We start from the raw sequence: 142954 nt of genomic DNA, 5'->3' as shown, positions 1-142954 counted from the left end.
GTGGGGTTGGGGGAACAGGAAGAGAGGTTGGAGGAACAGGAAGAGAGGTTGGATGGAGGCGTGGGGTTGGGGGAACAGGAAGAGAGGTTGGATGGAGGCGTGGGGTTGGGGGAACAGGAAGAGAGGTTGGATGGAGGCGTGGGGTTGGGGGAACAGGAAGAGAGGTTGGATGGAGGCGTGGGGTTGGGGGAACAGGAAGAGAGGTTGGATGGAGGCGTGGGGTTGGGGGAACAGGAAGAGAGGTTGGATGGAGGCGTGGGGTTGGGGGAACAGGAAGAGAGGTTGGATGGAGGCGTGGGGTTGGGGGAACAGGAAGAGAGGTTGGATGGAGGCGTGGGGTTGGGGGAACAGGAAGAGAGGTTGGATGGAGGCGTGGGGTTGGAGGAACAGGAAGAGAGGTTGGATGGAGGCGTGGGGTTGGAGGAACAGGAAGAGAGGTTGGATGGAGGCGTGGGGTTGGGGGAACAGGAAGAGAGGTTGGATGGAGGTGTGGGGTTGGGGGAACAGGAAGAGAGGTTGGATGGAGGCGTGGGGTTGGGGGAACAGGAAGAGAGGTTGGATGGAGGCGTGGGGTTGGGGGAACAGGAAGAGAGGTTGGATGGAGGTGTGGGGTTGGGGGAACAGGAAGAGAGGTTGGATGGAGGCGTGGGGTTGGGGGAACAGGAAGAGAGGTTGGATGGAGGCGTGGGGTTGGGGGAACAGGAAGAGAGGTTGGATGGAGGCGTGGGGTTGGGGGAACAGGAAGAGAGGTTGGATGGAGGTGTGGGGTTGGGGGAACAGGAAGAGAGGTTGGATGGAGGCGTGGGGTTGGGGGAACAGGAAGAGAGGTTGGATGGAGGCGTGGGGTTGGGGGAACAGGAAGAGAGGTTGGATGGAGGCGTGGGGTTGGGGGAACAGGAAGAGAGGTTGGATGGAGGCGTGGGGTTGGAGGAACAGGAAGAGAGGTTGGATGGAGGCGTGGGGCTGGAGGAACAGGAAGAGAGGTTGGATGGAGGCGTGGGGCTGGAGGAACAGGATGTAGGGTGGCTCACCACATTAGGTTTCTTTATCTTTATATGATTGTGTTATAACTTTTACAACTTTTATATGATCAATACTTTTATTTTGTTTATGTATTTTTTTCTAAATGTTTTAGTTTCTTTTTGAGTGTCAGCTCACAGGTAAATATGATATAAACTGCCTGTTAAATCATAGGAATAGTACCTGTAACCACCACTATATATATATTTATTTTGACACAATCAATATAATAAGGTACCTTGACAAGATTGTGACGCTTAATTCCCTTTGGGTGTGTTTGGTGTGTGTTTGGGTGTGTTTGGGTGTGTTTGGGTGTGTTTGGTGTGTTGGGTGTGTTTGGGTATGTTTGGTTTGTTGGGTGTGTTTGGGTGTGTTGGGTGTGAGCAGGAGTGTAGGGCTAGCAGAGCTGAACTCTCTCCTTCGTGGCCAGCTCAGCCAATCAGGCCAGGTAAATGAAGCACTGAGAGAGGACCTTTGCAAACTGACTACCGATTGGTCCAAAGCGGTGGAGGAGGCGGGACTGAGGGAGATGGAGTGGCAGAAAGAGAAAGAGGTAGACTGATTGACAAAGACTGAATAGGAGATGTGTTTCATTGTTGTTTCATGTTCCCTAAGTTACTGGAGTTGTGTCATCATGCAGGACCACCCCTGTCTTCCTTCCCCTCTTCTCTCTCTCGCTCTTCTTCAGCGACTGACCGGTCATGTCGACCGGGGGCAGAGTCGTCTGATGTCCATGTGGGGAGATGTGGTCACTCTGAGACGACACTGTCACACTGTGAAGACTGCCACTGACAGGTGAGGTAAACAGATGCCTGGAAAACAATTCAAACCAGTATCTTAAACTCTATCTCTACGGTTGTGTCTGAAGTGGCACCCTACTCCCTATATAGTGCACTACTTTTGACTAGAGCTCTGGTTTAAAGAGCCCTATGGTTCTGGTCTAAAGTAATGCACTGTATAGGGATTAGAGTGCCATTCTGGACGTACTTCTGATATATAGTTCAGTTGATAATGATTGTTGTTTGTCCCACCCACAGGGACCTCTGGGAGCTTAGAGCTGAGTTCTCTCGTCTGTCTTCCTCTCTCCTCTCCCACTGTGGTTCAGTGGTGTCTCTATCTCTACGGCCCAGTGACCCTACAACCAGCCTCCATCCTGCTCCCCGCTCTGCCTCCGCCCCACCCCACTCCTCCACCCCGGGCTCACCTCCTCTCTCCTCCACCCTAGGCCCTCTCTCCTTGCAGGATCTGGACCACGACCAGAAGGAGGGAGAGCGGGAGAGAGAGGAGAGAGAGAAGGAGCTGACAGAGCTCAGAGCCCTCTATGAAGCTGAGACCCTGCATCTGAATAACAGGTCAGACTAAAAGGTTACTCCAGCCGTAAAGGGAGCACCCTGCCCTGCCTTTCCTGCATTCACCATCTGAAAACAATACTCACTGCTTTGGTTGTGTCCCAAATGGCACATTATTCCCTGTATAGGGCACTCTCTTTGACCGGGGGCTCTCCCTTTGACCGGGGGCTCTCCCTTTGACCGGGGGCTCTCCCTTTGACCGGGGCTCTCCCTTTGACCGGGGGCTCTCCCTTTGACCGGGGCTCCCCCATTGACCGGGGGCTCCCCCTTTGTCCAGGGGGCTCTCTCTTTGACCGGGGGCTCTCTCTTTGTCCAGGGGCTCTCTCTTTGACTGGGGGCTCTCCCTTTGTCCAGGGGGCTCTCTCTTTGTCCAGGGGCTCTCTCTTTGACTGGGGGCTCTCCCTTTGACTGGGGGCTCTCCCTTTGACTGGGGGCTCTCCCTTTGACTGTGGGGCTTTCCCTTTGACTGGGGGCTCTCCCTTTGACCAGGGGCTCTCCCTTTGACCGGGGGCACTCCCTTTGACCGGGGCTCTCCCTTTGACCAGGGGCTCTCTCTTTGACCGGGGGGGAGCACTTCCTGGGAAGATGCATTTGGGACACAACCTTTGTCTCTGCTTCAGACATGATACATCCTGTTTCTCATTGTCTAGAGATATACAGGGTTGTTTCTGCACTCCTCCAACCGTCCTCCTCTCACTCTGCATCCACAGGATCTCAGAGTTATCTCGTACCATTCAGGATCAAAAGATAGAACGACAGGAGGAGGAGAGGAAGATGGAGCGAGGGATGGCTTCGGAGAAGAAAGAGGAGAGACAGACAAACACAGAGAGAACTCTAGAGTGTGTCTATCAGGCCGTTCTAAAACTGGTAAGACTGACCGCTCGGATCAGAATATACAGAGCATTCGGGAAGTATTCAGACCCCCTGGCATTTTCAACATGTTGTTACGTTACAGACATATTCTAAAATGAATTAAATCATTTTTTTCTCTACAGATTATACTCCATAATAACAAAGCGAAACAGGGTTTTTATTTTTTTTAAATCTAATTTATAAAAATACAAAAAATGAAGTATCACATTTACATAAGTATTCATTTGTTGAAGCACCTTTGGCAGCGATTACAGCCTCAAGTATTCTTGGGTTTGACGCTACAAGTTTGGCACACCTGTATTTGGGGAGTTTCTCCCATTCTTCTCTGCAGATCCTCTCAAGCTCTGTCAGGTTGGATGGGGAGCGTTGCTGCACAGCTATTCTCAGGTCTCTCCAAAGATGTTCGATCCGGTTCAAGTCCGGGCTCTGGCTGGACCACTCAAGGACATTCAGAGACTTGTCCCTAAGCCACTCCTACGTTGTCTTGGCTGTGTGCTTAGTGTCGTTGTCCTGTTGGAAGGTGAACCTTCGCCACAGTCTGAGATCCTGAACACTCTGGGTCAGGTTTTCATCAAGGATCTCTCTGTAATTTGCTCTGTTCATCTTTCCCTTGATCCTGACTAGTCTCCCAGTCCCTGCTGCTGAAAAACATCCCCACAGCATGATCCTGTCACCACCATGCTTCACTGTAAGGATGGTGCCAGGTTTCCTCCAGATGTGGCGCTTGTTTGGCATTCAGGCCAAAGAGTTCAATCTTGGTTTCATCAGATCAGAGAATTTTGTTTCTCATGGTCTGAGATTCCTTTAGGTGCCTTTTTGCAAACTCCAAGCAGGCTGTCATGTGCCTTTTACTGAGGAGTGGCTTCTGTCTGGCCACTTTACCATAAAGGCCTGATTGGTGGAGTGCTGCAGAGATGGTGGTCTTTCAGGAAGGTTCTCCCATCTCCACAGAGGAACTCTGAACCTCTGTCAGTGTGACCATCGGGTTCTTGGTCACCTCCCTGACAAAGGCCCTTCTCCCCTGTTTGCTCAGTTTGGCTGGACTGCCAGCTCTAGGAAGGATCTTGGTGGTTCCAAACTTCTTCCATTTAAGAATGATGGAGGCCACTGTGTTCTTAGGGACCTTCAATGCTGCAGAAATGTTGTGGTACCCTTCCCCAGATCTGTGCCTTGATACCATCCTGTCTCGGAGCTCTACGGACAAATCTTTCAACCTCATGACTTGGTTTTTGCTCTGACATGCACTGTCAACTGTGGGACCTTATATAGATAGGTGTGTTCCTTTCCAAATCATGTCCAATCAATAGAATTTACCTCAAGTGGACTCCAATCAAGTTGTAGAAACATCTTGAGGATGATCAATGGAAACAGGATGCACCTGAGCTCCATTTCAAGTCTCAAGGCAAAGGATCTGAATACTGATGTAAATAAGGTATCTCTGTTTTTTCTTTTTTATAAATTTGCTCAAATTATTTTTTTTAACTGTTTTTGCATTGTCATTATGGGATATTGTGTGTAATTTTTTTATATTTTTTAAAATGAAGAAAATATTTAATCCATTTTAGAATAAGGCTATTTACAAATCCATTGTTTTGGTACCCTTCTTTCTACTACGTAGAAATGAACACATCCCCCAGCCCACTGTATTGGTCCATTAGAATAGCCTGTTTAATGTTATAAATGAACACATCCCACTGTATTGGTCCATTAGAATAGCCTGTTCAATGTTATAAATGAACACATCCCCCAGCCCACTGTATTAGTCCATTAGAATAGCCTGTTTAATGTTATAAATGAACACATCCCCCAGCCCACTGTATTAGTCTATTAGAATAGCCTGTTTAATGTTATAAATGAACACATCCCACTGTATTGGTCCATTAGAATAGCCTGTTTAATGTTATAAATGAACACATCCCACTGTATTGGTCCATTAGAATAGCCTGTTTAATGTTATAAATGAACACATCCCACTGTATTGGTCCATTAGAATAGCCTGTTTAATGTTATAAATGAACACATCCCCCAGCCCACTGTATTAGTCCATTAGAATAGCCTGTTTAATGTTATAAATGAACACATCCCCCAGCCCACTGTATTGGTCCATTAGAATAGCCTGTTTAATGTTATAAATGAACACATCCCCCAGCCCACTGTATTGGTCCATTAGAATAGCCTGTTTAATGTTATAAATGAACACATCCCCCAGCCCACTGTATTAGTCTATTAGAATAGCCTGTTTAATGTTATAAATGAACACATCCCACTGTATTGGTCCATTAGAATAGCCTGTTTAATGTTATAAATGAACACATCCCCCAGCCCACTGTATTAGTCCATTAGAATAGCCTGTTTAATGTTATAAATGAACACATCCCACTGTATTGGTCCATTAGAATAGCCTGTTTTACATATATTCTGTTGTTTCTCTTGTCCAGTCCAAGGTGCTGAGCTCCCAGAGTCTGGATGGACAGAGTTGCAGTAGCCATACACTGTCTCTGTCCAGTGATTGGTTAGGACCAGACCTGTTGACTAAAGGGCTAACCCAGGTGCTGTCTGTATTGGCCCAGGCTGAGACCAACCTGCTGTGGCGGCACCAGGAAGTACAGGTCTGTTGATGACATGTATCTGTCCCGCTGTTCCGATAGGCTGTTTGAAGACGGCACCCAGCAGGCCAAGCGTGTTCTACTGATGTCATTTCAACCTGTTTTTCCTCCTGGGTAGCGAAGATATCTCTTCCTTTTTCACCATGAACTAGTTAAGACCAAACAACCAACCAGTGTCCATGTCTCATCCCTTCAGGAGGCTGCGGCTAGCCTGCGGAGGCTGGGTGAGGAGAGAGCAGGACTGGAACAGAGAGTCAGACAGCTGGAGACGGACACAGAGGAGAGGCAGAAACAGAGCCTGTATGAAGGACAGGAGCTCACTCACATTCAGGACATGTTACTCAGGTAGGACATGTTACTCAGGTAGGACATGTCACTCAGGTAGGACATGTCCCTCAGGTAGGACATGTCCCTCAGGTAGGACATGTCCCTCAGGTAGGACATGTCACTCAGGTAGGACATGTTACTCAGGTAGGACATGTTACTCAGGTAGGACACACAGGACATGTTACTCAGGTAGGACATGTTACTCAGGTAGGACACTCAGGACATGTTACTCAGGTAGGACATGTTACTCAGGTAGGACATGTTACTCAGGTAGGACACACAGGACATGTTACTCAGGTAGGACATGTTACTCAGGTAGGACACTCAGGACATGTTACTCAGGTAGGACATGTTACTCAGGTAGGACACGCAGGACATGTTACTCAGGTAGGACATGTTACTCAGGTAGGACATGTTACTCAGGTAGGACATGTTACTCAGGTAGGACACTCAGGACATGTTACTCAGGTAGGACATACAGGACATTTTACTCAGGTAGGACATGTTACTCAGGTAGGACATGTTACTCAGGTAGGACACACAGGACATGTTACTCAGGTAGGACATGTTACTCAGGTAGGACATGTTACTCAGGTAGGACACACAGGACATGTTACTCAGGTAGGACATGTTACTCAGGTCGGACACACAGGACATGTTACTCAGGTAGGACACACAGGACATGTTACTCAGGTAGGACACTCAGGACATGTTACTCAGGTAGGACACTCAGGACATGTTACTCAGGTAGGATACACAGGACATGTTACTCAGGTAGGACACTCAGGACATGTTACTCAGGTAGGACATGTTACTCAGGTAGGACATGTTACTCAGGTAGGACACACAGGACATGTTACTCAGGTAGGACATGTTACTCAGGTCGGACACACAGGACATGTTACTCAGGTAGGACACTCAGGACATGTTACTCAGGTAGGACATGTTACTCAGGTAGGACATGTTACTCAGGTAGGACACACAGGACATGTTACTCAGGTAGGACATGTTACTCAGGTCGGACACACAGGACATGTTACTCAGGTAGGACATACAGGACATGTTACTCAGGTAGGACACTCAGGACATGTTACTCAGGTAGGACATGTTACTCAGGTAGGATACACAGGACATGTTACTCAGGTAGGACATGTTACTCAGGTCGGACACTCAGGACATGTTACTCAGGTAGGACATGTTACGCAGGTAGGACTCTCAGGACAAGTTACTCAGGTAGGACATGTTACTCAGGTAGGACACTCAGGACATGTTACTCAGGTAGGACCTCAGGACATGTTACTCAGGTAGGACACTCAGGACATGTTACTCAGGTAGGACACTCAGGACATGTTACTCAGGTAGGACATACAGGACATGTTACTCAGGTAGGACACACAGGACATGTTACTCAGGTAGGACATGTTACTCAGGTAGGACATACAGGACATGTTACTCAGGTAGGACATGTTACTCAGGTAGGACATGTTACTCAGGTAGGACACTCAGGACAAGTTACTCAGGTAGGACACTCAGGACATGTTACTCAGGTAGGACACACAGGACATGTTACTCAGGTAGGACACACAGGCCATGTTACTCAGGTAGGACATGTTACTCAGGTAGGACACACTGGACATGTTACTCAGGTGGGACACACAGGACATGTTACTCAGGTAGGACACACAGGACATGTTACTCAGGTAGGACATGTTACTCAGGTACGACACGCAGGACATGTTACTCAGGTAGGACATGTTACTCAGGTAGGACACACAGGACATGTTACTCAGGTAGGACATGTTACTCAGGTCGGACACACAGGACAAGTTACTCAGGTAGGACATACAGGACATGTTACTCAGGTAGGACACTCAGGACATGTTACTCAGGTAGGACACTCAGGACATGTTACTCAGGTAGGACATGTTACTCAGGTAGGACACACAGGACATGTTACTCAGGTAGGACACACAGGACATGTTACTCAGGTCGGACACACAGGACATGTTACTCAGGTAGGACATGTTACTCAGGTAGGACACACAGGACATTTTACTCAGGTAGGACATGTTACTCAGGTCGGACACACAGGACATGTTACTCAGGTAGGACACTCAGGACATGTTACTCAGGTAGGACATGTTACTCAGGTAGGACATGTTACTCAGGTAGGACACACAGGACATGTTACTCAGGTAGGACATGTTACTCAGGTTGGACACACAGGACATGTTACTCAGGTAGGACATACAGGACATGTTACTCAGGTAGGACACTCAGGACATGTTACTCAGGTAGGACATGTTACTCAGGTCGGACACACAGGACATGTTACTCACCACTGACGTCACTGACTGGAAATCACTGGAGATTCACCCATCTATGTTTCTGTTGTTGATATTGCTGTTTCTGTTGATGTTGTTGATATTGCTGTTTCTGTTGATGTTGTTGATGTTGCTGTTTCTGTTGATGTTGTCTCTATTGTTTCTGCTGTTGCTTTTGTTGTTGGTGTTGCTGTTGATTGTTGTTGATGTTTTTTGTGTTGCTGTTGTTGAGGTTTGCTGTTTCTGTTGATGTTGTTTGTGCTGTTGTTTCTGTTGATGTTTGTTGTTTGTGGTGTTGCTGTTGTTGATGTTTCTGTTGCTGTTGTTTCTGTTGATGTTGTTTGTGCTGTTGTTTTTGTTGATGTTGTTTGTTGTTTGTGCTGTTGCTGTTGCTGTTGTTTCTGTTGATGTTGTTTGTGCTGTTGTTTTTGTTGATGTTGTTTGTTGTTTGTGCTGTTGCTGTTGTTTTTGTTGATGTTGTTTGTTGTTTGTGCTGTTGTTTTTGTTGATGTTGTTTGTTGTTTGTGGTGTTGCTGTTGTTTTTGTTGATGTTGTTTGTTGTTTGTGCTGTTGCTGTTGTTTCTGTTGATGTTGTTTGTTGTTTGTGGTGTTGCTGTTGTTTCTGTTGATGTTGTTTGTGCTGTTGTTTGTTGTTTGTGCTGTTGTTTTTGTTGATGTTGTTTGTTGTTTGTGCTGTTGCTGTTGTTTCTGTTGATGTTATTTGTGGTGTTGCTGTTGTTGTTGATGTTGTTTGTGCTGTTGCTGTTGTTTTTGTTGATGTTGTTTGTTGTTTGTACTGTTGCTGTTGTTTTTGTTGATGTTTGTTGTTTGTGGTGTTGCTGTTGTTGATGTTTCTGTTGCTGTTGTTTTTGTTGATGTTATTTGTGTTGATGATGCTGCTGCTGATGTTGTTTGTTGTTGCTGCTGATGTTGTTTGTTGTTGCTGCTGATGTTGTTTGTTGTTGCTGCTGATGTTGTTTGTTGTTGCTGCTGATGTTGTTTGTTGTTGCTGATGCTGCTGTTTGTTGTTGATGTTTGTCGTTGCTGTTGATGTTGATGTTTGTGCTGTTATTGCTGTTGTTTCCTTGGCTGTTGTTTCCGTTGCTGTTGTTTCCATTGCTGTTGTTTCTGTTGATGTTCTTGCTGTTGTTGATGTTGTTTGTGCTGTTGCTGTTGTTTCTGTTGATGTTGTTTGTGCTGTTGCTGTTGTTTCCGTTGCTGTTGTTTCTGTTGATGTTCTTGCTGTTGTTGATGTTGTTTGTGCTGTTGCTGTTGTTTCTGTTGATGTTGTTTGTGCTGTTGCTGTTGTTTCCGTTGCTGTTGTTTCTGTTGATGTTGTTGTTGATGTTGTTTGTGCTGTTGCTGTTGTTTCTGTTGATGTTGTTTGTGTTGTTGCTGCTGTTTGTTGTTGCCGTTAATGTTGATGTTGTTTGTGTGTCAGTGAGAGAGAGATGGTGGGCTCCCTGAGAAGTCAGCTGGAGGAAGAAGAGAGACAGAGTGAGGAGAGGAGGAAGGAGAACGAACGACTGAGACTGGAGAGAGAGAGGGAGGAGGAGCTGAGGAACGAGCTGGAGAGCGAGAGGCAGAGACGGTACCTAGTCCAGGTTACTGTAAAGTTACTGTAAAGCACTTTGTGGCAACTGTTGATGTTACGAGGGCTTTATAAACCATTTGATTGACAGGTTGGAGGCGGACCTGGTAGAGAATGCCCATCTCAGTGAGCGTGAGGCTTGTATCCGCATGGAGCTGCATGTTCTACAGGGAGCGCTGCAGAGAGAACAGCTGGACAGGGAGAGGGCAGAGGAGGAAGCTGCTGATGCTAGGGATGCGCTAAGCAAGGTACAACTATCACCTCTGACCTCTGAGTCTTAGATTGAATCTGACACATGCTCTGTGTATTTAGTCGGCCTTTGTTTACATGATTGGTTAGGATTCGGCGCTCTCACCGCCGCGGCCTGGGTTCGATTCCCGGTCAGGGAATATGCCTTCAGGGGCGGCAGGTATCCTAGTTGTTAGAGCGTTGGGCCAGTAACCGAAAGGTTGCTGGGTCGAATCCCCGAGTTGACAAGGTAAAAATCTGTCGTTCTGCCCCTGAACAAGGCAGTTAACCCACTGTTCCTCGGTAGGCCGTCATTGTAAATAAGAATTTGTTTTTAACTGACTTGCCTAGTTAAATAAAAGTTATGATGGTGATCGCTCACCTGTTAAAGCCTGCGAACTACATTCAGTGGCAAGAAACAGTACCTGAACCCTTTAGAATTACCTGGGTTTCTGAATAGATTGGTCATCAAATTTGATCTGATCTTCATCTAAGTGACAACAACAGACAAACATAGTCTGCTTAAACTAATAACACACACATTATTGTATATTTCTTGTCTGTATTGAATACATCCTTTAGACATTCACAGTGTAGGTTGGTAAAAGTATGTGAACCCCAAGTCTAATGACTCCTAAAGCTAATTGGAGTCAGGAGTCAGCTAACCTGGAGTCCAAACAATGAGGCGAGATAGGAGATGTTGGTTAGATCTGCCCTGCCCTATGAAAAACACCAGAAGCATTACCTGATGTGAACCATGCCTCGAACAAAAGAGATCTCAGAAGACCTAAGATTAAGAATTGTTGACTTGCATAAAGCTGGAAAGGGTTAAAAAGTATCTCTAAAAGCCATAATGTTCATCAGCCTTGATGCAATAGGTTACAATAGAGCTCGGTGCTTATTATCAGGTGTAATAGGTTACAATAGAGCTCGGTGCTTATTATCGGATGCAATAGGTTACAATAGAGCTCGGTGCTTATTATCAGGTGTAATAGGTTACAATAGAGCTCGGTGCTTATTATCGGATGCAATAGGTTACAATAGAGCTCGGTGCTTATTATCAGGTGTAATAGGTTACAATAGAGCTCGGTGCTTATTATCAGGTGTAATAGGTTACAATAGAGCTCGGTGCTTATTATCAGGTGTAATAGGTTACAATAGAGCTCGGTGCTTATTATCGGGTGTAATAGGTTACAATAGAGCTCGGTGCTTATTATCGGGTGTAATAGGTTACAATAGAGCTCGGTGCTTATTATCGGATGCAATAGGTTACAATAGAGCTCGGTGCTTATTATCGGGTGCAATAGGTTACAATAGAGCTCGGTGCTTATTATCGGATGCAATAGGTTACAATAGAGCTCGGTGCTTATTATCGGGTGTAATAGGTTACAATAGAGCTCGGTGCTTATTATCGGGTGTAATAGGTTACAATAGAGCTCGGTGCTTATTATCGGATGCAATAGGTTACAATAGAGCTCGGTGCTTATTATCAGGTGTAATAGGTTACAATAGAGCTCGGTGCTTATTATCGGGTGTAATAGGTTACAATAGAGCTCGGTGCTTATTATCGGAAGCAATAGGTTACAATAGAGCTCGGTGCTTATTATCGGATGCAATAGGTTACAATAGAGCTCGGTGCTTATTATCGGGTGTAATAGGTTACAATAGAGCTCGGTGCTTATTATCGGGTGTAATAGGTTACAATAGAGCTCGGTGCTTATTATCGGGTGTAATAGGTTACAATAGAGCTCGGTGCTTATTATCAGGTGTAATAGGTTACAATAGAGCTCGGTGCTTATTATCGGGTGTAATAGGTTACAATAGAGCTCTGTGCTTATTATCGGGTGTAATAGGTTACAATAGAGCTCGGTGCTTATTATCGGGTGTAATAGGTTACAATAGAGCTCGGTGCTTATTATCGGGTGTAATAGGTTACAATAGAGCTCGGTGCTTATTATCGGGTGTAATAGGTTACAATAGAGCTCTGTGCTTATTATCGGGTGTAATAGGTTACAATAGAGCTCGGTGCTTATTATCGGGTGTAATAGGTTACAATAGAGCTCGGTGCTTATTATCGGATGCAATAGGTTACAATAGAGCTCGGTGCTTATTATCGGGTGTAATAGGTTACAATAGAGCTCGGTGCTTATTATCGGGTGTAATAGGTTACAATAGAGCTCTGTGCTTATTATCGGGTGTAATAGGTTACAATAGAGCGCTGTGCTTATTATCGGGTGTAATAGGTTACAATAGAGCTCTGTGCTTATTATCGGGTGTAGTAATAGGTTACAATAGAGCTCGGTGCTTATTATCGGATGTAATAGGTTACAATAGAGCTCGGTGCTTATTATCAGGTGTAATAGGTTACAATAGAGCTCGGTGCTTATTATCGGGTGTAATAGGTTACAATAGAGCTCGGTGCTTATTATCGGATGTAATAGGTTACAATAGAGCTCGGTGCTTATTATCGGGTGTAATAGGTTACAATAGAGCTCGGTGCTTATTATCGGGTGTAATAGGTTACAATAGAGCGCTGTGCTTATTATCGGGTGTAATAGGTTACAATAGAGCTCTGTGCTTATTATCGGGTGTAGTAATAGGTTACAATAGAGCTCGGTGCTTATTATCGGATGTAATAGGTTACAATAGAGCTCGGTGCTTATTATCAGGTGTAATAGGTTACAATAGAGCTCGGTGCTTATTATCGGGTGTAATAGGTTACAATAGAGTTCGGTGCTTATTATCGGATGCAATAGGTTACAATAGAGCTCGGTGCTTATTATCGGATGCAATAGGTTACAATAGAGCTCGGTGCTTATTATCGGATGCAATAGGTTACAATAGAGCTCGGTGCTTATTATCGGGTGTAATAGGTTACAAAATCGGACTTTTTGAATATGATGGTAATGTTGTTAGAGAAAGACCCCAGTGAACGATTCAGAACATGAAGAATCATATTTGTCTTGATAAAATGTGTTTTATTACATAAGGAACTGCAGTTTCATCACCAAAGCGCGTTTTCACCCACTCTGGGCAGAGTGGTGGACACCCTATAATATAGAGTACTTGCTTCTCTCTCCCCCATCTGTCCTCGCCCTCTCTCTCCTCCCGCTTCCTCTCTCCTTCCTCTCTCCTCCTCATTCCTCTATCCTCCCTCTCTCCTCCATCGGTCCTCTCCTCCTTCCTCTCTCCTTCCTCTCTCCTCCTCATTCCTCTATCCTCCCTCTCTCCTCCATCGGTCCTCTCCTCCTTCCTCTATCCTCTATCTCTCTCCTCCCGCTTCCTCTCTCATCCATGTCCTTTCTCCTCCCTCTCTCATCTATCTGTCCTCTCTCCTCCCTCGCTCTTCCTCCTTCCTCTCTCCTCCCTCTCTCTTCCTCCTTCCTCTCCTCCCTCTCTCTTCCTACTTCCTCTCTCCTCCTCCTTCCTCTCTCATCCATCTGTCCTCTCCTCCTCCTTCCTCTCTCCTCCTCCTTCCTCTCTCATCCATCTGTCCTCTCCTCCCCCTTCCTCTCTCCTCCCTCACTTTGCCCTTTCCTTCTCTCCAGGCCCGTGAGTCAGTGTTAACCCTTTCGTCCGGTCAAACCCTTCTGAAGAGAGAAGTGTCAGAGCACCGTGACACCCTAGAGAAGATGGCTGCCTTAAACGAAGCCTTAGCCAAGGACAAGAGAGAGCTCAACGCCCAGGCACTACAGGTATACATTAACCCTGAGGCCCAGCCTCTACAGGTAACCCTGAGGCCCAGCCTCTACAGGTATACATTAACCCTGATGCCCAGCCTCTACAAGTAGACATTAACCCTGAGGCCCAGCCTCTACAGGTAGGCATTAACCCTGAGACTCAGCCTCTACAGGTAGACATTAACCCTGAGGCCCAGCCTCTACAGGTAGACATTAACCCTGAGGCCCAGCCTCTACAGGTAGACATTAACCCTGAGGCCCAGCCTCTACAGGTAGACATTAACCCTGACGCCCAGCCTCTACAGGTAGACATTAACCCTGAAGCCCAGCCTCTACAGGTAGACATTAACCCTGAGGCCCAGCCTCTACAGGTAGACATTAACCCTGACGCCCAGCCTCTACAGGTAGACATTAACCCTGACGCCCAGCCTCTACAGGTAGACATTAACCCTGACGCCCAGCCTCTACAGGTAGACATTAACCCTGAGGCCCAACCTCTACAGGTAGACATTAACCCTGAGACCCAGCCTCTACAGGTAGACATTAACCCTGAGGCCCAGCCTCTACAGGTAGACATTAACCCTGACGCCCAGCCTCTACAGGTAGACATTAACCCTGAGGCCCAGCCTCTACAGGTAGACATTAACCCTGACGCCCAGCCTCTACAGGTAGACATTAACCCTGAGGCCCAGTGCTTTGTTGCACTTTTACATCGACGTTGAACATGACATGTCCACTGTCAAATAAATGCGTCTGAATATGCTGCTGAATATGCTGCTGGACTGTCTCAGACATCTACTCTTACCCTCAAGCTTGAGATGGAGATGGCTGACCTCCAGGTCCAGCTACAGGGACTAGAGTCAAAGGTCGTGACCCTTCGTAGGGAACTTCACACCCAGTCCAATGAGAGCACAGAGTTAAGGTAGGACATGATGTGAGTTCCTCAAAGTAGACAGACCTTAATGTCCATTACATCTGTTTTGAAGACTAAATATGAACATTCATTTTCCTCAGTGCCTGTCTGTGAGGGCTGATTTGTGATCGTGATAGTTCCATCAGTGTTCTGTAATAGGCTGTGTGTGACAATCAATCGATATCTTATCAATCAATGTATTTGGGTGTGTACAGGACTCGTAGAAGATCAGAGCTCAGCTCCCTGCAGCAACTCAGGGACAGAGAGAGAGAGCTGGAGAGAGAGGTGGAGACCCTACGAGAGGAGAAGGAGAGAGAGGTGGAGACCCTACGAGAGGAGAAGGAGAGAGAGGTGGAGACCCTACGAGAAGAGAAGGAGAGAGAGGTGGAGACACTACGAGAGGAGAAGGAGAGAGAGGTGGAGACCCTACGGGAGGAGAGAGGAAGGGTTGGAAAACGACTGGAAGAGGTGAAGGAGAACAGAGTCTTCCTCTGTATGGTTTGTGTTGCTTCTACTCACTTGATTATTTTATTGTTCTTGATGTGGGTTACAGCTGTCTGTGCAGCACGGTGCAGTGTGTGGGGAGTTGAGAGGTCTGCAAGCAGAGCTGTGCCAAGCGACAGAGCAGCAGAGGAGGGCAGAGAGAGAGACTGAGGAACTACTAAGAGAGAACCAGGATGTGGCGGGGACTGTCCTCTCACTGGAGAGAGAGCGAGACCAGCTGGGGCAGGACATTGAGGAACTCAGGTGAATATACTTTTCATGCTTTACAAATGTATAAAGGAAAAGTTAAAAGCAGAAAATGTTCTAAAGAAAACACTACCTTAAAGGGATAGTTGACCCAAACATGTTTGTCCCCACCCTGTAGTCAGTCTATGTAAAAGGCTTGACAGTTTGTCCCCACCCTGTAGTCAGTCTATGTAAAAGGCTTGACAGTTTGTCCCCACCCTGTAATCAGTCTATGTAAAAGGCTTGACAGTTTGTCCTCACCCTGTAATCAGTCTATGTAAAAGGCTTGACAGTTTGTCCCCACCCTGTAATCAGTCTATGTAAAAGGCTTGACAGTTTGTCCCCACCCTGTAGTCAGTCTATGTAAAAGGCTTGACAGTTTGTCCTCACCCTGTAGTCAGTCTATGTAAAAGGCTTGACAGTTTGTCCCCACCCTGTAGTCAGTCTATGTAAAAGGCTTGACAGTTTGTCCCCACCCTGTAGTCAGTCTATGTAAAAGGCTTGACAGTTTGTCCCCACCCTGTAGTCAGTCTATGTAAAAGGCTTGACAGTTTGTCCCCACCCTGTAGTCAGTCTATGTAAAAGGCTTGACAGTTTGTCCCCACCCTGTAGTCAGTCTATGTAAAAGGCTTGACAGTTTGTCCCCACCCTGTAGTCAGTCTATGTAAAAGGCTTGACAGTTTGTCCCCACCCTGTAGTCAGTCTATGTAAAAGGCTTGACAGTTTGTCCTCACCCTGTAGTCAGTCTATGTAAAAGGCTTGACAGTTTGTCCCCACCCTGTAGTCAGTCTATGTAAAAGGCTTGACAGTTTGTCCTCACCCTGTAGTCAGTCTATGTAAAAGGCTTGACAGTTTGTCCCCACCCTGTAATCAGTCTATGTAAAAGGCTTGACAGCAATCCATGCTTTGGTTTAGTTTCCTTGGCAGTGGCTGGCACTGTTTCCAAATGCTGGCACAATACCTGTTCAAGTAGTGGGACATATAGTGGGACATATTAGCATCATGTTCAAATCATCTTGAAGTGACTGGTGAGTTTCACAATCAATTTGAGATACTTTCGAATGTTTTGGACATGTTTGGTCCCATGACTTGAAGTATCGTAGTGGTGGTAGTATCATAGTGGTAGTAGCATCGTAGTGGTGGTAGAAGCATCGTAGTGGTAGTAGCATCGTAGTGGTGGTAGAAGCATCGTAGTGGTAGTAGAATCGTAGTGGTGGTAGTAGAATCGTAGTGGTAGTACCATCGTAGTGGTAGTAGCATCGTAGTGGTAGTAGCATCGTAGTGGTAGTAGTATCGTAGTGGTGGTAGTAGTATCGTAGTGGTGGTAGTAGTATCGTAGTGGTAGTACCATCGTAGTGGTAGTAGTATCGTAGTGGTGGTAGTAGTATCGTAGTGGTGGTGGTAGTAGCATCGTAGTGGTGGTAGTGGTATCGTAGTGGTGGTAGTAGTAGCATCGTAGTGGTAGTAGCATCGTAGTGGTGGTAGTAGCATCGTAGTGGTAGTAGTATCGTAGTGGCAGTAGCATCGTAGTGGTAGTAGTATGGTAGTGGTGGTAGTAGTATCGTAGTGGTGGTGGTAGTAGCATCATAGTGGTAGTAGCATCGTAGTGGTAGTAGCATCGTAATAGTGGTGGTAGTAGTATCGTAGTAGTGGTGGTAGTAGTATCGTAGTGGTGGTAGTATCGTAGTAGTGGTGGTAGTAGTATCGTAGTAGTGGTGGTAGTAGTATCGTAGTGGTGGTGGTGGTAGTATCGTAGTGGTGGTAGTAGTATCGTAGTGGTGGTGGTTGTATCGTAGTGGTGGTAGTAGTATTGTAGTGGTGGTAGTAGTATCGTGGTGGTGGTAGTAGGATCGTAATGGTGGTAGTATCGTAGTAGTGGTAGTAGTAGCATTGTAGTGGTAGTAGTATCGTAGTGGTGGTAGTAGCATCTTAGTGGTGGTAGTAGTATCGTAGTGGTGGTAGTAGTATCGTAGTAGTATCGTAGTGGTGGCAGTAGTATCGTAGTGGTGGTAGTAGTATCGTAGTGGTGGTAGTAGTATCGTAGTAGTGGTAGTAGTACCGTAGTGGCAGTAGTATCGTAGTGGCAGTAGTACCGTAGTGGCAGTAGTATCGTAGTGGTGGCAGTAGTACCGTAGTGGCAGTAGTATCGTAGTGGCAGTAGTACCGTAGTGGCAGTAGCATCGTAGTGGTGGTAGTAGTACCGTAGTGGCAGTAGCATCGTAGTGGCAGTAGCATCGTAGTGGTAGTAGTAGTACCGTGGTGGTAGTAGCATCGTAGTGGTAGTAGCATCATAGGGATAGTAGCATCGTAGTGGCAGTAGCAGTATCGTAGTGGTAGTAGCATCATAGTGGTGGTAGTATCGTAGTGGTGGTAGTAGCATCGTAGTGGCAGTAGTATTGTAGTGGTAGTAGTGTCGTAGTGGTGGAAGTACTATCGTAGTGGTGGTAGTAGTATCATAGTAGTGGTAGTAGTATCGTAGTGGTAGTAGTGTCGTAGTGGTGGTACTAGTAGTAGTAGCATCGTAGTGGTAGTGGTGGTATCGTAGTGGTAGTAGCATCGTAGTGGTAGTAGTATCCAGTGGTAATAGCATCGTAGTGGTGGTAGTGGTGGTAGTGGTAGTAGTATCGCAGTGGTGGTAGTAGTATCGTAGTGGTGGTGGTAGTAGTGTCGTAGTGGTAGTAGTATCGTAGTGGTGGTGGTGGTAGTATCGTAGTAGTATCATAGTAGTGGTGGTGGTAGTATCGTAGTGGTGGTGGTGGTAGTATCGAAGTGGTGGTGGTGGTGGTAGTATCGTAGTAGTGGTGGTGGCAGTATCGTAGTGGTGGTGGTAGTATCGTAGCAGTGGTGGTGGTAGTATCGTAGTGGTGGTAGTATCGTAGTGGTGGTGGTGGTAGTATCGTAGTAGTGGTGGTGGTAGTATCGCAGTGGTGGTGGTGGTAGTATTGTAGTCGTGGTGGTAGTAGTATCGTAGTAGTGGCGGTGGTAGTAGTATCATAGTAGTGGTGGTGGTGGTAGTATCGTGGTGGTGGTAGTATCGTGGTGGTAGTATCGTGGTGGTGGTAGTATCGTAGTGGTGGTGGTAGTAGTATCGTAGTGGTGGTGGTAGTAGTATCATAGTGGTGGTGGTAGTAGTATCGTAGTGGTGGTGGTAGTATCGTAGTGGTGGTGGTAGTATCGTAGTGTGGTGGTGGTAGTGGTATCGTAGTGGTGGTAGTAGTATCTTAGTGGTGGTGGTAGTAGTGGTGGTGGTAGTATCGTAGTGGTGGTAGTAGTATCGTAGTGGTAGTACCATCGTAGTGGCAGTAGCATCGTAGTGGTGGTAGTAGCATCGTAGTGGTGGTGGTAGTAGCATCGTGGCAGTGGTATCGTAGTGGTGGTAGTAGTAGCATCGTAGTGGCAGTAGCATCGCAGTGGTGGCAGTAGCATCGTAGTGGCAGTAGTATCGTAGTGGCAGTAGCATCGTAGTGGTAGTAGCATCGTAGTAGTATCGTAGTGGTGGTAGTAGTATCGCAGTGGTGGTGATAGTAGCATCTTAGTGGTGGTAGTAGTATCGTAGTGGTGGCAGTAGTATCGTAGTAGTATCGTAGTGGTGGTAGTAGCATCGTAGTGGTGGTAGTGTCGTAGTGGTAGTAGCATTGTAACAGTGGTGGTAGTAGTATCGCAGTGGCAGTACCATCGTAGTGGCAGTAGCATCGTAGTGGTGGCAGTAGTATCGTAGTGGTGGTGGTAGTAGCATCGTAGTGGTGGTAGTGGCATCGTAGTGGTGGCAGTAGCAGCATCGTAGTGGCAGTAGCATCGTAGTGGTGGCAGTAGCATCGTAGTGGCAGCAGTATCGTAGTGGCAGTAGCATCGTAGTGGCAGTAGTATGGCAGTGGTGGTAGTAGTATCGTAGTGGTGGTGGTAGTAGCATCACAGTGGTAGTAGCATCGTAGTGGTAGTAGCATCGTAATAGTGGTGGCAGTAGTATCGTAGTAGTGGTGGTAGTAGTATCGTAGTGGTGGTAGTATCGTAGTAGTGGTGGTAGTAGTATCGTAGTAGTGGTGGTAGTAGTATCGTAGTGGTGGTGGTGGTAGTATCGTAGTGGTGGTAGTAGTATCGTAGTGGTGGTGGTTGTATCGTAGTGGTGGTAGTAGTATTGTAGTGGTGGTAGTAGTATCGTGGTGGTGGTAGTAGGATCGTAATGGTGGTAGTATCGTAGTAGTGGTAGTAGTAGCATTGCAGTGGCAGTAGTATCGTAGTGGTGGTAGTAGCATCTTAGTGGTGGTAGTAGTATCGTAGTGGTGGTAGTAGTATCGTAGTAGTATCGTAGTGGTGGCAGTAGCATCGTAGTGGTGGTAGTAGTATCGTAGTGGTGGTAGTAGTATCGTAGTAGTGGCAGTAGCACCGTAGTGGCAGTAGCATCGTAGTGGCAGTAGCACCGTAGTGGCAGTAGCATCGTAGTGGTGGTAGTAGTACCGTAGTGGCAGTAGCATCGTAGTGGCAGTAGCACCGTAGTGGCAGTAGCATCGTAGTGGTGGTAGTAGTACCGTAGTGGCAGTAGCATCGCAGTGGCAGTAGTATCGTAGTGGCAGCAGTAGTACCGTGGTGGCAGTAGCATCGTAGTGGTAGTAGCATCACAGGGATAGTAGCATCGTAGTGGCAGCAGCAGCATCGTAGTGGTAGTAGCATCATAGTGGTGGCAGTATCGTAGTGGTGGCAGTAGCATCGTAGTGGTAGTAGTATTGTAGTGGTAGTAGTGTCGTAGTGGTGGAAGTACTATCGTAGTGGTGGCAGTAGTATCATAGTAGTGGCAGTAGTATCGTAGTGGCAGTAGTGTCGTAGTGGTGGTACTAGTAGTAGTAGCATCGTAGTGGCAGTGGTGGTATCGTAGTGGCAGTAGCATCGTAGTGGCAGTAGTATCCAGTGGTAATAGCATCGTAGTGGTGGTAGTGGTGGCAGTGGCAGTAGTATCGCAGTGGTGGTAGTAGTATCGTAGTGGTGGTGGTAGTAGTGTCGTAGTGGTAGTAGTATCGTAGTGGTGGTGGTGGTAGTATCGTAGTAGTATCACAGTAGTGGTGGTGGTAGTATCGTAGTGGTGGTGGTGGTAGTATCGAAGTGGTGGTGGTGGTGGTAGTATCGTAGTAGTGGTGGTGGTAGTATCGTAGTGGTGGTGGTAGTATCGTAGCAGTGGTGGTGGTAGTATCGTAGTGGTGGTAGTATCGTAGTGGTGGTGGTGGTAGTATCGTAGTAGTGGTGGTGGTAGTATCGCAGTGGTGGTGGTGGTAGTATTGTAGTCGTGGTGGTAGTAGTATCGTAGCAGTGGCGGTGGTAGTAGTATCATAGTAGTGGTGGTGGTGGTAGTATCGTGGTGGTGGTAGTATCGTGGTGGCAGTATCGTGGTGGTGGTAGTATCGTAGTGGTGGTGGCAGTAGTATCGTAGTGGTGGTGGTAGTAGTATCACAGTGGTGGTGGTAGTAGTATCGTAGTGGTGGTGGTAGTATCGTAGTGGTGGTGGTAGTATCGTAGTGTGGTGGTGGTAGTGGTATCGTAGTGGTGGTTGTAGTATCCAGTGGTGGTGGTAGTAGTGGTGGTGGCAGTATCGTAGTGGTGGTAGTAGTATCGTAGTGGTAGTACCATCGTAGTGGCAGTAGTATCGTAGTGGTGGTAGTAGTATCGTAGTGGTGGTGGTAGTAGCATCGTAGTGGTGGCAGTGGCATCGTAGTGGTGGCAGTAGCAGCATCGTAGTGGCAGCAGCATCGTAGTGGTGGCAGCAGCATCGTAGTGGCAGTAGCATCGTAGTGGCAGTAGCATCGTAGTGGCAGTAGCATGGCAGTGGTGGCAGTAGCATCGTAGTGGTGGTGGTAGTAGCATCACAGTGGCAGTAGCATCGTAGTGGCAGTAGCATCGTAACAGTGGTGGCAGTAGCATCGTAGCAGTGGTGGCAGTAGCATCGTAGTGGTGGTAGTATCGTAGCAGTGGTGGCAGTAGCATCGTAGTAGTGGTGGCAGTAGCATCGCAGTGGTGGTGGTGGTAGTATCGTAGTGGTGGCAGTAGCATCGTAGTGGTGGTGGTTGCATCGTAGTGGTGGCAGTAGTATTGTAGTGGTGGTAGTAGTATCGTGGTGGTGGTAGTAGGATCGTAATGGTGGCAGTATCGTAGCAGTGGCAGTAGCATTGTAGTGGCAGTAGTATCGTAGTGGTGGTAGTAGCATCCAGTGGTGGCAGTAGCATCGTAGTGGTGGCAGTAGTATCGTAGCAGCATCGTAGTGGTGGCAGCAGCATCGTAGTGGTGGCAGTAGCATCGTAGTGGTGGCAGTAGTATCGTAGTAGTGGCAGTAGCACCGTAGTGGCAGTAGCATCGTAGTGGCAGTAGCAACCGCAGTGGCAGTAGCATCGTAGTGGTGGCAGTAGTACCGCAGTGGCAGTAGCATCGCAGTGGCAGTAGTACCGCAGTGGCAGTAGCATCGTAGTGGTGGCAGCAGTACCGCAGTGGCAGCAGCATCGCAGTGGCAGTAGCATCGCAGTGGCAGCAGCAGTACCGTGGTGGCAGCAGCATCGTAGTGGCAGCAGCATCACAGGGGATAGCAGCATCGCAGTGGCAGTAGCAGCATCGTAGTGGCAGTAGCATCATAGTGGTGGCAGTATCGTAGTGGTGGTAGTAGCACGTAGTGGCAGTAGCATTGCAGTGGCAGTAGTGTCGTAGTGGTGGAAGTACCATCGTAGTGGTGGTAGTAGTATCACAGCAGTGGTAGTAGCATCGTAGCGGCAGTAGTGTCGTAGTGGTGGCACTAGTAGTAGCAGCATCGCAGTGGCAGTGGTGGTATCGTAGTGGCAGTAGCATCGTAGCGGCAGTAGCATCTTAGTGGCACAGCATCGCAGTGGTGGTAGTGGTGGTAGTGGCAGTAGCATCGCAGTGGTGGTAGTAGTATCGTAGTGGTGGTGGCAGTAGTGTCGAGTGGCAGTAGTATCGTAGTGGTGGTGGTGGTAGTATCGTAGTAGTATCATAGTAGTGGTGGTGGTAGTATCGTAGTGGTGGTGGTGGTAGTATCGAAGTGGTGGTGGTGGGTAGTATCGTAGTAGTGGTGGTGGTAGTATCGTAGTGGTGGTGGCAGTATCGCAGCAGTGGTGGTGGTAGCATCGTAGTGGCGGTAGCATCGTAGTGGTGGTGGTGGTAGTATCGTAGTAGTGGTGGTGGCAGTATCGTAGTGGTGGTGGTGGTAGTATTGTAGTCGTGGTGGCAGTAGCATCGTAGTAGTGGCGGTGGTAGTAGTATCAGCAGCAGTGGTGGTGGTGGTAGTATCGTGGTGGTGGCAGTATCGTGGTGGCAGTATCGTGGTGGCGGTAGCATCGTAGTGGTGGTGGTAGTAGTATCGTAGTGGCGGTGGCAGTAGCATCACAGTGGTGGTGGCAGTAGCATCGTAGTGGCGGTGGCAGTATCGTAGTGGTGGTGGCAGCATCGTAGTGCGGTGGTGGCAGTGGCATCGTAGTGGTGGTTGTAGCATCCAGCGGTGGTGGCAGTAGTGGTGGTGGTAGTATCGCAGTGGTGGCAGTAGTATCGTAGTGGTAGCACCATCGCAGTGGCAGTAGCATCGTAGTGGTGGCAGTAGCATCGTAGTGGTGGTGGCAGCAGCATCGTGGCAGTGGCATCGTAGTGGTGGTAGTAGCAGCATCGTGAGCGGCAGCAGCATCGTAGTGGTGGCAGCAGCATCGTAGTGGCAGTAGCATCGTAGTGGCAGTAGCATCGTAGTGGCAGCAGCATCGAGTGGCAGCAGCATCGTAGTAGCATCGCAGCGGTGGCAGTAGTATCGCAGTGGTGGTGATAGTAGCATCCAGCGGTGGCAGCAGCATCGTAGTGGTGGCAGCAGCATCGCAGTAGCATCGTAGCGGCGGCAGCAGCATCGAGCGGTGGTAGTGTCGAGCGGCAGCAGCATTGTAACAGCGGTGGCAGTAGTATCACAGCGGCAGCAGCATCGCAGCAGCGGTGGCGGCAGCATCGCAGTGGTGGTCGTAGTATCGTAGCGGCGGCGGCAGCAGCATTGCAGCGGCGGCACCAGCACGCGGCGGCAGCAGCATTGCAGCGGCGGCAGCAGCATTGCAGTGGCGGCAGCAGCATTGCAGTGGTGGCAGCATCGCAGCGGCAGCAGCAACCGCAGCGGCGGGCAACGCATCGTAGTGGCGGCAGCAGCATCGAGTGGTGGCAGCAGCATCGCAGTGGTGGCAGCAGTATTGCAGTGGTGGCAGCAGTATTGCAGTGGCGGCAGCATCGAGTGGCGGCAGCATCGCAGTGGCGGCAGCATCGTAGCGGCGGCAGCAGCATCGCAGCGGCGGTAGTAGCAGCATCGCAGTGGCGGCAGTAGCATCGTAGTGGTAGCGGCAGCAGTAACGTGATAGTGGTGGTAGTGTCGCAGCGGCGGCAGCAGCATCGCAGTGGCAGCAGCAGCATTGCAGTGGTGGCGTAGTGGCATCGCAGTGGCGGTGGCAGTAGTATTGCAGCGGCGGCACCAGCATCGTGGTGGCAGCAGCATTGCAGCGGCGGCAGCAGTATTGTGCAGCGGTGGCAGCAGTATTGCAGCGGCGGGCAGCATCGCAGCGGCAGCAGCATCGCGGCGGCGGCAGCAGGCAGCGGCGGCAGCAGCACGAGTGGCGGTGGCAGCAGTAGCATCGCGGTGGTGGCAGCAGCATTGCAGCGGCGGCAGCAGTATTGTAGCGGTGGTAGCATCGTGAGTGGCAGTAGCAACCGTGGCGGCAGTAGCATCGTAGTGGTGGTGGTGGTAGCATCGCAGTGGTGGCAGTAGCATCACAGCGGTGGTGGTAGCAGCATCGCAGTGGTGGTGGTAGTATCGTAGTGGTGGTGGTAGTATCGCAGCGGCGGCAGGCATCGTGGGGGTGGTAGCAGGATCGAATGGCGGCAGCGGCGCAGCAGTGGCAGCAGTATCGTAGCGGTGGCAGCAGCATCGCAGCGGGCGGCAGCAGCATCGGCGGTGGCAGCAGCATCGCAGCAGTGGCAGTAGCATCCGCAGTGGCAGTAGTACCGCAGTGGCAGTAGCATCGCAGTGGTGGTAGCAGCACCGCGGCGGCAGCAGCACCGCAGTGGCAGCAGTATCGAGTGGCAGTAGTACCGCAGTGGCAGTGGCAGCAGCATCGTAGTGGTGGCAGCAGCACCGTGGCGGCAGTAGCATCGCAGTGGCAGTAGTATCGTAGTGGTGGTAGTAGCACACCGTGGTGGCAGGCATCGCAGCAGCGGCAGCAGCACCGTGGTGGTAGTGGCATCGTAGTGGTAGTACCATCGCAGTAGCATCGTGGTGGCAGCAGCATCGTAGTGGTGGCAGCAGCATCGTAGTGGCAGTAGCATCATAGGGATAGCAGCATCGGCGCAGCGGCAGTATTAGCATCGTAGTGGTAGTAGCATCACAGCGGCGGCAGCATCGTAGTGGTGGCAGTAGCATCGCAGTAGGCAGCAGTATTGCAGTGGCAGTAGTGGCAGTAGTGGCGGTACCATCGTAGTGGTGGCAGTGGCAGTAGCATCGTAGTGGCAGTAGTGTCGTAGTGGCAGTAGCAGCATCGTAGTGGCAGTGGTGGTATCGCAGTGCAGCAGCATCGTAGTGGTGGCAGTGGTGGCAGTAGCATCGTGAGTGGCGGCAGTAGCATCGCAGTGGTGGCAGCAGCATCGCAGTGGCGGGTAGTAGTGTCGTAGTGGTGGCAGTAGCATCGCAGTGGTGGTGGTGGCAGTATCGTAGTAGTATCGTAGCAGTGGTGGTGGCAGCATCGTAGCAGTGGTGGTGGCAGCATCGCAGTGGCGGTGGCAGCATCGTAGTGGTGGTGGTGGTAGTATTGCAGCAGTGGTGGTGGCAGCAGTGGCGGTGGTAGTAGCGGCGTAGTAGTGGTGGTGGCAGTAGCATCGTGGTGGTGGCAGCATCGTAGTGGTGGCAGTATCGTAGTGGTGGTGGTGGTGGCAGCAGCATCGCAGCGGTGGTGGCAGCAGCATCGCAGTGGTGGTGGTAGCATCGTAGTGGTGGTGGCAGCATCGTAGTGCAGTGGTGGCAGCAGCATCGTGGCGGTGGTGGCAGCATCGTAGTGGCGGTAGCACATCGTAGTGGTGGTAGTAGTGTCGTAGTGGTGGTGGTAGCATCGTAGTGGTGGTGGTAGTATCGTAGTGGTGGTTGTAGTATCGTAGTGGTGGTAGTAGTATTGCAGTGGCGGTAGTAGTATCGTGGTGGTGGTAGTAGGATCGTAATGGTGGTAGTATCGTAGTAGTGGCAGTAGCATCGTAGTGGTGGCAGTAGCATCGTAGCAGTGGCAGAAGCATCGTAGTAGTGGCAGAAGTATCGTAGTAGTGGTAGTAGTACCGTAGTGGCAGTAGTATCGTAGTGGTGGTAGTAGCACCGTGGTGGCAGTAGCACCGCAGTGGCAGTAGCATCGTAGTGGTGGCAGTAGTACCGTGGTGGCAGCATTATCGTAGTAGCGGGCAGCAGTACCGTGAGTGGCAGTGGCATCGTAGTGGCAGTACCATCGTAGTAGTATCGTAGTGGTAGTAGTATCGCAGTGGTGGCAGTAGCATCGTAGTGGCAGCAGCATCACAGGGACAGCAGCATCGTAGTGGCAGTATTAGCATCGTAGTGGCAGCAGCATCACAGTGGTGGCAGCATCGCAGTGGTGGCAGCAGCATCGTAGTGGCAGTAGCATTGTAGTGGTAGTAGTGGCAGTAGTGGCGGCACCTATCGTAGTGGTGGCAGTAGTATCATAGCAGTGGCAGTAGTATCGAGTGGCAGTAGTGTCGTAGTGGTGGCAGTAGCAGCATCGTAGTGGCAGTGGCGGCATCGCAGTGATAGTAGCATCGCAGTGGCGGCAGTGGTGGCAGTAGCATCGCAGTGGCGGCAGCAGCATCGCAGTGGTGGTAGTAGCATCGCAGTGGTGGTGGTGGCAGCATCGCAGCAGCATCGTAGCAGTGGTGGTGGCAGTATCGTAGCAGTGGTGGTGGCAGCATCGTAGTGGTGGTGGTAGTATCGTAGTGGTGGTGGTGGCAGTATTGTAGCAGTGGTGGTGGTAGTAGTGGTGGTGGCAGTAGCATCGTAGCAGTGGTGGTGGTAGTAGTATCGTGGTGGTGGCAGTATCGCAGAGCGGTGGCAGTATCACAGTGGTGGTGGTGGTGGCAGTATCGTAGTGGTGGTGGTAGTAGTATCGTAGTGGTGGTGGCAGTATCGTAGTGGTGGTGGTAGCATCGCAGTGTGGTGGTGGTAGTGGCATCGTAGTGGTGGTAGTAGCATCGTGGCGGTGGTGGTAGTATCGTAGTGGCGGCAGTACATCGTAGTGGTGGTAGTAGTGTCGTAGTGGTGGTGGTAGTATCGTAGTGGTGGTGGTAGTATCGTAGTGGTGGTGGTAGTATCGTAGTGGTGGTAGTAGTATTGTAGTGGTGGTAGTAGTATCGTGGTGGTGGCAGCAGGATCGTAATGGTGGCAGTATCGTAGTAGTGGCAGTAGCATCGTAGTGGTGGCAGTAGCATCGTAGTAGTGGCAGAAGTATCGTAGTAGTGGCAGAAGCATCGTAGCGGTGGCAGTAGTACCGTAGTGGTAGCATCGCAGTGGTGGTAGCAGCACCGTGGTGGCAGTAGGTACCGCAGTGGCAGTAGTCACCGCAGTGGCAGTAGCACTGCAGTGGTAGTGTATCACAGTGGCAGTAGCATCGTAGTGGTGGTAGTAGCATCGTAGTAGTGGCAGCAGCAACCGTAGTGGCAGTGGCATCGTGAGTGGCAGTAGCATCACAGGGATAGTAGCATCGTAGTGGCAGCAGCAGTATCGTAGTGGCAGTAGCATCACAGTGGTGGCAGCATCGTAGTGGTGGTAGTTGCATCGCAGTGGCAGTAGTATTGCAGTGGCAGTAGTGTCGTAGTGGTGGAAGCACCATCGTAGTGGTGGTAGTAGTATCATCACAGCAGTGGTAGTAGCATCGTAGTGGCAGTAGTGTCGCAGTGGCGGCAGCAGTAGCAGCAGCATCGTAGTGGCAGTAGCACGCAGTGGCAGTAGCATCCAGTGGCGGCAGCATCGTAGTGGTGGTAGTGGTGGTAGTGGCAGTAGCATCGCAGTGGTGGTAGTAGCATCGTAGTGGTGGTGGTAGCAGTGTCGTAGTGGCAGTAGCATCGCAGTGGTGGTGGTGGCAGTATGGCAGCAGCATCGCAGCAGTGGTGGTGGTAGCATCGTAGTGGTGGTGGTGGTAGCATCGTAGTGGTGGTGGTGGTAGTATTGCAGTGGTGGTGGTGGTAGTATCGCAGCAGTGGTGGTGGCAGCATCGTAGTGGTGGTGGTAGCATCGAGCGGCGGTGGTGGTGGCAGTATCGCAGTGGTGGTGGTGGTAGTATCGTAGGGTGGTGGTGGCAGCATCGCAGTGGTGGTGGCAGCATCGCAGTAGTGGTGGCGGTAGTATCGCAGTGGTGGTGGTGGTAGCAGCGTAGCAGTGGTGGTGGCAGCATCGTAGTGGTGGTGGTGGCAGTGTCAGCAGCGTGGTGGCAGCAGCGGCGCAGCAGTGGCGGTGGCAGTAGTATCACAGCAGTGGTGGAGGTGGGCAGTATCGTGGCGGTGGCAGCATCGTGGTGGTAGTATCGTGGCGGCGGTAGTATCGCAGTGGTGGTGGTAGTAGTATCGTAGTGGCGGTGGTAGTATCACAGTGGCGGTGGCAGCATCGTAGTGTGGTGGTGGCAGTGGCATCGCAGTGGCGGTAGTAGCATCCAGTGGTGGTGGCAGTATCGTAGCGGTGGCAGTAGTATCGTGGTGGCAGTAGCATCGAGTGGCAGGTCGCAGTGGCAGTAGCATCGTAGTGGTGGCAGTAGTATCGTAGTGGTGGTAGTAGCACGTGCAGTGGCATCGCAGTGGTGGCAGTAGCAGCATCGTAGTGGTAGTAGCACATCGCAGTGGCGGTAGTAGCATCGTAGTGGTAGTAGCATCGCAGTGGTGGTAGCAGCATCGTAGTGGTAGCAGCATCGCAGTGGCAGCAGCATCGCAGTGGCAGTAGCATCGAGTGGCAGTAGCATCGAGTGGCAGTAGCATCGTAGTGGCAGCAGCATCGTAGTGGTGGCAGTAGCACGCAGTGGTGGTGGTAGTAGCATCATAGTGGCAGTAGCACATAGTGGCAGCAGCATGGCGCAGTGGGCAGTAGCATCGTAGTGGCAGTAGTGGCGGCGGTAGTGGTGGTAGTAGCATCGTAGTGGTGGCAGCATCGTAGTGGCAGCAGCATCGTAGCGGCGGCAGTATCATCCAGTGGCGGTAGCAGCATCGTGGCGGCGGTGGTAGCATATCAGCAGTATCGTGGTGGTAGTAGTTCGCAGTGGTGGTAGTGTCGTAGTGGTAGCAGCATCGTAACAGTGGTGGTAGTAGTATCACAGCGGCAGCAGCATCACAGCAGCGGGTGGTGGCAGTATCGTAGCGGCGGCGAGTAGTATCGTAGCGGTGGTGGCAGTAGTATTGCAGCGGCGGCACCAGTATCGGGCGGCAGCAGCACAGCAGCGGCGGCAGTAGTATGCAGCGGCGGCAGCAGCGGTAGCAGCGGCGGTAGCATCGCAGCGGCAGCAGCATCGCAGCGGTGGCAGCAGCATCGCAGCGGCGGCAGCAGCACCGCAGCGGCGGCAGTAGTATTGCAGCGGCGGCAGCAGCATTGCAGCGGCGGCAGCATCGCAGCGGCAGCAGCATCGCAGCGGTGGCAGCACGAGTGGTGGCAGTAGCATCGTGCAGTGGCGGTGGCAATAGCATCGTAGTGGTGGCAGCAGCATCGCAGTGGCAGTAGCATCGCGTAGTGATAGTGGTGGTAGTGTGAGTGGTGGTAGTAGCATCGTAGTGGCAGCAGCAGCACGTAGTGGTGGTCGTAGCATCGCAGTGGCGGTGGCAGCAGTATTGTAGTGGTGGCACCAGTATCGTGGCGGCAGCAGCATTGCAGCGGCGGCAGCAGCGGCAGTGGGCGGCAGCAGTATTGCAGCGGCGGCAGCATCGCAGTGGCAGCAGCATCGTAGCGGCGGCAGCATCGCAGCGGCGGCAGCAGCGTATCGCAGCGGCGGCAGCAGTATCGCAGCGGCGGCAGTAGTATTGTAGCGGCGGCAGCAGTATTGCAGTGGCGGTAGCATCACGAGCGGCAGCAGCATCGCAGCGGCGGCAGCATCGTAGTGGTGGCAGTAGCATCGCGGTGGTAGTAGTATCGCAGTGGTGGCAGTAGCATGCAGCGGCGGCAGTAGCAGCAGCGGCGGCAGCACCGAGCGGCAGCAGCATCGTGAGTGGCAGCAGCACCGAGCGGTGGTGGCAGCATCGTAGTGGTGGCAGTAGTATCGTAGTGGTGGCAGTAGTATCGTAGTGGTGGCAGCATCGTAGTGGCAGTAGCATCGTAGTGGTGGCAGCATCGTAGTGGTGGCAGTAGCACGTAGTGGTGGCAGTAGCATCGTAGTGGTGGCAGTAGCATCGTAGCGGCAGCATCGTAGTGATAGTGGTGGTAGTGTCGTAGTGGTGGTAGTAGTATCGTAGTGGTGGTAGTAGCATCGTAGTGGTGGTAGTAGCATCGTAGTGGTGGTCGTAGTATCGTAGTAGTGGTGGTGGTAGTGTCGTAGTGGTAGTAGCATCGTAATAGTGGTGGTAGTAGTATCGTAGTGGTAGTAGTATCGTAGTAGTGGTGGTAGTAGTATCGTAGTGGTGGTAGTAGTATCGTAGTGGTGGTAGTAGTATCGTAGTAGTGGTAGTAGTATCGTAGTGGTAGTAGTACCGTAGTGGTAGTAGTACCGTAGTGGTAGTAGTATCGTAGTGGTGGTAGTAGTACCGTGGTGGTAGTAGTATCGTAGTGGTGGTGGTGGTAGTATCGTAGTGGTGGTAGTAGTATCATAGTGGTGGTGGTAGTATCGTGGTGGTGGTAGTATCGTAGTGGTGGTAGTAGGATCGTAATGGTGGTAGTATCGTAGTAGTGGTAGTAGTATCGTAGTGGTGGTAGTAGTATCGTAGTGGTGGTAGTAGTATCGTAGTAGTGGTAGTAGTATCGTAGTGGTAGTAGTACCGTAGTGGTAGTAGTATCGTAGTGGTGGTAGTAGTACCGTGGTGGTAGTAGTACCGTAGTGGTAGTAGTACCAGTGGTATACCGTAGTGGTAGTAGCATCGTAGTGGTAGTAGTATCGCAGTGATGGCAGCAGTACCGTGGTGGCAGTAGTATCGTAGTGGTGGTGGTGGTAGTATCGTAGTGGTGGTAGTAGTATCATAGTGGTGGTGGTAGTAGTATCGTAGTGGTGGTGGTAGTATCGTAGTGGTGGTGGTAGTATCGTAGTGGTGGTAGTAGGATCGTAATGGTGGTAGTATCGTAGTAGTAGTATCGTAGTGGTGGTAGTAGTATCGTAGTAGTGGTAGTAGTACCGTAGTGGCAGTAGCATCGTAGTGGTGGTACCGTGGTGGTAGTAGCAACCGTAGTGCAGTAGTACCGTAGTGGTAGTAGTATCGTAGTGGTAGTAGTATCGTAGTGGTGGTAGTAGTACCGTAGTGGTAGTAGTATCGTAGTGGTAGTAGTATCGTAGTGGTGGTAGTAGTACCGTGGTGGTAGTAGTATCGTAGTGGTAGTGGTATCGTAGTGGTAGTACCATCGTAGTAGTATCGTAGTATTAGTAGCATCGTAGTGGTGGTAGTAGTATCGTAGTGGTAGTAGCATCATAGGGATAGTAGCATCGTAGTGGTAGTATTAGTATCGTAGTGGTAGTAGCATCATAGTGGTGGTAGTATCGTAGTGGTGGTAGTAGCATCGTAGTGGTAGTAGTATTGAATTGGTAGTAGTGTCGTAGTGGTCGAAGTACTATCGTAGTGGTGGTAGTAGTATCATAGTAGTGGTAGTAGTATCGTAGTGGTAGTAGTGTCGTAGTGGTGGTAGTAGTAGCATCGTAGTGGTAGTGGTTGCATCGTAGTGGTAGTAGCATCGTAGTGGTAGTAGCATCGTAGTGGTGGTAGTGGTGGTAGTAGTATCGTAGTGGTGGTAGTAGTATCGTAGTGGTGGTAGTAGTATCGTAGTGGTGGTGGTAGTAGTGTCGTAGTGGTAGTAGTATCGTAGTGGTGGTGGTGGTAGTATCGTAGTAGTATCGTAGTAGTGGTGGTGGTAGTATCGTAGTAGTGGTGGTGGTGGTAGTATCGTAGTGGTGGTGGTGGTAGTATCGTAGCAGTGGTGGTGGTAGTATCGTAGTGGTGGTGGTGGTAGTATCGTAGTAGTGGTGGTGGTAGCATCGTAGTGGTGGTGGTGGTAGTATTGTAGTAGTGGTGGTGGTAGTAGTGGTGGTGGTAGTAGTATCGTAGTAGTGGTGGTGGCAGTAGTATCGTGGTGGTGGTAGTATCGTAGTGGTGGTAGTATCGTAGTGGTGGTGGTGGTGGTAGTATCGTAGTGTGGTGGTAGTAGTATCGTAGTGGTGGTGGTAGTAGTATCATGGTGGTGGTGGTAGTATCGTAGTGGTGGTAGTATTATCGTAGTGGTGGTGGTAGTATCGTAGTGGTGGTGGTAGTATCGTAGTGGTGGTAGTAGTATTGTAGTGGTGGTAGTAGTATCGTGGTGGTGGTAGTAGGATCGCAATGGTGGTAGTATCGTGGTAGTAGTAGTATCGTAGTGGTGGTAGTAGTATCGTAGTAGTGGTAGTAGTATCGTAGTGGTGGTAGTAGTATCGTAGTAGTGGTAGAAGTATCGTAGTAGTGGTAGAAGTATCGTAGTGGTGGTAGTAGTACCGTGGTGGTAGTAGTACCCTAGTGGTAGTAGTATCGTAGTGGTAGTAGTACCGTAGTGGTAGTAGTATCGTAGTGGTTGTAGTATCGTAGTGGTGGTAGTAGTACCGTGGTGGTAGTAGTACCGTAGTGGTAGTATTATCGTAGTGGTAGTAGTATCGTAGTGGTGGTAGTAGTACCGTGGTGGTAGTAGTATCGTAGTGGTAGTGGTATCGTAGTGGTAGTACCATCGTAGTGGTAGTAGTATCGTAGTGGTAGTAGCATCGTAGTGGTGGTAGTAGTATCGTAGTGGTAGTAGCATCATAGGGATAGTAGCATCGTAGTGGTAGTAGTAGTATCGTAGTGATAGTAGCATCATAGTGGTGGTAGTATCGTAGTGGTGGTAGTAGTATCATAGTAGTGGTAGTAGTATCGTAGTGGTAGTAGTGTCGTAGTGGTGGTAGTAGTAGTAGTAGCATCGTAGTGGTAGTGGTGGTATCGTAGTGGCAGTAGCATCGTAGTGGTAGTAGTATCTTAGTGGTAACAGCATCGTAGTGGTAGTAGTATCGTAGTGGTGGCAGTAGTATCGTAGTGGTGGTATTAGTATCGTAGTGGTGGTAGTAGTATCGTAGTGGTGGTGGTAGTAGTGTCGTAGTGGTAGTAGTATCGTAGTGGTGGTGGTGGTAGTATCGTAGTAGTATCGTAGTAGTGGTGGTGGTAGTATCGTGGTGGTGGTAGTATCGTAGTGGTGGTGGTAGTATCGTAGTAGTGGTGGTGGTAGTATCGTAGTGGTGTCGGTGGTAGTATTGTAGTAGTGGTGGTGGTAGTAGTGGTGGTGGTAGTAGTATCGTAGTAGTGGTGGTGGTAGTAGTATCGTGGTGGTGTTAGTATCGTAGTGGTGGTGGTAGTATCGTAGTGCTGGTGGTGGTGGTAGTATCGTAGTGGTGGTGGTAGTAGTATCGTAGTGTGGTGGTGGTAGTGGTATCGTAGTGGTGGTAGTGGTATCGTAGTGGTGGTGGTGGTGGTAGTATCGTAGTGGTGGTGGTAGTAGTATCGTAGTGGTGGTGGTAGTATCGTAGTGTGGTGGTGGTAGTGGTATCGTAGTGGTGGTGGTGGTAGTATCGTAGTGGGTAGTATTATCGTAGTGGTGGTAGTAGTGTCGTAGTGGTGGTGGTAGTGTCGTAGTGGTAGTAGAATCGTGGTGGTGGTAGTAGCATCGTGGTGGTGGTAGTAGAATCGTAGTGGTGGTAGTAATATCCTAGTGGTGGTGGTAGTATCGTACTGGTAGTAGTATCGTGGTGGTGGTAGTATTATCGTAGTGGTGGTAGTAGTGTCGTAGTGGTGGTGGTAGTGTCGTAGTGGTAGTAGAATCGTGGTGGTGGTAGTAGCATCGTGGTGGTGGTAGTAGCATCGTGGTGGTGGTAGTAGAATCGTAGTGGTGGTAGTAGAATCGTAGTGGTGGTAGTAGAATCGTAGTGGTGGTAGTAGTATCGTAGTGGTGGTAGCGGTACCGTAGTGGTAGTGGTATCGTAGTGGTAGTACCATCGTAGTGGCAGTAGTATCGTAGTGGTAGTAGTATCGTAGTGGTAGTAGCATCGTAGTGGTGGTAGTAGTATCGTAGTGGTAGTAGCATCATAGGGATAGCAGCATCGTAGTGGTAGTAGTAGTATCGTAGTGATAGTAGCATCATAGTGGTGGTAGTATCGTAGTGGTGGTAGTAGCATCGTAGTGGTAGTAGTATTGTAGTGGTAGTAGTGTCGTAGTGGTGGAAGTACTATCGTAGTGGTGGTAGTAGTATCATAGTAGTGGTAGTAGTATCGTAGTGGTAGTAGTGTTGTAGTGGTGGTAGGTAGTAGTAGCATCGTAGTGGTAGTGGTGGTATCGTAGTGGTAGTAGCATCGTAGTGGTAGTAGTATCGTAGTGGTGGTAGTAGTATCGTAGTGGTGGTAGTAGTATCGTAGTGGTGGTAGTAGTATCGTAGTGGTGGTGGTAGTAGTGTCGTAGTGGTAGTAGTATCGTAGTGGTGGTGGTGGTAGTATCGTAGTAGTATCGTAGTAGTGGTGGTGGTAGTATCGTGGTGGTGGTAGTATCGTAGTGGTGGTGGTAGTATCGTAGTAGTGGTGGTGGTAGTATCGTAGTGGTGTCGGTGGTAGTATTGTAGTAGTGGTGGTGGTAGTAGTGGTGGTGGTAGTAGTATCGTAGTAGTGGTGGTGGTAGTAGTATCGTGGTGGTGGTAGTATCGTAGTGGTGGTGGTAGTATCGTAGTGCTGGTGGTGGTGGTAGTATCGTAGTGGTGGTGGTAGTAGTATCGTAATGGTGGTGGTAGTATCGTAGTGTGGTGGTGGTAGTGGTATCGTAGTGGTGGTAGTGGTATCGTAGTGGTGGTGGTGGTGATAGTATCGCAGTGGTGGTGGTAGTAGTATCGTAGTGGTGGTGGTAGTATCGTAGTGTGGTGGTGGTAGTGGTATCGTAGTGGTGGTGGTGGTGGTAGTATCGTAGTGGTGGTAGTATTATCGTAGTGGTGGTAGTAGTGTCGTAGTGGTGGTGGTAGTGTCGTAGTGGTAGTAGAATCGTGGTGGTGGTAGTAGCATCGTGGTGGTGGTAGTAGCATCGTGGTGGTGGTAGTAGAATCGTCGTGGTGGTAGTAGGATCGCAATGGTGGTAGTATCGTGGTGGTAGTAGTATCGTAGTGGTGGTAGTAGTATCGTAGTGGTGGTAGTAGTATCGTAGTAGTGGTAGAAGTATCGTAGTAGTGGTAGTAGTACCGTAGTGGTAGTAGTATCGTAGTGGTGGTAGTAGTACCGTGGTGGTAGTAGTACCCTAGTGGTAGTAGTATCGTAGTGGTAGTAGTACCGTAGTGGTAGTAGTATCGTAGTGGTTGTAGTATCGTAGTGGTGGTAGTAGTACCGTGGTGGTAGTAGTACCGTAGTGGTAGTATTATCGTAGTGGTAGTAGTATCGTAGTGGTGGTAGTAGTACCGTGGTGGCAGTAGTATCGTAGTAGTGGTAGCAGTACCGTAGTGGTAGTGGTATCGTAGTGGTAGTACCATCGTAGTGGTAGTTGTATCGTAGTGGTAGTAGCATCGTAGTGGTGGTAGTAGTATCGTAGTGGTAGTAGCATCATAGGGATAGTAGCATCGTAGTGGTAGTAGTAGTATCGTAGTGATAGTAGCATCATAGTGGTGGTAGTATCGTAGTGGTGGTAGTAGTATCATAGTAGTGGTAGTAGTATCGTAGTGGTAGTAGTGTCGTAGTGGTGGTAGTAGTAGTAGTAGCATCGTAGTGGTAGTGGTGGTATCGTAGTGGTAGTAGCATCGTAGTGGTAGTAGTATCTTAGTGGTAATAGCATCGTAGTGGTAGTAGTATCGTAGTGGTGGTAGTAGTATCGTAGTGGTGGTAGTAGTATCGTAGTGGTGGTAGTAGTATCGTAGTGGTGGTGGTAGTAGTGTCGTAGTGGTAGTAGTATCGTAGTGGTGGTGGTGGTAGTATCGTAGTAGTATCGTAGTAGTGGTGGTGGTAGTATCGTGGTGGTGGTAGTATCGTAGTGGTGGTGGTAGTATCGTAGTAGTGGTGGTGGTAGTATCGTAGTGGTGTCGGTGGTAGTATTGTAGTAGTGGTGGTGGTAGTAGTGGTGGTGGTAGTAGTATCGTAGTAGTGGTGGTGGTAGTAGTATCGTGGTGGTGTTAGTATCGTAGTGGTGGTGGTAGTATCGTAGTGCTGGTGGTGGTGGTAGTATCGTAGTGGTGGTGGTAGTAGTATCGTAGTGTGGTGGTGGTAGTGGTATCGTAGTGGTGGTAGTGGTATCGTAGTGGTGGTGGTGGTGGTAGTATCGTAGTGGTGGTGGTAGTAGTATCGTAGTGGTGGTGGTAGTATCGTAGTGTGGTGGTGGTAGTGGTATCGTAGTGGTGGTGGTGGTGGTAGTATCGTAGTGGTGGTAGTATTATCGTAGTGGTGGTAGTAGTGTCGTAGTGGTGGTGGTAGTGTCGTAGTGGTAGTAGAATCGTGGTGGTGGTAGTAGCATCGTGGTGGTGGTAGTAGCATCGTGGTGGTGGTAGTAGAATCGTCGTGGTGGTAGTAGAATCGTCGTGGTGGTAGTAGAATCGTAGTGGTGGTAGTAGCATCGTGGTGGTGGTAGTAGAATCGTCGTGGTGGTAGTAGAATCGTCGTGGTGGTAGTAGAATCGTAGTGGTGGTAGTAGTATCGTAGTGGTGGTAGTAGTGTCGTAGTGGTGGTGGTAGTGTCGTAGTGGTAGTAGAATCGTGGTGGTGGTAGTAGCATCGTGGTGGTGGTAGTAGCATCGTGGTGGTGGTAGTAGAATCGTAGTGGTGGTAGTAGAATCGTAGTGGTGGTAGTAGTATCGTAGTGGTGGTAGCAGTACCGTAGTGGTAGTGGTATCGTAGTGGTAGTACCATCGTAGTGGTAGTAGTATCGTAGTGGTAGTAGCATCGTAGTGGTGGTAGTAGTATCGTAGTGGTAGTAGCATCATAGGGATAGTAGCATCGTAGTGGTAGTAGTAGTATCGTAGTGATAGTAGCATCATAGTGGTGGTAGTATCGTAGTGGTGGTAGTAGCATCGTAGTGGTAGTAGTATTGTAGTGGTAGTAGTGTCGTAGTGGTGGAAGTACTATCGTAGTGGTGGTAGTAGTATCATAGTAGTGGTAGTAGTATCGTAGTGGTAGTAGTGTCGTAGTGGTGGTAGTAGTAGTAGTAGCATCGTAGTGGTAGTGGTGGTATCGTAGTGGTAGTAGCATCGTAGTGGTAGTAGTATCGTAGTGGTGGTAGTAGTATCGTAGTGGTGGTAGTAGTATCGTAGTGGTGGTAGTAGTATCGTAGTGGTGGTGGTAGTAGTGTCGTAGTGGTAGTAGTATCGTAGTGGTGGTGGTGGTAGTATCGTAGTAGTATCGTAGTAGTGGTGGTGGTAGTATCGTGGTGGTGGTAGTATCGTAGTGGTGGTGGTAGTATCGTAGTAGTGGTGGTGGTAGTATCGTAGTGGTGTCGGTGGTAGTATTGTAGTAGTGGTGGTGGTAGTAGTGGTGGTGGTAGTAGTATCGTAGTAGTGGTGGTGGTAGTAGTATCGTGGTGGTGGTAGTATCGTAGTGGTGGTGGTAGTATCGTAGTGCTGGTGGTGGTGGTAGTATCGTAGTGGTGGTGGTAGTAGTATCGTAATGGTGGTGGTAGTATCGTAGTGTGGTGGTGGTAGTGGTATCGTAGTGGTGGTAGTGGTATCGTAGTGGTGGTGGTGGTGATAGTATCTCGCAGTGGTGGTGGTAGTAGTATCGTAGTGGTGGTGGTAGTATCGTAGTGTGGTGGTGGTAGTGGTATCGTAGTGGTGGTGGTGGTGGTAGTATCGTAGTGGTGGTAGTATTATCGTAGTGGTGGTAGTAGTGTCGTAGTGGTGGTGGTAGTGTCGTAGTGGTAGTAGAATCGTGGTGGTGGTAGTAGCATCGTGGTGGTGGTAGTAGCATCGTGGTGGTGGTAGTAGAATCGTCGTGGTGGTAGTAGAATCGTCGTGGTGGTAGTAGAATCGTAGTGGTGGTAGTAGTATCGTAGTGGTGGTAGTAGTGTCGTAGTGGTGGTGGTAGTGTCGTAGTGGTAGTAGAATCGTGGTGGTGGTAGTAGCATCGTGGTGGTGGTAGTAGCATCGTGGTGGTGGTAGTAGAATCGTAGTGGTGGTAGTAGAATCGTAGTGGTGGTAGTAGTATCGTAGTGGTGGTAGCAGTACCGTAGTGGTAGTGGTAGTGGTATCGTAGTGGTAGTACCATCGTAGTGGTAGTAGCATCGTAGTGGTGGTAGTAGTATCGTAGTGGTAGTAGCATCATAGGGATAGTAGCATCGTAGTGGTAGTAGTAGTATCGTAGTGATAGTAGCATCATAGTGGTGGTAGTATCGTAGTGGTGGTAGTAGCATCGTAGTGGTAGTAGTATTGTAGTGGTAGTAGTGTCGTAGTGGTGGAAGTACTATCGTAGTGGTGGTAGTAGTATCATAGTAGTGGTAGTAGTATCGTAGTGGTAGTAGTGTCGTAGTGGTGGTAGTAGTAGTAGTAGCATCGTAGTGGTAGTGGTGGTATCGTAGTGGTAGTAGCATCGTAGTGGTAGTAGTATCTTAGTGGTAATAGCATCGTAGTGGTAGTAGTATCGTAGTGGTGGTAGTAGTATCGTAGTGGTGGTAGTAGTATCGTAGTGGTGGTAGTAGTATCGTAGTGGTGGTGGTAGTAGTGTCGTAGTGGTAGTAGTATCGTAGTGGTGGTGGTGGTAGTATCGTAGTAGTATCGTAGTAGTGGTGGTGGTAGTATCGTGGTGGTGGTAGTATCGTAGTGGTGGTGGTAGTATCGTAGCAGTGGTGGTGGTAGTATCGTAGTAGTGGTGGTGGTAGTATCGTAGTGGTGGTGGTAGTATCGTAGTGGTGGTGGTGGTGGTAGTAGTGGTGGTGGTAGTAGTATCGTAGTAGTGGTGGTGGTAGTAGTATCGTGGTGGTGGTAGTATCGTAGTGGTGGTGGTAGTATCGTAGTGCTGGTGGTGGTGGTAGTATCGTAGTGGTGGTGGTAGTAGTATCGTAGTGGTGGTGGTAGTATCGTAGTGTGGTGGTGGTAGTGGTATCGTAGTGGTGGTAGTGGTATCGTAGTGGTGGTGGTGGTGGTAGTATCGTAGTGGTGGTGGTAGTAGTATCGTAGTGGTGGTGGTAGTATCGTAGTGTGGTGGTGGTAGTGGTATCGTAGTGGTGGTGGTGGTGGTAGTATCGTAGTGGTAGTAGAATCGTGGTGGTGGTAGTAGCATCGTGGTGGTGGTAGTAGCATCGTGGTGGTGGTAGTAGCATCGTGGTGGTGGTAGTAGAATCGTAGTGGTGGTAGTAGAATCGTAGTGGTGGTAGTAGTATCGTAGTGGTGGTAGTAGTGTCGTAGTGGTGGTGGTAGTGTCGTAGTGGTAGTAGAATCGTGGTGGTGGTAGTAGCATCGTGGTGGTGGTAGTAGCATCGTGGTGGTGGTAGTAGAATCATAGTGGTGGTAGTAGTATCGTAGTGGTGGTAGTAGTGTCGTAGTGGTGGTGGTAGTGTCGTAGTGGTAGTAGAATCGTGGTGGTGGTAGTAGTATCGTGGTGGTGGTTGTAGAATCGTAGTGGTGGTAGTAGAATCGTAGTGGTGGTAGTAGTATCGTAGCGGTAGTAGTATCGTAGTGGTGGTGATAGTATCGTAGTGGTGGTGATAGTATCGTAGTGGTGGTGATAGTATCGTAGTGGTGGTAGTAGAATCGTAGTGGTGGTAGTAGAATCGTAGTGGTGGTAGTAGTATCGTAGTGGTGGTGGTAGTATCGTACTGGTAGTAGTATCGTGGTGGTGGTAGTAGTATCGTGGTGGTGGTAGTAGAATCGTAGTGGTGGTAGTAGAATCGTAGTGGTGGTAGTAGTGTCGTAGTGGTAGTAGTATCGTAGTGGTGGTGGTAGTATCGTAGTGGTGGTGGCTGTATCGTAGTGGTAGTAGTATCGTAGTGGTGGTCGTATCCTAGAAGGTGTAGTATCCTAGTTGTAGTAGTATCCTAGTTGTAGTAGTGTCCTAGTGGTAGTAGTATCCTAGTGGTAGTAGTATCCTAGTGGTAGTAGTATCCTAGTGGTAGTAGTATCCTAGTGGTAGTAGTGGTAGTAGTATCCTAGTGGTAGTAGTATCCTTGTGGTAGTAGTGGTAGTAGCATCGTAGTGGTAGTAGCATCGTAGTGGTAGAAGTATTGTTGTGGTAGTAGTGATAGGAGCATCGTAGTGGTAGTAGCATCGTAGTAGTACTGTTGTGGTAGTAGTGATAGTAGCATCGTAGTGGTAGTAGCATCGTAGTAGTATTGTTGTGGTAGTAGTGATAGTAGCATCGTAGTGGTAGTAGCATCGTAGTGATAGTAGCATCGTAGTGGTAGTAGCATCGTAGTGGTAGTAGCATCGTAGTAGTATTGTTGTGGTAGTAGCATCGTAGTAGTATTGTTGTGGTAGTAGTGGTAGTAGCATCGTAGTAGTATTGTTGTGGTAGTAGTGGTAGTAGCATCGTAGTAGTATTGTTGTGGTAGTAGTGATAGTAGCATCGTAGTGGTAGTAGCATCGTAGTAGTAGTAGTATTGTTGTGGTAGTAGTGATAGTAGCATCGTAGTGGTAGTAGTGGTAGTAGCATCGTAGTGGTAGTAGCATCGTAGTAGTAGTAGTATTGTTGTGGTAGTAGTGATAGTAGCATCGTAGTGATAGTAGCATCGTAGTGATAGTAGCATCGTAGTGATAGTAGCATCGTAGTGGTAGTAGCATCGTAGTGATAGTAGCATCGTAGTCGTAGTAGTATTGTTGTGGTAGTAGTGGTAGTAGTATCCTAGTGGTAGTAGTATCCTTGTGGTAGTAGTGGTAGTAGCATCGTAGTGGTAGTAGCATCGTAGTCGTAGTAGTATTGTTGTGGTAGTAGTGGTAGTAGCATCGTAGTGGTAGTAGCATCGTAGTCGTAGTAGTATTGTTGTGGTAGTAGTGGTAGTAGCATCGTAGTGATAGTAGCATCGTAGTGGTATTGTTGTTTCTCCCTGTATGTATGAGTTGTATTTGTCTCTCCAGGATCCTGACGGTCTCACAGCAGCACCAGTTAACCCAGGCCCAGCAGCAGGTCTCAGGGCTGGAGGTAGAGAGTAGGCAGCTACAGATCCAGGTCACCACTCTGCTCCAGACCAAGGATGTGATGCAGGGTGAGCAGTGACACTTGTTGCCTTAAAGATGAATACCAATTTCCATTTGGCAGGAAGACAGAAAGTCTTGGAGCCTACTTCCAGAATCTAAGCCTCCTGTAGCCTACAATGAAAATATGACAAAAGTGCCATAGATTCACCTCTCTGTGATTTGGGTTCTCCAGACCCCATCAAATTACACAGAACCAGCCCATTTATCCACATCTTGTATGTGTTCATTTTCATCAGTTATTCAACTCACCATGGCTTTGTTGTATTGGTCCCTGATATCTCTATCTTCCAGGGGAGGTCCAGTGTCTGAGGGGAGAGATGGAGAGAGGGAGGAGCCAGACAGAGAAGGAGAAACAGGAGGAGCGAGAGGAGAGAGAGAGGAGCCAGAGAGAGAGGGAGGTCTGGCAAGCTGACCTGGAAAGGCTGCAGTTACTGGTAGATCAGACAACAGAGAAAGGGTCAAGACAAGAGGAGGAACGGAGAGAAGAGAGGGAAGGATGGCAGAGAGAGAGGATGGCGTTGAGCTCGGAGCTGGGGCACAGAGATGGAGAGGTGGTGGCGATGAAGAACAGGATGGAGGGATTGGAGAAGGAGAAGGAGGAGATGTCGTGTCTGTTGGAGGAGAGAGATGCAGAGCTAGAGAGACTAACCGCAGAACACAAGAGCCACCTACACAGAGAGAGAAAGCTGAAGGACGAGGGGGAGAGATGGAGAGAGAGAGCAGAGGAGGGAGAGAGATGGAGAGAGAGAGCAGAGGAGGGAGAGAGATGGAGAGAGAAAGCAGAGGGAGAGAGATGGAGGGAGAAAGCAGAGGAGGGAGAGAGATGGAGGGAGAAAGCAGAGGAGGAGAGAGATGGAGAGAGAAAGCAGAGGAGGGAGAGAGATGGGAGAGAGAGAGCAGAGGGAGAGAGATGGAGGGAGAAAGCAGAGGAGGGGGAGAGATGGAGGGAGAAAGCAGAGGAGGGAGAGAGATGGAGGGAGAAAGCAGAAGAGGGGGAGAGATGGAGGGAGAGAGCAGAAAAGAGAGCAGAAGAGGGAGAGAGATGGAGGGAGAAAGCAGAGGAGAGGGAGAGAGAATATGAGAGACTGAGTCAGAGGCTCACTGAAAAAGAGAAGAATAACAGTGAACAACTAAAGGCTGTGAAAAGAGAGAGTGACAAGATAGCAGAACAACTGAAAAAGGAGGAGGTAGATGGAAGGAAGAGATTAGAGAAGATAGAGGAGCTGAACACTAGAATGATCTCACTGGAGGAAGAAAGAGACAATCTGGAGGCAGAACTGAAGAAAACTGAACTATTGGAGAACAAAATGTTTGCTGCGGAGAGAGAGAACTCACAGCTCAGAGAGAGGGAGAGAGAAAGATACCAGGAGGAGAGTCTGAGAAAGAGGAGGAAGGAGTCCGAGGGAAGGGAGAGATCAGAGGAGATAGAGGAGCTGAAAACTAGAATAATCTCACTGGAGGAAGAAAGAGACAATCTGGAGAGGGAAATGGATGAAATGAGTCAGAGGTTTAAAGAAACAGAGAATAAAGAGAGTGAACAACTGAAAGACAGAAGAAGAGAGATGGAGAAGGTGGCAGAAGTTCTGAGAACAAGGGAAGGAGAGATGAGAAAGAGAGAGGAGGAGATGACAGAGCTGAAAGCCATGGTCATCTCTCTGGAGGAAGAGTTGAAGGACATTGAAATATTAAAGGGAAACCTTCAGGCTTTAGAAGAGGTCAACACCAAACTCCGGGACAAGGAGATAGAGGAAGAGAGGAAGACGGAAAAGAGAGAAGCAGAAGAGAGGGAGAGGGCGGAGAGATTGAAAGAAGAGCTGGCACAGAAAGACGTGGAGGTACAGGAGGTGAAGAACAGGGTGGAGGGATTGGAGAAGGAGAGGGAGGAGATGCTGTGTCTGTTGGAGGAGAGAGACGCAGAGCTGGAGAGACTAACCACAGAACACAAGAGCCACCTACACAGAGAGAGAAAACTGAAGGAGGAGGGGGAGAGATGGAGAGAGAGAGCAGAGGAGGGAGAGAGATGGAGGGAGAAAGCAGAAGAGGGGGAGAGATGGAGAGAGAGAGCAGAGGAGGGAGAGAGATGGAGGGAGAAAGCAGAGGAGAGAGCAGAAGAGGTAGAGAGATGGAGGGAGAAAGCAGAGGAGAGAGAGAGATGGAGGGAGAAAGCAGAGGAGAGAGCAGAAGAGGGGAGAGATGGAGGGAGAAAGCAGAGGAGGGAAAGAGATGGAGGGAGAAAGCAGAGGAGGGAGAGAGATGGAGGGAGAGAGCAGAAGAGGGGAGAGATGGAGGGAGAAAGCAGAGGAGAGAGCAGAAGAGGTAGAGATGGAGGGAGAAAGCAGAGGAGGGAGAGAGATGGAGGGAGAAAGCAGAGGAGGGAGAGAGATGGAGGGAGAGAGCAGAAAAGAGAGCAGAAGAGGGGGAGAGATGGAGGGAGAAAGCAGAGGAGGGAAAGAGATGGAGGGAGAAAGCAGAGGAGGGAGAGAGATGGAGGGAGAGAGCAGAAGAGGGGAGAGATGGAGGGAGAAAGCAGAGGAGAGAGCAGAAGAGGTAGAGAGATGGAGGGAGAAAGCAGAGGAGAGAGAGAGATGGAGGGAGAAAGCAGAGGAGAGAGCAGAAGTGGGGGAAAGATGGAGGGAGAAAGCAGAGGAGGGAGAGAGATGGAGGGAGAAAGCAGAAGAGGGAGAGAGATGGAGGGAGAAAGCAGAGGAGAGGGAGAGAGAAAATGCGAGACTGAGTCAGAGGCTCACTGAAAAAGAGAAGAATAACAGTGAACAACTAAAGGCTGTGAAAAGAGAGAGTGACAAGATAGCAGAACAACTGAAAAAGGAGGAGGTAGATGGAAGGAAGAGATCAGAGGAGATAGAGGAGCTGAACACTAGAATGATCTCACTGGAGGAAGAAAGAGACAATCTGGAGGCAGAACTGAAGAAAACTGAACTATTGGAGAACAAAATGTTTGCTGCGGAGAGAGAGAACTCACAGCTCAGAGAGAGGGAGAGAGAAAGATACCAGGAGGAGAGTCTGAGAAAGAGGAGGAAGGAGTCGGAGGGAAGGGAGCGAGAGGAGAGACTGAGAAGAAAGCTGGAGCTGAGAGAAGGAGAGGTTGAGGTCTTGAGAGTGAAGTTGATTGTCTTAGAAGAAGAGAGGGATGAGGGGAAGAGAGAGCAGCAGACACTAGAGGGGAAGATGGAGAGACAGATGGCTCAGCTGAGGGAAAGAGAAGAGGAGGTAGAGAAACTGAGGGAGGAGGAAGAGAAGGCCGGGGCTAGGCTACAGCAGAGCGAGGAAGAGTTGAGAAATCTGAAAGACAGAATGCACCAGTCAGAGCTCTCAGAGAAACACGTCTCAGACCTTCTGATAGAGACGGAGTCTTTACTAGAGACCGAGAGGAGTCAGAGCAGAGACAGGGATAAAGCACTACACCTGGCCAAGGAGGAGAGGGAGAGAGAACGGGCACAGGAAACAGAGCAGCACAACGTGAGACTGGAAGAGGAGGTGAAGAAATGGAAAGAAAGAGTGGAGGAACGGATAAAAGAAGTAGCAAGGCTCTCACAGCTCCTGAAGGAGAGAGAGGAGGAGGACTTTAGGGTGAGAGCGGTAGAGAGCAGTGGAGAAAGACAGAGAAAGAAGGGGGAACTGAAAAGGAGTGAGGAGGAGAGGGAGAGACAGGAGGATGTTTTGAGGAGGAACAAGGAGGAGAGGGAATGGTTGGGTGCCCAGCTGAAAGAGGAGCAGACGGAGGGAGAGAGACTGAGGTCCAGACTAGAGGAGGTGCAGAGAGGACAACCCCTCCTGCAGGAGGATAGAGGATGTCGCGTAGAGAGGCTGGGGGCTCAGGTTAAAGCCCTGGAGGAGGAGAGAGACCACCTCTTAGCTGAGATCAGGAAGAAGGAGAGAGAGGCTGGGATCCTGAAGGATGAGACTCACAGAGAGAGGAGAGAGAAGGAGAGGACTGGCTCCTCACTGAGAAGGATGGAGGAGGAGTTGAAGGAGAGCAGGGAGGCGCTGGCCCTCCATCTGGCCACCCTGAAGGAGCAGGGAGCAGAGATGACCAGGAGCAGGGAGAGAAGCAGGAAGGAGGTGCAGGAGAAGGAGGGGGACAACCAGAAGATGAGAGAGGGGCTGAGGACAGCCATGCAGGAGATGGCTACCCTGAACCAGCTGCTGGAGGAGAGCCACAGGGAGGGGGAGAGGCTAAGGAGCCTCCTGCAGGAGAGGAAAGAGGAGATGGTGAAGAGCAGGGAGGAGAGCCTGCGTGCTGCCCGGGGGGAGGTGGAGGAGCTGCGAGGGAGGACCAGGGCTGTGGAGCAAGAGAAAAGGGAGGTGGAGAGAAAGCTCAGAGACAGAGAGGAGGAGATGGAGGAGGCAGTGAGAGAGAAGGACAGGAGACAGAAGGTGATGGAGGAGGTGTTGGTAGAGAAGGAGGCTGAGCTGACCACCACCAGGGCTAGACTGGATGTCCTGGAGGAACAGAGGACAGAGCTCAGATGTCTGGCTGCTGAGAAGGCAGTTACACAGCTCAGAGAGAGAATCAGAGTGGTGGAGGGAGAGATGGAGGGAGTGAGAGAAGAGAAGAAGAGCGAGATCGAGAGGCTTCAGCGGAAGATGGAGACGTTGAGACAGGAAGAGGAGGAGAGGAGGGAGAGTCTGAAACTAAGGGAGCAGGAGAGTCTGAGGCGTGTAGAGTTAGTCACGGACATGCTGAGAGAGAGGGAGACGGAGCTGGAGAGGGTGAGAGAGAAAGCTTACAGAGAGGAGAAAGATAAACTGGAGGAGAGGAAGAGAGACACAGAGGAAGTGAAACTGCAGAGTCTGGAGAAAGAAGAGACAGATGAACAGAGACTGAGAGAGCCTGGGGAACAAAGGGAGACAGACCAGAAGAGAGGAGAAAGAAGTCGGGAGGGTCCAGGAAGAGAGGTCTGGCTTCAGGACGAGGTAGATACTCTGAGGAAGAGAGTGTCCTCCCAGCTCCTGGACACAGAGGAAAGGGAGAGACTGTTGAGACAGAGAGAAGAGGAGGGCCAGGAGAGTCTTAGACTGTTGAGACAGAGAGAGACAGAGCTTTACACCCTGAGAGAGAGAGTAGAGGAACTCGGTAAGGACAGAGACCGTGTCACAGCTGCCCTGGAGAAGACTGAGGCTACCATGATTGGCTACCGGGACAGAGCCCACCAACAGGAGCAAAGCAGAGGGGCGGGATCTGAGGTTAGTACAACTCCTCTCTATGGCTGCGCCCCAAATGACCCCTATGGACCCTGGTCACTAGTAGTGCACAATATAGGGAATAGGGTGCCATAGGGCGCTGGTCAACAGTAGTGCACTATACCGGGAATAGGGTTCCACAGGGCGCTGGTCTAAAGTAGTGCACTATATAGGGAATAGGGTGCCATTTGAGATGCAAACCACTGTCAATATTGGTCCTTCGAGCTGGACACAGTTAGTCTAGTGTCTGTTGGTAAAGGATGTGGTCTGGTGTCTGTTGGTAAAGGATGTGGTCTGGTGTCTGTAGGTAAAGGATGTGGCCTGGTGTCTGTAGGTAAAGGATGTGGCCTGGTGTCTGCAGGTAAAGGATGTGGCCTGGTGTCTGTAGGTAAAGGATGTGGCCTGGTGTCTGTAGGTAAAGGATGTGGCCTGGTGTCTGTAGGTAAAGGATGTGGCCTGGTGTCTGTAGGTAAAGGATGTGAGCTGGTGTCTGTAGGTAAAGGATGTTGCCTGGTGTCTGTAGGTAAAGGATGTTAGCTGGTGCCTGTAGGTAAAGGATGTGGCCTGGTGTCTGTAGGTAAAGGATGTTGCCTGGTGTCTGTAGGTAAAGGATGTTAGCTGGTGCCTGTAGGTAAAGGATGTGAGCTAATGAGGAGAAGGGACTGGACCAGACACTACTTTACAAATGACATCTCTTCCCCTATATAGTGCACTGCTTTAGACCGGGGCCCATGTGTTAACATGTCAGCTGTTATAACCCTCCTCAAGAAATGTTATAACCCCCCAAGACATGTTATAACCCCCAAGACATGTTATAACCCCCAGGACATGTTATAACCCCCAGGACATATTATAACCCCCAAGACATGTTATAACCCCCAAGGCATGGTATAACACCCCAAGACATGTTATAACCCCCAGGACATATTATAACCCCCAAGACATGTTATAACCCCCCAAGGCATGTTATAACCCCCAGGACATGTTATAACCCCCCAGGACATATTATAACCCCCCAAGACATGTTATAACCCCCAAGGCATGGTATAACCCCCAAGACATGTTATAACCCCCCAGGACATATTATAACCCCCAAGACATGTTATAACCCCCAAGGCATGTTATAACCCCCAAGACATGTTATAACCCCCCAAGACATGTTATAACCCCCAAGGGACATTATAACCCCTCAAGACATGTTATAACCCCCAAAAATGTTATAACCCCCAAGACATGTTACAACACCCCAAGGCATGTTATAACACCCCAAGACATGTTATAATCCCCCAAGACATGTTATAACCCCCCAAGACATGTTATAACCCCCCAAGACATGTTATAACCCCCCAGGACATGTTATAACCCCCCAAGGGACATTATAACCCCCTAAGGGACAGTTTTCCAGTTGTGAGCAGCAATTCAGTGTCTGTCTGGTGAGTTCCTGTCAGACCCGTCTGCCCATACAGGAGACAGTAGTGCTGTACAGTTCAGTACACGACCCTGATGTAAAAGACTGCCTGTCCTGCAGAGGGCCGTGGCCCATATAGAGATGGACCCTGTGGTCCAGGAACGTCTGTCTGTCCTGCAGAGGGCCGTGGCCCAGATAGAGATGGACCCTATGGTCCAGGAACGTCTGTCTGTCCTGCAGAGGGCCGTGGCCCAGCTAGAGATAGACCCCCTGGTCCAGGAACGTCTGTCTGTCCTGCAGAGGGCGTGGCCCAGCTAGAGATAGACCCCCTGGTCCAGAAATGTCTGTCTGTCCTGCAGAGGGCCGTGGCCCAGATAGAGATAGACCCCTGGTCCAGGAACGTCTGTCTGTCCTGCAGAGGGCGTGGCCCAGCTAGAGATAGACCCCCTGGTCCAGGAATGTCTGTCTGTCCTGCAGAGGGCCGTGGCCCAGATAGAGATAGACCCCCTGGTCCAGGAACGTCTGTCTGTCCTGCAGAGGGATGTGGCCCAGCTGGAGATGGACCCTGATGTAAAAGACTGTCTGTCTGTCCTGCAGAGGGCCGTGGCCCAGCTAGAGATGGACCCTGTGGTCCAGGAACGTCTGTCTGTCCTGCAGAGGGATGTGGCCCAGCTGGAGATGGACCCTGATGTAAAAGACTGTCTGTCTGTCCTGCAGAGGGCCGTGGCCCAGCTAGAGATAGACCCCCTGGTCCAGGAACGCCTGTCTGTCCTGCAGAGGGCCGTGGCCCAGCTAGAGATAGACCATAGACGGCTACAGAGGAGGAACACACAACTGGAACAACGCACTGACAGACTGAAGACTGAGAGGAAACACCTCAGAGAGATGCTGACACAGGTATACTGATTTTCCTTGTTTTCTACCTTATTTACCTGCACAACTAAAGGTTAAGTTAATCATCCATTCACCTGATTCCGGATCCCGAATAGAAAGGAGGTGCCCTCACATTTGCCTTTTTTCTAGTCTCAGACTTGGATAATTCAGAACTGTTACCTTACTATTTAGAATGATACTTCTGATGTGGTTTGTGTTAAAGACGGAGAGAGGATCATCACGTGATGAGTTGTCCTCCAGCGGCCTCAGAGACAGAGCTCAGGTTGGTCATCAACCGTCTACTAACTACCCCACTGAAATGTGCTGATTTTAGACAGAGCGTTAACTCCTTTCTGTTCTGTAGGAGTCCAGGGGCTTGGTTGGTCTGGAAACAGAGGAGTTGGGACTCCTTAGGACCAAGGTGAAGGAGCTAGAGGACCAGGTAGGTCACTGTGGACACCGTGGCTGTGTCCCAATCTGTATCCAGTTCCCTTAAGGGCTCATCAGAGTTCACAGCAGTGTCTGCACAGCAGTGTTCTACAATATTGAACCATTGCTTTCATATTTTTTTAATTCTCAGCGCGCCTCCCACCATTCAAAAGAAGAGAAGCCGTGTACACAGAGTGTATTTTGGGGAGGTGCACGGTCACTAGCGGGACTATTACAGTTCTGTAGCTTTGGACTCTGAATCACGCAGAGGACCATAACTATTGATCACGGTGTCTGATCATTATAGATCATAACTATTGATCACGGTGTCTGATCATTATAAATCATAACTATTGATCACGGTGTCTGATCATTATAAATCATAACTATTTATCACGGTGTCTGATCATTATAAATCATAACTATTGATCACGGTGTCTGATCATTATAAATCATAACTATTGATCACGGTGTCTGATCATTATAAATCATAACTATTGATCACGGTGTCTGATCATTATAAATCATAACTATTGATCACGGTGTCTGATCATTATAAATCATAACTATTGATCACGGTGTCTGATCATTATAAATCATAACTATTGATCACGGTGTCTGATCATTATAAATCATAACTATTGATCACGGTGTCTGATCATTATAAATCATAACTATTGATCATGGTGTCTGATCATTATAAATCATAACTATTGATCACGGTGTCTGATCATTATAAATCATAACTATTTATCACGGTGTCTGATCATTATAAATCATAACTATTGATCACGGTGTCTGATCATTATAAATCATAACTATTGATCACTGGCCGGTGAGGGAATACGGTGTCATTTCAGATGTATACTATGATTTGTCAAGCTTATTTAATCATCATTTATCAAGGTGATTGAACGATACACCTTTATATTAATGTTGTTCCCTAACCTCGCAGGTACACTACCTACAGCTGACACTCGTCCTCGACCACCGGGAGAGGGTGGAGTTTATCCAACACTCCTCCAGGAACAACCAATGGCTGGTGTCTCTTCGCCAAGACTTGACTGATTCTCTGGTGTTGGTCTCGCAGCAACCAATCCCCTCTGTGCTAGAGTCAGAGACACACCGATTGGATATGAGTGTCAGGGAGGAGGAGATGAGATTGTCTCTCAGTCAGAGTTGAAGATGAAGCACAGTATGTTTGCCTCCGAAATGGCACCCTATTGTCTTCCAGGGCTCTGGTCAAAAGTAGTGCACTATATCTGGAATAGGGTGTATTTTGGGTCTAAAGTAGTGCACTATATCTGGAATAGGGTGCCTTTTGGGTCTAAAGTAGTGCACTATATCTGGAATAGGGTGCCATTTGGGTCTAAAGTAGTGCACTATATCTGGAATAGGGTGCCATTTGGGACCTGCCCTATGTATACTGAACAAAGATATAAACACAACATGCACTATTCCAGATATCAATTGTACTGAGTTCCACTTCATATTAACTCAATTGAAATAAATTATTTCGGCCCTAATCTATGGATTTAACATGACTGGGCAGGGGCACAGCCATGCGTGGGCCTGGGAGGGCATAGGCCCAACTAATCAGAATGAGTTTCACCACAAAAGGGCTTTATTACAGACCGAAATACTCCTCCGCTTCATCAGCTGTTTGGGTGGCTGGTCTCAGACGATTTCACAGGTGAAGAAGCCGGATGTGGACCTCCTGGGCTGGCCTGGTTACACGTGGTCTGCGGTTGTGAGGCTGGCAGGACGTATCGCCATATTCTCTAAAAGGACATTGGAGGTGGCTTATGGTAGAGAAATTAACATTCAATTATCTGGCAACAGCTCTGGTGGACATTCCTGCTGTCAGCATTCCAATTACACCCTCCTTCAAATCTTGAGACATCTGTGGCATTGTGTTGTGTGACAAAACTGCACATTTTAGAGTGGCCTTTTATTGTTCCTAGCACAAGGTGCACCTGTGTAATGCTCATGCTGTTAAATCATCTTCTTGATATGCCACACCTGTCAGGTGGATGGATTACTTTGGCAAAGAAGAAATGCTCACTAACAGTGATGTGCACAAATTAATTTACAACTTAAAATGTTGTGTTTATATTTTTGTTCAGTGTACTTATCATATACCTTTTATGCGTTTGAATCCGAGTTGGGGTCAATTCACTTTTCAATGTAGTCAATTCAGGAAGTGAATATTTCCAATTCATGAGGATTTTTCCAATTCATAAAAGCCCGATTCCGACTTAGGACGCCTTTCATACCCACTTCAGTAGTTGGTATTCAGACTTAACTTATGAAGGTGTGTAACGTGCTTTTCTTTTGAGCTCAGGTTCAGAATATAGAATCCATCTAGAGAACAGGTTCAGAATATAGAATCCTTCTAGAGAACAGGTTCAGAATATAGAATCCATCTAGAGAACAGGTTCAGAATATATAATCCATATAGAGAACAGGTTCAGAATATAGAATCCTTCTAGAGAACAGGTTCAGAATATAGAATCCATATAGAGAACAGGTTCAGAATATAGAATCCTTCTAGAGAACAGGTTCAGAATATAGAATCCTTCTAGAGAACAGGTTCAGAATATAGAATCCTTCTAGAGAACAGGTTCAGAATATAGAATCCTTCTAGAGAACAGGTTCAGAATATAGAATCCATATAGAGAACAGGTTCAGAATATAGAATCCTTCTAGAGAACAGGTTCAGAATATAGAATCCTTCTAGAGAACAGGTTCAGAATATATAATCCATCTAGAGAACAGGTTCAGAATATATAATCCATATAGAGAACAGGTTCAGAATATAGAATCCTTCTAGAGAACAGGTTCAGAATATAGAATCCTTCTAGAGAACAGGTTCAGAATATATAATCCATATAGAGAACAGGTTCAGAATATAGAATCCTTCTAGAGAACAGGTTCAGAATATAGAATCCTTCTAGAGAACAGGTTCAGAATATATAATCCATATAGAGAACAGGTTCAGAATATAGAATCCATCTAGAGAACAGGTTCAGAATATAGAATCCATCTAGAGAACAGGTTCAGAATATATAATCCATATAGAGAACAGGTTCAGAATATAGAATCCTTCTAGAGAACAGGTTCAGAATATAGAATCCTTCTAGAGAACAGGTTCAGAATATAGAATCCATCTAGAGAACAGGTTCAGAATATAGAATCCTTCTAGAGAACAGGTTCAGAATATAGAATCCTTCTAGAGAACAGGTTCAGAATATAGAATCCTTCTAGAGAACAGGTTCAGAATATAGAATCCTTCTAGAGAACAGGTTCAGAATATAGAATCCTTCTAGAGAACAGGTTCAGAATATAGAATCCTTCTAGAGAACAGGTTCAGAATATAGAATCCTTCTAGAGAACAGGTTCAGAATATAGAATCCATATAGAGAACAGGTTCAGAATATAGAATCCTTCTAGAGAACAGGTTCAGAATATAGAATCCTTCTAGAGAACAGGTTCAGAATATATAATCCATATAGAGAACAGGTTCAGAATATAGAATCCTTCTAGAGAACAGGTTCAGAATATAGAATCCATCTAGAGAACAGGTTCAGAATATAGAATCCATCTAGAGAACAGGTTCAGAATATAGAATCCTTCTAGAGAACAGGTTCAGAATATAGAATCCTTCTAGAGAACAGGTTCAGAATATAGAATCCTTCTAGAGAACAGGTTCAGAATATAGAATCCATCTAGAGAACAGGTTCAGAATATAGAATCCTTCTAGAGAACAGGTTCAGAATATAGAATCCTTCTAGAGAACAGGTTCAGAATATAGAATCCTTCTAGAGAACAGGTTCAGAATATAGAATCCTTCTAGAGAACAGGTTCAGAATATAGAATCCTTCTAGAGAACAGGTTCAGAATATAGAATCCTTCTAGAGAACAGGTTCAGAATATAGAATCCATCTAGAGAACAGGTTCAGAATATAGAATCCTTCTAGAGAACAGGTTCAGAATATATAATCCATATAGAGAACAGGTTCAGAATATAGAATCCTTCTAGAGAACAGGTTCAGAATATAGAATCCATATAGAGAACAGGTTCAGAATATAGAATCCTTCTAGAGAACAGGTTCAGAATATAGAATCCTTCTAGAGAACAGGTTCAGAATATAGAATCCATATAGAGAACAGGTTCAGAATATAGAATCCTTCTAGAGAACAGGTTCAGAATATAGAATCCTTCTAGAGAACAGGTTCAGAATATAGAATCCTTCTAGAGAACAGGTTCAGAATATAGAATCCTTCTAGAGAACAGGTTCAGAATATAGAATCCATCTAGAGAACAGGTTCAGAATATAGAATCCTTCTAGAGAACAGGTTCAGAATATAGAATCCATATAGAGAACAGGTTCAGAATATAGAATCCTTCTAGAGAACAGGTTCAGAATATAGAATCCTTCTAGAGAACAGGTTCAGAATATAGAATCCTTCTAGAGAACAGGTTCAGAATATAGAATCCATCTAGAGAACAGGTTCAGAATATAGAATCCTTCTAGAGAACAGGTTCAGAATATAGAATCCATCTAGAGAACAGGTTCAGAATATAGAATCCTTCTAGAGAACAGGTTCAGAATATAGAATCCATCTAGAGAACAGGTTCAGAATATAGAATCCTTCTAGAGAACAGGTTCAGAATATAGAATCCTTCTAGAGAACAGGTTCAGAATATAGAATCCATCTAGAGAACAGGTTCAGAATATAGAATCCTTCTAGAGAACAGGTTCAGAATATAGAATCCTTCTAGAGAACAGGTTCAGAATATAGAATCCATCTAGAGAACAGGTTCAGAATATAGAATCCTTCTAGAGAACAGGTTCAGAATATAGAATCCTTCTAGAGAACAGGTTCAGAATATAGAATCCTTCTAGAGAACAGGTTCAGAATATAGAATCCTTCTAGAGAACAGGTTCAGAATATAGAATCCTTCTAGAGAACAGGTTCAGAATATAGAATCCATCTAGAGAACAGGTTCAGAATATAGAATCCTTCTAGAGAACAGGTTCAGAATATATAATCCATCTAGAGAACAGGTTCAGAATATAGAATCCTTCTAGAGAACAGGTTCAGAATATAGAATCCTTCTAGAGAACAGGTTCAGAATATAGAATCCTTCTAGAGAACAGGTTCAGAATATAGAATCCTTCTAGAGAACAGGTTCAGAATATAGAATCCATCTAGAGAACAGGTTCAGAATATAGAATCCTTCTAGAGAACAGGTTCAGAATATAGAATCCTTCTAGAGAACAGGTTCAGAATATAGAATCCTTCTAGAGAACAGGTTCAGAATATAGAATCCTTCTAGAGAACAGGTTCAGAATATAGAATCCATATAGAGAACAGGTTCAGAATATAGAATCCATCTAGAGAACAGGTTCAGAATATAGAATCCATCTAGAGAACAGGTTCAGAATATAGAATCCATCTAGAGAACAGGTTCAGAATATAGAATCCTTCTAGAGAACAGGTTCAGAATATAGAATCCATCTAGAGAACAGGTTCAGAATATAGAATCCTTCTAGAGAACAGGTTCAGAATATAGAATCCATCTAGAGAACAGGTTCAGAATATATAATCCATATAGAGAACAGGTTCAGAATATAGAATCCTTCTAGAGAACAGGTTCAGAATATAGAATCCTTCTAGAGAACAGGTTCAGAATATAGAATCCTTCTAGAGAACAGGTTCAGAATATAGAATCCATCTAGAGAACAGGTTCAGAATATAGAATCCTTCTAGAGAACAGGTTCAGAATATAGAATCCATCTAGAGAACAGGTTCAGAATATAGAATCCTTCTAGAGAACAGGTTCAGAATATAGAATCCATCTAGAGAACAGGTTCAGAATATAGAATCCTTCTAGAGAACAGGTTCAGAATATAGAATCCTTCTAGAGAACAGGTTCAGAATATAGAATCCATCTAGAGAACAGGTTCAGAATATAGAATCCTTCTAGAGAACAGGTTCAGAATATAGAATCCTTCTAGAGAACAGGTTCAGAATATAGAATCCATCTAGAGAACAGGTTCAGAATATAGAATCCATCTAGAGAACAGGTTCAGAATATAGAATCCTTCTAGAGAACAGGTTCAGAATATAGAATCCATCTAGAGAACAGGTTCAGAATATAGAATCCATCTAGAGAACAGGTTCAGAATATAGAATCCTTCTAGAGAACAGGTTCAGAATATAGAATCCATCTAGAGAACAGGTTCAGAATATAGAATCCATCTAGAGAACAGGTTCAGAATATAGAATCCTTCTAGAGAACAGGTTCAGAATATAGAATCCATCTAGAGAACAGGTTCAGAATATAGAATCCTTCTAGAGAACAGGTTCAGAATATAGAATCCTTCTAGAGAACAGGTTCAGAATATAGAATCCTTCTAGAGAACAGGTTCAGAATATAGAATCCATCTAGAGAACAGGTTCAGAATATAGGGATCATGTAAAAACAAGGCAATAGTATTCAGACCCCTTGGATTTCTTCACATGTTACAAAGGATTCAAATGGATTTAATTGAACTTTTTTCTCAACAATGTACACAAAATATTCTGTCCATGTAAAAACAAAACATCTATATATTTTTAAAGATTATTAGAAATTATATAACTAAAATATAGTTGTTGCATGAATATTCAGCTCTGAGTCGGTACAGGTTAGACAGAAACACTTTTGGCAGCGATTAGTCTTTCTGGGTAAGTCTCTAAGAGTGATTACAGCTGTGAGTCTTTCTGGGTAAGTCTCTAAGAGAGATGACAGCCGTGAGTCTCTGAGTAAGTCTCTAAGAGTGATTACAGCTGTGAGTCTTTCTGGGTAAGTCTCTAAGAGTGATTACAGCTGTGAGTCTTTCTGGGTAAGTCTATAAGAGTGATTACAGCTGTGAGTCTTTCTGGGTAAGTCTCTAAGAGTGATTACAGCTGTGAGTCTTTCTGGGTAAGTCTCTAAGAGTGATTACAGCTGTGAGTCTTTCTGGGTAAGTCTCTAAGAGCTTCGCACACCTGAATTGTGCACCATTTGCACATTATTATTTTCAAAAATCTTCAAGCTCTGTCAAGGTGTTGGGATCATGGCTAGACAGCCACAGATTTTCAAGCAAAACTGTAACTCGGCCACTCAGGAACATTCACTGTCTTCTTGGTAAGCAACTCCAGTGTAGATTTGGCCTTGTGTTTTAGGTTATTGTCCTGCTGAAAAGTGAATTCATGTCTCAGTGTCTGGTGGAAAGCAGACTGAACCAGGTTTTCATCTAGAATTTTTCCTGTGCTTCGCTTTATTCCATTTGTTTTTATCCTGAAAAACTCCTCATTATTTGCCGATGTCAAGCATACCCATACCATGATGCAGCCACCACTATGCTTGAAAAGTAAGGAGGCAGTTACTCAGTGACGTATTGGGTCTGCCCCAAACAGAAGGTTTACAGTTTTCATGTCACCTGTCCAAATACAGTGAAATGCCTTTCTTGAAAGTTCCGAACCCAACAATACAGTAAATCAATATCAATGTAAAGATAACAAGGTAGAACAAACACACAACAGAAATAAACCTAAAAATAACATCACAATGTAAGAAGCATACAACTGAATATGTACAGGGATACTGGAGTGATGGAGGTAGATATGTATAGGGGGAAGGAGACAGGGATACTGGAGTGATGGAGATAGATATGTATAGGGGGAAGGAGACAGGGATACTGGAGTGATGGAGGTAGATATGTATAGGGGGAAGGAGACAGGGATACTGGAGTGATGGAGGTAGATATGTATAGGGGGAAGGAGACTATATACAGGGTCAGTACCATATTAACAATGTACAGGGATACTGGAGTGATGGAGGTAGATATGTAGAGGGGGAAGGAGACAGGGATACTGGAGTGATGGAGGTAGATATGTATAGGGGGAAGGGGACTAGTGTGTGAGAGTGTACATAGAGACAGTAATAGAGGTAGATATGTATAAGGGGAAGGGGACTAGTGTGTGAGAGTGTACATAGAGACAGTAATAGAGGTAGATATGTATAGGGTGAAGGGGACTAGTGTGTGAGAGTGTACATAGAGACAGTAATAGAGGTAGATATGTATAAGGGGAAGGGGACTAGTGTGTGAGAGTGTACATAGAGACAGTAATAGAGGTAGATATGTATAGGGGGAAGGGGACTAGTGTGTGAGAGTGTACATAGAGACAGTAATAGAGGTAGATATGTATAAGGGGAAGGGGACTAGTGTGTGAGAGTGTACATAGAGACAGTAATAGAGGTAGATATGTATAGGGGGAAGGGGACTAGTGTGTGAGAGTGTACATAGAGACAGTAATAGAGGTAGATATGTATAAGGGGAAGGGGACTAGTGTGTGAGAGTGTACATAGAGACAGTAATAGAGGTAGATATGTATAGGGAGAAGGGGACTAGTGTGTGAGAGTGTACATAGAGACAGTGCAAAAATAAAATACAGGGGTCAACTCAGAGAGTCCATGCTGTTAGCTATTTAGCAGTCTTATGGCTTGGGGATAGAGGTTGTTCAGAAGGCTGTTAGGCTTTACATTTAGATCAAAAAGTGTATTTCTTTTCCATGTTGTATTTATATGACTTTAGTGCCTTGTCGCGTGATGCTATCGCGTCAGCATGGACCAACATTCCTGTGAAACGTTCCTGATACCTTGTAGAATGCCCCAAAGAATTCAGGTTGTTCTGGAGGCACAGGGGGACCAACCCGGTACTAGATGGGCGTACCTAATAAACTGTCCTGGTGAGTGTATAATCCACAGCATATTATTAATGTAACCATGCTTAAAAATAACTACTACTAGTAGTTAAATATACTCTGATTTTGTAGATTATTAGGCAGGATTAGGAAAGTATGTATAATAAATCAAATAAATAAAAAAACAGGTTAAGAGAGCCTTTATACGCACAAAATATATTGATGAATCAAAAATGGTGGTTTGATTCATCCTGAAAGTTGTCATGTTGAAGTTCAATCAATCAATTGGAAGGTGAGAAAAGTGTACAATAGGGGTTAAACAGTAGTCCTATAAATCTACCCTGATCCTCACTAATCATGGAACTGTAATAGTCCTATAAATCTAACCTGATCCTCACTAATCATGGAACTGTAATAGGGGTTGAACAGTAGTCCTATAAATCTACCCTGATCCTCACTAATCATGGAACTGTAATAGGGGTTGAACAGTAGTCCTATAAATCTACCCTGATCCTCACTAATCATGGAACTGTAATAGGGGTTAAACAGTAGTCCTGATCCTCACTAATCATGGAACTGTAATAGGGGTTGAACAGTAGTCCTGATCCTCACTAATCATGGAACTGTAATAGGGGTTGAACAGCAGCCCTGATCCTCACTAATCATGGAACTGTAATAGGGGTTGAACAGCAGTCCTGATCCTCACTAATCATGGAACTGTAATAGTCCTATAAATCTACCCTGATCCTCACTAATCATGGAACTGTAATAGGGGTTAAACAGTAGTCCTATAAATCTACCCTGATCCTCACTAATCATGGAACTGTAATAGGGGTTAAACAGTAGTCCTATAAATCTACCCTGATCCTCACTAATCATGGAACTGTAATAGGGGTTAAACAGTAGTCCTATAAATCTACCCTGATCCTCACTAATCATGGAACTGTAATAGTCCTATAAATCTACCCTGATCCTCACTAATCATGGACCTGTAATAGGGGTTAAACAGTAGTCCTGTAAATCTACCCAGGCAGAATGCATCTCCTTCCTGAGCGGTATGACGGCTGCGTGGTCCCATGGTGTTTATACTTGTGTACTATTGTTTGTACAGATGAACGTGGTACCTTCAGGTGTTTGGAAATTGCTCCCAAGGATGAACCAGACTTGTGGAGGTCTACAATTTTTTTTCTCTGAGGTTTTGGCAGATTTTTAAAATTTTTCCCATGATGTCAAGCAAAGAGGCACTGAGTTTGAAGGTAGGCCTTGAAATACATCAGAAGCTTCTAAAACCATGACATCATTTTCTGGAATTTTCCAAGCTGTGTAAAGGTACAGTCAATTTAGTGTATGTAAACTTCTGACCCACTGGAATTGGGTCAGAACAAACTGGGAACAAACTATAGTTTCTTGTTAACAAACTATAGTTTTGGCAAGTCGGTTAGGACATCTACTTTGTACATGACACAAATCATTTTTCCCGTGAATTATAAGTGAATTATAAGTGAAATAATCTGTATGTAAACAATGAATTATTGTTATTGTCCAGCGTCTTTGATATTAAATGTGTGTTGACTACCGGCCGCCATGGGGCTCTAGATACTATAAAACGCGCAATCTGTTTCCGTCTCTCACACTTGCGCCTGCTGATCGACCTGACGAGGCGTTTCCACCGTAGCCTGTTTATCCTCTCTTCCCCCTCGACCTCGATCAATGGTATTCACAGAAAACGATAGAGGGACTGACGTTACTAAACCCTCTCAAGAAAATATCATTTACTTTCAAATGTTCTGTCCTTTAACTGTCATTTCGGGCAGTCTGAGAGGGCTGCGCCATATTGGTCAGCAACGCATTCAAACCCAGGCCCACAGTGTCTGGAGCCCTGCTCGTCAGCTGCTGCAAACCGCCCTAGCGGTGCCGAAAGACCGGGGACTCATTTATCAACATGAGCATTTGCTTGAGTGCGTACATTTACGCATAGCCATGGCCCTGCGTACACAGTACTCCACCACTTGGGAACTGATTGTCATGCGTAGACTACTGAATGGGGAAAGTAATAATTAAATAATTCCCCTTTGTATTTCCATTGTGAATATATGCAACATATAGACAGGCTGCTGTCTATACACAGACTTGGAATCATTGGCCACTTTAATAAATGGAACACTTGGGCACTTTAATAATGTTTACATATCTTGCATTACTCATCTCATATATATATATATATACTGTATTCTATACTATTCTACTGTATCTTAGTCTATGTATTACTCATCTCATATATATATATATATATATATATATATATATACTGTATTCTATACTATTCTACTGTATCTTAGTCTATGTATTACTCATCTCATATATATATATATATATATATATATATACTGTATTCTATACTATTCTACTGTATCTTAGTCTATGTATTACTCATCTCATATATATATATATATATATACTGTATTCCACACTATTCTACTATAGAATAACTATCTTCAAAGTAATGACTCGGGACGTCGTGTTTGAAATGAACGCTTCTTTTAGTAATAATACTTGTTCACGTTACATTTAACAAATTTAGATTCTACAGAGCAATAAAAGTACGTTGCTAGCGAAAAGTCAGGATAATCATAACTGGCGCGTTCTCTCTACTTCCGGTCGCAAGGCATTCTGGAACTTCCAGTCAAAAGCGTAATTTAATACTCACCAATACAACAAATATGTATGTAGTTCTCCAACAAACAAATTCTAAGTCAATTACATATGTAAAGAAAATATCTTTAGATACAGCTCAATGAATTAACTTAAACATTATCTCTGTAACCCATTAAAGTTAGAACATCTACTGTATCTCAGTCTATGCATTACTCATCTCATATGTATATACTGTATTCTATACTATTCTACTGTATCTTAGTCTATACATTACTCATCTCATATGTATATACTGTATTCTATACTATTCTACTGTATCTTAGTCTCTGCATTACTCATCTCATATGTATATACTGTATTCTATACTATTCTACTGTATCTTAGTCTATACATTACTCATCTCATATGTATATACTGTATTCTATACTATCCTACTGTATCTTAGTCTATACATTACTCATCTCATATGTACATACTGTATTCTATACTATTCTACTGTATCTTAGACTATACATTACTCATCTCATATGTATATACTGTATTCTATACTATTCTACTGTATCTTAGTCTATACATTACTCATCTCATATGTATATACTGTATTCTATACTATTCTACTGTATCTTATTCTATGCATTACTCATCTCATATGTATATACTGTATTCTATACTATTCTACTGTATCTTAGACTAAACATTACTCATCTCATATGTATATACTGTATTCTATACTATTCTACTGTATCTTAGTCTATACATTACTCATCTCATATGTATATACTGTATTCTATACTATTCTACTGTATCTTAGACTATACATTACTCATCTCATATGTATATACTGTATTCTATACTATCCTACTGTATCTTAGTCTATACATTCCTCATCTCATATGTATATACTGTATTCTATACTATTCTACTGTATCTTAGACTATACATTACTCATCTCATATGTATATACTGTATTCTATACTATTCTACTGTATCTCAGTCTATACATTACTCATCTCATATGTATATACTGTATTCTATACTATTCTACTGTATCTTATTCTATGCATTACTCATCTCATATGTATATACTGTATTCTATACTATTCTACTGTATCTTAGTCTATACATTACTCATCTCATATGTATATACTGTATTCTATACTATTCTACTGTATCTTAGACTATACATTACTCATCTCATATGTATATACTGTATTCTATACTATTCTACTGTATCTTAGTCTATACATTACTCATCTCATATGTATATACTGTATTCTATACTATTCTACTGTATCTTAGACTATACATTACTCATCTCATATGTATATACTGTATTCTATACTATTCTACTGTATCTCAGTCTATACATTACTCATCTCATATGTATATACTGTATTCTATACTATTCTACTGTATCTCAGTCTATACATTACTCATCTCATATGTATATACTGTATTCTATACTATTCTACTGTATCTTATTCTATGCATTACTCATCTCATATGTATATACTGTATTCTATACTATTCTACTGTATCTTATTCTATGCATTACTCATCTCATATGTATATACTGTATTCTATACTATTCTACTGTATCTCAGTCTATGCATTACTCATCTCATATGTATATACTGTATTCTATACTATTCTACTGTATCTTAGTCTATACATTACTCATCTCATATGTATATACTGTATTCTATACTATTCTACTGTATCTTAGTCTATACATTACTCATCTCATATGTATATACTATACTATTCTACTGTATCTTCGTCTATGCATTACACATCTCATATGTATTTACAACTGTATACACATTATGGCTGTATACACATTACAACTGTATACATTATGGCTGTATACACATTACAACTGTATACATTATGGCTGTATACACATTACAACTATATATTACGGCTGTATACACATTACAACTGTATATATTACGGCTGTATACACATTACAACTGTATACACATTACAACTGTATACATTATGGCTGTATACACATTACAACTATATATTACGGCTGTATACACATTACAACTGTATATATTACGGCTGTATACACATTACAACTGTATACACATTATGGCTGTATACACATTACAACTGTATACACATTACAACTGTATACATTATGGCTGTATACACATTACAACTGTATACACATTACAACTATATATTACGGCTGTATACACATTACAACTGTATACATATTACAACTCTATATATTATGGCTGTATACACATTACAACTCTATATATTATGGCTGTATACACATTACAACTGTATACACATTACAACTGTATATATTACAACTGTATACATATTACAACTGTATATATTATGGCTGTATACACATTACAACTGTATACACATTACAACTGTATACACATTACAACTGTATATATTATGGCTGTATACACATTACAACTGTATACATATTACAACTGTATATATTACGGCTGTATACACATTACAACTGTATACACATTACAACTGTATACACATTACAACTGTATATATTACGGCTGTATACACATTACAACTGTATATATTACGGCTGTATACACATTACAACTGTATACATTATGGCTGTATACACATTACAACTGTATACACATTACAACTGTATATATTATGGCTGTATACACATTACAACTGTATATATTACGTCTGTATACACATTACAACTGTATATATTATGGTTGTATACACATTACAACTGTATATATTATGGTTGTATACACATTACAACTGTATACACATTACAACTGTATATATTATGGTTGTATACACATTACAACTGTATACACATTACAACTATATATTATGGTTGTATACACATTACAACTGTATATATTACGGCTGTATACACATTACAACTGTATACATGTTATGAAATCTACATATTATGGCTGCATACATATTTATCTGCAACGCTCCAAAAGGTGTTTGTACTGATCATGCTCAGGCGAACCCCTCTGTCCATTGCTCGTCTGTCTGGAAAACCTCCGCAAATGGAAACATGTCTTCCCGGTCCGACCCCACCCCCAGCCGGCCCTCCCTGCTCCGTGTGCCGTGTCGAGGGGCTTCCCTGCCCACCAGAATAGTCAGCCTGGCTTTACAGTATGGACACATTTCCAACAGGCAGAACACAACTTGTCCATTATGGATGGATATCAAGCGGATTTGATCGGGAATATATATATTTTTGGGGAAAACAAGTAGGATCATCAATTTTGTGATAACAGTTTTATCAGCTTGCTAGTAGAATATGCCTGCTTAGATCGCCAGAAAAGCCGTATGACAGTGCCACCCAGCCAAAAGATTTGTCTTGTCCAGTCGGCCACTAGGAAACGTGAGGTTACTGTAGCTGCATTAAAATCTGATTTTTCTCGTTGAATGCGATGACAACTCAATATGTAGCACAGTTAACTTACAGTGGAGACTCCATGTCGATTAAAACCCTACAACGTTTAGGCAATTTAATAAGAATAAGGTAGCTAGTTAGGTGATAAGAAAGTATACAGACAACGGTAGCTATTTTACTAGCTGCACTGCCTGTGGACCTTCTATTGGAAAATCACGGTTAGGTAATTATCTAGTTAAGTTCCTTGTCAATATCAACTATTAAAGCTGGGAAGCATTTGAATCATCCCGTCCTATTTTATTTGGATTATGTTGGATTTGATAGTCCGGGCGGATGTATTTGTTTAACATTAGTTTACGGAGTTTTTGGAGAAACCGCCCGTCCCAAATGACCCCACCAGCCATGGCAGTCCTGTGCCCAATGTCGGCGCTGTCACTGGGGCTGTACATCATCCTGCTTCTCAGTCCTGTTACTGGTAAGTCTCCTTTACCTCCATTTACCCAGCTAGTTTATTCAAATCGATTAAATAAATATACATGCACACTAATTAATTTCCATATGATGTAATTGGAAAATAGATTTTGAGTTCCCCATCTCCCTTCCTATAGCTAACTAGCCCTAGTTAGTAAATCAAATCTAATTTTATTTTTCACATACACATGGTTAGCAGATGTTAATGCGAGTGTAGCGAAATGCTTGTGCTTCTAGTTCTGACAATGCAGTAATAACCAACGAGTAATCTAACTAACAATTCCAAAACTACAACCTTATACACACAAGTGTAAAGGGATAAAGAATATGTACATAAAGATATATGAATGAGTGATGGTACAGAACGGCATAGGCAAGATGCAGTAGATGGTATCGAGTACAGTATATACAGTATATACACTATTACTGCAATTTCACAATGTGTCTGCTTTTATTAATGGGATCTGTTGACCATGCCCTGTGAATGAATGGCTAGCTGTGTCATCTCAAGTCAAGACATTACACCGGCTCTGAGAATATGATATTGGCAAGCCACAACAACAATGCTAGCCTGTCATCCATACATGGGGTCTATTGATAGGTTATTGATCTGATGGATGGTGAAAGCCTGGTATGATAGGCCATACTGAGATCGGATATTCAGAAAAGGCTCTGATCTACCCGAGATGCTAGTGCTGCTTTGGTTGAAAGTGCTGGAGGCCTATCTGCTGTCAGGAGCCTCCTCAGAGAACATTCAAATGTCGTCCAACTTACTACCATGATGGTAAAGAAAATGAATTTTAAAAAAAAACTTCTGAGAGTCGAGAGGCTTCAGAAAGCTCTAATTCTACACATTTAGTGTTCAGCCTTGACATGGCTCCCGAGTGGCCCAGCGGTCTAAGGCCCTGGTTCCATTCCAGGCTGTATCACAGTAGTCTAAGGCCCTGGTTCCATTCCAGGCTGCATCCCAGCGGTCTAAGGCCCTGGTTCTAAGACCCCGGTTCCATTCCAGGCTGTATCACAGCGGTCTAAGGCCCTGGTTCTAAGGCCCCGGTTCCATTCCAGGCTGTATCCCAGCGGTCTAACACCCCAGTTCGATTCCAGGCTGCTTCACAGCAGTCTAATGCCCTGGTTCTAAGACCCTGGTTCTAAGGCCCTGGTTCCATTCCAGTCTGTATCACAGCAGTCTAAGGCCCCAGTTCTAAGACCCTGGTTCCATTACAGTCTGTATCACAGCAGACTAAGGCTCCGGTTCTAAGACCCTGGTTCCATTCCAGTCTGTATCACAGCAGTCTAAGGCCCCGGTTCTAAGACCTTGGTTCCATTCCAGTCTGTATCACAGCAGTCTAAGGCCCTGGTTCCATTACAGTCTGTATCACAGCAGACTAAGGCTCCGGTTCTAAGACCCTGGTTCCATTCCAGTCTGTATCACAGCAGTCTAAGGCCCTGGTTCTAAGACCTTGGTTCCATTCCAGTCTGTATCACAGCAGTCTAAGGCCCTGGTTCCATTCCAGTCTGTATCACAGCAGTCTAAGGCCCTGGTTCCATTCCAGTCTGTATCACAGCGGTCTAAGGCCCTGGTTCTAAGACCCGGTTCTATTCCAGGCTGCATCCCAGCAGTCTAAGGCCCCGGTTCTAAGACCATGGTCCCATTCCAGTCTGTATCACCAGGGTCTAAGGCCCTGGTTCTAAGGCCCCGGTTCCATTCCAGGCTGCATCCCAGCGGTCTAAGACCCTGGTTCTAAGACCCCGGTTCCATTCCAGTCTGTATCACAGCGGTCTAAGACCCTAGTTCTAAGGCCCTGGTTCCATTCCAGTCTGTATCACAGCAGTCTAAGGCCCTGGTTCCATTCCAGTCTGTATCACAGCGGTCTAAGGCCCTGGTTCTAAGACCCTGGTTCTAAGGTCTGGTTCTAAGACCCCGGTTCCATTCCAGTCTGTATCACAGCGGTCTAAGACCCTGGTTCTAAGGCCCTGGTTCCATTCCAGTCTGTATCACAGCAGTCTAAGGCCCCGGTTCTAAGACCCTGGTTCCATTCCAGGCTGTATCACAGCAGTCTAAGGCCCTGGTTCCATTCCAGTCTGTATCACAGCGGTCTAAGGCCCTGGTTCTAAGACCCTGGTTCCATTCCAGGCTGTATCACCAGGGTCTAAGGCCCTGGTTCTAAAGCCCTGGTTCTAAGGTCCCAGTTCCATTCCAGTCTGCATCCCAGCGGTCTAAGACCCTGGTTCTAAGACCCCAGTTCTATTCCAGGCTGCATCCCAGCAGTCTAAGACCCTGTTTCCATTCCAGTCTGTATCACAGAGGTCTAAGACCCTGGTTCTAAGGCCCTGGTTCCATTCCAGTCTGTATCACAGCGGTCTAAGACCCTGGTTCCATTCCAGGCTGCATCCCAGCGGTCTAAGACCCTGGTTCTAAGGCCCTGGTTCCATTCCAGTCTGTATCACAGCGGTCTAAGACCCTGGTTCCATTCCAGGCTGCATCCCAGCGGTCTAAGACCCTGGTTCTAAGGCCCCGGTTCCATTCCAGGCTCTATCCCAGCGGTCTAAGGCCCTGGTTCTAAGGCCCCGGTTCCATTCAAGGCTGCATCCCAGCGGTCTAAGACCCTGGTTCTAAGACCCCGGTTCTATTCCAGGCTGCATCCCAGCAGTCTAAGACCCTGGTTCCATTCCAGTCTGTATCACAGCGGTCTAAGACCCTGGTTCTAAGGCCCTGGTTCCATTCCAGTCTGTATCACAGCAGTCTAAGACCCTGGTTCTAAGGCCCTGGTTCCATTCCAGTCTGTATCACAGCGGTCTAAGACCCTGGTTCTAAGGCCCTGGTTCCATTCCAGTCTGTATCACAGCGGTCTAAGACCCTGGTTCCATTCCAGTCTGTATCACAGCGGTCTAAGGCCCTGGTTCTAAGGCCCCAGTTCCATTCCAGTCTGTATCCCTGCGGTCTAAGGCCCTGGTTCCATTCCAGTCTGTATCACAGCAGTCTAAGGCCCCGGTTCCATTCCAGTCTGTATCACAGCAGTCTAAGGCCCCGGTTCCATTCCAGGCTGTATCACAACCGGCCGTGATTGGGAGTCCCATAGGGCGGCGCACAACTGGCCCGGCGACGTCTGGGTTTGGCCGGTGTAGGCCGTCATTGTAAATAAGAATTAGTTCTTAACTGACTTGCCTGGTTAAATATAGTGCACTACTTTTAACCAGAACCCAATGGCACCCTATCCCCTATATAGTGCACTACCTTTAACCAGAACCCTATGGCCAATGGCACCCTATCCCCTATATAGTGCACTACTTTTAACCAGAACCCGATGGCCAATGGCACCCTATCCCCTATATAGTGCACTACCTTTAACCAGAACCCAATGGCACCCTATCCCCTATATAGTGCACTACCTTTAACCAGAACCCTATGGCCAATGGCACCCTATCCCCTATATAGTGCACTACTTTTAACCAGAACCCTATGGCCAATGGCACCCTATCCCCTATATAGTGCACTACCTTTAACCAGAACCCAATGGCACCCTATCCCCTATATAGTGCACTACCTTTAACCAGAACCCTATGGCCAATGGCACCCTATCCCCTATATAGTGCACTACTTTTAACCAGAACCCTATGGCCAATGGCACCCTATCCCCTATATAGTGCACTACTTTTAACCAGAACCCTATGGCCAATGGCACCCTATCCCCTATATAGTGCACTACTTTTAACCAGAACCCAATGGCCAATGGCACCCTATCCCCTATATAGTGCACAACTTTTAACCAGAAGCTAATGGCCAATGGCACCCTATCCCCTATATAGTGCACAACTTTTAACCAGAAGCTAATGGCCAATGGCACCCTATCCCCTATATAGTGCACAACTTTTAACCAGAAGCTAATGGCCAATGGCACCCTATCCCCTATATAGTGCACTACTTTTAACCAGAACCCAATGGCCAATGGCACCCTATCCCCTATATAGTGCACTACTTTTAACCAGAAGCTAATGGCCAATGGCACCCTCTGGACCTCTGGACCTCACAGCCAGTTCCACTGTGTTGTTTTCATTGTTCCTCTAATCAGGGACTGGTTTAGACCTGGGACACCAGGTGGGTGATTCCCCTCTAATCAGGGACTGATTTAGACCTGGGACACCAGGTGGGTGATTCCCCTCTAATCAGGGACTGATTTAGACCTGGGACACCAGGTGGGTGATTCCCCTCCAATCAGGGACTGATTTAGACCTGGGACACCAGGTGGGTGATTCCCCTCTAATCAGGGACTGATTTAGACCTGGGACACCAGGTGGGTGATTCCCCTCTAATCAGGACTGATTTAGACCTGGGACACCAGGTGGGTGATTCCCCTCTAATCAGGGACTGATTTAGACCTGGGACACCAGGTGGGTGATTCCCCTCTAATCAGGGACTGATTTAGACCTGGGACACCAGGTGGGTGATTTCCCTCTAACCAGGGTAATGATTTAGACCTGGGACACCAGGTGGGTGATTTCCCTCTAATCAAGGACCTGATTTAGACCTGGGACACCAGGTGGGTGATTCCCCTCTAATCAGGGACTGATTTAGACCTGGGACACCAGGTGGGTGATTCCCCTCTAATCAGGGACTGATTTAGACCTGGGACACCAGGTGGGTGATTTCCCTCTAATCAAGGACCTGATTTAGACCTGGGACACCAGGTGGGTGATTCCCCTCTAATCAGGGACTGATTTAGACCTGGGACACCAGGTGGGTGATTCCCCTCCAATCAGGGACTGATTTAGACCTGGGACACCAGGTGGGTGCATACCCCTGCCTCGTAGGGTAACGGTTGAATACCCCTGGTCTAAAGGATAAGCTAAAGCTGAGAATGTCAGCCATGTTGAATATGATCATTTATCACTCCGTTCCACAGGCTGTTGACACCATTTTCTCTTCTTGACAGTTTCTCCCCCTGTCACTGAGAAAATGAGGGGGCAATTGAATGCGGTGGAAAGGTATTTTCTTTCTCTATCAGCAGCATACCAGGACCCCACAGCAACTCCAAAACAAACCATATCAGCAATATTTGGGATGGTCTCTCCATGACGAAATGGTGGCCTCCTGATAGTAGCTGATGAGGTAGAGCAGTAAAACTCCAGACGACATGCCAAGAGAGGAGATGGAATGGGGTCGGAGTCCAAAATGGCCACCTACTCCCTATATAGTGCACTACTTTAGACCAGAGCCCTACTCCCTATATAGTGCATTACTATAGACCAGAGCCCTACTCCCTATATAGTGCACTACTATAGACCAGAGCCCTACTCCCTATATAGTACACTACTATAGACCAGAGCCCTACTCCCTATATAGTGCACTACTATAGACCAGAGCCCTATTCCCTATATAGTGCACTACTTTAGACCAGAGCCCTACTCCCTATATAGTGCACTACTATAGACCAGAGCCCTACTCCCTATATAGTACACTACTATAGACCAGAGCCCTACTCCCTATATAGTGCACTACTATAGACCAGAGCCCTATTCCTATATAGTGCACTACTTTAGACCAGAGCCCTACTCCCTATATAGTACACTACTATAGACCAGAGCCCTACTCCCTATATAGTGCACTACTATAGACCAGAGCCCTATTCCCTATATAGTGCACTACTTTAGACCAGAGCCCTACTCCCTATATAGTGCACTACTATAGACCAGAGCCCTACTCCCTATATAGTACACTACTTTAGACCAGATTATCCCAAATGGCACCATATCATTTCCCCTTTGTTGTTACCTATGAAGGGAAATGATGTTGAAGGACCACATTCTTGTAGATGTTAGGCATGTGACAAAACATTTGTTTTTTCCTTTCATGTTTAAATTGTCTTTCTGTTAAAACGTCGAGAAATAAAATCATAATTTGTAATTTAATATAATTCATATTTTAATTCACAATGCTGCTGACAGCAATGGTTTGGGTCTCATCAATGGTTTGGGTCTCAGCAACGGTTTGGGTCTCAGCAACGGTTTGGGTCTCAGCAACGGTTTGGGTCTCAGCAACGGTTTGGGTCTCAGCAACGGTCTGGGTCTCAGCAACGGTTTGGGTCAGTAGACAGGACATCAAAACATGTGTATGGGTTGGCTTCACACTGTTCACAGTGGACAGGACATCAAAAAACAGAGCAGAAGTTTAGCCTCACTCGTCAAAACTTTTAGTTGTTGTAGAAATTGACCCACTATGGTGTTTACTGTCTTACTTCTTCCTGCTGAGTCTGTCTTTAAGTTACACAACTTCCTCCGGGCCTTTCATAGACTATCATAGAGTTAGGCTGTAACACATTATTTCCTGTGTTTTGTGATAACTGCACTGTGATTTTGAATTTTGTGTTTCGGTTAGGATTTTTCTGCATGTTGAAGATCCCAACTTTGTTTAAACGTTTTCACGTTCACAGCCCTAGTAGATGTATTAAACCTGTCTGACTGACTGTCTTCAGACGAGAAGTCCAGCATTCCCATCTCCATAGTGATTTAAGAAGGCGCCATCCTCGAGGCCTCCGTTTTGTGAGCTTCGACCCAACTTTGCTATTTTGATTCTTCTGGCGTTAATCTTTACTTTATTTTCACAATGTATTCGCTATCATTTCTTATAACCAATAAGAACTTTCTGCTTCCACTTGGAGACATATGTCTGTGATTCCTGAAACGCTGGAAGACCTGACATTTCACATTCTTAAAATAAAGTGGTGATCCTAACTGATCACTGAGTTAAACTCACTGAAAACTGAGTTTAAATGTATTTGGCTAAGGTGTAACTTCTGACTTCAACTGTATATAGTTGTAATATGTATACAGATGTAATATGTACATAATTGTAATATGTATCCAACCATATTAGAGCTATGTTACATAATAGCTCATAGCTAGAGGTGTCACTACAGACCCGGGTTCGATCCCAGGCTGTGTCACAGCGATCTAAGGTACTGTATCTCATAGCTAGAGGTGTCACTACAGACAGACCCGGGTTCGATCCCAGGCTATGTCACAGCGATCTAAGGTACTGTATCTCATAGCTAGAGGTGTCACTACAGACAGACCCGGGTTCGATCCCAGGCTATGTCACAGCGATCTAAGGTACTGTATCTCATAGCTAGAGGTGTCACTACAGACAGACCCGGGTTCGATCCCAGGCTATGTCACAGCGATCTAAGGTACTGTATCTCATAGCTAGAGGTGTCACTACAGACCCGGGTTCGATCCCAGGCTGTGTCACAGCTGGCCGTGACCAGAAGACCCATGAGGTGACGCACAATTGGCCCAGCGTCGTCCGGGTTAGGGGAGGGTTTGGCCGGCTGGTATTGCCTTGTCCCATCGCACTCTAGCGACTCTTTGTGACAGGCCGGGCACCTGAAAGCTGAATTAGGTCGCCAGGTGTACAGTGTTTCCTCCAACACATTGGTGCGGCTGGCTTCTGGGTTAGGCGAGAAGTGTGTCAAGAAGCAGTGCGGCTTGGCAGGGCCGTGTTTCGGAGGACGCATGGTTCTCGACCTTCGCCTCTCCCGAGTCCTTACTGGAGTTGCAGCGATGGGACAAGACTGTAACTACCAATTGGATACCATGAAATTGGGGAGAAAAAGGGGTATAAAGTGAAAAAAGGTCAAAAACCCAGTCAGTATCTGGTGTGACCACCATTTACCTCATGGAAACCAGTCAGTATCTGGTGTGACCACCATTTACCTCATGGAAACCAGTCAGTATCTGGTGTGACCACCATTTACCTCATGGAAACCAGTCAGTATCTGATGTGACCACCGTTTACCTCATGGAAACCAGTCAGTATCTGATGTGACCACCGTTTACCTCATGGAAACCAGTCAGTATCTGGTGTGACCACCATTTACCTCATGGAAACCAGTCAGTATCTGGTGTGACCACCATTTACCTCATGGAAACCAGTCAGTTTCTGGTGTGACCACCATTTACCTCATGGAAACCAGTCAGTATCTGGTGTGACCACCATTTACCTCATGGAAACCAGTCAGTATCTGGTGTGACCACCATTTACCTCATGGAAACCAGTCAGTTTCTGGTGTGACCACCATTTACCTCATGGAAACCAGTCAGTTTCTGGTGTGACCACCATTTACCTCATGGAAACCAGTCAGTATCTGGTGTGACCACCATTTACCTCATGGAAACCAGTCAGTATCTGGTGTGACCACCATTTACCTCATGGAAACCAGTCAGTATCTGGTGTGACCACTGTTTACCTCATGGAAACCAGTCAGTATCTGGTGTGACCACCATTTACCTCATGGAAACCAGTCAGTATCTGGTGTGACCACCATTTACCTCATGGAAACCAGTCAGTATCTGGTGTGACCACCGTTTGCCTGATGCAGGGTGACACATCTCCTTCGCATAGAGTTGATCCAGCTGTTGATTGTGGCCTGTGGAATGTTGTCCCATTCCTCTTCAATGGCTGTTCGAAGTTGCTTGATATTGGCCTGAACTGGAACGCGCTGTCGTACACGTCGATCCAGAGCATCCCAACTACACTCAATGAGTTTCTGGTGAGTATGCAGGCCATGGAAGAACTGGGACATTTTCAACTTCCAGGAATTGTGTCCAGATCCTTGCGACATGGGGCCGTGTATTATCATGCTGAAACATGAGGTAATGGCACAACAATGGGCCTCAGGATCTCGCCATGGTGTCTCTGTGCTTTCAAATTACCATTGATAAAAGTGTGTGTGTTGTCTGTAGCTTATGCCTGCCCATACCATAACCCCACCACCACCATGGAGCACTCTGTTCACAACGTTGACATCAGCAAACCGCTCCCCCACACGACCCATTACACGCTGTCTGCCTGGTACAGTTCTGCCCGGTACAAACAGGGAATCATCTGTGAAGAGCACACTTCTCCAGCATGCCAGTGGCCATCGAAGGTGAGCATTTGCCCACTGAAGTCGGTTACGACACCGAACTGCAGTCAGGTCAAGACCCTGGTGAGGACGACGAGTACCCAGTTTCCCTGAGACAGTTTCTGACAGTTTGTGCAGAAATGCTTTGCTTGTGTAAACCCACAATTTCATCAGCTGTCTGTGTGGTTGGTCTCAGACAATCTCACAGTTTCATCAGCTGTCCAGGTGGTTGGTCTCAGACCATCCCACAGTTTAATCAGCTGTCCAGGTGGTTGGTCTCAGACAATCCCACAGTTTCATCAGCTGTCCTGGTGGCTGGTCTCAGACAATCTCACAGTTTCATCAACTGTCCGGATGGTTGGTCTCAGACACTCCTGCAGGTGAAGAAGCCGGATCTGGAGGTCCTGGCTTGAGTGGTTACACGTGGTCGGTCTGCAGTTGTGAGGCCTATTAGACGTACTGTCAAATTCTCTAAAATGACATTGGAGGCGGCTTATGGTAGATAAATGAAGATTAAATTCTCTGGCAACAGCTCTGCTGGACGTTCCTGCAGCCAGCATGCCAATTGCACGCTCCCTCAACTTGAGACATCTGTGGCGTTGTGTTGTGTGACAAAAAGGCATATTTTAGAGTGGCCTTTTATTGTCCCCAACACAAGGTGCACCTGTGTAATGATCATGCTGTTTAATCAGCTTCTTGATATGCCACACCTGGATTATCTTGGCAAATGAGAAATGCTGACTAACTGAGATGTAAAGAAATTTGTGCCCGAAATTTGACTGAAATAAGCTTTTTGTGCTCATTGAACATTTGTGAGATCTTTTATTTCAGCTCATGAAACATGGGACCAACACTTTACATGTTGAGTTTATATTTTTGTTCAGTAATATTCCGGTCTCTATTTCTTAATTTGATTTTTTTTTTTGTAATGATAGTTTTTGCTTCCTTTCACGATACAACAATGCAATTGAGTTACATTTAGCACTAAACAATAACTTGGCAGACATTAATATACAGTGCCAGTCGAAGCCTCCAGTGTCTCAATATGACTCTTTTGGCTGTCCTCCTCCCTCCAGTGTCTCAATATGACTCTTTTGGCTGTCCTCCTCCCTCCAGTATCTCAATATGACTCTTTTGGCTGTCCTCCTCCCTCCAGTATCTCAATATGACTCTTTTGGCTGTCCTCCTCCCTCCAGTGTCTCAATATGACTCTTTTGGCTGTCCTCCTCCCTCCAGTGTCTCAATATGACTCTTTTGGCTGTCCTCCTCCCTCCAGTGTCTCAATATGACTCTTTTGGCTGTCCTCCTCCCTCCAGTGTCTCAATATGACTCTTTTGGCTGTCCTCCTCCCTCCAGTGTCTCAATATGACTCTTTTGGCTGTCCTCCTCCCTCCAGTGTCTCAATATGACTCTTTTGGCTGTCCTCCTCCCTCCAGTGTCTCAATATGACTCTTTTGGCTGTCCTCCTCCCTCCAGTGTCTCAATATGACTCTTTTGGCTGTCCTCCTCCCTCCAGTATCTCAATATGACTCTTTTGGCTGTCCTCCTCCCTCCAGTGTCTCAATATGACTCTTTTGGCTGTCCTCCTCCCTCCAGTATCTCAATATGACTCTTTTGGCTGTCCTCCTCCCTCCAGTGTCTCAATATGACTCTTTTGGCTGTCCTCCTCCCTCCAGTGTCTCAATATGACTCTTTTGGCTGTCCTCCTCCCTCCAGTGTCTCAATATGACTCTTTTGGCTGTCCTCCTCCCTCCAGTGTCTCAATATGACTCTTTTGGCTGTCCTCCTCCCTCCAGTGTCTCAATATGACTCTTTTGGCTGTCCTCCTCCCTCCAGTATCTCAATATGACTCTTTTGGCTGTCCTCCTCCCTCCAGTGTCAATATGACTCTTTTGGCTGTCCTCCTCCCTCCAGTATCTCAATATGACTCTTTTGGCTGTCCTCCTCCCTCCAGTGTCTCAATATGACTCTTTTGGCTGTCCTCCTCCCTCCAGTGTCTCAATATGACTCTTTTGGCTGTCCTCCTCCCTCCAGTGTCTCAATATGACTCTTTTGGCTGTCCTCCTCCCTCCAGTGTCTCAATATGACTATTTTGGCTGTCCTCCTCCCTCCAGTGTCTCAATATGACTCTTTTGGCTGTCCTCCTCCCTCCAGTGTCTCAATATGACTCTTTTGGCTGTCCTCCTCCCTCCAGTATCTCAATATGACTCTTTTGGCTGTCCTCCTCCCTCCAGTATCTCAATATGACTCTTTTGGCTGTCCTCCTCCCTCCAGTATCTCAATATGACTCTTTTGGCTGTCCATCTCTATATGACTCTTTTTGCTGTCCTCCCACCAGTGTCTCAATATGACTGGCTGTGATTAGAGCAACGTTTAGCCAGTTTAAACATGAGCTTTTCAGTCTATCAATATCGTTAGTGATATTCAATAATGGAAAAACCAGGATTTGCAGGTATTGTGGTACCCAGGTATATCCCCAATCTTTTCCATTGCCTTCCGCCAAAAGGTATCCAAGCTTAGACAGTCACAGAACATATATCATGTCACCTGTACGTGCCTGACATCTCCAGCATAGACTGGATTCATTCAAACCTATTCTGTTCAACCTCGGAGTCCATTGAATCAGCTTGGACCGGGCATCCCTCATAGGGAGGAGCATATGTTATATTAGTATCTATTCCATTCCTCCTCTCCAATAGTTACCTCCAGGTATTTTTTCCCATATGTCCTTTAGGCCCAGGCATTAATTCCACCTATCAGGTGGCTATATGTTCCTATTGATTTCTATCTTAACACTTGTATCAGAATGTACAGGGAATTTGTTGTTGTTTTTGTCCTACCTTAAACATTACAATCTATAAACTGGAGATATCTCAGTGTTCTTTCTGCAAATTCTACTTGGACCTTAGTTCTTCAAAAGAGGTAAAGGTGTTTTCTTGATTATCTGTACCAATGTTCCCTATCCCCTTTCTATACCAATCTTTCCAGAAAACCATGTGTCCCTATTTTCAATGTAGGCTTGTTCCTTATTGAAGCAGAGCTGGTCAGGAAAAGTGAAGGTTTCTCTCTCTTTTGAATCTGACTCCATATATTTTGTTTGTATGAAACATTTTTTTAATTCTGCAGTGCCACTTTTTGTTGACTCAAATAATCTGATTCTCCGAATGGGGCATTAAGTTCTTCCTCCATGTCCACCCAGATTGGCCAATTACAGTTATCGGATAAAGAGAGAGCCTATTAGAGTTCTCAGTAAAGAGAGAGCCTATTAGAGTTCTCGGGTAAAGAGAGAGAGCCTATTAGTGTTCTCAATAAAGAGAGAGCCGATTAGAGTTCTCGGGTAAAGAGAGAGCCTATTAGAGTTCTCAGTAAAGAGAGAGCCTATTAGAGTTCTCGGGTAAAGAGAGAGCTGATTAGAGTTCTCAGTAAAGAGAGAGCCTATTAGAGTTCTCGAGTAAAGAGAGAGAGCCAATTAGAGTTCTCAGTAAAGAGAGAGCCAATTAGAGTTCTCAGTAAAGAGAGAGCCTATTAGAGTTCTCAGTAAAGAGAGAGCCTATTAGAGTTCTCAGTAAAGAGAGAGCCAATTAGAGTTCTCAGTAAAGAGAGAGCCAATTAGAGTTCTCAGTAAAGAGAGAGCCTATTAGAGTTCTCGGGTAAAGAGAGAGCCAATTAGAGTTCTCAGTAAAGAGAGAGCCTATTAGAGTTCTCAGGTAAAGAGAGAGAGCCTATTAGAGTTCTCGGTAAAGAGAGAGCCTATTAGAGTTCTCAGTAAAGAGAGAGCCAATTAGAGTTCTCAGTAAAGAGAGAGCCTTTTCGAGTTCTCAGTAAAGAGAGAGCCAATTAGAGTTATCAGTAAAGAGAGAGCCCATTAGAGTTATCAGTAAAGAGAGAGCCAATTAGAGTTCTCAGTAAAGAGAGAGCCAATTAGAGTTATCAGTAAAGAGAGAGCCCATTAGAGTTATCAGTAAAGAGAGAGCCCATTAGAGTTATCAGTAAAGAGAGAGCCAATTAGAGTTCTCAGTAAAGAGAGAGCCTATTAGAGTTCTCAGTAAAGAGAGAGCCTATTAGAGTTCTCAGTAAAGAGAGAGAGCCTATTAGAGTTCTCAGTAAAGAGAGAGCCTATTAGGGTGGTTATAAAGGCTTCTTGATATAATTACATGTTAGGGAGTTTTAATCCTCCCTTCTCAGTCGTTGCCTGTAATCTCGCTAGTTTCAGCCTGGCCCTTTTACCTGCAAAAAAACAAACTCCGTAGTCATTTTGTCTATGGATTTAAAAAGTATAGACAGGTATGGACAGTGGTAACATGCTGATGACGTCATTCAGAGCTATGACCTTCTTTATCACCTGCATCCTCTCACATAATGAGATCTGTAGCTTATCCCAGCGCTTAAACTGGAGTTGAACTTTGTTCAGTAGTGGGTCAATGTTATCAGAAATCATGTTCTCTAGACCAGGATTTAAAGTGATTCCCAGGTAGCTCAAGGTTTTAAGGAACCGTTGAAACCTCCAGCTGAGGAAGTCATTTCTCAGACCATGTTTTGACAGGTGCATTACTTCAGATTTGGTCCAGTTTACATTATAGCCCGATATCTCTGAAAATACATGTATTAAGTCCGGTAAAGGCTGGAGAGTTGGGTGGTCTGACGTTAATAGTAATATGTCGTCTGCATAAAGCAGTAGTTTATTCTCCCTACCTCCCATAGTAACCCCTTTGATTGACTGATGCAGCCTAATGGCTTCGGCTACTGGTTCTAATGCTACAATAAATAGGAGAGGTGACAGACAGTCACTCTGTTTCGTGCCTCGTCCTACAGAAAATGGACATGATCGTAGTCCGTTAGTGACGACTGGATTTGGGGTCGTTGTACAGAAGTTAGTAATATTCTGAAAGCCCTGTCCAAATCCTAATGTATTTATAGTATAATGCAGGTAGTCCCAGCCCACCCTATCAAAGGCTTTCTCTGCGTCTAGGGATAAGGCTGCTACTGAAGTGTCCAACTCTGTAGCCTTCCAGATGACATGCAAAAGATTATCAGATCTTATCGTCTAAGATTATCAGATGAAGTTCTGCCTTCCACAAATCCCACCTGGTCTGGATTTAGGATTTTCTTAATGATATTATTCACCCTCATAGACAGAAGTTTTGGAAACAATTTTCCATCACAATTTATCAAAGAAATTGGATGGTAGCGCCCACACTCATGGGGATCCTTTCCCTGTTTGACGATTAGGGGGATTACTGCATCACTCATAGGTGGGAGTTCAACTGTGTGGGATCCTTTCCCTGGTTGACGATTAGGGGGATTACTGCATCACTCATAGGTGGGAGTTCAGCTGTGTGGGATCCTTTCCCTGGTTGACGATTAGGGGGATTACTGCATCACTCATAGGTGGGAGTTCAGCTGTGTGGGATCCTTTCCCTGGTTGACGATTAGGGGGATTACTGCATCACTCATAGGTGGGAGTTCAGCTGTGTCAATCGATGTGTTGAGTGTTTTCAATATTTCTGGGCTAAGCTGCTCTGCAAACCTTTTATAGAAATGACTGGGTATCCCATCTAACCCCAGAGTTTTCCCACTCTCACAACTGCAGACCGACCACGTGTAACCACTCAAGCCAGGACCTCCAGATCCACTTCTCTTATACATTCGGTCAATTCCTCCAAAGTAATCGGGTGGTCGAGCCACTTCCTGTCTTCCTCTGTTAGTTTAGGAAGGTTTGAAATTCTGAAAGAATGCCTCTGCTTTCTGCATATCTAAAGGACTGTCTGAAGTAGAAAGTTCCTGATAAAAGTCTCTAAATATATTGTTTATTTCTTTACGATTGGTAATCAAGCTTGGCTGTCTTATTTCAGATTCCACCGACTTGCCGATCTGTTTCTCTAGATTTCAATTGACTGCAGTTTTCCTGCCTTTTCACCAGATTCCTACCATCTCTGCTTCAGCCTGGGAATATTCAGCTTTTTTTTACTGAATAAAGCATTCAGCTCGTATTTGGTTTTCATCAGGGTCATCAGGCTGGTGTTCCTTCTCTGTCTCCGTGTCCTCCTCCTCCTCTGTCTCTGTCTCTTCCTCCTCCTCTGTCTCCGTCTCCTCCTCCTCTGTCTCTGTCTCCTCCTCCTCCTCTGTCTCCGTGTCCTCCTCTGTCTCCGTCTCCTCCTCCTCCTCTGTCTCCGTCTCCTCCTCCTCCTCTGTCTCCGTGTCCTCCTCTGTCTCCGTCTCCTCCTCCTCCTCTGTCTCCGTGTCCTCCTCTGTCTCCGTCTCCTCCTCCTCCTCTGTCTCCGTGTCCTCCTCCTCCTCTGTCTCCGTCTCCGTCCTCCTCCTCCTCTGCCTCCGTCTCCTCCTCCTCTGTCTCCGTGTCCCCCTCCGTCTCCGTCCTCCTCCTCTGTCTCCTCCTCTGTCTCCTCCTCCTCTGTCTCCGTCTCCTCCTCTGTCTCCTCCTCCTCCTCTGTCTCCTCCTCCTCTGTCTCCGTCTCCTCCTCTGTCTCTGTCTCCTCCTCCTCCTCTGTCTCCGTCTCCGTCCTCCTCCTCCTCTGTCTCCGCCTCCTCCTCCTCCTCTGTCTCCGTCTCCTCCTCTGTCTCCTCCTCTGTCTCCGTCTCCTCCTCCTCCTCTGTCTCCGTCTCCTCCTCTGTCTCTGTCTCCTCCTCCTTCTCTGTCTCTGTCTCCTCCTCCTCTGTCTCCGTCCTCCTCCTCCTCTGTCTCCGTCTCCTCCTCCTCCTCCTCTGTCTCCTCCTCCTCCTCTGTCTCCGTGTCCGTCTCCGTCCTCCTCCTCCTCTGTCTCTGTCCTCCTCTGTCTCCTCCTCCTCCTTTGTCTCCGTCTCCTCCTCTGTCTCTGTCTTCTCCTCCTCCTCTGTCTTCTCCTCCTCCTCTGTCTCCGTCTCCTCCTCTGTCTCCTCCTCCTCCTCTGTCTCCGTCTCCTCCTGCTCTGTCTCCTGCTCTGTCTCTGTCTCCTCCTCCCCTCTGTCTCCTGCTCCTGCTCTGTCTCTGTCTCCTCCTCCCCCTCTGTCTCCTCCTCCCCCTCTGTCTCTTCCTCCTGCTCTTTCTCCTCCTCCTGCTCCTACTCTGTCTCTGTCTCCTCCTCCTGCTCTGCCTCCGTCTCCTCCTCTGTCTCCGTCCTCCTCTGTCTCCTCCTCCTCCTTTGTCTCCGTCTCCTCCTCTGTCTCCGTCTCCTCCTCCTCCTCTGTCTTCTCCTCCTCCTCTGTCTCCGTCTCCTCCTCTGTCTCCTCCTCCTCCTCTGTCTCCGTCTCCTCCTGTCTCCTTCTCTGTCTCCGTCTCCTCCTCCTGCTCTTTCTCCTCCTCCTGCTCCTACTCTGTCTCTGTCTCCTCCTCCTGCTCTGTCTCCTCCTCCTGCTCTGCCTCCGTCTCCTGCTCTGTCTCTGTCTCCTCCTCCCCCTCTGTCTCCTCCTCCCCCTCTGTCTCCGTCTCCTGCTCTGTCTCTGTCTCCTCCTCCCCCTCTGTCTCCTCCTCCCCCTGTCTCCGTCTCCTGCTCTGTCTCTGTCTCCTCCTCCCCTCTGTCTCCTCCTCCCGCTCTGTCTCCGCCTCCTGCTCTGTCTCCTCCTCCCCCTCTGTCTCCGTCTCTTCCTCCTGCTCTGTCTCCTCCTCCTGCTCTGCCTCCGTCTCCTGCTCTGTCTCCGTCTCCTCCTCCTACTCTGTCTCTGTCTCCGTCTCCTCCTCCGTCTCTGTCTCCTCCTCCTGCTCTGTCTCCTCCTCCTCCTCTGTATCCATCTCCTCCTCTTACTCTGTGTCCGTCTCCTCCTCCTCCTCTGTCTCCGTCTCCTCCTCCACTGTCTCCGTCTCCTCCTCCTCCTCTGTCTCCGTCTCCTCCTCCTCTGTCTCCGTCTCCTCCTCTGTTTCCGTCTCCTCCTCTGTCTCCGTCTCCTCCTCTGTCTCCGTCTCCTCCTCTGTCTCCGTCTCCTCCTCCTGCTCCTCCTGCTCGGTCTCCTCCTCCTGCTCGGTCTCCTCCTCCTGCTCGGTCTCCTCCTCCTGCTCTGTCTCCTCCTCCTACTCTGTCTCCTCCTCCTGCTCTGTCTCCTCCTCCTGCTCTGTCTCCGTCTCCGTCTCCTCCTACTCTGTCTCTGTCTCCTCCTCCTGCTCTGTCTCCGTCTCCTCCTCCTGCTCTGTCTCCGTCTCCTACTCTGTCTCTGTCTCCTCCTCCTACTCTGTCTCTGTCTCCTCCCACTCTGTCTCCGTCTCCTCCTCCTGCTCTGTCTCCTCCTCCTGCTCTGTCTCCTCCTCCTGCTCTGTCTCCTCCTCCTGCTCTGTCTCCGTCTCCTCCTCCTCCTCTGTCTCCTCCTCCCCCTCTGTCTCCGTCTCCTCCTCCTCCTCTGTATCCGTCTCCTCCTCCTCTGTATCGGTCTCCTCCTCCTACTCTGTGTCCGTCTCCTCCTCCTCCTGTATCCGTCTCCTCCTCCTCCTGTGTCCGTCTCCTCCTCCTACTCTGTGTCCGTCTCCGTCTCCTACTCTGTCTCTGTCTCCTCCTCCTCTGTATCCGTCTCCTCCTCCTCTGTATCCGTCTCCTCCTCCTACTCTGTGTCCGTCTCCTCCTCCTCTGTCTCCGTCTCCTCCTCCTACTCTGTCTCTGTCTCCTCCTCCTCTGTATCCGTCTCCTCCTCCTACTCTGTGTCCGTCTCCTCCTCCTACTCTGTCCGTCTCCTCCTCCTCTGTCTCCGTCTCCTACTCTGTCTCTGTCTCCGTCTCCTCCTCCTCTGTATCCGTCTCCTCCTCCTCTGTCTCCGTCTCCTACTCTGTCTCTGTCTCTTCCTCCTCCTCTGTGTCCGTCTCCTCCTCCTACTCTGTGTCCGTCTCCTCCTCCTCTGTCTCCGTCTCCTACTCTGTCTCTGTCTCCTCCTCCTCCTCTGTCTCCTCCTGCTTCTCTGTCTACGTCTCCTCCTCCTGCTCTGTCTCCTCCTCCTGCTCTGTCTCCTCCTCCTGCTCTGTCTCCGTCTCCTCCTCTGTCTCTGTCTCCTCTTCCCCCTCTGTCTCGTCTCCTCCTCCTACTCTGTCTCTGTCTCCTCCTCCTGCTCTGTCTCCTCCTCCTGCTCTGCCTCCGTCTCCTGCTCTGTCTCCGTCTCCTCCTCCTACTCTGTCTCCGTCTCCTCCTCCGTCTCTGTCTCCTCCTCCTGCTCTGTCTCCTCCTCCTCCTCTGTATCCATCTCCTCCTCCTACTCTGTGTCCGTCTCCTCCTCCTCCTCTGTCTCCGTCTCCTCCTCCTCTGTCTCCGTCTCCTCTTCTGTTTCCATCTCCTCCTCTGTCTCCGTCTCCTCCTCTGTCTCCGTCTCCTCCTCTGTCTCCGTCTCCTCCTCCTGCTCTGTCTCCTCCTCCTGCTCTGTCTCCTCCTCCTGCTCTGTCTCCTCCTCCTGCTCTGTCTCTGTCTCCTCCTCCTCCTCTGTCTCCTCCTCCTCCTCTGTCTCCGTCTCCTCCTCTTTCTCCTCCTCCTCCTCTGTCTCCTCCTCCTTCTCTGTCTCCGTCTCCTCTTCCTGCTCTGTCTCCTCCTCCTGCTCTGTCTCCTCCTCCTGCTCTGTCTCCTCCTCCTCCTCTGTCTCCGTCTCCTCCTCCTACTCTGTCTCTGTCTCCTCCTCCTGCTCTGTCTCCTCCTTCTGCTCTGTCTTCTCCTCCTGCTCTGTCTCCGTCTCCTCCTCCTGCTCTGTCTCTGTCTCCTCCTCCTACTCTGTCTCCTCCTCCTGCTCTGTCTCCTGCTCCGTCTCCTCCTCCCCCTCTGTCTCCGTCTCCTCCTCCTACTCTGTCTCCGTCTCCTCTGTATCCGTCTCCTCCTCCTCTGTGTCCGTCTCCTCCTCCTCTGTGTCCGTCTCCTCCTCCTCCTCTGTGTCCGTCTCCTCCTCCTACTCTGTGTCCGTCTCCTCCTCCTACTCTGTGTCCGTCTCCTCCTCCTCTGTCTCCGTCTCCTCCTCCTACTCTGTCTCCTCCTCCTCCTCCTCTGTATCCGTCTCCTCCTCCTACTCTGTGTCTGTCTCCTCCTCCTCTGTCTCCGTCTCCTCCTCCTACTCTGTCTCTGTCTCCTCCTCCTCTGTATCCGTCTCCTCCTCCTCTGTATCCGTCTCCTCCTCCTACTCTGTGTCCGTCTCCTCCTCCTCTGTCTCCGTATCCGTCCTCCTCCTCTGTCTCCGTCTCCTCCTCTGTCTCCGTCTCTGTCCTCCTCCTCCTCTGTCTCTGTCTCCGTCTCCTACTCTGTCTCCGTCTCCTCCTCCTGCTCTGTCTCCTCCTCCTGCTCTGTCTCCTCCTCCTCCTCTGTCTCCGTCTCCTCCTCCTCTGTCTCCGTCTCCTCCTCCTCCTCTGTCTCCGTCTCCTCCTCCTCTGTCTCCGTCTCCTCCTCTGTTTCCGTCTCCTCCTCTGTCTCCGTCTCCTCCTCTGTCTCCGTCTCCTCCTCTGTCTCCGTCTCCTCCTCCTGCTCTGTCTCCTCCTCCTGCTCTGTCTCCTCCTCCTGCTCTGTCTCCTCCTCCTGCTCTGTCTCCGTCTCCTCCTCCTCCTCTGTCTCCGTCTCCTCCTCCTCTGTCTCCGTCTCCTCCTCTGTTTCCGTCTCCTCCTCTGTCTCCGTCCCCTCCTCTGTCTCCTCATCCTACTCTGTCTCCTCCTCCTGCTCTGTCTCCTCCTCCTGCTCTGTCTCCGTCTCCTCCTCCTGCTCTGTCTCCGTCTCCTCCTCCTGCTCTGTCTCCGTCTCCTCCTCCTGCTCTGTCTCCGTCTCCTCCTCCTTCTCTGTCTCTGTCTCCTCCTCCTCTGTCTCTGTCTCCTCCTCCCGCTCTGTCTCCGTCTCCTCCTCTTACTCTGTCTCTGTCTCCTCCTCCTGCTCTGTCTCCTCCTCCTGCTCTGTCTCCGTCTCCTCCTCCTCCTCTGTCTCCTCATCGGTCTCCTCCTCCTCCTCTGTATCCGTCTCCTCCTCCTACTCTGTGTCCGTCTCCTCCTCCTACTCTGTGTCCGTCTCCTCCTCCTACTCTGTGTCCGTCTCCTCCTCCGTCTCCTCTGTCTCCGTCTCCTTCTCCTCCGTCTCCTCCTCCTCTGTCTCCGTCTTCTCCTCCTCCTCTGTCTCCGTCTCCTCCTCCTCTGTCTCCTCCTCCTCCTCCTCTGTCTCCTCCTCTGTCTCCGTCTCCATCCTCCTCCTCTGTCTCCTCCTCCTCCTCTGTATCCGTCTCCTCCTCCTCTGTCTCCGTCTCCTACTCTGTCTCTGTCTCTTCCTCCTCCTCTGTCTCCGTCTCCTCCTCCTCCTCTGTCTCCGTCTCCATCCTCCTCCTCTGTCTCCTCCTCCTCCTCCTCTGTCTCCGTGTCCTCCTCCTCCTCTGTCTCCGTCTTCTACAATGTCTCCGTGTCCTCCTCCGTCTCCGTCCTCCTCCTCCTCTGTCTCCTCCTCCTCCTCTGTCTCCGTCTCCTCCTCTTTCTCCTCCTCCTCCTCTGTCTCCTCCTCCTTCTCTGTCTCCGTCTCCTCTTCCTGCTCTGTCTCTTCCTCCTGCTCTGTCTCCTCCTCCTGCTCTGTCTCCTCTTCCTGCTCTGTCTCCTCCTCCTCCTCTGTCTCCGTCTCCTCCTCCTACTCTGTCTCTGTCTCCTCCTCCTGCTCTGTCTCCTCCTTCTGCTCTGTCTTCTCCTCCTGCTCTGTCTCCGTCTCCTCCTCCTGCTCTGTCTCCTCCTCCTGCTCTGTCTCTGTCTCCTCCTCCTACTCTGTCTCCTCCTCCTGCTCTGTCTCCTGCTCCGTCTCCTCCTCCCCCTCTGTCTCCGTCTCCTCCTCCTACTCTGTCTCCGTCTCCTCTGTATCCGTCTCCTCCTACTCTGTCTCCGTCTCCTCCTCCTCTGTGTCCGTCTCCTCCTCCTCCTCTGTGTCCGTCTCCTCCTCCTACTCTGTGTCCGTCTCCTCCTCCTACTCTGTGTCCGTCTCCTCCTCCTCTGTCTCCGTCTCCTCCTCCTACTCTGTCTCCTCCTCCTCCTCCTCTGTATCCGTCTCCTCCTCCTCTGTATCCGTCTCCTCCTCCTACTCTGTGTCTGTCTCCTCCTCCTCTGTCTCCGTCTCCTACTCTGTCTCTGTCTCCTCCTCCTCTGTCTCTGTCTCCTCCTCTTCTGTATCCGTCTCCTCCTCCTCTGTATCCGTCTCCTCCTCCTACTCTGTGTCCGTCTCCTCCTCCTCTGTATCCGTCTCCTCCTCCTACTCTGTGTCCGTCTCCTCCTCCTCTGTCTCCGTATCCGTCCTCCTCCTCTGTCTCCGTCTCCTCCTCCTCCTCTGTCTCCGTCTCCGTCCTCCTCCTCCTCTGTCTCCGTATCCTACTCTGTCTCCGTCTCCTCCTCCTTCACTGTCTCCATCTCCTCCTCCTCTGTGTCCGTCTCCTCCTCCTCCTCTGTCTCCGTCTCCTCCTCCTCCTCTGTCTCCTCCTCCTCTGTCTCCGTCTCCTCCTCCTCCTCTGTCTCCTCCTCCTCCTACTCTGTCTCCTCCTCCTCCTCTGTGTCCGTCTCCTCCTCCTCCTCTGTCTCCGTCTCCTCCTCCGTCTCCTCTGTCTCCGTCTCCTCCTCCTCCTCCTCCGTCTCCTCCTCCTCTGTCTCCATCTCCTCCTCCTCCTCTGTCTCCGTCTCCTCCTCTGTCTCCGTCTCCTCCTCCTCTGTCTCCTCCTCCTCTGTCTCCTCCTCCTCCTCCTCAGTCTCCTCCTCCTCCTCCTCTGTATCCGTCTCCTCCTCGCCCTCTGTCTCCGTCTCCTCCTCCTCCTCCTCTGTCTCCGTCTCCTCCTCCTACTCTGTCTCCGTCTCCTCCTCCTCCCCCTCTGTCTTCGTCTCCTCCTCTGTATCCGTCTCCTCCTCGCCCTCTGTCTCCGTCTCCTCCTCCTCCTCCTCTGTCTCCGTCTCCTCCTCCTCCTCTGTCTCCGTCTCCTCCTCCTCCCCCTCTGTCTTCGTCTCCTCCTCTGTCTCCGTCTCCTCCTCCTCTGTCTCCGTCTCCTCCTCCTCCTCTGTCTCCATCTCCTCCTCCTCCCCCTCTGTATCCGTCTCCTCCTCCTCCCCCTCTGTATCCGTCTCCTCCTCCTCCTCTGTCTCCTCCTCCTCCATCCACGACCATTGAGTTGTCTCTCTGTATGTAGACAGTGTGGTCAGCAGTTGGTACGTAGAGAGGGATGTCGGCAGGGTCTGCAGTTGTGTGTCTTGTGTACAGGATACTGTGCTGCTCTGCTGCACGCCAGGTTTTAGACTAAACAATGGCTTTCCTTCTGGCTCCGTTGGGGAGATGACGACCCCCGCCTCTTACCCACACCCCACCCTGCCTGCCCCATGGAGCCGGAGGGAGAGCCATTGTTTAGTCTAAAGCCTGGCCAGTAGCAGAGTGTGTGTCCCCCACCCCTCACTAGTTCTACTGGCTGTCACTGAACAGACCGCCCTCTGCCAGACAGTCCTGTGGTCTATATATAGACTGCTCTCTACCAGACAGTCCTGTGGTCTATATACAGACTGCCCTCTGCCAGACAGTCCTGTGGTCTATATATAGACTGCTCTCTACCAGACAGTCCTGTGGTCTATATACAGACTGCTCTATACCAGACAGTCCTGTGGTCTATATACAGACTGCTCTATACCAGACAGTCCTGTGGTCTGGAAGAGAACAGTCTATATATAGACCACAGGACTGTCTGGTAGAGGGCAGTCTGTGTATAGACCACAGGACTCTCTGGTAGAGGGCAGTCTATATATAGACCACAGGACTGTCTGGTAGAGAGCAGTCTATATATAGACTACAGGACTGTCTGGTAGAGGGCAGTCTATATATAGACTACAGGACTGTCTGGTAGAGGGCAGTCTATATATAGACTACAGGACTGTCTGGTAGAGAGCAGTCTGTATATTCTCAAAAGGACTGTCTGGTAGAGGGCAGTCTGTATATAGACCACAGGACTGTCTGGTAGAGGGCAGTCTGTATATAGACCACAGGACTGTCTGGTAGAGAGCAGTCTGTATATAGATCACAGGACTGTCTGGTAGAGAGCAGTCTGTATATAGACCACAGGACTGTCTGGTAGAGGGCAGTCTATATATAGACCACAGGACTGTCTGGTCTAGAGGGCAGTCTATATATAAACCACAGGACTGTCTGGTAGAGAGCAGTCTATATATAGACCACAGGACTGTCTGGTAGAGGGCAGTCTGTATATAGACCACAGGACTGTCTGGTAGAGAGCAGTCTATATATAGACCACAGGACTGTCTGGCAGAGGGCAGTCTGTATATTTCAAATGTCATATTATGTTTATATACAGGGTTGTAATGTTGTGCAAATAGTTAAAGTACACAAGATAAAATAAATAAGCATAAATATGGGTTGTATTTACAATGGTGTTTGTTCTTCACTGGTTGCCCTTTTCTCGTGGCAACAGGTCACAAATCTGGCTGCTGTGATGGCACACTGTGGAATTTCACCCAGAAGATATGGGAGTTTATGGGAGGGGAATTAATGCCTTCCTGCCTGCCATCAGCAATGGGAGTTTTTCAAAATTGGATTTGTTTTCGAATTCTTTGTGGATCTGTGTAATCTGAGGGAAATATGTCTCTCTAATATGGTCATACATTGGGCAGGAGGTTAGGAAGTGCAGCTCAGTTTCCACCTCATTTTGTGGGCAGTGAGCACATAGCCTGTCTTCTCTTGAGAGCCATGTCTGCCTACGGCGGCCTTTCTCAATAGCAAGGCTATGCTATAGGTGGGGGGGGCTCTCTTGCTGGGAGATGGGGTCTCACAACCATAAAGGGCAAGGGGCTCTATGACTGATTCAAGTATTTTTAGCCAAATCCTAATTGGGATGTCAAATGTTGTGTTCCTTTTGATGGCATAGAATGCCCTTCTTGCCTTGTCTCTCAGATCGTTCACAGCTCTGTTGAAGTTACCTGTGGCGCTGATGTTTAGGCCAAGGTATGTATAGTTTTTTGTGTGCTCTAGGGCAACAGTGTCTAGATGGAATTTGTATTTGTGGTCCTGGCGACTGGACCTTTTTTGGAACACAATTGTTTTGGTCTTACTGAGATTTACTGTCAGGGCCCAGGTCTGGCAGAATCTGTGCAGAACATCTAGGTGCTGCTGTAGGCCCTCCTTGGTTGGGGACAGAAGCACCAGATCATCAGTAGACATTTGACTTCAGATTCTAGTAGGGTGAGACCGGGTGCTGCATACTGTTCTAGTGCCCTCGCCAATTCATTGATATCTATGTTGAAGAGGGTTGGGCTCAAGCTGCTTCCCTGTCTCGCCCCACGGCCCTGTGTCTCGCCCCTCGGCCCTGTGTCTCGCCCCACGGCCCTGTGTCTCGCCCCACGGCCCTGTGTCTCGCCCCTCGGCCCTGTGTCTCGCCCCACGGCCCCGTGTCTCACCCCACGGCCCCGTGTCTCGCCCCACGGCCCCGTGTCTCGCCCCTCGGCCTTGTGTCTCGCCCCCACGGCCCCGTGTCTCGCCCCACGGCCCGTGTCTCGCCCCACGGCCCCGTGTCTCGCCCCTCGGCCCTGTGTCTCGACCCCACGGCCCTGTGTCTCGCCCCTCGGCCCTGTGTCTCGCCCTCGGCCCTGTGTCTCGCCCCTCGGCCCTGTGTCTCGCCCCACGGCCCCGTGTCTCGCCCCACGGCCCCGTGTGTCGCCCCACGGCCCCGTGTCTCGCCCCACGGCCCCGTGTCTCGCCCCACGGCCCCGTGTCTCGCCCCACGGCCCCGTGTCTCACCCCTCGGCCCCGTGTCTCACCCCTCGGCCCCGTGTCTCACCCCTCGGCCCCGTGTCTCACCCCTCGGCCCCGTGTCTCACCCCTCGGCCCCGTGTCTCACCCCTCGGCCCCGTGTCTCACCCCTCGGCCCCGTGTCTCACCCCTCGGCCCCGTGTCTCACCCCTCGGCCCCGTGTCTCACCCCTCGGCCCCGTGTCTCACCCCACGGCCATGTGTCTCACCTATGTTTTACCCCCAACACCACTTTCCATCAACTTGTATAGCAGATCCTCACGCCAAATTGAGTCAAAGGCTTTTTTTAAATCAACAAAGCATGAGAAGACTTTGCCTTTGTTTTGGTTTGTTTGTCAATTAAGTGAATACGTGGTCTGTCGTACGGTAATTTGGTAAAAAGCCAATTTGATATTGGCTCAGTACATTGTTTTCATTGAGGAAATGTACGAGTCTGCTGTTAATGATAATGCAGAGGATTTTCCCAAGGTTACTGTTGACGCATATCCCATGGTAGTTATTGGGGTCAAATTTGTCTCCACTTTTGTGGATTGGGGTGATCAGTCCTTGGTTCCAAATATTGGGGAAGATGCCAGAGCTGAGGATGATGTTAAAGAGTTTAAGGATAGCCAATTGGAATTTGTGGTCTGTATATTTTATAATTTCATTCATCAACACCACAGGCCTTTTTGAGTTGTAAAGTTTGTATTTTGTCCTGTAGTTCATTCAATGTAATTTGGGTGGGTTCTGGCAGACTTTAATAGTTATACGACCAAAAAGATTGGAGAAGTGGTTTCACCCATACATCTGCACTTTGGAAAGATAACTCTTCGTGTTGTGTGCTTTCCAATTTTCCCAGAAGTGGTTAGTCTATGGATTCTTCATTTCTCTCTCTCCCCCTCCCCCATCTTTCTCCCCCCCGTCTTTCTCTCTCCCCCTCCCCTGTCTTTCTCTCTCTCCCCCTCCCCTGTCTCTCTCCCCTCCCCTGTCTTTTCTCTCTCCCCCTCCCCTGTCTCTCTCCCCCTCCCCCTGTCTCTCCCCCCTCCCCCTGTCTCTCTCCCCCTCCCCCTCTCTCTCCCCCTCCCCCTCTCTCTCTCTCAGGGACCCATGATGAAATTCTGTTACCGTAATTCCGCTACTAGTTTTAAATCCCATTCACTTACTGTAGTTCAATAACCAAAAGAGATGTTTTTCAAGTGCAAGGTCCCATGTCATAGCTGACACCCCCATTCTTTCTGCAGACAATGTTGAATCTTAATTTGGAGCAGACATTTAAGAGTTTATGGAAAACATGGTCGCATAGAATCCTGAGGGAGATTTGACCCTAATTCCATGACCTAAATTTGCATCTGCACAGTTCTTCCATTAAATTATTTTTTTGTACATTTTTTTAAAGTATTTTTTTTTTTTTTTAGAGTTGAATGGTTTGTTAAACTTTGAAATCAATGGTTTTTGTTTGGCATACAAGTGAAAAAAACTGAGTAAAGCGTAGCCTAGTGGTTAGAGTGTAGAGGAGGTAGGTAGCCTAGTGGTTAGAGTGTAGAGGAGGCAGGTAGCCTAGTGGTTAGTGTAGAGGAGGCAGGTAGCCTAGTGGTTAGAGTGTAGAGGAGGTAGGTAGCCTAGTGGTTAGAGTGTAGAGGAGGTAGGTAGCCTAGTGGTTAGAGTGTAGAGGAGGCAGGTAGCCTAGTGGTTAGAGTGTAGAGGAGGTAGGAGGCCTAGTGGTTAGAGTGTAGAGGAGGTAGGTAGCCTAGTGGTTAGAGTGTAGAGGAGACAGGTAGCCTAGTGGTTAGAGTGTAGAGGAGGCAGGTAGCCTAGTGGTTAGAGTGTAGAGGAGGCAGGTAGCCTAGTGGTTAGAGTGTAGAGGCGGCAGGTAGCCTAGTGGTTAGAGTGTAGAGGAGGTAGGTAGCCTAGTGGTTAGAGTGTAGAGGAGGTAGGTAGCCTAGTGGTTAGAGTGTGGAGGAGACAGGTAGCCTAGTGGTTAGAGTGTAGAGGAGACAGGTAGCCTAGTGGTTAGAGTGTAGAGGAGGTAGGTAGCCTAGTGGTTAGAGTGTAGAGGAGGTAGGTAGCCTAGTGGTTAGAGTGTAGAGGAGGCTGGTAGCCTAGTGGTTAGAGTGTAGAGGAGGTAGGTAGCCTAGTGGTTAGAGTGGAGGGCTGGCAGGTAACCTAGTGGTTAGAGTGTAGAGGTGGCAGGTAGCCTAGTGGTTAGAGTGTAGGGGAGACAGGTAGCCTAGTGGTTAGAGTGTAGGGGAGGTAGGTAGTCTCGTGGTTAGAGTGTAGAGGAGACAGGTAGCCTCGTGGTTAGAGTGTAGGGGAGACAGGTAGCCTAGTGGTTAGAGTGTAGGGGAGACAGGTAGCCTCGTGGTTAGAGTGTAGGGGAGACAGGTAGCCTCGTGGTTAGAGTGTAGGGGAGACAGGTAGCCTAGTGGTTAGAGTGTAGGGGAGACAGGTAGCCTAGTGGTTAGAGTGTAGGGGAGACAGGTAGCCTAGTGGTTAGAGTGTAGGGGAGACAGGTAGCCTCGTGGTTAGAGTGTAGGGGAGACAGGTAGCCTAGTGGTTAAAGTGTAGGGGAGACAGGTAGCCTCGTGGTTAGAGTGTAGGGGAGACAGGTAGCCTAGTGGTTAAAGTGTAGGGGAGACAGGTAGCCTCGTGGTTAGAGTGTAGGGGAGACAGGTAGCCTAGTGGTTAAAGTGTAGGGGAGACAGGTAGCCTCGTGGTTAGAGTGTAGGGGAGACAGGTAGCCTCGTGGTTAGAGTGTAGGGGAGACAGGTAGCCTCGTGGTTAGAGTGTAGGGGAGACAGGTAGCCTCGTGGTTAGAGTGTAGGGAGGCAGGTAGCCTAGTGGTTAAAGTGTAGGGGAGACAGGTAGCCTCGTGGTTAGAGTGTAGGGGAGACAGGTAGCCTCGTGGTTAGAGTGTAGGGGAGACAGGTAGCCTCGTGGTTAGAGTGTAGGGGAGACAGGTAGCCTCGTGGTTAGAGTGTAGGGGAGGCAGGTAGCCTAGTGGTTAAAGTGTAGGGGAGACAGGTAGCCTAGTGGTTAGAGTGTAGGGGAGACAGGTAGCCTAGTGGTTAAAGTGTAGGGGAGACAGGTAGCCTAGTGGTTAGAGTGTAGGGAGGCAGGTAGCCTAGTGGTTAAAGTGTAGGGGAGACAGGTAGCCTAGTGGTTAAAGTGTAGGGGAGACAGGTAGCCTAGTGGTTAGAGTGTAGGGGAGACAGGTAGCCTAGTGGTTAAAGTGTAGGGGAGGCAGGTAGCCTAGTGGTTAAAGTGTAGGGGAGACAGGTAGCCTAGTGGTTAGAGTGTAGGGGAGACAGGTAGCCTAGTGGTTAGAGTGTAGGGGAGACAGGTAGCCTAGTGGTTAGAGTGTAGGGGAGACAGGTAGCCTAGTGGTTAGAGTGTAGGGGAGACAGGTAGCCTAGTGGTTAAAGTGTAGGGGAGACAGGTAGCCTAGTGGTTAGAGTGTAGGGGAGACAGGTAGCCTAGTGGTTAAAGTGTAGGGGAGACAGGTAGCCTCGTGGTTAGAGTGTAGGGGAGACAGGTAGCCTAGTGGTTAGAGTGTAGGGGAGACAGGTAGCCTAGTGGTTAGAGTGTAGGGGAGACAGGTAGCCTAGTGGTTAGAGTGTAGGGGAGACAGGTAGCCTAGTGGTTATTTTATACATTTTGTCTGATATCTAACAAGATAATATGGCAGCTAGCTACTGACCTGAACATGATGAACAGCATATTATATATTTCCATTGTCTTCTTCAGCTTGATTCAGCTTTTCACTTCACAATGTCCAATACAATACAATGTCATGGTGCTTTTGTTCAATCCGGATTAACTAACACAATGAACACAGTATGTGCTTTGACAAGTTTCAAGAGAGGACATGATGAAACAGACTATTGTCTCAGAGTTACAAAGAGGTCTTAAAACACTCATTTTTCTTTGTCAGTATAATTAGATTTAAAACATGAAGGTTGTCATTGTTTCTGTTTGAGGAAATGGAGAATGAAGTTAGTTTTTTTCATTTTTCACATTCTGCCTTACTCTAGTGCTCTACTGGTTGTGTCGCGTCCCAAATCACACCCTATTCCCGAAGTAAAGCCCTATGGGCCTTGGTAAAAAGTAGTGCACTACCCCTATGGGCCCTTGGTCAAAAGTAGTGCACTACCCCTATGGGCCCTTGGTCAAAAGTAGTGCACTACCCCTATGGGCCCTTGGTCAAAAGTAGTGCACTACATAGGAAATAGGGTGGCATTTGAGACGTTGATAAGTGTATGATGGTGCAGTAGTGTTTTGCAACTCTTTGGTGTGATTCATGTGTAACTTGTGAAATGTTGGCTGGCTGACTGGCTGGCTGACTGGCTGACTGGCTGGCTGGCTGGCTGGCTGGCTGGCTGGCTGGCTGACTGGTTGGCTGGCTGACTGGTTGGCTGACTGGCTGGCTGACTGGCTGACTGGCTGGTTGGCTGGCTGACTGGTTGGCTGACTGACTGGCTGACTGGCTGGCTGACTGGCTGGTTGGCTGGCTGACTGGCTGGCTGACTGGCTGGCTGACTGGCTGACTGGCTGGCTGGTTGGCTGGCTGGTTGACTGGCTGGTTGGCTGGCTGACTGGCTGGCTGGTTGGCTGGCTGACTGGCTGGCTGACTGGCTGGTTGGCTGGCTGACTGGCTGGCTGACTGGCTGGCTGGCTGGCTGGTTGGCTGGCTGGCTGGCTGGTTGGCTGGCTGACTGGCTGGTTGGCTGGCTGGTTGGCTGACTGGCTGGTTGCTTGGCTGGCTGACTGGCTGGCTGGTTGGCTGACTGACTGGCTGGTTGGCTGACTGGCTGGCTGGTTGACTGACTGGCTGGCTGGCTGGCTGACTGGCTGGTTGGCTGACTGACTGGCTGGTTGGCTGACTGGTTGGCTGACTGGCTGACTGGCTGGCTGGCTGGCTGGTTGACTGGCTGACTGACTGACTGGCTGGTTGGCTGACTGACTGGCTGGTTGGCTTGCTGACTAAGCTGTGAACAGAGCTGTGTTCACTGGGCCAAATGTCACTAGATCTCTGTAGACTGGCTGGCTGACTGACTGGCTGACTGGCTGACTGGTTGGCTGACTGACTGGCTGGTTGGCTGACTGACTGGCTGGTTGGCTTGCTGACTAAGCTGTGAACAGAGCTGTGTTCACTGGGCCAAATGTCACTAGATCTCTGTAGACTGGCTGGCTGACTGACTGGCTGACTGGTTGGCTGACTGACTGGCTGGTTGGCTTGCTGACTAAGCTGTGAACAGAGCTGTGTTCACTGGGCCAAATGTCACTAGATCTCTGCAGACTGGCTTTTAGCCAGCAGAAATGGAAACTGTTTGATTTCAGCTGCTAGCTTCTCAGTCTGGTTCGTGGAAAGAACTAGTAGCCCCGGACAGGTGTATCTGCTACTTAATGAGCTTTCACTGGAGCAAATGTCAAGGAGGTGGATATGTTGGAGTCAGTTGGTAGCCTGCCTCTGAGCTGGTAGCCTGCCACTGAGTTGGTAGCCTGCCTCTGAGCTGGTAGCCTGCCTCTGAGCTGGTAGCCTGCCTCTGAGCTGGTAGCCTGCCTCTGAGCTGGTAGCCTGCCTCTGAGCTGGTAGCCTGCCTCTGAGCTGGTAGCCTGCCTCTGAGCTGGTAGCCCGCCTCTGAGCTGGTAGCCCGCCTCTGAGCTGGTAGCCCGCCTCTGAGCTGGTAGCCCGCCTCTGAGCTGGTAGCCCGCCAGACTGACTCCACCAGTTGGTAGCCTGCTGGTGGAGGGCTCAGCCTGCCGGTGGAGGAGTCAGTCTGCCATAATTAGCAAATAAATTCATTAAAAATCCTACAATGTGATTTTCTGGATTTCTTTTTCTCATTTTGTCTGTCATAGTTGAAGTGTACCTATGATGAAAATTACAGGCCTCTCTCATCTTTTTAAGTGGGAGAACTTGCACAATTGGTGGCTGACTAAATACTTTTTTGCCCCACTGTACATATTACCTCAATTACCTCGACTAACTGGTGCCTGCGCATATTGACCGGTACACCCTGTATATAGCCTCCACATTGACTCTGTACCGGTACACCCTGTATATAGCCTCCACATTGACTCTGTACCGGTACACCCTGTATATAGCCTCCACATTGACTCTGTACTGGTACCCCCTGTATATAACCTCCACATTGACTCTGTACCGGTACCCCCTGTATATAGTCTCCACATTGACTCTGTACCGGTACCCCCTGTATATAGTCTCCACATTGACTCTGTACCGGTACCCCCCTGTATATAGTCTCCACATTGACTCTGTACTGGTACACCCTGTAAAAAGTCTCCACATTGACTCTGTACTGGTACACCCTGTATATAGCCTCCACATTGACTCTGTACCTGTACCCGCTGTATATAGCCTCCACATTGACTCTGTACCGGTACCCGCTGTATATAGCCTCCACATTGACTCTGTACCTGTACCCCCTGTATATAGTCTCCACATTGACTCTGTACCGGTACCCCCTGTATATAGCCTCCACATTGACTCTGTACCGGTACCCCCTGTATATAGCCTCCACATTGACTCTGTACCGGTACCCCCTGTATATAGCCTCCACATTGACTCTGTACCGGTACCCCCTGTATATAGCCTCCACATTGACTCTGTACCGGTACCCCCTGTATATAGCCTCAATACTGTTATTTTATCGTTGATGGCTGCTGCTGTGACCTGTATCATAATAATATAATAATCACTGAGATGCTGAGATAACAGAGAGATGTCTGATGCTGCTGTGACCTGTATCATAATAATATAATAATCACTGAGATGCTGAGATAACAGAGAGATGCCTGATGCTGCTGTGACCTGTATCATAATAATATAATAATCACTGAGATGCTGAGATAACAGAGAGATGCCTGATGCTGCTGTGTCCATCCGTTAACTTTTCTGTCTCAGATGATTTTCACAAACTTTTCTATATCTCCCCCTTCCCCTCTATCCCACTATTTCCTGTCCCTCCCTCCCTCCCTCCCTCCCTCGCTCCCTCCCTTTCTCCCTTTCTCGCTCTCTCCCCCCTCTCTCATCCTCCCTTTCCCCCTCTCTCCCTCTTTCTCTCTGTCCCTAGGTGCACAGAGTGAGGAGCGTGAGTGTGCGTTCAACGACCAGCAGCAGCAGTATGAGGAGCAGCGTGTGGGAGCCGGGGGAGCAGGAGGAGGAGGAAGAGACTGGCCTATGACCAGAGAGAATACTACAATACGCTGCAGTAGGGGCTCTCGATGCTATGGATTGTGGGAGAAGACTAGAGACGGAGAGATACACCTGGTCAAACAGGGTACGTCTACACACATAGACGGACCTGGTGTTCATGTACAACTGTTTCTCCTTCTGTCCTGATCTCGTTCGCTCTCTCTCTCTCTTTCTCTCTGTTTTTCTCTTTCTCTCTCTGTTTTTCTCTCTCTCGCTCTCTCTCTCTGTTTCTCTCTCTCTCTCTCTCTCTCTGTTTCTCTCTCTGTCTCTCTCTGTTTCTCTCTCTGTCTCTCTGTTTCTCTCTCTGTCTCTCTGTTTCTCTCTCTGTCTCTCTCTGTTTCTCTCTCTGTCTCTCTCTGTTTCTCTCTGTGTCTCTCTCTGTTTCTCTCTCTCTCTGTTTCTCTCTCTCTGTTTCTCTCTGTTTCTCTCTCTCTGTTTCTCTCTCTCTCCCTTTGTTTCTCTCATTCTCTCACACACACATAATATTTTGGTGTATTTTACCCCCTTTTTCTCCCCAATTTCGATCTTGTCTCATCGCTGCAACTCCCCAACGGGCTTGGGAGAGGCGAAGGTCAAGTCATGCGTCCTCCAAAACATGACCCACCAAACCGCTCTTCTTAACACCCGCCAGCTTAACCTGGAAGCCAGCCGCACCAATGTGTCAAAGGAAACACTGTTCAACTGACGCCCGAGGTCAGCCTGCAGGCACCCGGCCCGCCACAAGGAGTCGCTAGAGCGCCATGAGCCAACTAAAGCCCTCCCGGCCAAACCATGCCCTAACCCAGACGACACTGGGCCAATTGTACCCCACCCTATGTGACTCCTGATCACGGCCGGTTGTGACACAGCCTTTGATCAAACCTGGGTCTGTAGTGACGCCTCTAGCTCTGCGATGCAGTGCCTTAGACCACTGCACCACTCGGCAGGCCCACTCACAAAACTTAAAATAATATAGAGATTTTAAATGTTAGATTATTGGCTATGTACAGTGTACGGTTGTATTTACAATAGTGATACACCGATATGACATTTTTGAACGATACCGATATCCAATATTTTCCATGCCAAAAAATCCGATACCTACGTTATACAGGTATGTACCTCATCGACCTACGTTATACAGGTATGTACCTCATCTACCTACGTTATACAGGTATGTACCTCATCTACCTACGTTATACAGGTATGTACCTCATCTACCTACGTTATACAGGTATGTACCTCATCTACCTACGTTATACAGGTATGTACCTCATCTACCTACGTTATGTAGGTCATCTACCTACGTTATACAGGTATGTACCTCATCTACCTACGTTATACAGGTATGTACCTCATCTACCTACGTTATACAGGTATGTACCTCATCTACCTACGGTATACAGGTATGTACCTCATCTACCTACGTTATACAGGTATGTACCTCATCTACCTACGTTATACAGGTATGTACCTCATCTACCTACGTTATACAGGTATGTACCTCATCTACCTACGTTATGTAGGTCATCTACCTACGTTATACAGGTATGTACCTAATCTACCTACGTTATACAGGTATGTACCTCATCTACCTACGTTATGTAGGTCATCTACCTACGTTATACAGGTATGTAGGTCATCTACCTACGTTATACAGGTATGTACCTCATCTACCTACGTTATGTAGGTCATCTACCTACGTTATGTAGGTCATCTACCTACGTTATACAGGTATGTAGGTCATCTACCTACGTTATACAGGTATGTACCTCATCTACCTACGTTATACAGGTATGTAGGTCATCTACCTACGTTATACAGGTATGTACCTCATCTACCTACGTTATACAGGTATGTAGGTCATCTACCTACGTTATACAGGTATGTAGGTCATCTACCTACGTTATACAGGTATGTAGGTCATCTACCTACGTTATACAGGTATGTACCTCATCTACCTACGTTATACAGGTATGTAGGTCATCTACCTACGTTATGTAGGTCATCTACCTACGTTATACAGGTATGTACCTCATCTACCTACGTTATGTAGGTCATCTACCTATGTTATACAGGTATGTACCTAATCTACCTACGTTATACAGGTATGTACCTCATCTACCTACGTTATACAGGTATGTACCTCATCTACCTACGTTATGTAGGTCATTAACCTACGTTATACAGGTATGTAGGTCATCTACCTACGTTATACAGGTATGTAGGTCATCTACCTACGTTATACAGGTATGTACCTCATCTACCTACGTTATACAGGTATGTACCTCATCTACCTACGTTATACAGGTATGTACCTCATCTACCTACGTTATACAGGTATGTACCTCATCTACCTACGTTATGTAGGTCATCTACCTACGTTATACAGGTATGTACCTAATCTACCTACGTTATACAGGTATGTACCTCATCTACCTACGTTATACAGGTATGTACCTCATCTACCTACGTTATGTAGGTCATTAACCTACGTTATACAGGTATGTAGGTCATCTACCTACGTTATACAGGTATGTAGGTCATCTACCTACGTTATACAGGTATGTAGGTCATCTACCTACGTTATACAGGTATGTAGGTCATCTACCTACGTTATACAGGTATGTACCTCATCTACCTACTTTATACAGGTATGTAGGTCATCTACCTACGTTATACAGGTATGTACCTCATCTACCTACGTTATACAGGTATGTAGGTCAACTACCTACGTTATGTAGGTCATCTACCTACGTTATACAGGTATGTAGGTCATCTACCTACGTTATACAGGTATGTAAGTCATCTACCTACGTTATACAGGTATGTAGGTCATCTACCTACGTTATACAGGTATATAGGTCATCTACCTACCTTATACAGGTATGTACCTCATCTACCTACGTTATACAGGTATGTACCTCATCTACCTACCTTATACAGGTATGTACCTCATCTGCCTACCTTATACATGTATGTACCTCATCTACCTACGTTATATAGATATGTACCTCATCTACCTACCTTATACAGGTATGTACCTCATCTACCTACCTTATACAGGTATGTACCTCATCTACCTACCTTATACAGGTATGTACCTCATCTACCTACCTTATACAGGTATGTACCTCATCTACCTACCTTATACAGGTATGTACCTCATCTACCTACCTTATACAGGTATGTAAGTCATCTACCTACGTTATACAGGTATATAGGTCATCTACCTACCTTATACAGGTATGTACCTCATCTACCTACCTTATACAGGTATGTACCTCATCTACCTACGTTATACAGGTATGTACCTCATCTACCTACCTTATACAGGTATGTACCTCATCTACCTACCTTATACAGGTATGTACCTCATCTACCTACCTTATACAGGTATGTACCTCATCTACCTACCTTATACAGGTATGCACGTCAGCTTTAACATCGGTTAAGCACATCTGTGTTAAACTACACATCGGGCCGATGCCTTTGTTGGTATTTTTAGTTAATATCAGCCGATTCCGATATGCTTACTGCTATATCGTGCATCCCTAATTTACGATGTTGTTTGTTCTTCACTGGTTGGCCTTTTCTCACGGCAACGGGTCACACGTCTTGCTGCTGTGATGTCACACTGTGGTAATTCACCGTATACATATGGGAGTTGATCAATGTTTGATTTGTTTTCAAATTCTTTGGGTATCTGTGTAATCTGAGGGAAATATGTGTCTCCAATATGGTCATACATTTGGCAGGAGGTTAGGAAGTGCAGCTCAGTTTCCACCTCATTTTTTGGGCAGTGTGCACATAGCCTGTCTTCTCTTGAGAGCCATGTCTGCCTACGGCGACCTTTCTCAATAGCAAGGCTATGCTCACTGAGTCTGTACATAGTCAAAGCTTTCCTTAAGTTTGGGTCAGTCACAGTGGTCAGGTATTCTGCCGCTGTGTACTCTCTGTTTAAGGCCAAATAGCATTCTAGTTTGATCTGTTTTTTTGGGTTAATTCTTTTCAATGTGTCAAGTAATTATCTTTTTGTTTTCTCATGATTTGGTTGGGTCTAACTGTGCTGCTGTCCTGGGGCTCTGTAGGGTGTGTTTGTGTTTGTGAACAGAGCCCCAGGACCAGCTTGTTTAGGGGACTCTTCTCCAGGTTCATCTTTCTTTAGGTGATGGATTTGTGGTGGGGCTCGGCAGTGGGTTAGGTTTCAGATTCTCTCTCTCATCCTGTCCACACCAGTCTCCTCATCCTTTCTCTCTCTCCTCTCCCAGGATGCTGGACTCACATCGGGGACCAGCAGGAGTGCCATGACGACCGTTGCGTGGTTACCACCACTCCGTCTCAGATCCAGAACGGGACGTATAGGTTCTGCTGCTGCAGCACCAACATGTGTAACGTCAACTTCACCGAGGACTTCCCCCCGCCCAGCCCCACCTCTGCACAGCTATGTAAGTACGATGACCCCTGACCCCACCCACAACACAGCGACACAACAGTGGGAGTGTCGTTAGTAGTATAACTTCAGAGAGAAGTGGTCGTCAGTACGTTTCTAGCTGCAGGTCACGCAGAGGATCTTCTAAACTAGTCCATAGTCTCTGAGGTTTTAGTCTGCTTTTAGTCTGCTTTTAGTCTGCTTTTAGTCTGGCTTTAGTCTGGTTTTAGTCTGGTTTTAGTCTGGTATTAGTCTGCTTTTAGTCTGGTATTAGTCTGGCTTTAGTCTGGTTTTTGGCTTGGCCCAGCCACATGGTCAGGAGGTTACCAAGGTTACCGTTAGGGCTGCACCAAATCAAATGTTATTGGTCACATACACATGTTTAGCAGGTGTTATTATTGTTATTAAGAGTGTAGTGAAATGCTTCTAGTTCCATCAGTGCAGTAATATCTAACAAGTAATCTAACAATTCCACAACTACCTAATACACACAAATCTAAAGGGGTGAATGAGAATATATAAATATATACACCTTAGGCAAATACATTTAAACTCAGTTCTTCACCATTCCTGACATTTAATCCTAATAAAAATGCCTTGTCAAGATCAGTTAGGATCACCACTTTATTTTAAGAATGTGAAATGTCAGAATAATAGTAGAGAGAATGATTTATTTCAGCTTTTATTTCTTTCATCACATTCCCAGTGGGTCAGAAGTTTACATACACTCAATTAGTATTTGGTAGCATTGCCTTTAAATTGTTTAACTTGGGTCAAACATTTCAGGTAGCCTTCCACAAGCTTCCCACAATAATTTGGGTGAATTTTGGCCCATTCCTCCTGACAGAGCTGGTGTAACTGAGTCAGGTTTGTAGGCCTCCTTGCTCGCACAATCTTTTTCAGTTCTGCCCACAAATCTTCTATAGGATTGAGGTCAGGGCTTTGTGATGGCCACTCCAATACCTTGACTTTGTTGTCCTTAAGCCATTTTGCAACAACATTGGAAATATGCTTGGGGTCATTGTCCATTTGGAAGACCCATTTGCGACCAAGCTTTAACTTCCTGACTGATGTCTTGAGATGTTGCTTCAATATATCCACATAATTTTCCTCCCTCATGATGCCATCTATTTTGTGAAGTATACCAGTCCCTCCTGCAGCAAAGCACCCCCACAACATGATGCTGCCACCCCCGTGCTTCACGGTTGGGATGGTGTCCTTCGGCTTGCAAGCCTCCCCCTTTTTCCTCCAAACATAACAATGGTCATTATGGCCGAACAGTTCTATTTTTGTTTCATCAGATCAGAGGACATTTCTCCAAAAAGTACGATCTTTGTCCCCATGTGCAGTTGCAAACCGTAGTCTGGCTTTTTTATGGCGGTTTTGGAGCAGTGGCTTCTTCCTTGCTGAGCAGCCTTTCAGGTTATGTGGATATAGGACTCGTTTTACTGTGGATATAGCTACTTTGTACCTGTTTCCTCCAGCATCTTCACAGGGTCCTTTGCTGTTGTTCTGGGATTGATTTGTGTTCATCTCTAGGAGACAGAACGCGTCTCCTTCCTGAGCGGTATGACGGCTGCGTGGTCCCATGGTGTTTATACTTGTGGACTATTGTTTGTACAGATGAACGTGGTACCTTCAGGCTACTGTTTTTTTCTGGGGTCGTGGCTGATTTCTTTTGATTTTCCCATGATGTCAAGCAAAGAGGCACTGAGTTTGAAGGTAGGCCTTGAATACATCCACAGGTACACCTCCAATTGACTCAAATTATGTCAATTTGCGTATCAGAAGCTTCTAAAGCCATGACATCATTTTCTGGAATTTTCCCAGCTGTTTAAAGGCACAGTCAACTTGGTGTATGTAAACTTCTGACCCACTGGAATTGTGATACAGTGAAATAAGTGAAATAATCTGTTTGTAAACAATTGATGGAAAAATGACTTGTGTCATGTACAAAGTAGAGGTCCTAACCGACTTGCTTTAACAAGAAATGTGTGGAGTGGTTGAAAGACGAGTTTTAAATGACTCCAACCTAAGTGCATGTAAACTTCCGACTTCAACTGTATCTGCTAGTAGACTGTAGTAGTGAGTTATATCTGTTGGTAGACAGTAGTAGTGAGTTATATCTGTTAGTAGACAGTAGTAGTGCGTTATATCCGTTAGTAGACAGTAGTAGTGAGTTATATCTGTTAGTAGACAGTAGTGGTGAGTTATATCTGTGGGTAGACAGTAGTAGTGAGTTATATCTGTTAGTAGACAGTAGTAGTGAGTTATATCTGTTAGTAGACAGTAGTAGTGAGTTATATCTGTTAGTAGACAGTAGTAGTGAGTTATATCTGTTAGTAGACAGTAGTGGTGAGTTATATCTGTTGGTAGACAGTAGTAGTGAGTTATATCTGTTAGTAGACTGTAGTAGTGAGTTATATCTGTTGGTAGACAGTAGTAGTGAGTTATATCTGTTGGTAGACAGTAGTAGTGAGTTATATCTGTTAGTAGACAGTAGTAGTGAGTTATATCTGTTAGTAGACAGTAGTAGTGAGTTATATCTGTTAGTAGACAGTAGTGGTGAGTTATATCTGTTGGTAGACAGCAGAAGTGAGTTATATCTGTTAGTAGACAGTAGTAGTGAGTTATATCTGTTAGTAGACAGTAGTAGTGAGTTATATCTGTTAGTAGACAGTAGTGGTGAGTTATATCTGTTGGTAGACAGTAGTGGTGAGTTATATCTGTTGGTAGACAGTAGTAGTGAGTTATATCTGTTGGTAGACAGTAGTAGTGAGTTATATCTGTTGGTAGACAGTAGTAGTGAGTTATATCTGTTAGTAGACAGTAGTAGTGAGTTATATCTGTTAGTAGACAGTAGTAGTGAGTTATATCTGTTAGTAGACAGTAGTAGTGAGTTATATCTGTTAGTAGACAGTAGTAGTGAGTTATATCTGTTGGTAGACAGTAGTAGTGAGTTATATCTGTTAGTAGACAGTAGTAGTGAGTTATATCTGTTAGTAGACAGTAGTAGTGAGTTATATCTGTTAGTAGACAGTAGTAGTGAGTTATATCTGTTAGTAGACAGTAGTAGTGAGTTATATCTGTTGGTAGACAGTAGTGGTGAGTTATATCTGTTGGTAGACAGCAGAAGTGAGTTATATCTGTTGGTATTTTATTTTAACTTTATTGAACTAGGCAAGTTAGTTAAGAACAAATTCTTATTGTCAATGACGGCCTAGGAGTAGACAGTAGTAGTGAGTCTGTGTGTATGATGTCACAGTGAGTTGTATCTCATTGTAACGCTTGTCTTCGTCCTCCTCTGATGAGAAGTAAGAAATGTCAGACCAATGCGCAGCGTTGTAAGTGTCCATATTGTATTTAATACGAATACCGAACACTTGAACAAAAACAATAAAATGACAAAAACGAACAGTCCTGAACGGTGCAGCAAAACACAGAACAGAAAAGAATCACCCACAACTCAAAGGTGAAACCAGGCTGCCTAAGTATGGTTCTCAATCAGAGACAACCAGGCTGCCTAAGTATGGTTCTCAATCAGAGACAACCAGGCTGCCTAAGTATGGTTCTCAATCAGAGACAACCAGGCTACCCAAGTATGGTTCTCAATCAGAGACAACCAGGCTGCCTAAGTATGGTTCTCAATCAGAGACAACCAGGCTACCTACGTATGGTTCTCAATCAGAGACAACCAGGTTGCCTACGTATGGTTCTCAATCAGAGACAACCAGGTTGCCTAAGTATGGTTCTCAATCAGGGACAACCAGGCTACCTACGTATGGTTCTCAATCAGGGACAACCAGGCTGCCTAAGTATGGTTCTCAATCAGGGACAACCAGGCTACCTAAGTATGGTTCTCAATCAGGGACAACCAGGCTACCTAAGTATGGTTCTCAATCAGGGACAACGAATGACAGCTGCCTCTGATTAGAACCATACCAGGCCAAACACAGAAATCCCAAATTATAGAAAAAAGAACATAGACTGTCCACCCCAACTCACACTCTGACCATACTAAAACAAAGACAAAACAAAGGAACTAAGGCCAGAACGTGACACTCATGTTTGATATTAAAGACCGGAGGACAGGAGATCTCTTGAAGATCCCCCTGTTGACTGCTGTTCCTGAAAGTGTTCATTAGTTTAGTTAGTTCAGTGTGTGAAGTGAGTGAATGGATGAATATTAGAGAGTGATGCACATCGTAAGCAAGGTGAACTGGCTCTCTAGCTTATGAAGGAGAAACATTTACCTTCTGTAGACTGTAGACCAAGCTATGTTTATCTCTGTATGGTGCTATGATCCTGAAATGGAAAGGATCTCCGTACCTACCCCTAACCAACTCTGACCCCTAACCTCTGACCCCTGCTGTGTGATGCCATCCTCTGACCCTGTGATGTCATCATCCCCAGACCCGCGGCCGCTGTACCGCGAGGAGACCATCGTGATCGCCCTGGCGTCTGTCTCCATAGTAGCGGTGCTGATCGTGGCGCTGTTCTTCGGGTACCGCATGCTGAGTGGAGACAGGAAACAGGGATTACACAACATGGACATGATGGAGGCCGCAGCCTCAGAACCCAGCCTCGACCTGGACAGCCTTAAACTACTAGAGGTGAGTAGTGGTGTTGTAGTACTAAGGGTTGCTGTTACTAGTGGTTAGGGTTATTATGACATGACATGATGGAGGCCACAGCCTCAGAACCCAGCCTCGACCTGGACAGCCTTAAACTACTAGAGGTGAGTAGTGGTGTTGTAGTACTAAGGGTTGCTGTTACTAGTGGTTAGGGTTATTATGACATGACATGATGGAGGCCGCAGCCTCAGAACCCAGCCTCGACCTGGACAGCCTTAAACTACTAGAGGTGAGTAGTGGTGTTGTAGTACTAAGGGTTGCTGTTACTAGTGGTTAGGGTTATTATGACATGACATGATGGAGGCCACAGCCTCAGAACCCAGCCTCGACCTGGACAGCCTTAAAGAACAACTCCACCACTTTTCAACCTCGTATTCATTCTCTCCAGCACCATACCAGTGTCTACATATGTGGAAACATGTTTCTATGAACTGTGGTTAAAAAGAGAAGAAGAAAGGTCCTGTAAAAATGGTCTTTCTATCCAGAGGGAGGGTCGTTTCTAGGCAGAGGGAGGGTCATTTCTAGGCAGAGGGAGGGTCATTTCTAGGCAGAGGGAGGATCATTTCTAGGCAGAGGGAGGGTCATTTCTAGGCAGAGGGAGGATCATTTCTAGGCAGAGGGAGGGTCATTTCTAGGCAGAGGGAGGGTCGTTTCTAGGCAGAGGGAGGGTCGTTTCTATCCAGAGGGAGGGTCGTTTCTATCCAGAGGGAGGATCGTTTCTATCCAGAGGGAGGATCGTTTCAAGGCAGAGGGAGGATCGTTTCTAGGCAGAGGGAGGGTCGTTTCTAGGCAGAGGGAGGGTCGTTTCTAGGCAGAGGGAGGGTCGTTTCTAGGCAGAGGGAGGGTCGTTTCTAGGCAGAGGGAGGGTCGTTTCTAGGCAGAGGGAGGGTCGTTTCTAGGCAGAGGGAGGGTCGTTTCTAGGCAGAGGGAGGGTCGTTTCTAGGCAGAGGGAGGGTCGTTTCTAGGCAGAGGGAGGGTCGTTCCTAGGCAGAGGGAGGGTCGTTTCTAGGCAGAGGGAGGGTCGTTTCTAGGCAGAGGGAGGGTCGTTTCTAGGCAGAGGGAGGGTAATTTCTTTGGAGCCAGAGGGAGGGTCATTTTTAGGCAGAGGGAGGGTCGTTTCTTTGGAGCCAGAGGGAGGGTCGTTTCTTTGGAGCCAGAAGGGAGGGTCGTTTCTTTGGAGTCAGAGGGGAGGGTCGTTTCTTTGGAGCCAGAAGGGAGGTTAGTTTCTTTGGAGCCAGAAGGGAGGGTCGTTTCTTTGGAGCCAGAGGGGAGGGTCGTTTCTTTGGAGCCAGAAGGGAGGGTCGTTTCTTTGGAGCCAGAGGGGAGGGTCGTTTCTTTGGAGCCAGAGGAAGGGCCGTTTCTTTGGAGCCAGAGGGGAGGGTCGTTTCTTCGGAGCCAGAGAGGAGGGTCATTTCTGTCGAGCCAGAAGGGAGGGTCGTTTCTCTCGAGCCAGAGAGGAGGGTCATTTCTGTCGAGCCAGAGGGAGGGTCGTTTCTTTGGAACCAGGGGGAGGGTCATTTCTTTGGAGCCAGAAGGGAGGGTCGTTTCTCTCGAGCCAGTGAGGAGGGTAATTTCTGTCGAGCCAGAAAGGAGGGTTGTTTCTCTCGAGCCAGAGAGGAGGGTCATTTCTGTCGAGCCAGAGAGGAGGATCGTTTCTCTCGAGCCAGAGGATGGGCCGTTTCTTTCGAACCAGAGGGAGGGTAGTTTTCTTGCTCTCCAGGACACCGCGAATCTCATAGTGTTTGACAATGTTTTTTTATTGATGATGTCATACAGTATGTAGACACTGGTGTTGTGCTGAACGTGGAGTTGAGTTGACCTTTAAACTCCAGTGTTATCACCTTACTAGCTTATAATGGATGGCCCCTCCCTCTCTCTCCCTCTATCTCTCTTCCTCTCTCCCCCTCCTTCTCTCTTACTCTCTCCCTCTCTCTTCCTCTCTCCCTCTCCCCTCTCTCTTACTCTCTCCTTCTCCCCTCTCTCTTCCTCTCTCCCTCACCCCTCTCTTCCTCGCTCCCTCTCCCCTCTCTCTTCCTCTCTCCCTCGCTCCTCTCTCTTCCTCTCTCCCTCACCCCTCTCTTCCTCGCTCCCTCTCCCTCTCTCTTCCTCTCTCCCTCGCTCCTCTCTCTTCCTCTCGCCCCTCTCTCCCTCTCCCCCTCTCCCCTCTCTCTTCCACTCTCACTCTCCCCTCTCTCTTCCACACTCACTCTCTTTCTCTCTCCCAGTTGATTGGTCGTGGGCGGTATGGCTCAGTGTATAAAGGTTCTTTAGACGAGCTTCCCGTGGCGGTCAAGGTGTTCACCTACCAGAACCGGCATAACTTTGTCAACGAGCGAGCCATCTACCGTGTCCCCCTGCTGGAGCACGATAACATTGCACGCTTCATCGTAGGAGACGAGAGACTCACAGCCGATGGACGCGTGGAGTACCTACTGGTCATGGAATATTACCCTCATGTGAGTACTGTACCTACTGGTCATGGAGTATTACCCTCATGTGAGTACTGTACCTACTGGTCATGGAATATTACCCTCATGTGAGTACTGTACCTACTGGTCATGGAATATTACCCTCATGTGAGTACTGTACCCACTGGCCTGGCTGGGATATTACCCTCATGTGAGTACTGTACGTACTGGTCATGGAGTACTACCCTCATGTGAGTACTGTACCTACTGGTCATGGAGTACTTCCCTCATGTGAGTACTGTACCTACTGGTCATGGGATATTACCCTCATGTGAGAACTGTACGTACTGGTCATGGAGTATTACCCTCATGTGAGTACTGTACCCACTGGCCTGGCTGGAATATTACCCTCATTTGAGGACTGTACCCACTGTGGCCTGGCCAGAATATTACCCTCATGTGAGTACTGTACCTACTGGTCATGGGATATTACCCTCATGTGAGTACTGTACCTACTGGTCATGGGATATTACCCTCATGTGAGTACTGTACCCACTGGTCATGGGATATTACCCTCATGTGAGTACTGTACCTACTGGTCATGGAATATTACCCTCATGTGAGTACTGTACCTACTGGTCATGGAATATTACCCTCATGTGAGTACTGTACCTACTGGTCATGGAATATTACCCTCATGTGAGTACTGTACCCACTGTGGCCTGGCTGGAATATTACCCTCATGTGAGTACTGTACCCACTGTGGCCTGGCCAGAATATTACCCTCATGTGAGTACTGTATCTACTGGTCATGGAATACTACCCTCATGTGAGTACTGTACCTATTGGTCATGGAGTACTACCCTCATGTGAGTACTGTACCGACTGGTCATGGAGTATTACCCAAATGTGAGTACTGTACCCACTGGCCTGGCTGGAATATTACCCTCATGTGAGTACTGTACCTACTGGTCATGGAGTATTACCTAAATGTGAGGACTGTACCCACTGGCCTGACTGGAATATTACCCTCATGTGAGTACTGTACCTACTGGTCATGGAATACTACCCTCATGTGAGTACTATACCCACTGTGGCCTGGCTGGAATATTACCCTCATGCGAGTACTGTACCCACTGTGGCCTGGCTGGGATATTACCCTCATGTGAGTACTGTACCCACTGGCCTGGCTGGGATATTACCCTCATGTGAGTACTGTACCCACTGTGGACTGGCTGGAATATTACCCTCATGTGAGTACTGTACCCACTGGCCTGGCCAGAATATTACCCTCATGTGAGTACTGTACCTACTGGTCATGGAATACTACCCTCATGTGAGTACTGTACCCACTGTGGCCTGGCTGGAATATTACCCTCATGTGAGTACTGTACCCACTGTGGCCTGGCTGGGATATTACCCTCATGTGAGTACTGTACCCACTGGCCTGGCTGGAATATTACCCTCATGTGAGTACTGTACGTACTGGTCATGGAGTACTACCCTCATGTGAGTACTGTACCTACTGGTCATGGAGTACTACCCTCATGTGAGTACTGTACCTACTGGTCATGGGATATTACCCTCATGTGAGTACTGTACCTACTGGTCATGGGATATTACCCTCATGTGAGTACTGTACCTACTGGTCATGGGATATTACCCTCATGTGAGTACTGTACCTACTGGTCATGGGATATTACCCTCATGTGAGTACTGTACCTACTGGTCATGGAATATTACCCTCATGTGAGTACTGTACCCACTGTGGCCTGGCTGGAATATTACCCTCATGTGAGTACTGTACCCACTGTGGCCTGTCTGGGATATTACCCTCATGTGAGTACTGTACCTACTGGTCATGGGATATTACCCTCATGTGAGTACTGTACCTACTGGTCATGGAATATTACCCTCATGTGAGTACTGTACCTACTGGTCATGGAATATTACCCTCATGTGAGTACTGTACCCACTGTGGCCTGGCTGGAATATTACCCTCATTTGAGGACTGTACCCACTGTGGCCTGGCCAGAATATTACCCTCATGTGAGTACTGTACCTACTGGTCATGGGATATTACCCTCATGTGAGTACTGTACCCACTGTGGCCTGGCTGGAATATTACCCTCATGCGAGTACTGTACCTACTGTGGCCTGGCTGGAATATTACCCTCATGCGAGTACTGTACCCACTGTGGCCTGGCCAGAATATTACCCTCATGAGAGTACTATACCCACTGTGGCCTGGCTGGAATATTACCCTCATGCGAGTACTGTACCCACTGTGGCCTGGCTGGAATATTACCCTCATGCGAGTACTGTACCCACTGTGGCCTGGCTGGAATATTATCCTCATGTGAGTACTGTACCTACTGGTCATGGAATATTACCCTCATGTGAGTACTGTACCTACTGGTCATGGAATATTACCCTCATTTGAGTACTGTACCTACTGGTCATGGAATATTACCCTCATGTGAGTACTGTACCCACTGTGGCCTGGCTGGAATATTACCCTCATTTGAGTACTGTACCCACTGTGGCCTGGCTGGGATATTACCCTCATGTGAGTACTGTACCCACTGTGGCCTGGCTGGGATATTACCCTCATGTGAGTACTGTACCCACTGTGGCCTGGCTGGAATATTACCCTCATGTGAGTACTGTACCCACTGTGGCCTGGCCAGAATATTACCCTCATGTGAGTACTGTACCCACTGTGGCCTGGCTGGGATATTACCCTCATGTGAGTACTGTACCTACTGGTCATGGAATATTACCCTCATGTGAGTACTGTACCTACTGGTCATGGAATATTACCCTCATGTGAGTACTGTACCCACTGTGGCCTGGCTGGAATATTACCCTCATTTGAGGACTGTACCCACTGTGGCCTGGCCAGAATATTACCCTCATGTGAGTACTGTACCTACTGGTCATGGGATATTACCCTCATGTGAGTACTGTACCCACTGTGGCCTGGCTGGAATATTACCCTCATGCGAGTACTGTACCTACTGTGGCCTGGCTGGAATATTACCCTCATGCGAGTACTGTACCCACTGTGGCCTGGCCAGAATATTACCCTCATGTGAGTACTATACCCACTGTGGCCTGGCTGGAATATTACCCTCATGCGAGTACTGTACCTACTGTGGCCTGGCTGGAATATTACCCTCATGCGAGTACTGTACCTACTGGTCATGGAATATTACCCTCATGTGAGTACTGTATCTACTGGTCATGGAATATTACCCTCATGTGAGTACTGTATCTACTGGTCATGGAGTACTTCCCTCATGTGAGTACTGTACCTACTGGTCATGGAGTATTACCCAAATGTGAGTACTGTACCCACTGGCCTGGCTGGAATATTACCCTCATGTGAGTACTGTACCTACTGGTCATGGAGTATTACCCAAATGTGAGTACTGTACCCACTGGCCTGACTGGAATATTACCCTCATGTGAGTACTGTACCTACTGGTCATGGAATACTACCCTCATGTGAGTACTATACCCACTGTGGCCTGGCTGGAATATTACCCTCATGCGAGTACTGTACCCACTGTGGCCTGGCTGGGATATTACCCTCATGTGAGTACTGTACCCACTGGCCTGGCTGGGATATTACCCTCATGTGAGTACTGTACCCACTGTGGCCTGGCTGGGATATTACCCTCATGTGAGTACTGTACCCACTGGCCTGGCTGGGATATTACCCTCATGTGAGTACTGTACCTACTGGTCATGGAATACTACCCTCATGTGAGTACTATACCCACTGTGGCCTGGCTGGAATATTACCCTCATGTGAGTACTGTACCTACTGGTCATGGAATATTACCCTCATGTGAGTACTGTACCTACTGGTCATGAAATATTACCCTCATGTGAGTACTGTACCCACTGGCCTGGCTGGAATATTACCCTCATGTGAGTACTGTACCCACTGGCCTAGCTGGAATATTACCCTCATGTGAGTACTGTACCTACTGGTCATGGAATATTACCCTCATGTGAGTACTGTATCTACTGGTCATGGAATATTACCCTCATGTGAGTACTGTACCTACTTGTCATGGAGTACTACCCTCATGTGAGTACTGTACCTACTGGTCATGGAATATTACCCTCATGTGAGTACTGTATCTACTGGTCATGGAATATTACCCTCATGTGAGTACTGTACCTACTTGTCATGGAGTACTACCCTCATGTGAGTACTGTACCTACTGGTCATGGAGTATTACCCAAATGTGAGTACTGTACCCACTGGCCTGGCTGGAATATTACCCTCATGTGAGTACTGTACCTACTGGTCATGGAGTATTACCCAAATGTGAGTACTGTACCCACTGGCCTGGCTGGAATATTACCCTCATGTGAGTACTGTACCTACTGGTCATGGAATACTACCCTCATGTGAGTACTATACCCACTGTGGCCTGGCTGGAATATTACCCTCATGTGAGTACTGTACCCACTGTGGCCTGGCTGGAATATTACCCTCATTTGAGGACTGTACCCACTGTGGCCTGGCCAGAATATTACCCTCATGTGAGTACTGTACCCACTGTGGCCTGGCCAGAATATTACCCTCATGTGAGTACTGTACCCACTGGCCTGGCCAGAATATTACCCTCATGTGAGTACTGTACCCACTGTGGCCTGGCTGGAATATTTCCCTCATGTGAGTACTGTACCCACTGTGGGCTGGCTGGGATATTACCCTCATGTGAGTACTGTACCCACTGGCCTGGCTGGGATATTACCCTCATGTGAGTACTGTACCCACTGTGGCCTGGCTGGTCTAGGGGTAATGCCACAGCCTCTGGTGTCAGCATATGTTCAAATCCAGTCTCCTGTCCTTTGACACAGTCTGTCTTTCACCACTGTCATCCTCTATATGTTCTATACTATCGTAAGACCTGTTGTTTGGATCATGAATTGTCATTGGTTGATACCAGGGAGTTATTCACCATAATCCCTGTGTAACAGTTCTATTTGAATTATCAAGATGCATCCACTGTCCCGCAGCCCAGCCAGGCATTTATAAACTTCATCCACTGTCCCGCAGCCCAGCCAGGCATTTATAAACTTCATCCACTGTCCCGCAGCCCAGCCAGGCATTTATAAACTTCATCCACTGTCCCGCAGCTCAGCCAGGCATTTATAAACTTCATCCACTGTCCCGCAGCCTAGCCAGGCATTCATAAACTTCACCCACTGTCCCGCAGCCCAGCCAGGCATTCATAAACTTCATCCACTCTCTCCCAGAAAAAAGCATGCAAGCTTCAATGCCATACAACACTCCTTCCGTGGCCTCCAACTGCTCTTAAACGCTAGTAAAACCAAATGCATGCTTTTCAACCGTTCGCTGCCTGCACCCGCACGCCTGACCAGCATCACCACCCTGGATGGTTCCGACCTTGAATATGTGGACATCTATAAGTACCTAGGTGTCTGGTTAGACTGTAAACTCTCCTTCCAGACTCATATCAAACATCTCCAATCTAAAATCAAATCTAGAGTCGGCTTCTATTCCGCAACAAAGCCTCCTTCACTCACGCCACCAAACTTACCCTAGTAAAACTGACTATCCTACCGATCCTCGACTTCGGCGATGTCATCTACAAAATTGCTTCCAACACTCTACTCAGCAAACTGGATGCAGTTTATCACAGTGCCATCCGTTTTGTCACTAAAGCACCTTATACCACCCAACACTGCGACCTGTATGCTCTAGTCGGCTGGCCCTCGCTACATATTCGTCGCCATACCCACTGGCTCCAGGTCATCTACAAGTCCATGCTAGGTAAAGCTCCGCCTTATCTCAGTTCACTGGTCACGATGGCAACACCCACCCGTAGCACGCGCTCCAGCAGGTGTATCTCACTGATCATCCCTAAAGCCAACACCTCATTTGGCCGCCTTTCGTTCCAGTTCTCTGCTGCCTGTGACTGGAACGAATTGCAAAAATCGATGAAGTTGGAGACTTTTATCTCCCTCACCAACTTCAAACATCTGCTATCTGAGCAGCTAACCGATCGCTGCAGCTGTACATAGTCTATCGGTAAATAGCCCACCCATTTTTACCTACCTCATCCCCATACTGTTTTTATTTATTTACTTTTCTGCTCTTTTGCACACCAATATCTCTACCTGTACATGACCATCTGATCATTTATCACTCCAGTGTTAATCTGCAAAATTGTATTCATTCGCCTACCTCCTCATGCCTTTTGCACACATTGTATATAGACTCCCTTTTTTTTTTCTACTGTGTTATTGACTTGTTAATTGTTTACTTCATGTGTAACTCTGTGTTGTCTGTTCACACTGCTATGCTTTATCTTGGCCAGGTCGCAGTTGCAAATGAGAACTTGTTCTCAACTAGCCTACCTGGTTAAATAAAGGTGAAATAAAAAATAAAAAATAAAATAAACTTCATCCACTGTCCGGCAGCCCAGCCAGGCATTTATAAACTTCATCCACTGTCCCGCAGCCTAGCCAGGCATTCATAAACTTCATCCACTGTCCCGCAGCCTAGCCAGGCATTCATAAACTTCATCCACTCTCTCCCAGAAAAAAGCATGGGGACAATACATAAGCCTCCCTGTCTTCCCTATCTTGCCGGTCTGCCCCTGTGCTAGATGTTCAGTTTTTTGTTATGTGATGTCCACCTTGCCATAGAGAGAAGGAATGTGAAGAGACTGACAGCTTCTCTGATCCAGGTGAATTGATTTATCAGGATCATTATAATGGATATAAGAAATGGCAACAATAGAAACAAAGCTAAAACAATACAGTACATAGTTTGCATATGTCTTTTGAGCTATTTGACGCGATCGTATGTTAGCTTTAGTTGGCCAGCTAGCTAGCAAAGGAGAATTATATAGAACAACCTTTAGTCGGGAGTTATCACAATAATCCACAGGTTCACAAGCCTAATTATAAAAATCATAGAGTATTACCCTCACAGGATCCCTAAATCTTAGATAGATAGGAGCTGTTCAACAGTCTGATGGTGATAGAAGCTGTTCAACAGTCTGATGGTAATAGAAGCTGTTCAACAGTCTGATGGTGATAGAAGCTGTTCATCAGTCTGATGGTGATAGAGGCTGTTCAACAGTCTGATGGTAATAGAAGCTGTTCAACAGTCTGATGGTGATAGAAGCTGTTCAACAGTCTGATGGTAATAGAAGCTGTTCAACAGTCTGATGGTGATAGAAGCTGTTCAACAGTCTGATGGTGATAGAAGAAGCTGTTTAACAGTCTGATGGTAATAGAAGCTGTTCAACAGTCTGATGGTAATAGAAGCTGTTCAACAGTCTGATGGTAATAGAAGCTGATCAACAGTCTGATGGTAATAGAAGCTGTTTAACAGTCTGATGGTGATAGAAGCTGTTCAACAGTCTGATGGTAATAGAAGCTGTTTAACAGTCTGATGGTGATAGAAGCTGTTCAACAGTCTGATGGTAATAGAAGCTGTTCAACAGTCTGATGGTAATAGAAGCTGTTTAACAGTCTGATGGTAATAGAAGCTGTTTAACAGTCTGATGGTAATAGAAGCTGTTCAACAGTCTGATGGTCTGGTGATTTTTTTGTAATTTCTTTTTTTAACCTTTATTTAACTAGGCAAGTCAGTTATGAACAAATTCTTATTTTCAATGACGGCCTAGGAACAGTGGGTTAACTGCCTGTTCAAGGGCAGTACCTTGTCAGCTCGGGATTTGAACTTGCAACCTTTCGGTTACTAGTCCAATGCTCTAACCACTAGGCTACAGGCTGTCCCTCAGGTAGACATTCTGGCTGTCCCTCAGGTAGACATTCTGGCTGTCCCTCAGGTACACATTCTGGCTGTCCCTCAGGTAGACATTCTGGCTGTCCCCTCAGGTAGACATTCTGGCTGTTCCCTCAGGTAGACATGCTGGCTGTCCCTCAGGTAGACATGCTGGCTGTCCCTCAGGTAGACATGCTGGCTGTCCCTCAGGTAGACATTCTGGCTGTCCCTCAGGTAGACATTCTGGCTGTCCCTCAGGTAGACATTCTGGCTGTCCCTCAGGTACACATTCTGGCTGTCCCTCAGGTAGACATTCTGGCTGTCCCCTCAGGTAGACATTCTGGCTGTCCCCTCAGGTAGACATTCTGGCTGTCCCCTCAGGTAGACATTCTGGCTGTCCCTCAGGTACACAGTCTGGCTGTCCCTCAGGTAGACATTCTGGCTGTCCCTCAGGTAGACATTCTGGCTGTCCCTCAGGTAGACATTCTGGCTGTCCCTCAGGTAGACATTCTGGCTGTCCCCTCAGGTAGACATTCTGGCTGTCCCCTCAGGTAGACATTCTGGCTGTCCCCTCAGGTAGACATTCTGGCTGTCCCTCAGGTACACAGTCTGGCTGTCCCTCAGGTAGACATTCTGGCTGTCCCTCAGGTAGACATTCTGGCTGTCCCCTCAGGTAGACATTCTGGCTGTCCCCTCAGGTAGACATTCTGGCTGTCCCCTCAGGTAGACATTCTGGCTGTCCCTTCAGGTAGACATTCTGGCTGTCCCCTCAGGTAGACATTCTGGCTGTCCCTCGGGTACACAGTCTGGCTGTCCCTCAGGTAGACATTCTGGCTGTCCCTCAGGTAGACATTCTGGCTGTCCCTCAGGTACACAGTCTGGCTGTCCCTCAGGTACACAGTCTGGCTTTTCACCCAATAAATATTTGATTTTATAGTTTCAAATTCTTTGTACTGAATGATAATTTTGGGTAATAAATATTCTCTTTAATTTGAGTATTTGTCACAGTGTAATCAAATCAAATCAAATTTTATTTGTCACATACACATGGTTAGCAGATGTTAATGCGAGTGTAGCGAAATGCTTGTGCTTCTAGTTCCGTCAATGCAGTAATAACGAACAAGTAATCTAACTAACAATTCCAAAAAACTACTGTCTTATACACAGTGTAAGGGGATAAAGAATATGTACATAAGGATATATGAATGAGTGATGGTACAGAGCAGCATAGGCAAGATACAGTAGATGATATCGAGTACAGTATATACATATGAGATGAGTATGTAAACAAAGTGGCATAGTTAAAGTGGCTAGTGATACATGTATTACATAAGGATGCAGTCGATGATATAGAGTACAGTATATACGTATGCATATGAGATGAATAATGTAGGGTAAGTAACATTATATAAGGTAGCATTGTTTAAAGTGGCTAGTGATGTATTTACATCATTTCCCATCAATTCCCATTATTAAAGTGGCTGGAGTTGAGTCAGTGTCAGTGTCAGTGTGTTGGCAGTAGCCACTCAATGTTAGTGGTGGCTGTTTAACAGTCTGATGGCCTTGAGATAGAAGCTGTTTTTCAGTCTCTCGGTCCCAGCTTTGATGCACCTGTACTGACCTCGCCTTCTGGATGACAGCGGGGTGAACAGGCAGTGGCTCGGGTGGTTGATGTCCTTGATGATCTTTATGGCCTTCCTGTAGCATCGGGTGGTGTAGGTGTCCTGGAGGGCAGGTAGTTTGCCCCCGGTGATGCGTTGTGCAGACCTCACTACCCTCTGGAGAGCCTTACGGTTGAGGGCGGTGCAGTTGCCATACCAGGCGGTGATACAACCTAATAGGAAAGCAGCTTGGTCTCTACCCCTCCCCTGGAGCAGAGTGAGCACAGCCTGTCCTCTCTGGGCAGCCAGGTTTGTCTATGACGACTGGTCTCTATAGCAAGATTGTCCTCTCTGGGCAGCCAGGTTTGTCTGTGACGACTGGTCTCTATGGCAAGATTGTCCTCTCTGGGCAGCCAGGTTTGTGTGTGACGACCGGTCTCTATAGCCAGATTGTCCTCTCTGGGCAGCCAGGTTTGTGTGTGACGACCGGTCTCTATAGCCAGACTGTCCTCTCTGGGCAGCCAGGTTTGTCTGTGACGACCGGTCTCTATAGCCAGACTGTCCTCTCTGGGCAGCCAGGTTTGTGTGTGACGACCGGTCTCTATAGCCATACTGTCCTCTCTGGGCAGCCAGGTCAGAACCCAGACAGAACCTGTGATTAACAGTCAGAGCCCAGGTCTGACAGAACCTGTGGTTAACGGTCAGAGCCCAGGTCTGACAGAACCTCTGATTAACGGTCAGAGCCCAGGTCTGACAGAACCTTTGATTAATGGTCAGAGCCCAGACAGAACCTGTGATTAACGGTCAGGACCCAGGTCTGACAGAACCTGTGATTAACGGTCAGAGCCCAGGTCTGACAGAACCTGTGGTTAACGGTCAGAGCCCAGGTCTGACAGAACCTGTGATTAACGGTCAGAGCCCAGGTCTGACAGAACCTGTGATTAACGGTCAGAGCCCAGACAGAACCTGTGATTAACGGTCAGGACCCAGGTCTGACAGAACCTGTGATTAATGGTCAAAGCCCAGGTCTGACAGAACTTGTGGTTAACGACCTGGGCTCTGGTCTGACAGAACCTCTGATTAACGGTCAGAGCCCAGGTCTGACAGAACCTTTGATAAATGGTCAGAGCCCAGACAGAACCTGTGATTAACGGTCAGGACCCAGGTCTGACAGAACCTGTGATTAATGGTCAAAGCCCAGGTCTGACAGAACTTGTGGTTAACGGTCAGAGCCCAGGTCTGACAGAACCTGTGGTTAACCTTGATTTCAGTGTTGTGTAGGGTGAGACCAGGTGCCTTGATTTCAGTGTTGTGTAGGTTGAGACCAGGTGCCTTGATTTCAGTGTTGTGTAGGGTGAGACCAGGTGCCTTGATTTCAGGGTTGTGTAGGGTGAGACCAGGTACCTTGATTTCAGTGTTGTGTAGGGTGAGATCAGGTGCCTTGATTTCAGGGTTGTGTAGGGTGAGACCAGGTGCCTTGATTTCAGTGTTGTGTAGGGTGAGACCAGGTGCCTTGATTTCAGTGTTGTGTAGGGTGAGACCAGGTGCCTTGATTTCAGTGTTGTGTAGGGTGAGACCAGGTGCCTTGATTTCAGTGTTGTGTAGGGTGAGACCAGGTGCCTTGATTTCAGGGTTGTGTAGGGTGAGACCAGGTGCCTTGATTTCAGGGTTGTGTAGGGTGAGACCAGGTGCCTTGATTTCAGTGTTGTGTAGGGTGAGACCAGGTGCCTTGATTTCAGGGTTGTGTAGGGTGAGACCAGGTGCCTTGATTTCAGTGTTGTGTAGGGTGAGACCAGGTGCCTTGATTTCAGGGTTGTGTAGGGTGAGACCAGGTGCCTTGATTTCAGTGTTGTGTAGGGTGAGACCAGGTGCCTTGATTTCAGGGTTGTGTAGGGTGAGACCAGGTGCCTTGATTTCAGTGTTGTGTAGATTGAGACCAGGTGCTGCAGATTCTTGTAATGTTTTGGCCAATTCATTAATTTAGATGTTAAATAGTGTTGGACTTATTGGACAGCCCTGTTTCACTCCATGTCCCTGAGAGACTGAGAGAAGAAGTTTGCTTGTTGCCAATTTTAACCACACATTTGTTTTTAGTGTCTTCCCTCCATTACCACTTTCTATTAGTTTATATAAAAAACCTTTGTGCCAGGTTGAATCAAATGCTTTCTTGAAGTCTACAAAACACGAGCAGATTGTGCCTTTGTTTTGGTTGACTTGTTTGTCAATTAGAGTGGAGGGTATAAATGTGGTCTGTTGTACGATCATTTAAAAAAAATCAATCTGGCTTCTGTTCAAGACTTTGAGTGAAATGTTTTCACACACACACACAAAAAAACAGAAGATATGTTTAAAGTTAGAGTCCGTGCTCGTTTTTGGTTTACTCACTCAGTTTGGTCGTTTGATGTAGTTGCATTAACTCCCCTTGCCAGGTTTGTTCTAGCTCGTTTCTTCTGGCTAGCTTGTTAGTCTGCTGGCTAGGTCTTTGTGGTGTAGCTAGCTAGCGAGAGTCAAAACTTATTCATTTGATGGACAAAGTTACTTCTTGTCTTGAATTATTTTTAGATTTGAGTGTTTATCTCATTCTAAAAACACAACAAAACTGAAATAAGTCAGCAGCTCACTTTGAGCACGTTTGTAACTCTCCCTCTTCCTACCCTTCCTCTTTTCCCTCCTCTTCCTCTTTTCCCTTTCTTCCCACTCCTCCTCATCCTCTTCCTCCCCTTTCCTATTGCTTTTCCCCCGCATCATTCTCTTATTTCCCTTCCTCTTCTCCCTCCTCCTCCCCCTTCCTCTTCTCCCTCCTCCTCCCCCTTCCTCTTCTCCCTCCTCCTCCTCCCCTTCCTCTTCTCCCTCCTCCTCCTCCTCCCCTTCCTCTTCTCCCTCCTCTTCCACCTTCTCCTCTTCTCCCTCCTCCTCCTCCCCTTCCTCTTCTCCCTCCTCTTTCACCTTCTCCTCTTCTCCCTCCTCGTCCTCCTCCTCCTCCTCCTCCTCCTCCTCCTCCTCCTCCTTCTTTTTCCTCTTCTTTTTCTCATTATCTTATTGCTTTAACTCTGGTGGGAAGTGAACTGACAGCCGACCTCTCCTTTCCTCATCCTCCTCTACTTTAACTCTGGTGGGAAGTGAGCTGACAGCCGACCTCTCCTTTCCTCATCCTCCTCTACTTTAACTCTGGTGGGAAGTGAACTGACAGCCGACCTCTCCTTTCCTCATCCTCCTCTACTTTAACTCTGGTGGGAAGTGAGCTGACAGCCGACCTCTCCTTTCCTCATCCTCCTCTACTTCAACTCTGGTGGGAAGTGAGCTGACAGCCGACTCTCCAACCTGTATCTGTATGTTTGTCTACGATGAAATAGTAAAGTCATGTTGTTGTTCTCCTCTCCAGGGTTCTCTGTGTCAGTACCTGAGTCTGCAGACAGGAGACTGGGTCAGCTGTTGTCGCCTCACACACTCTGTCACACGGGGGCTGGCCTACCTGCACACTGAGCTGCTGAGAGGAGGTAGGAGTCAGAGCTCTGGGATCTTTCTTTAGCCCAGTGAGTCTGTGTGTGAATAAAAAATCCTTGAGAACACAGACTTATACTGAGACCTCAAGACCTGTATGATGAGAGGACGGGGAGGGGAGGAGGAGAGGGAAGATATTGAGGATGATGATGATGATGATGATTTAGGTTGTAAGTCGTGTTTTTCCTAAAGCAGAATATGTTAGGCAAAAGGCCCATGGTATTTCTACTCCCTAATGTCATGTTTAGAAAGCCAGGGAGGAAAACAGAGATGCTCTAATTGGTTTTATCATATCAGCCTCTACTCCCAGTGGAGAGAATGGAGTCATGCCAGAGAGCTAACACACTGTTCTGTTCTTCATCAAATGACAGGCTGCTGGGTGGGGCTGCCTTCTCCCTTCTGGCTAGGGAGAAGGCATCAAGCTGGGGCCTTATAGGGCTGCTCTCTCTGTCTGTCTCTCTCTGTGTCTCTTTCTCTCTCTGTCTGTCTCTCTCTCTGTATGTCTCTCTCCCTATGTGTCTCTCTCTCTCTGTCTCTGTGCCTCTCTCTCTCTGTGTCTCTCTTTCTCTCTGTCTGTCTCTCTCTCTGTCTGTCTCTCTCTCTGTGACTCTCTCTCTTTGTCTGTCTGTCTCTCTCTCTGTCTCTCTCTCTCCTCTCTCTGTGTCTCTCTCTCTGTGTGTCTCTCTCTCTCTCTCTCTGTCTGTCTCTCTCTGTATGTCTCTCTCTGTGTCTTTCTCTCTCTGTCTGTCTCTCTCTGGATGTCTCTCTCTCTCTGTCTCTCTCTCTCTGTGTATGTCTCTCCCTCTGTGTCTCTCTCTCTGTCTCTCTCTCTTTCTGTGTCTCTCTCTCTCTGTCTGTCTGTCTGTCTGTCTGTCTGTCTGTCTGTCTGTCTGTCTGTCTGTCTGTCTGTCTGTCTGTCTGTCTCTGTCTCTGTCTCTCGCAATTCAATTCAAGGGGCTTTATTGGCATGGGAAACATATGTTATCATTGCCAAAGCAAGTGAAGTAGATAATAAACAAAGGTGAAATAAACAATTAAAGTAAACATTACACTCATCAATATTCCAAAATAATGAAAACATTTCAAATGTCATATTATGTTCAATAGTTAAAGTAGTAAAGGGAAAATAAATATTTATGCATTTACAATTGTGTTATATAGTGTAATAAATATTACAGTTTAACCGTAGTACTGTGTTATATAGTGTAACATTACAGTTTAACCGTAGTACTGTGTTACATAGTGTAATATTACAGTTTAACCGTAGTACTGTGTTATATAGTGTAATATTATAGTTCAACCGTAGTACTGTGTTATATAGTGTAATATTACAGTTTAACCGTAGTACTGTGTTATATAGTGTAATATTACAGTTTAACCGTAGTACTGTGTTAGATAGTGTAATAAATATTACAGTTTAACCGTAGTACTGTGTTATATAGTGTAATATTACAGTTTAACCATAGTACTGTGTTATATAGTGTAATATTACAGTTTAACCGTAGTACTGTGTTATATAGTGTAATATTACAGTTTAACCATAGTACTGTGTTATATAGTGTAATATTACAGTTTAACCATAGTACTGTGTTATATAGTGTAATATTACAGTTTAACCGTAGTACTGTGTTATATAGTGTAATATTACAGTTTAACCGTAGTATTAACTGCAGTATTCAGCAAGGAGCTCTAAGTCATGACATGAACATAAAGCAGACAGTAACATGGAGATATTCAGAGACCTTCCTCCTCTTCTCTCTCTCCTTCCCTCCCTCCCTCCCCTTCTCTCTCTCTCTCTCTCTCTCGCCCTTCCTCCCTCCCTCCCTCCTCTCTCTCACCCTTCCTCCTCTTCCCTCCCTCCCTCCCTCCCTCCCTCCCTCCCTCCCTCCCTCCCTCCCTCCCTCCCTCCCTCCCTCCCTCCCTCCCTCCCTCCCTCCCTCCCTCCCTCCCTCCCTCCTCTTCTCTCTCTCTTGCCCTTCCTCTCCCTCCCTCCTCTCTCTCTCACCCTTCCTCCTCTTCCCTCCCTCCCTCCTCTTCTCTCTCTCTCTCTCACTCTCTTGCCCTTCCTCCCCCTCCCTCCTCTTCTCTCTATCTCGCCCTTTCTCCTCCCTCCTCCTCTCCCTCTCCTTCCTCCCTCCCTCCTCCTCTCTCTCTCCTTCCTCCTCCCTCCTCCTCTCTCTCTCCTACCTCCCTCTCTCTCCTACCTCCCTCTCTCCCTCCTCTTCTCCCTCCCTCCCTCCCTCCCTTCCTTCCTTCCTTCCTTCCTGTCCTCTCTTCCAGACATCTACAAGCCAGCCGTATCTCACAGGGACCTAAACAGCAGGAATGTTCTAGTAAAGAACGACGGGACGTGTGTGATCAGTGACTTTGGTCTGTCCATGAAGCTGACAGGGAACCGCCTGGTCAGGCCTGGAGAGGAGGAGAACGCTGCCATCAGCGAGGTGAGTCCCTAACCTCTGACCTCTAACCCTAACCCCAGGTGGTCAGGCCTGGAGAGAAGGAGAACGCTGCCATCAGTGAGGTGAGTCCCTAACCTCTGACCTCTAACCCTAACCCCAGGTGGTCAGGCCTGGAGAGGAGGAGAATGCTGCCATCAGTGAGGTGAGTACCTAACCTCTGACCTCTAACCCAGAGAGGTGGAGAATGCTGCCATCGGTGAGGTTAGTCAGAAGAGGTCCCAGCGGTTCTGGAGGGTTAGTGTAGTGTTATAACACTGGTTCTGTCTCTCTCCAGGTGGGTACAGTCCGCTACATGGCCCCAGAGGTTCTGGAAGGGGCGGTGAACCTGAGGGACTGTGAGTCGGCTCTGAAGCAGGTGGACATGTACGCCCTGGGCCTCATCTACTGGGAGACCTTCATGAGGTGTACTGACCTCTTCCCAGGTAATAACGCTGACCTCTAACCCTGGGCCCCGTCTACTGGGAGACCTTCATGAGGTGTACTGACCACTTCCCAGATAATAACCCTGACCTCTAACCCTGGGCCCCATCTACTGGGAGACCTTCATGAGGTGTACTGACCTCTTCCCAGGTAATAACCCTGACCTCTAACCCTGGGCCTCGTCTACTGGGAGACCTTCATGAGGTGTACTGACCACTTCCCAGATAATAACCCTGACCTCTAACCCTGAGCCTCGTCTACTGGGAGACCTTCATGAGGTGTATCAAAAAGGATCTATTATATTGACAAGATGGTCGACTGACTCCTCCTCTAACAATGGAAATACATGTCCGCAAAGGTGAAAGACTGGAACAAGGATATCAGGTGCGAACGTTCTAGAGAGTGCAGATACTCGTTTGATCAACAGGCACAACTCCGATATACGGTGCCTTAAAAAAGTATTCATACCCCTTGACTTATTCCACATTTTGTTGTTATAGCCTGAATTCAAAATGGATTAAATACATTTGTACAGTGGGGCAAAAAAGTATTTAGTCAGCCACCAATTGTGCAAGTTCTCCCACTTAAAAAGATGAGAGAGGCCTGTAATTTTCATCATAGGTACACTTCAACTATGACAGACAAAATGAGAAAAAAAATCCAGAAAATCACATTGTAGGATTTCTTCTTTAAGAGGCTCCTCTGTCCTCCACTCGTTACTTGTATTAATGGCATTGTATGTGTGGGGTACAGAGTTGAGGTAGTCATTCAAAAATCAAGTTTAACACAAACATGCAACTTATTATGTGATTTGTTAAGCACCTTTTTACTCCTGAACATTTTTATTCCGTAACGAAGAGGTTGAATGCTAATTGATTCAAGAAAGTTCAGCTTTTATTTTTATTTAATTTGTAAAAATGTCTTAAAACATAATTCCACTTTGACATTATGGGGTGTTGTGTGTAGGCCAGTGACACAAAATCTGAATTTAATCCATTTTCAATTCAGCCTGTAACACAACAAAATGTGGACAAAGTCAAGGGGTGTGAATACTCTCTGAAGGCTCTGTACACAGTGAGTAAAGAATGTTCTAGAAACAGAATATGAGGTGATCAGCATTTCATGTATGTTTCTCAATATGCACACTACCGTGCTCTCCTGAGTCACTGGGTGTTTCTCAATATGCACACTACCGTGCTCTCCTGAGTCACTGGGTGTTTCTCAATATGCACACTACCGTGCTCTCCTGAGTCACTGGGTGTTTCTCAATATGCACACTACCGTGCTCTCCTGAGTCACTGGGTGTTTCTCAATATGCACACTACCGTGCTCTCCTGAGTCACTGGGTGTTTCTCAATATGCACACTACCGTGCTCTCCTGAGTCACTGGGTGTTTCTCAATATGCACACTACCGTGCTCTCCTGAGTCACTGGGTGTTTCTCAATGAAACTGTGTCCTCTAGGAGAGACGGTAATGATGATATTGTGTCCTCCAGGAGAGACCGTAATGATGATATTGTGTCCTCCAGGAGAGACCGTAATGATGATATTGTGTCCTCTAGGAGAGACCGTAATGATGATATTGTGTCCTCCATTAGAGATGGTAATGATGATATTGTGTCCTCCATTAGAGATGGTAATGATGATATTGTGTCCTCCATTAGAGATGGTAATGATGATATTGTGTCCTCCAGGAGAGACCGTAATGACGATATTGTGTCCTCTAGGAGAGACCGTAATGATGATATTGTGTCCTCCAGGAGAGACCGTAATGATGATATTGTGTCCTCTAGGAGAGACCGTAATGATGATATTGTGTCCTCCATTAGAGATGGTAATGATGATATTGTGTCCTCCATTAGAGATGGTAATGATGATATTGTGTCCTCCATTAGAGATGGTAATGATGATATTGTGTCCTCCATTAGAGATGGTAATGATGATATTGTGTCCTCCAGGACAGATGGTAATGATGATATTTTGTCCTCCAGGAGAGGCGGTGCCCGACTACCAGATGGCGTTCCAGGCCGAGGCAGGGAACCACCCCTCCTTTGAGGACATGCAGGTCCTGGTCTCCAGAGAGAAAGAGAGACCCAAGTTCCCTGAGGCCTGGAAGGAGAACAGCCTGGTAAGCCTGAGTACTATTGACCTGCCCTTACATGTGTGTTTGGCCTCGCTCCTAAACTCGCTCCTAACCTCGCTCCTAACCTCGCTCCGAGCCTCGCTCCTAGCCTCGCTCCTAACCTTGCTCCTAACCTCTCTCCTAGCCTCGCTCCGAGCCTCGCTATGAGCCTCTCTCCTAACCTCGCTCTGAGCCTCGCTCCTAGCCTCGCTCCTAACCTCGCTCCTAACCTCTCTCCTAGCCTCGCTCCGAGCCATCGCTACGAACCTCTCTCCTAACTTCGCAAGTAACCTCTCTCCTAGCCTCGCTCCTAGCCTCGCTCCTGACCTCGCTCCTAACCTCGCTCCTCTCCCTCATTGAACTCATCAGAAAGGGGAAGCTGAAGGTGAAACCAAATGCTGATCTTCCACCATTCTGGTCTCACCTGGCAAGACCCCTGTAATCAATGCAGATGAAGGGGAGGAGAGCATTGAGATGTAGAGTAATTGAGAATAGAATTGAGATGTGTGACTACGGTCCTCCCCCCAGGCGGTACGTTCCCTAAAGGAGACCATGGAGGACTGTTGGGACCAGGATGCTGAGGCCAGGCTGACCGCTCAATGTTCAGAGGAGCGCATGGCTGAACTACTGCTGATCTGGGACAGGACCAAGTCTGTCAGTCCTACGGTTAACCCTATGACCACCACACTGCAGAACGAGAGGTGAACACACACACACACAGGACCAAGTCTGTCAGTCCTACGGCTAACCCTATGACCACCACACTGCAGAACGAGAGGTGAACACACACACACACACACACACACACACACACACAAGACACACACACACAGGACCAAGTCTGTCAGTCCTACGGTTAACCCTATGACCACCACACTGCAGAACGAGAGGTGTGTGGCAGCATGCCTTACAGTATAATCACATCTCTCAGCTAGTTGTCTCTACGCAGCATGTAGGCCTTACTGTATGATCACATCTCATATAATCACATCTCTCAGCTAGTTGTCTCTACGCGGCATGTAGGCCTTACTGTATAATCACATCTCTCAGCTACTTGTCTCTACGCAGCATGTAGGCCTTACTGTATAATCACATCTCTCAGCTAGTTGTCTCTACGCAGCATGTTGGCCTTACTGTATAATCACATCTCTCAGCTAGTTGTCTCTACGCAGCATGTTGGCCTTACTGTATAATCACATCTCTCAGCTACTTGTCTCTACGCAGCATGTAGGCCTTACTGTATAATCACATCTCTCAGCTAGTTGTCTCTACGCAGCATGTTGGCCTTACTGTATAATCACATCTCTCAGCTAGTTGTCTCTACGCAGCATGTTGGCCTTACTGTATAATCACATCTCTCAGCTAGTTGTCTCTACGCAGCATGTTGGCCTTACTGTATAATCACATCTCTCAGCTAGTTGTCTCTACGCAGCATGTTGGCCTTACTGTATGATCACATCTCTCAGCTAGTTGTCTCTACGCAGCATGTAGGCCTTACATCACACTTCCGGCGCTGACAGAGATGGCCGCCTCGCTTCGCGTTCCTAGGAAACTATGCAGTTTTTTGTTTTTTTTACGTGTTATTTCTTACACTAGTACCCCAGGTCATCTTAGGTTTCATTACATACAGCCGAGAAGAACTACTGAATATAAGATCAGCGTCAACTCACCATCAGTACGACCAAGAATATGTTTTCGCGATGCGGATCCTATGTTCTGCCTTACAACCAGTGTAACGGAGTGGATTCCATGCAGCAACCCAAAAAAACGACTCAGAAAAAGAGGGAAACGAAGCGGTCTTCTGGTCAGACTCCGGAGACGGGCACACCGTGCACCACTCCCTAGCATTCTTCTCGCCAATGTCCAGTCTCTTGACAACAAGGTTGATGAAATCCGAGCAAGGGTAGCATTCCAGAGGGACATCAGAGACTGCAACGTTCTCTGCTTCACGGAAACATGGCTAACCGGAGAGACGCTATCTGAAGCGGTGCAGCCAGCGGGTTTCTCCACGCATCGCGCCGACAGAAACGAATCTTTCTGGTAAGAAGAGGGGCGGGGGCGTATGCCTTATGACTAACGTGACATGGTGTGATGACAGAAACATACAGGAACTCAAATCCTTCTGTTCACCTGATTTAGAATTCCTCACAATCAAATGTAGACCGCATTATCTACCAAGAGAATTCTCTTCGATTATAATCACAGCCGTATATATCCCCCCAAGCAGACACATCGATGGCTCTGAACGAACTTTATTTAACTCTCTGCAAACTGGAAACGATTTATCCGGAGGCTGCATTCATTGTAGCTGGGGATTTTAACAAGGCTAATCTGAAAACAAGACTCCCTAAATTTTATCAGCATATCGATTGCGCAACCAGGGGTGGAAAGACCCTGGATGATTGTTACTCTAACTTCCGCGACGCATATAAGGCCCTGCCCCGCCCCCTTTCGGAAAAGCTGACCACGACTCCATTTTGTTGATCCCTGCCTACAGACAGAAACTAAAACAAGAGGCTCCCACGCTGAGGTCTGTCCAACGCTGGTCCGACCAAGCTGACTCCACACTCCAAGACTGCTTCCATCACGTGGACTGGGAGATGTTTCGTATTGCGTCAGACAACAACATTGACGAATACGCTGATTCGGTGTGCGAGTTCATTAGAACGTGCGTTGAAGATGTCGTTCCCATAGCAACGATTAAAACATTCCCTAACCAGAAACCTTGGATTGATGGCAGCATTCGTGTGAAACTGAAGGCACGAACCACTGCTTTTAATCAGGGCAAGGTGTCTGGTAACATGACTGAATACAAACAGTGCAGCTATTCCCTCCGCAAGGCTATCAAACAAGCTAAGCGCCAGTACAGAGACAAAGTAGAATCTCAATTCAACGGCTCAGACACAAGAGGCATGTGGCAGGGTCTACAGTCAATCACGGACTACAGGAAGAAACCCAGCCCAGTCACGGACCAGGATGTCTTGCTCCCAGGCAGACTAAATAACTTTTTGCCCGCTTTGAGGACAATACAGTGCCACTGACACGGCCTGCAACGTAAACATGCGGTCTCTCCTTCACTGCAGCCGAAGTGAGTAAGACATTTAAACGTGTTAACCCTCGCAAGGCTGCAGGCCCAGACGCCATCCCCAGCCGCGCCCTCAGAGCATGCGCAGACCAGCTGGCCGGTGTGTTTACGGACATATTCAATCAATCCCTATACCAGTCTGCTGTTCCCACATGCTTCAAGAGGGCCACCATTGTTCCTGTTCCCAAGAAAGCTAAGGTAACTGAGCTAAACGACTACCGCCCCGTAGCACTCACATCCGTCATCATGAAGTGCTTTGAGAGACTAGTCAAGGACCATATCACCTCCACCCTACCTGACACCCTAGACCCACTCCAATTTGCTTACTGCCCAAATAGGTCCACAGACGATGCAATCTCAACCACACTGCACACTGCCCTAACCCATCTGGACAAGAGGAATACCTATGTGAGAATGCTGTTCATCGACTACAGCTCGGCATTCAACACCATAGTACCCTCCAAGCTCGTCATCAAGCTCGAGACCCTAGGTCTCGACCCCGCCCTGTGCAACTGGGTTCTGGACTTCCTGACGGGCCGCCCCCAGGTGGTGAGGGTAGGCAACAACATCTCCTCCCCGCTGATCCTCAACACTGGGGCCCCACAAGGGTGCGTTCTGAGCCCTCTCCTGTACTCCCTGTTCACCCACGACTGCGTGGCCATGCACGCCTCCAACTCAATCATCAAGTTTGCGGACGACACAACAGTGGTAGGCTTGATTACCAACAACGACGAGACGGCCTACAGGGAGGAGGTGAGGGCCCTCGGAGTGTGGTGTCAGGAAAATAACCTCACACTCAACGTCAACAAAACTAAGGAAATGATTGTGGACTTCAGGAAACAGCAGAGGGAACACCCCCATCCACATCGATGGAACAGTAGTGGAGAGGGTAGCAAGTTTTAAGTTCCTCGGCATACACATCACAGACAAACTGAATTGGTCCACTCACACAGACAGCATCGTGAGGAAGGCGCAGCAGCGCCTCTTCAACCTCAGGAGGCTGAAAAATTTGGCTTGTCACCAAAAGCACTCACAAACTTCTACAGATGCACAATCGAGAGCATCCTGGCGGGCTGTATCACCGCCTGGTATGGCAACTGCACCGCCCTCAACCGTAAGGCTCTCCAGAGGGTAGTGAGGTCTGCACAACGCATCACCGGGGGCAAACTACCTGCCCTCCAGGACACCTACACCACCCGATGCTACAGGAAGGCCATAAAGATCATCAAGGACAACAACCACCCGAGCCACTGCCTGTTCACCCCGCTGTCATCCAGAAGGCGAGGTCAGTACAGGTGCATCAAAGCTGGGACCGAGAGACTGAAAAACAGCTTCTATCTCAAGGCCATCAGACTGTTAAACAGCCACCACTAACATTGAGTGGCTACTGCCAACACACTGACACTGCCACTGACTCAACTCCAGCCACTTTAATAATGGGAATTGATGGGAAATGATGTAAATATATCACTAGCCACTTTAAACAATGCTACCTTATATAATGTTACTTACCCTACATTATTCATCTCATATGCATACGTAGATACTGAACTCTATATCATCGACTGCATCCTTATGTAATACATGTATCACTAGCCACTTTAACTATGCCACTTGGTTTACATACTCATCTCATATGTATATACTGTACTCGATATCATCTACTGTATCTTGCCTATGCTGCTCTGTACCATCACTCATTCATATATCCTTATGTACATATTCTTTATCCCCTTACACTGTGTATAAGACAGTAGTTTTTTTGGAATTGTTAGTTAGATTACTTGTTCGTTATTACTGCATTGTCGGAACTAGAAGCACAAGCATTTCGCTACACTCGCATTAACATCTGCTAACCATGTGTATGTGACAAATAAAATTTGATTTGATTTGACTGTATAATCACATCTCTCAGCTAGTTGTCTCTACGCAGCATGTTGGCCTTACTGTATGATCACATCTCTCAGCTAGTTGTCTCTACGCAGCATGTAGCGCCTTACTGTATAATCACATCTCATATAATCACATCTCTCAGCTAGTTGTCTCTACGCAGCATGTAGCGCCTTACTGTATAATCACATCTCATATAATCACATCTCTCAGCTAGTTGTCTCTACGCAGCATGTTGGCCTTACTGTATAATCACATCTCATATAATCACATCTCTCAGCTAGTTGTCTCTACGCAGCATGTTGGCCTTACTGTATAATCACATCTCTCAGCTACTTGTCTCTACGCAGCATGTAGGCCTTACTGTATAATCACATCTCTCAGCTAGTTGTCTCTACGCAGCATGTTGGCCTTACTGTATAATCACATCTCTCAGCTAGTTGTCTCTACGCAGCATGTAGCGCCTTACTGTATAATCACATCTCTCAGCTAGTTGTCTCTACGCAGCATGTAGCGCCTTACTGTATAATCACATCTCATATAATCACATCTCTCAGCTAGTTGTCTCTACGCAGCATGTTGGCCTTACTGTATAATCACATCTCTCAGCTACTTGTCTCTACGCAGCATGTTGGCCTTACTGTATAATCACATCTCTCAGCTACTTGTCTCTACGCAGCATGTTGGCCTTACTGTATAATCACATCTCTCAGCTACTTGTCTCTACGCAGCATGTTGGCCTTACTGTATAATCACATCTCTCAGCTACTTGTCTCTACGCAGCATGTTGGCCTTACTGTATAATCACATCTCTCAGCTACTTGTCTCTACGCAGCATGTAGGCCTTACTGTATAATCACATCTCTCAGCTACTTGTCTCTACGCAGCATGTTGGCCTTACTGTATAATCACATCTCTCAGCTACTTGTCTCTACGCAGCATGTTGGCCTTACTGTATAATCACATCTCTCAGCTACTTGTCTCTACGCAGCATGTTGGCCTTACTGTATAATCACATCTCTCAGCTACTTGTCTCTACGCAGCATGTTGGCCTTACTGTATAATCACATCTCTCAGCTAGTTGTCTCTACGCAGCATGTAGCGCCTTACTGTATAATCACATCTCTCAGCTAGTTGTCTCTACGCAGCATGTTGGCCTTACTGTATAATCACATCTCTCAGCTACTTGTCTCTACGCAGCATGTTGGCCTTACTGTATAATCACATCTCTCAGCTAGTTAAAGGGATAGGTCGGGTTTTTGGGATATGCCCTTTATCTACTTCCCCAGAGGCAGATGAACACGTGGATACCAATTTTATGGCTGCGTTCAGATTGGAGGAATTTGCTAACTAGCGTTAGTGCAAATAGTTATTGAGCTAATGCTAGTTAGCATTGGCTCGCAAAACTACCTTGTAACTTCTTTCATACTGGACCCAGAGACATAAAACTGGTTTAAAACTTTGATTTGATTTGATCTGACTCTGGGGAAGCAGATAAAGAAAGGGCTTTATTTCCAGAATCCCGAACTATCCCTTTAATACACATCAACATAAAGTAACTATATGACTGTTCAACCACCTTCCATCTGCCTCAGGAACCTGTCCCACAGCCGCAGGGGTCCTAAAGTCAGCCCCTACCCCGACTACATCGAGGACCACAGGGTGAAGAACCTCCCCGGTGGAGACGCCTCTATGTCGTGGACCTCCTCCATCGGCATCCTAGGGGGAACCAACAGTGCCCCCGCTGGCCCAGAGAAGAACCGGAACTCCATCAACGCGGAGCGTCAGCAGGCGCAGGCCCGTCTGCCCAGCCCGGAGAGCGCCAGCGTCTCCTCCACATCGGGGTTCACTCCCAACACCATCATGACCTCCATCTCTGAGTCAGGACACGTCTCCTCCAGCACACTAGGTAATATTATTACTAGATTATATTACTATTTTTTATATATTATATTGTTAATTATGTACTGGAAATAGTGTTTCACATTTCAGTCCATTTGGCTGCCGATTAACCGACTCTCATTACTGGTCACATGTTTTTCCCAAATGGTAAAATGGCGCGACCAAAAGAAAACACAATGCATGAATACAAGGAACAGATGTTTTTCATAAAGAGTTTAGTGGCATCGTCCAATCAAAAGGCTATAACCTATTATTCAACAATACCAAACCTGTCATCGTCCAATCAAAAGGCTATAACCTATTATTCAACATTACCAAACCTGTCATCGTCCAATCAAAAGGCTATAACCTATTATTCAACATGGAACTCCTGTAATGAAGCAGCTAATAAAACCTCATTTTCAAACATTTGGAGGTTCAAACCAGCACACATAATGTTACAGAGATGATAACACAGTTCTATATGATACAGAGATAACACAGTTCCCATGATGCTAGCAGTTCTATATGATACAGAGATGATAACACAGTTCACATGATGCTAGCAGTTCTATATGATACAGAGATGATAACACAGTTATATGTTAGAGATGATAACACAGTTCTATATGATACAGAGATAACACAGTTCTATATGATACAGAGATGATAACACAGTTCACATGATGCTAGCAGTTCTATATGATACAGAGATGATAACACAGTTATATGTTAGAGATGATAACACAGTTCTATATGATACAGAGATAACACAGTTCTATATGATACAGAGATGATAACACAGTTCTATATGATACAGAGATAACACAGTTCACATGATGCTAGCAGTTCTATATGATACAGAGATGATAACACAGTTCTATATGATACAGAGATAACACAGTTCTATATGTTACAGAGATAATAACACAGTTCTATATGTTACAGAGATGATAACACAGTTCTATATGATACAGAGATGATAACACTGTTCTATATGATACAGAGATAACACAGTTCTATATGTTACAGAGATAACACAGTTCTATATGTTACAGAGATGATAACACAGTTCTATATGATACAGAGATGATAACACAGTTCTATATGATACAGAGATAACACAGTTCTATATGTTACAGAGATGATAACACAGTTCTATATGTTACAGAGATGATAACACTGTTCTATATGATACAGAGATGATAACACAGTTCTATATGTTACAGAGATGATAACACTGTTCTATATGTTACAGAGATGATAACACTGTTCTATATATTACAGAGATGATAACACAGTTCTATATGTTACAGAGATGATAACACAGTTCTATATGTTACAGAGATGATAACACAGTTCTATATGTTACAGAGATGATAACACAGTTCTATATGATACAGAGATGATAACACAGTTCTATATGTTACAGAGATGATAACACTGTTCTATATATTACAGAGATGATAACACAGTTCTATATGTTACAGAGATAACACAGTTCTGTATGATACAGAGATGATAACACTGTTCTATATGTTACAGAGATAACACAGTTCTATATGTTACAGAGATGATAACACAGTTCTATATGTTACAGAGATGATAACACAGTTCTATATGTTACAGAGATGATAACACAGTTCTATATGATACAGAGATGATAACACAGTTCTATATGATACAGAGATGATAACACAGTTCTATATGTTACAGAGATGATAACACAGTTCTATATGTTACAGAGATGATAACACAGTTCTATATGTTACAGAGATGATAACACAGTTCTATATGATACAGAGATGATAACACAGTTCTATATGTTACAGAGATGATAACACAGTTCTATATGATACAGAGATGATAACACAGTTCTATATGATACAGAGATGATAACACAGTTCTATATGATACAGAGATGATAACACTGTTCTATATATTACAGAGATGATAACACAGTTCTATATGTAACAGAGATGATAACACTGTTCTATATGTTACAGAGATGATAACACAGTTCTATATGATACAGAGATGATAACACCGTTCTATATGTTACAGAGATAACACAGTCTATATGTTACAGAGATGATAACACAGTTCTATATGATACAGATGGTATTCCTCTAACTAGTCTCTGTCTGACAGGTGGTATTCATCTAACTAGTCTCTGTCTGACAGGTGGTATTCCTCTCCTCTAACTAGTCTCTGTCTGACAGGTGGTATTCATCTAACTAGTCTCTGTCTGACAGGTGGTATTCCTCTCCTCTAACTAGTCTCTGTCTGACAGGTGATATTCCTCTAACTAGTCTCTGTCTGACAGGTGGTACTCCTCTAACTAGTCTCTGTCTGACAGGTGGTATTCCTCTCCTCTAACTAGTCTCTGTCTGACAGGTGGTATTCCTCTCCTCTAACTAGTCTCTGTCTGACATGTGGTATTCCTCTCCTCTAACTAGTCTCTGTCTGACAGGTGATAATCCTCTAACTAGTCTCTGTCTGACAGGTGATAATCCTCTAACTAGTCTCTGTCTGACAGGTGATACTCCTCTAACTAGTCTCTGTCTGACAGGTGGTACTCCTCTAACTAGTCTGTCTGCTGTCTGACAGGTGATAATCCTCTAACTAGTCTCTGTCTGACATGTGGTATTCCTCTCCTCTAACTAGTCTCTGTCTGACAGGTGATAATCCTCTAACTAGTCTCTGTCTGACAGGTGATACTCCTCTAACTAGTCTCTGTCTGACAGGTGGTATTCCTCTCCTCTAACTAGTCTCTGTCTGACAGGTGGTATTCCTCTCCTCTAACTAGTCTCTGTCTGATAGGTGATACTCCTCTAACTAGTCTCTGTCTGACAGGTGATACTCCTCTAACTAGTCTCTGTCTGATAGGTGATAATCCTCTAACTGTTTATCAGTTGGTGTTGCTGGTGTCATGAAATCTGTTTTCTACTACTTTTAGTGTTGATGATTCTATTCTGTTTGTTCATGCTGATGCCGTCATTGGAGATAAGAATTCGTTTTTAATTTACTCGCCTGCTTAAATAAAGTTTACAACAATAGAGTAATAATACTAATAATTGACGAACCAATTTCCCCTCATGGATTTAGCCTTTACACCTGTGAGTCCTATATGTATTGGGCCAAATGTAAGCAGCCACACACAAACCTAAGATCACCATGCACAATGCCAAGCATCGGCTGGAGTGGTGGAAAGCTCGCCGCCATTGGACTCTGGAGCAGTGGAAACGCGTTCTGTGATGAATCATGCTTCACCATCTGGCCGTCCGACGGACGAATCTGGGTTTGGCGGATGCGAGGAGAATGCTACTGCCAGGAGAACGCTACCTGCCCCAATGCATAGTGCCAACTGTACGGTTTGGTGGAGGAGGAATAATGGTCTGGGGCTGTTTTTCATGGTTTAGGCCCCTTAGTTCCAGTGAAGGGAAATCTTAACACTACAGCATACTGTTCAACCCATATACAGGTATATACAGGTACTGTTCAACCCATATACAGGTATATACAGGTACTGTTCAACCCATATACAGGTATATACAGGTACTGTTCAACCCATATACAGGTATATACAGGTACTGTTCAACCCATATACAGGTATATACAGGTACTGTTCAACCCATATACAGGTACTGTTCAACCCATATACAGGTATATACAGGTACTGTTCAACCCATATACAGGTATATACAGGTACTGTTCAACCCATATACAGGTACTGTTCAACCCATATACAGGTGTATACAGGTACTGTTCAACCCATATACAGGTATATACAGGTACTGTTCAACCCATATACAGGTATATACAGGTACTGTTCAACCCATATACAGGTACTGTTCAACCCATATACAGGTATATACAGGTACTGTTCAACCCATATACAGGTACTGTTCAACCCATATACAGGTACTGTTCAACCCATATACAGGTACTGTTCAACCCATATACAGATATATACAGGTACTGTTCAACCAATATACCTGTATATACAGGTACTGTTCAACCCATATACAGGTATATACAGGTACTGTTCAACCCATATACAGGTATATACAGGTACTGTTCAACCCATATACAGGTATATACAGGTACTGTTCAACCCATATACAGGTATATACAGGTACTGTTCAACCCATATACAGGTATATACAGGTACTGTTCAACCCATATACAGGTACTGTTCAACCCATATACAGGTACTGTTCAACCCATATACAGGTATATACAGGTACTGTTCAACCCATATACAGGTACTGTTCAACCCATATACAGGTACTGTTCAACCCATATACAGGTATATACAGGTACTGTTCAACCCATATACAGGTATATACAGGTACTGTTCAACCCATATACAGGTGTATACAGGTACTGTTCAACCCATATACAGGTACTGTTCAACCCATATACAGGTATATACAGGTACTGTTCAACCCATATACAGGTATATACAGGTACTGTTCAACCCATATACAGGTACTTTTCAACCCATATACAGGTACTGTTCAACCCATATACAGGTACTGTTCAACCCATATACAGGTACTGTTCAACCCATATACAGGTGTATACAGGTACTGTTCAACCCATATACAGGTGTATACAGGTACTGTTCCACCCATATACAGGTATATACAGGTACTGTTCCACCCATATACAGGTACTGTTCAACCCATACACAGGTACTTGTAAGGCTACTAAAGTATTTATTTATCTTGTATTTGTAATTAATACATTATTTATTTGTTATGTTGTTACAACTAGGTGGTGCTGTGTTGGTGCCGGTGTATCTGCATCTGACCCAGGAGGACTTGGAGAGCACCAAACTGGACCCTAAAGAGGTTGACAAGAACCTGAAAGAGTCTTCTGATGAGAACCTTATGGAGCACAGCCAGAAACAGTTCTCTGCTCCAGACCCCCTCAGCTCTGGGTCTTCCTCCCTGCTCTACCCTCTCATCAAGCTGGCTGCGGAGGTGACTGGGGTCGGGCCTGGGGCCCAGGGAGGGTCTGGGACCGGAGCCAGTGGGATGGGGGACCCACCAGCTACTATGTTTCCCCTGCCCAAACAGCAGAACCTCCCCAAGCGGCCTAGCAGCCTACCACTCAGCACCAAGGCCAAGCAGGGCCCTGGTTCCTCCAGGCTGAAGCAGGGCCCTGGTTCCTCCAGACTGAAGCAGGGCCCTAGTTCCTCCAGGCTGAAGCAGGTAGAAACGGGCGTGGCCAAGATGAACACGGTCGCCCCGGCAGCAGATGCACACCTGGTTACCGTCACCAACAATGGAACAACCGGGGTTGGGGTGGATGGGGTGTGGAGCGGGGTGGGCGTGTTGGTCGTCAATGGCTATCTGAACGGAGGTGTGGCCTCTTCATCTGGAGGCGGGGCTCCGTACGGGATGACCAATCTGGCGGGCTTCCAGAGTGAGGTGGGCGGAGTAGCCCCGCTGTTACAGACCCAACTCAGCGGAGAGGACAGTCGACTCAACATCAACTCCAGTCCTGATGAACATGAACCGCTGTTAAGGAGAGAGCAGCCCGCCCCATGTGACCAGAGACCAACCAATCACCTGGCGGGACGCACCAACAACAACACCAACAACAACAACAGTCTGGTGGTGGACCTGGCTAGCAGAGGGATCACGTGTCCACCTGTAGAGGCACAGCCTGAGCCCTTTGCTTCTGCCCCCACCCCTAAACCTGTCTCTGTCCCTACCCCTAAACCTGTCTCTGTCCCTACCCCTAAACCTGTCTCTGTCCCTACCCCCACCCCTAAACCTGTCTCTGTCCCTACCCCTAAACCTGTCTCTGTCCCTACCCCTAAACCTGTCTCTGTCCCTACCCCTAAACCTGTCTCTGTCCCTACCCCCACCCCTAAACCTGTCTCTGTCCCTACCCCTAAACCTGTCTCTGTCCCTACCCCTAAACCTGTCTCTGTCCCTACCCCTAAACCTGTCTCTGTCCCTACCCCCACCCCTAAACCTGTCTCTGTCCCTACCCCTAAACCTGTCTCTGTCCCTACCCCCACCCCTAAACCTGTCTCTGTCCCTACCCCTAAACCTGTCTCTGTCCCTACCCCCACCCCTAAACCTGTCTCTGTCCCTACCCCTAAACCTGTCTCTGTCCCTACCCCCACCCCTAAACCTGTCTCTGTCCCTACCCCTAAACCTGTCTCTGTCCCTACCCCCACCCCTAAACCTGTCTCTGTCCCTACCCCTAAACCTGTCTCTGTCCCTACCCCTAAACCTGTCTCTGTCCCTACCCCCACCCCTAAACCTGTCTCTGTCCCTACCCCCACCCCTAAACCTGTCTCTGGCCCTACCCCTAAACCTGTCTCTGTCCCTACCCCCACCCCTAAACCTGTCTCTGTCCCTACCCCCACCCCTAAACCTGTCTCTGTCCCTACCCCTAAACCTGCCTCTGTCCCTACCCCCACCCCTAAACCTGTCTCTGTCCCTACCCCTAAACCTGTCTCTGTCCCTACCCCCACCCCTAAACCTGTCTCTGTCCCTACCCCCACCCGTAAACCTGTCTCTGCCCCTACCCCCACCCCTAAACCTGTCTCTGTCCCTACCCCCACCCCTAAACCTGTCTCTGTCCCTACCCCCACCCCTAAACCTGTCTCTGTCCCTACCCCCACCCCTAAACCTGTCTCTGTCCCTACCCCTACCCCCACCCCTAAACCTGTCTCTGTCCCTACCCCCACCACTGTCCCTGCCTCTGTCCCTACCCCCACCCCTGTCCCTGCCTCTGTCCCTACCCCCACCCCTGTCCCTGTCTCTGTCCCTACCCCCACCCCTAAATCTGTCTCTGTCCCTCCCCCTGCCCCTGCCTCTGTCACTCCTCCTGTCCCTGTCACTGCCCCTGCCTCTGTTACTCCCCCTGTCTCTGTCACTCCCCCTGTCCCTGCCCCTGTCACTCCCCCTGTCCCTGCCCCTGTCCCTGCCCCTGTCTCTGTCCCTCCCCCTGCCCCTGTCACTACCCCTGTCACTCCTCCTGTCTCTCTCACTCCCCCTGTCCCTGCCCCTGTCACTGCCCCTGTCTCTGTCACTACCCCTGTCCCTGCCCCTGTCACTCCCCCTATCTCTGTCCATCTCCCTGTTGTTGCCTCTATACCAGCAACAACAGTCCCAGAGCCCCAGCAGGAGGCCCCTGTACACCAGGAGGCTGCCCAGCTCCGACAGCCCAAACCCAGACGACCTGAGAGACCCTGCTCCCTGGAGCTCTCTGCTTCTTTCTCTTCACACAACAGCTCCTCAGGTGAGAAGAGAACACACCACACATCTCTCACTGACCTGTTTCACCCTCTATAACCACTGTGATTATTATTTGGCCCTGCTGGTCATCTATGAACATTTGAACACCTTGACCATGTTCTGTTATAATCTCCACCGGGCACAGCCAGAAGAGGACTGCCCCCCCCCTCAGAGCCTGGTTCCTCTCTAGGTTTCTTCCTAGGTTTTGGCCTTTCTAGAGAGTTTTTCCTAGCCACTGTGCTTCTACACCTGCATTGCTTGCTGTTTGGGGTTTTAGGCTGGGTTTCTGTACAGCACTTTGAGATATCAGCTCATGTAAGAAGGGCTATATAAATAATTTGATTGATTGATTGCACTACATAGGGAATAGGGTGCCATTTGCGACACAACCGAAGTGTTTCGATTGGATGTGGGAAGGGAAGGAAATTCCATAGAGTTGATAAGGATTCAGTAGGAGACGAACAACATGAGGGGAGATGAATGGGAGGAGATCCCAGCCAGATGTCTCTATAGCTGTGAGGAGGTTTTAGCCAGATGACTCTATAGTTGTGTCTCAGTAGGAGACCAACACCTGCTGGGGAGCCAGGCCCAGCCACTTTGGAGCCAGGCCCAGCCGCTTTGGAGCCAGGCCCAGCCGCTTTGGAGACAGGTCCAGTCGCTGGGGAGCCAGGTCCCAGGTCCAGCCGCTGGGGAGCCAGGTCCCAGGTCCAGCCTATCAGAATGAGTTTTTCCCCACAAAAGGGCTTTAATACTCAGCACTCCCCTCTTCAGACAATCCTACAGTCGAAGAAGCCGGATGTGAAGGTCCTGGGCCGGCATGGTAACTCGTAGTCTGCAGTTTTGAGGGCAGCTGGATGTACTGCCAAATTCTTGAAATCGACTTTGGTGGCGGCTTATGGTAGAGAAATTAACATTCAATCCTCTGGCAACAGCTCCGTTGGGAAGTCAGCATTCCAACTACACGCTCCCTCAATTTGAGACATCTGTGGCATTATGTTGTATGACAAAGCTGCACATTTTAGAGCAGCCTTCTATTGTCCCCAGCACAAGGTGCACCTGTGTGATTATCCTGCTGTTTAATCAGCTTCTTGATATGCCACACCTGTCAGGTGGATGGATTATCTTGGCAAAGGAGCAATGCTCACTAACAGGGATGTAAACTAATTTGTGCACAACATTTCTGGGATCTTTTATTTCAGCTCATGAAACATGGGATTAATCATTTACATTTTTGTTCATTATAGGTCTCTACTTATGACCAGGGTCCATAGAGCTGAGCTTTAGTCAAAAGTAGTGCACTCCATAGGGAATAGGTTGCCATTTGGGATGCAGACCTATGACCTAGCCTGATCCCAGGTCTGTTTGCGCTGTCTTGTTAATGACTATAGGGAGTTGGCAAGACAGCACAAACAGATCTGAGACCAGGCTATATCTGACCTAGTACAGATCTGAGACCAGGCTATATCTGACCTAGTACAGTAACTATTTGGTGTTTCCACGTTCTAGAGGGGTGGTGCTAAGAGCGGAACAATAAGAAACGGGGGAGTTATTCAAACAGCCAGCAGTACTTTAGTTTATTTGGTCTGGAAAGGTCACACCGCAATGTGTTTCCTGTGATTACTGGTCTTTTGTCACCAAGGAGTGAATGTGTGTGTGCATGCATGTGTGTGGTGTGTGCGGGTGTGATAAATACTATTAGCAGTGGTACATTTACCTATCACTAGAGAGCAGCATTCTGGGACTGCTTGTATGGATGTGTCATTCTCCACTCTGCTGCCTTGAATGGATGTATGGACGTGTCATTCTCCACTCTGCTGCCTTGAATGGATGTGTCATTCTCCACTCTGCTGCCTTGAATGGATGTCATTCTCCACTCTGCTGCCTTGTATGGATGTCATTCTCCACTCTGCTGCCTTGTATGGATGTCATAGAGACTCAACGTAAATGACATTCTCAGTGTACTACACGTCTCTATCCCTAGTAACACCTGTCTGTCTGTCTGTCTGTCTGTCTGTCTGTCTGTCTGTCTGTCTCTGTCTGTCTGTCTGTCTGTCTGTCTGTCTGTCTGTCTGTCTGTCTGTCTGTCTGTCTGTCTGTCTGTCTGTCTCCCTCCCTCCCTCCCTCCCTCCCTCCCTCCCTCCTCCCAGGTGATTGCTCGTCACTGGGTGACCGTGGAGGGTCAGGTGAGAAGATCAAGCGCCGCGTCAAGACACCGTACTCCCTGAAGGGGTGGCGTCCCACCACCTGGGTGGTCTCCACGGATACGCAGGTGGACAGCAACAACGACAAGGATGCTGCCAAGGCTCCTCGCTCCAAGTCCTCCACTGCTGTCTACTTGGTGGGGGGTGGGACTACCACCGCTACCATGTCTTCTGACCCCTGTGACCCTGGCATTACCTGCCTGTGAACCCTGACCCCTGGGTGTGTGGCTAGAGGGAGTGGCCAGATGATAGGAAAGTGTGTTCATAAGCGCCAGCTGATAGCCAAATAGCCAACAACTCAGTGACTCTCATGCGGCCAGCTACTTCAGTGACTTTAACAAATTAGGGTGGATCAGATGCCCTTCCCCCGCACCCCCCTGGGTACTTTATTTATTATGCTGGCTACTTCCGATTTTAAAAAACCCACGAGGAGGGTGTGGCCAGAGAAGGACTGTGTCTATAGAAGGCTACATTGAGGAGGGTGTGGCCAGAGAAGGACAGTGTCTATAGAAGGCTACATTGAGGAGGGTGTGGCCAGAGAAGGACAGTGTCTACAGAAGGCTACATTGAGGAGGGTGTGGCCAGAGAAGGACTGTGTCTATAGAAGGCTACATTGAGGAGGGTGTGGCCAGAGAAGGACTGTGCCTACAGAAGGCTACATTGAGGAGGGTGTGGCCAGAGAAGGACTGTGCCTACAGAAGGCTACATTGAGGAGGGTGTGGCCAGAGAAGGACTGTGCCTACAGAAGGCTACATTGAGGAGGGTGTGGCCAGAGAAGGACTGTGCCTACAGAAGGCTACAGCTGTGTCTCAAATGGACCCTATTCCCTATATAGTGCACTACCTTGGCCCAGAGCCCCATGGCAGCATGCTCTAGTATTCTGAGTTTCCTGGTTACCATTCTGTCAGGAGAAGAAATTATGTGAAATGAAACAAAGAAAGATAATCAATTAGCAAGAAAGAAGCATTTCTAAAACGTTGCTTTAAACAGAACCTAGCTATTCTAGAGCAACATTGGCTGCAAGCTGCTTGCCTATTGTCCTGTAGCCCATCCCAGCCTTGTGCAGGTCTACAATTTTAGCCCTGATGTCCTTTACACAGCTGTCTGGTCTTGGCCATTGTGGAGAGGTTGGAGTCTGTTTGATTGAGTGTGTGGACAGGTGTCTTTTATACAGGTAACGAGTTCAAACAGGTGCAGTTAATACAGGTAATGAGTGGAGAACAGGAGGGCTTCTTAAAGAAAAACTAACAGGTCTGTGAGAGCCGGAATTCTTACTGGTTGGTAGGTGATCAAATACTTATGTCATGCAATAAAATGCAAACTAATTACTTAAAAATCATACAATGTGATTTTCTGGATTTTTGTTTAAGATT

The 142954-nt window shown here is 47.3% G+C and overlaps 3 protein-coding genes across 6 annotated transcripts; all 3 read left to right on the top strand.

The window, feature by feature from the left end:
- The first annotated feature begins 41493 nt into the window (after window positions 1–41493).
- Window positions 41494–43769, top strand: LOC121846250 (trichohyalin-like). The gene is made up of 3 exons (XM_042320116.1): window positions 41494–41594; window positions 41973–43058; window positions 43763–43769. Exons 1-3 carry the CDS (start codon window positions 41494–41496, stop codon window positions 43767–43769), a joined length of 1194 nt encoding a protein of 397 aa, XP_042176050.1.
- LOC112241922 (trichohyalin) lies at window positions 43625–50225 on the top strand. Of its 4 annotated transcripts, XM_042320066.1 has the most exons (6): window positions 43626–46186; window positions 48189–48488; window positions 48688–48747; window positions 48829–48906; window positions 49045–49102; window positions 49849–50115. In XM_042320066.1, the coding sequence occupies exons 1-6, from the start codon at window positions 43862–43864 to the stop codon at window positions 49959–49961; spliced, it is 2934 nt and encodes a 977-aa protein (XP_042176000.1). In that variant the 5' UTR covers window positions 43626–43861; the 3' UTR covers window positions 49962–50115. The 4 variants fall into 4 exon arrangements, with proteins under 4 accessions (XP_042176002.1, XP_042176000.1, XP_042175999.1 ...); XM_042320065.1 differs by lacking the exon at window positions 49045–49102 and having other exon boundaries at window positions 49849–50225; XM_042320067.1 differs by lacking the exon at window positions 49045–49102 and having other exon boundaries at window positions 43627–46186; window positions 48309–48488; window positions 49849–50225.
- A 13074-nt stretch (window positions 50226–63299) lies between these two features.
- LOC112236680 (bone morphogenetic protein receptor type-2-like) lies at window positions 63300–142714 on the top strand. The gene is made up of 14 exons (XM_042320064.1): window positions 63300–64144; window positions 95790–95996; window positions 100162–100338; window positions 104736–104935; window positions 107182–107412; window positions 120137–120251; window positions 122536–122696; window positions 122989–123136; window positions 125126–125262; window positions 125785–125957; window positions 131827–132140; window positions 136895–137826; window positions 139288–139384; window positions 141528–142714. Exons 1-14 carry the CDS (start codon window positions 64003–64005, stop codon window positions 141785–141787), a joined length of 3294 nt encoding a protein of 1097 aa, XP_042175998.1. The 5' UTR covers window positions 63300–64002; the 3' UTR covers window positions 141788–142714.
- The last annotated feature ends 240 nt before the right edge of the window (window positions 142715–142954 follow it).

This window comes from Oncorhynchus tshawytscha, linkage group LG03 (assembly GCF_018296145.1).
Source record: "Oncorhynchus tshawytscha isolate Ot180627B linkage group LG03, Otsh_v2.0, whole genome shotgun sequence".
NCBI classification, from domain to species: domain Eukaryota; kingdom Metazoa; phylum Chordata; class Actinopteri; order Salmoniformes; family Salmonidae; genus Oncorhynchus; species Oncorhynchus tshawytscha.
The sequence above is the reverse complement of the archived record's forward strand: the minus strand, read 5'-3'. Positions and strand labels throughout refer to the sequence as shown.

What these genes read in the sequence shown, in the direction of transcription:
- LOC121846250 (XM_042320116.1), top strand. Translation starts at nt 41,494, where the DNA reads ATGGCGTTGAGCTCGGAGCTGGGGCACAGAGATGGAGAGGTGGTGGCG. An exon ending in AAGGAGGAGATGTCGTGTCT is followed by an intron (nt 41,595 to 41,972) that starts GTTGGAGGAGAG and finishes GAAAGCAGAAGA; the next exon opens with GGGGGAGAGATGGAGGGAGA.
- LOC112241922 (XM_042320065.1), top strand. Translation starts at nt 43,862, where the DNA reads ATGATCTCACTGGAGGAAGAAAGAGACAATCTGGAGGCAGAACTGAAG. An exon ending in GCAGAGGGGCGGGATCTGAG is followed by an intron (nt 46,187 to 48,188) that starts GTTAGTACAACT and finishes TCTGTCCTGCAG; the next exon opens with AGGGCCGTGGCCCAGCTAGA. An exon ending in TCAGAGAGATGCTGACACAG is followed by an intron (nt 48,489 to 48,687) that starts GTATACTGATTT and finishes TTTGTGTTAAAG; the next exon opens with ACGGAGAGAGGATCATCACG.
- LOC112236680 (XM_042320064.1), top strand. Translation starts at nt 64,003, where the DNA reads ATGTATTTGTTTAACATTAGTTTACGGAGTTTTTGGAGAAACCGCCCG. An exon ending in GTGTACTGACCTCTTCCCAG is followed by an intron (nt 123,137 to 125,125) that starts GTAATAACGCTG and finishes TTTGTCCTCCAG; the next exon opens with GAGAGGCGGTGCCCGACTAC. An exon ending in ACCACACTGCAGAACGAGAG is followed by an intron (nt 125,958 to 131,826) that starts GTGAACACACAC and finishes CATCTGCCTCAG; the next exon opens with GAACCTGTCCCACAGCCGCA.